At 43.6% G+C, this 144179-nt stretch overlaps 1 protein-coding gene across 2 annotated transcripts; it reads left to right on the forward strand.

The window, feature by feature from the left end:
• The first annotated feature begins 2734 nt into the window (after positions 1-2734).
• Positions 2735-85800, forward strand: zgc:63587 (uncharacterized protein LOC393431 homolog). 2 transcript variants are annotated; one of them, XM_060931768.1, is made up of 12 exons: positions 2735-2942; positions 29688-29726; positions 29823-29922; positions 30004-30090; positions 36012-36135; positions 39804-39938; positions 40125-40242; positions 72383-72484; positions 72578-72723; positions 75045-75128; positions 75385-75442; positions 83918-85800. In XM_060931768.1, exons 1-12 carry the CDS (start codon positions 2799-2801, stop codon positions 83984-83986), a joined length of 1206 nt encoding a protein of 401 aa, XP_060787751.1. In that variant the 5' UTR covers positions 2735-2798; the 3' UTR covers positions 83987-85800. The 2 variants fall into 2 exon arrangements, with proteins under 2 accessions (XP_060787751.1, XP_060787752.1); XM_060931769.1 differs by having other exon boundaries at positions 2784-2907.
• The last annotated feature ends 58379 nt before the right edge of the window (positions 85801-144179 follow it).

The following is a 144179-nucleotide window of genomic DNA, read 5'->3' on the forward strand; positions in this document are numbered from 1 at the left end:
ACTCCGTCCGGTAAGCCATAAGGGTCACAAATCTGTAGATCGTTTATCTTAGACATATATCTAGTTATCTGTTCATTAGAAAAATGAGCCGTGTAGTCCGTCGGTTGAAATTGATCCAATCTGTACACGAGTGCAGCAGTATTCAGCGGTGTTTTTGACCGACAAGATGGGGGTTGTGTACTTTCCGGTCACGTGACTGCAAGATCTCTTGCCTGCAACCCGGGACAGGATAAGCAGTTACAGATAATGGATGGATGGTGTCCACGAGCCTCAGTAAGTCATGTTTGGAGTCAGTGACGTCACAATTTGTACTCCGAGTGCGATATCCGAACCTCGGAGAGAGTGAGATGGCAGCACTCAGGGACAATGTTTTTCTATTAAAATAAAATCTGTACACAGTATACAAGTACAAATATGACCAAGTGAACCCTCAAATATGTCTTGTATGAATATTAACTGTCAGTATAATAGAGTTTATTTTTAGGGGTTTGTTTGGCTTTAACAAGCAAGTTCTGCTGAGCATTCACACATACAAGAATAAGGAGTGTGAGAACATTTGTGACCATTTTCCTATTTAAGACGGGGTGGGGGAAATATTTCAGAAGAAAAATGTTATAATGTTACATATTTTTGAAGCTCATTTCTATGGCATGGTGGTGCAGTGGTTTGCAATTTAAACCTTGTGGCTGACGGGGGCCTCCCCGTGTCTGTGTGGGTTTCCTCCCACAGTCCAAGGGGTCAACTTCTTCTTCAGTGTTCTACCTGATGGCAGGTCCAGCTTTGACGTTCATCAGAGTTTCTAGGGAACATTACAGTAGGGGTTTCCTGTTGCCTTCTGCTGGATTATTGTAGAGGATTTCTCCTCTCAACCATTCACACACACATTCACAATTATGGACAATTTAGAGTAGCCAGTTAACCTAACCTTTGTCTTTGGACTGTGGGGGAAACCGGATCACCCAGAGGAAACCAGGGCAGACATGGGGAGAACATGCAAACTCCATATAGAAAGGCTCCCCTTCAGCCACTGGGCTTGAACCCAGAACCTTCTTGCTGTGAGGTCACAGTGCTAACCATTACACCACCATGCCACCAGTGGATTAGGTCAATTGGCTACTCTAAATTGTCCATAGGTGTGAATTTGAGTGTGAATGGTTGTTTGTGGCTGTTAGCCCTGCGATAAATTGGTTACCTGCCCAGGGTTTACCCTGCCTCTCACCCGAAGTTGGCTCCAGTATTCCCCACAGCTCTGACTGATAAGCGCTATAGATAACAGATGGATGGCTGGATTGAGTTCTATGGTACCCTGTAGGGGAGTCGGTGGTGGTGGCTGTCCATTGCTAGTCATGATGACTGCTTCATTAGGATGCACAGAAACGCAAATGGGCCACGAGACCTGCACCGGTGACACGAACGGCCCAGCTGAGCCGCCACGGAATGTCTCGCCTCATGAGCTCTCGCATACTATTCTTCTCTCCTAACGAAGCACCTTGCACAGTAAGGTAGGACAAATAATGTCATGCCCTCTTCATGTTGTCGCTCTGGACCTCCAGACCTGATGCCAAGTGGTGCACAAAAGTGCCACAGACCTGACGGGTATGGATGTTGCCTCGCAGTGACAACTGACTTGCCAAATGATGCCATCCATTGGCCATTTGAGTGGCTCTTTTGTTTGACATCTGGTAGTGTGCCATTGACCCTGTTGGGTTCATCTGCCACATTGCACCAAAAAGCACCCTGCTCCCAGCGCCTTATTTGTGATGTACTATTTAACCCATAGCTGGAACCCAGGCAGGTGCTCCCACTCTGGGTCAAAGCGGACCTGGGAGCAATGGTGATTAAGGAGTAACTCCACTTTCCCCACTACTGAAGTCCTCTTGGACCTGAGACTCACCACCGGTTGCAGTTTAAAGTCATACCCAGGACTATCTGCGGAGGGGAATGGACCCTCTCCCCATGGGCCCACCTGGGAATTTCCTCTTATGAGAAATGTTTTGTTCAGAATTTGAGGGTGTGCAGGCAGCACGGTGGTGTAGTGGCTAGCACTGTTGCCTCACAGCAACAAGGTCCTGGGTTTGAGCCCAGCGGCCGGCAAGGGCCTTTCTGTGTGGAGTGTGCATGGGTTTCCTCCGGGTGCTCCGGTTTCCCCCACAGTCCAAAGACATGCAGGTTAGGCTGATTGGTAGCTCTAAATTGACTGTAGGTGTGAATGTGAGTGTGAATGGTTGTTTGTCTCTATGTGTCAGCCCTGCGATGACCTGGCGACTTGTCCAGGGTGTTCCCTGCCTCTCACCCATAGTTAGCTGGGATAGGCTCCAGCTTGCCTGCGACCCTGTAGAACAGGATAAGCGGCTACAGATAATGGATGGATGGATGAGGGTGTGCAAATTGTCGCACTTCAATTTTGAGCATGAGTACTGCTCTAGAGAACTCCTATGTTGGGTTTTGCATTGCAGTTTTAACACCAGTTCATATGGCTAGTTTCATAAACATAACTATCCAGCCATTATCTGTAGCCGCTTATCCTGTTCTGCAGGTAAGCTGCACGGAAAAAGGCCATCCAAGTGGAAAGATGATACACTTTGTTTCATTACACAGCATGTCCAGTCATGTTCGTTAAACTCGACAGAATAGCGTGTGGATTTTTTTTTTCACAGAAACTGTGCGCGTTTGCCACCATCTTGGCTCCAAATTGCCCTTTTCACTCATTCTATGCGACGCCTCATAGGAGCCGAAATGGCGCCTGTTGCTCTGTACTCTGGTAACAGAGACTGAACGGCATTGTGGGACGGAGGCGAATGTGCAGCGGTTTCCGGATCACTGGACTGGACGGGGAGAAGTGTGAATATACGGGAGGAGGAGAAGAAAAGAACTTTGTTTTTATTTTTGTCAGACGTTTACACCGAGGTAAGGGCTTCGTCTGGATTGAAACTGAATCTGAGGTAACCTGCCTGAGTGGAGAGTTCAGTCTAGTGAAATATTGTAGCCTGACCTGTTGTGGGCGGAAGTTAAAAGTTACTACGAACAGCTAAAACAGTTTGCAAGCCGTCATAATAACATAGTATTGAAGTTTTATTAAATTCATATCTTCGAGTTTTTAACGTAATCCTTCTACACGATATAGTGTTTAACATTCCTCTGCTGTTCCACCAGTGCTAACAGCTGTCCTTAAAAAAGGGTGTGGGCGCTTGGACCAAAGTCATGAAGAAGATAGTGAAGGCCAAGGGAAGTCGACTATCACAAGTTTATCTGACATACACTACCGTTCAAAAGTTTGGGGTCACCCAGACAATTTTGTGTTTTCCATGAAAAGTCACACTTATTTACCACCATAAGTTGTAAAATGAATAGAAAATATAGTCAAGACAATTTTCTGGCCATTTTGAGCATTTAATCGACCCCACAAATGTGATGCTCCAGAAACTCAACTCATCTCATTATCTCTAGCTGCTTTATCCTGTTCTACAGGGTCGCAGGCAAGCTGGAGTCTATCCCAGCTGACTACGGGCGAAAGGCAGGGTACACCCTGGACAAGTCGCCAGGTCATCACAGGGCTGACACATAGACACAGACAACCATTCACACTCACATTCACACCTACGGTCAATTTAGAGTCACCAGTTAACCTAACCTGCATATCTTTGGACTGTGGGGGAAACCCACACGGACACGGGGAGAACATGCAAACTCCGCACAGAAAGGCCCTCGCCGGCCACGGGGCTCGAACCCAGGACCTTCTTGCTGTGAGGCGACAGCGCTAACCACTACACCACCGTGCCGCCCCCGCTCCAGAAACTCGATTCAAAGGAAGGTCAGTTTTATAGCTTCTCTAAAGAGCTCAACTGTTTTCAGCTGTGCTAACATGATTGTACAAGGGTTTTCTAATCATCCATTAGCCTTCTGAGGCAATGAGCAAACACATTGTACCATTAGAACACTGGAGTGAGAGTTGCTGGAAATGGGCCTCTATACACCTATGGAGATATTGCACCAAAAACCAGACATTTGCAGCTAGAATAGTCATTTACCACATTAGCAATGTATAGAGTGTATTTCTGATTAGTTTAAAGTGATCTTCATTGAAAAGAACAGTGCTTTTCTTTCAAAAATAAGGACATTTCAAAGTGACCCCAAACTTTTGAACGGTAGTGTATCTATTAATCTTTCATACTTTATTTGGCTTGATGGTACTATAAATATTAAGAACCGCACAGAGACAAAGAGTGTATCTGAAAGAAAGGGCAGTTCAGAAAACTCTGCTGTAATTTCAACAGTGGCTTTGGATCAGTTTGAATGCTTTGCTCTCACAGCTTGTTGCTGAATCGTGCAGTAACAAGATTTATGTCTGGGGTTCTCAACCTTTTCTACTTTAAAGCCTATCTATCCATACTTGTACAAAGTCAAGGCCCATTAAGAAAGATGCCCAATTATTTTGGCTCATCTATTCTATTCGAATCTAATAATCCATTGTAAAGTGTATTAATGGGATGCGACGTCACTCCCTGTTCTGGATGGGAGCCCAGGAATTAAATAAAAGCAATAAAACCAAACTGTTTTTTTTTTAAATTGTAGATATTGTATTTAAAACTGTATGGATGTGCCAGAAGCCAAACCATGCATGCAGGGCATTCTCAGTCAAAAGGGATTCTTCTTCTTCTTTTGGCTGCTCCCGATTAGGGGTCCTTCTCGACCACACCTGCCACTTCCATGTATCTCGTTTTCGTGTGCCTGGCAGCTCCATCCTCAACATTCTCCTTCCCACATGCTCTGCATCTCTTCTCAGGATATGCCCGTACCATCTCCGTCTCATCTCTCTTAGCTTAACTCCCAAGTGCCGTCCCTCTGATGCGCTCGTTCCTGATCCTGTCCAACCTCCCATCGCAAACCTTAACATCCTCAACTCCGCCACCTCCAACTTTGCCTCCTGTCCCTTCGTTAAGGGTACGGTCTCCAATCCGTACATCACAGCTGGTCTCACTACTGTCTTGTACATCTTTTGCTGGGACTTTCCGATCACAAATGACTCTCAGTCAAAAGGGATTAATGATCCAAAAGTGGAGTCTGATCCATTAACACAAAAACTTATTGCCACGTTTGTGTTCAGCAAACAAGCAAGTTATTAAAACCAAGAAATACACGCAAAAGAAGTGGATATAGAAACCACTCAACAGCATTAGATCCTTATACGTTAACAAAGAAGGGTTTTTTACGACGAGTTGGAAAATTATCCATCGGTTGAGTTCCCTGACATCTCGAACTACCTGGTGCTGCAGACATCGTTCTATACAGATGAAAACGTGTACGCTTCCATGCTCTTCCAGGTTTTTATATGTGGCTGGGTTAAAGGGGACCTGGAGTCATTTTTAAACTTGCTTTATTTCTTAATTAATGTGTTATTCAATTATGTTTTCAATTTTATTCACCTTATATCGTGACTCGTATTGGCATTTTATATTACACTTATCAGCCTTTTCAGTTTTTAGCCATGTTGAATGTATTTCGCTTGGTCCACGGCAGGCGTCGCTTATCCGCGCGATCTTCATGAGACTTGTGCGAGACTTCAAACGTGAAGTGTCAGCGCCGCCATTTTGAAAACTGTTTACACAGAGGCCAGATCACCAGCCCTGACCTGGCGACTTGTCCAGGGTGTACCCCGCCTTTCGCCCGTAGTCAGCTGGGATAGGCTCCAGCTTGCCTGCGACCCTGTAGAAGGATAAAGCGGCTAGAGATAATGAGATGAGATGAGATTTGCCAGCTTCATCAGTGATGGAGTGTCAGTCCTGCATGCTGTGGCGTGTGTACCTGAAGGCGCGCTGAGTGGACTCCAGTAAGCGCGCCGTGAACAAGGCACACCTGAGCTCAATTAAGGAACTGTGTTTGCCTGTTTAAGAACTGTGCTGATGCATTTGCATCGCGAAGTATTACGATACACATGTACGCATTACCGAGCCTTTCTGCCCATTGTCTTGATTTCCTGTTTCACGATCCTTGTACCTGTTTCTCGTTCTTGTCCTCGCTTAGCCTTTGATGTACTGTTTGTGCCTCGACCGACCCTTCTGTCTGTATTCTCGTTTTTGATCTAGCTTGCCGTTTTGGATTGTTTGCTTGTGTATATATTGTCTCACTGTATATATATTCTGCACTTTATTAAACTGTATACTTCTGCACATACATCCGCCTCCCTCGCGCACGTGACATGGAGATTATTCCATACGACTTGGAACCAACGTGGAGTAGAGAAGAGTTGGAAAGACGACAGGATAAGGACTAGTCCGTCGTGCTGGTATTTACGTCATTACTGTCGCACAATTAAAACGTGCCAGATCAGGCGGCTGGTGGGTTTTCAAAATAATAAATAAATTAAATAAATACATGCATGTATTTTTGTGATAAATACATATTATGCTGAGCGCATTTCCCATATAATCCCCACTAAGGTTTCGGACAGCACTACAAAATGGCGTCCCCACTATATAGTGCCCTATATAGTGAGTAGGGAGCGATTTCGGACACAGGGAAAACTTCTGGCTTGATTACATCAGCATTCGAAGGAGGGCGCGCGCGTCTTTTGACAACGTTGGCAGATGTCGGTCACTTTGAATTCCGCTGTATGTTTTACTTCAGTCCTACAATGTCTCGCACAGGTCTCAGCGAATCTCGTTTATGGCCATCGCTTTGACATACGGACTGATATATTACATAGCATATTTCAAACACTCATAACTTGCTACAGCAGTGACAAAATAGCTGTCAGAAATGCATTCCTACATTTTATATAATGAAAAATAGAATTTTGATCATAAAAAATTTGCCTTTGGTTCTCCTTTAAAGATCTGAGGATCAGGACACTACAAGATAGACAGACAGCAGGAGATGGATCTACGTGCAGGAAGTGTGTTTATTAACAGGCGTAATATTTTACGAAAGCGAAACATAAAGCAGAGTCTTTAAACAGCGTTATAAACATGGCTAGAAACAAACATGACGGTGATGATGCTTTGCAAAGCCTCTGTGAAAACAGCGTCCGTATTTGCGCGTGCCGATTGCGCTCACATTAGTATCAGGTGTTTCCCATAATAACTGGGTCCCAAAAGCATTCACAGAGTGCTCTGTGAGTGGGCGTGGTTGCCGGAGCTCAAGTGCGCAAAGGCGTGACAGTCAAGTGTTCACCTGCTGTGTGACCATAACTTGTAGCTCACCTGTATATTGCCATCAAAATGCCTCATTTTCATCAATAACCCATCGCAAAGCATCGTGAGCTGTAGTGTGACCGGAGCTTAATGAGGCAGATGTGGCGTCGGACACACCACATCAATTGTATCCTACTACAAGTAAAAATTAAAGCCGCAAGCGGCCTCGACGGGCCCTCGCGCCAGCGGCCAAGGGGGGCGGGGGCATGCGTCCCCGCGAAAGACCTTCCACAGCTTCTTCGGCAAGAGACAGTACTCCCACAATGGCGACAAAGCACAGAATTGGACACAGAGTACACGGTGCGCTGAGATGTTGTCATGGACAGAACATTTTATGCCATGGCTTCCCAACCAAATTAATGTATTTACCTCATCATTCACCAAGCTATAGCTACATAGGATTGTCTTCTGTTAGACATCTATTAGTCTGTATGTAACGCTACAACACTTGCTCCCGACTGCCTACCCATTCCCCACAAGTCATGTGTGTTTAAGGCAACCAAAACAACATACTCCTGGTGCCTCATGATTGTAAACACCTCTCCTGCAACTGCTACAGCGCAATGAGCGCCCCCAGTGGTGAAAGTTCACCAAATTTGGTATACATGTCAAGGGACCTATGAAGAGTTGTTGTGTCAAGTTTGATCAAGTTTGACCAATCAGAAGCCGAGATATAAATTGTTGCCTGAAAACAGCGCCCCCAGTGGCAAAAGTTCACAAAATTTGGCACATATGTCAGGTGACCTGTTAAGAGTGTGCGGATCAAGTTTGATCAAGATTGAGTAAATAGAAGATGAGATATTGATTTTTGAAGAATAAATGTTTTGGTTTTTCCCATGTCAGTAGGTGGCGCTATGCTGTACATGAGCGATTATGAGTTGGAAAAATAAGTGTCTACAACAGCAACGTACTATCACAAGGTAGTGGTGTGAAGGAAAAGCATTATGGAATTATTGACCAAAAACCCGTTTTGGAGCAACTGCGTCGGCCAAAAACAGCGCCCCCCATGGACGAAAATTCCCAAAATGTGGTATACATGACATGGGAGGTAGTAAGAGGGTGGCCGTGAAGTTTGACCAAATTTGAGGAAAGATTGGAATTTTTGCCCAAAAATAGCGCCCCCAGTGGCGAAATATCACAGAAATTGGGTCACATGTCAGAAGCCCAATGAATGATTTGCGTGTGAAGTATGAGCAGTTTTGAGCAATCAGAAGATTTGTTATGAATTTTTTAGCATGTAAAATTTTGAAGTGAAAATTGATTGACGTATAACTTATGAACGGTTTACCCTACGTGAAACGTATTTAGCAACATTTGTCAGCCATGTCTGTAGATGATGTGCATCAATTTTGGTGATGTTCCTATGAACGGTCTAGGAGGAGTTGCGCCGTCTTCGTGGCCATGCATTTCGCACAAAAGTGAAATTACCTCACTTCCTGTTGGGCGTGGCTAATGCATTGGCATTACATTTTTGTCCGGCTTAGTGAGATACATATGCGTACCAAAGGGCATGCCACTACTACAAACTACATGGCAACCAGGCACCTTAAAGCGAGAGGCAAAAATCACAACACGTTAGGGGGCGCTATAGAGGCCCCGAGGCCCGCCTGGATCTGGGCTTCTGGTTCTCAGTAGCGGTGGCAGTCCAAGAAAAAGGGGCAAAATTTCGAGCGTTGTCGACCATGGCAAGCGCCCCAATAAGGGTCTTGTAAAGAGTTTGCCTGCCAAGTTTGACAAATCAGAAGCTGCAATATCATTTTTGCCATAACCAGCACCCCCAGTGGCGAAAGTGCACAAAATTTGGCGTATATGTCAGGTGAGCTATGAAGAGTTTGCGTATGAAGTTTGATGACAATTGAGCCAATAGAAGATGAGATATAGATTTTTGAAGAATAAATTTTTTGGTTTTTCCCATGTCAGTAGGTGGCGCTATGCTGTACATGAGCGATTATGAGTTGGAAAAATAAGTGTCTACAACAGCAACGTACTATCACAAGGTAGTGGTGTGAAGGAAAAGCATTATGGAATTATTGACCAAAAACCCGTTTTGGAGCAACTGCGTCGGCCAAAAACAGCGCCCCCCATGGACGAAAATTCCCAAAATGTGGTATACATGACATGGGAGGTAGTAAGAGGGTGGCCGTGAAGTTTGACCAAATTTGAGGAAAGATTGGAATTTTTGCCCAAAAATAGCGCCCCCAGTGGCGAAATATCACAGAAATTGGGTCACATGTCAGAAGCCCAATGAATGATTTGCGTGTGAAGTATGAGCAGTTTTGAGCAATCAGAAGATTTATGAATTTTTTAGCATGTAAAATTTTGAAGTGAAAATTGATTGACGTATAACTTATGAACGGTTTACCCTACGTGAAACGTATTTAGCAACATTTGTCAGCCATGTCTGTAGATGATGTGCATCAATTTTGGTGATGTTCCTATGAACGGTCTAGGAGGAGTTGCGCCGTCTTCGTGGCCATGCATTTCGCACAAAAGTGAAATTACCTCACTTCCTGTTGGGCGTGGCTAATGCATTGGCATTACATTTTTGTCCGGCTTAGTGAGATACATATGCGTACCAAAGGGCATGCCACTACTACAAACTACATGGCAACCAGGCACCTTAAAGCGAGAGGCAAAAATCACAACACGTTAGGGGGCGCTATAGAGGCCCCGAGGCCCGCCTGGATCTGGGCTTCTGGTTCTCAGTAGCGGTGGCAGTCCAAGAAAAAGGGGCAAAATTTCGAGCGTTGTCGACCATGGCAAGCGCCCCAATAAGGGTCTTGTAAAGAGTTTGCCTGCCAAGTTTGACAAATCAGAAGCTGCAATATCATTTTTGCCATAACCAGCACCCCCAGTGGCGAAAGTGCACAAAATTTGGCGTATATGTCAGGTGAGCTATGAAGAGTTTGCGTATGAAGTTTGATGACAATTGAGCCAATAGAAGATGAGATATAGATTTTTGAAGAATAAATTTTTTGGTTTTTCCCATGTCAGTAGGTGGCGCTATGCTGTACATGAGCGATTATGAGATGGAAAAATAAGTGTTCACAACAGCAACGTACTATCACAAGGTAGTGGTGTGAAGGAAAAGCATTATGGAATTATTTACCAAAAACCCGTTTTGGAGAAATTGCGTCGGCAAAAAACAGCGCCCCCCATGGACGAAAATTCCCAAAATGTGGTATACATGACATGGGAGGTAGTAAGAGGGTGGCCGTGAAGTTTGACCAAATTTGAGGAAAGATTGGATTTTTTGCCCAAAAATAGCGCCCCCAGTGGCGAAATATCACAGAAATTGGGTTACGTGTCAGAAGCCCAATGAGTGATTAGCGTGTGAAGTATGAGCAGTGTTGAGCAATTAGAAGATTTGTTATGAATTTTTTAGCATGTAAAATTTTGAAGTGAAAATTGATTGACGTATAACTTCTGAACGGTTTATCCTACGTGAAACGTATTTAGTAACTTTTGTCAGCCATGTCTGTAGATGATGTGTATCAATTTTGGTGACATTCCCATGAACGGTCTAGGAGGAGTTGCGCCATCTTCGTGGCCATGCATTTCGCACAAAAGTGAAATTACCTCACTTCCTGTTGGGCGTGGCTAATGCATTGGCATTACATTGTTGTCCGGCTTAGTGAGATACACATGCATACCAAATGGCATGCCACTACTACAAACTATATGGCAACCAGGCACCTTAATGCGGGAGGCCAAAATCACAACGACTTAGGGGGCGCTATAGAGGCCCTGAGCCCCGGCCAAGTTTGGGCTTGTGGTTCTGAGTAGCGGTGGCAATTCTCGGAACTGGCGCCAAATTTTGTGCGTTTTCGCCCATGGCAAGCGCCCCGAAAATGGCCCAACAGCGGAGAAAAATAAAGAAGAAGAAGAAGAAGAAGACGGAAGAATAATAATAGTGAACTCTTACAAGAACAATAGGGCCTTCGCCCTATAGGGCTCGGGCCCTAATTAGCTTCAACTTGGAAAAAAAAATCGCAGCCCACTAGATAGCGATAGTGAGCCACAACCAAATTGTTGAGAAACACTGATTTCCGTAACATTTCTCAAACAGTCGTGAACCGTGTATTTTATGGCTCTATTTTTTTTTTTTTTGGCTGTTTTTTAAGTTGCACGTATACACTTAGTGAACACTTTATTAAAAACACCGGTACAGCTGTTTAATCATTTGTGCAATGATCTCATCAGCCAATTGTGTGGCAGCACTGCAGTGTATAAAATCATGCAGATATGGACCAACAGTTTCTGGTTATCAATCATCAGAATTTGGGTGGGGAGTAATAATTGGCATGATTGTTGGTGCCAGACGGGTAGGTCTGAGTATTTCTACACTCAGCGGCCACTTTAATAGGAACTTGTCCTTGATTCTAAGATTCCTGTTCTTGGCTGGCAGGAGTGGAACCCAATGTGATCATCTGCTGTTGCATGCTGTGATGCTTTTCTGTTCACCACGGTTGGAAAGAGTTGCTATATCCTTCCTGGCAACTCGAACCAATCTGGCCATTTTCCTCTGACGTCTCTTATCTACAAGGCATTTGCACCCACAGAACTGTTGCTCACTCTGTGGGTTTTTTTCCCCCCTTTTTCCACGCACCATCCTGTGTAAACTCTAGAGACTGTTGTGTGTGAAAACCCCAGGAGATCATTGTTTTCTGAAATAATTACTCAAACCACTCCATCGACAGTTAGGTCCATATATATTTGGACACTGACACAAATTTAGTTTTTTTTTTTTTTACCTGTTTACTGAAACATATTCAAGTTATAGTTATATAATGGACATGGACATAAAGTCCAGACTTAAAGCTTTCATTTGAGGGTATCCACATTAAAATTGGATGAAGGGTTTAGGAGTTTCAGCTCCTTAACATGTGCCACCCTGTTTTTAAAGGGACCAAAAGTAATTGGACAATTGACTCAAAGGCTATTTCATGGGCAGGTGTGGGCAATTCCTTTGTTATGTCATTCTCAATTAAGCAGATAAAAGGCCTGGAGTTGATTTGAGGTGTGGTGCTTGCATTTGGAAGATTTTGCTGTGAAGAAAACATGTGGTCAAAGGAGCTCTCCATGCAGGTGAAACAAGCCATCCTTAAGCTGCAAAAACAGAAAAAACCCATCCGAGAAATTGCTACAATATTAGGAGTGGCAAAATCTACAGTTTGGTACATCCTGAGAAAGAAAGAAAGAAAGAAAGAAAGCACTGGTGAACTCATCAATTCAAAAAGACCTGGACACTCACAGAAGACAACAGTAGTGGATGATCGCGGAATAATTTCCATGGTGAAGAGAAACCCCTTCACAACAGCCAACCAAGTGAACAACACTCTCCAGGAGGTAGGCGTATCAATATCCAAATCTACCATAAAGAGAAGACTGCATGAAAGTAAATACAGAGGGTTCACTGCACGGTGCAAGCCACTCATAAGCCTCAAGAATAAAAAGGCTAGATTGGACTTTGCTAAAAAACATCTAAAAAAGCCAGCACAGTTCTGGAAGAACATTCTTTGGACAGATGAAACCAAGATCAACCTCTACCAGAATGATGGAAAGAAAAAAGTATGGCAAAGGCGTGGTACAGCTCATGATCCAAAGCATACCACATCATCTGTAAAACACGGTGGAGGCAGTGTGATGGCTTGGGCATGCATGGCTGCCAGTGGCACTGGGTCACTAGTGTTTATTGATGATGTGACACAGGACAGAAGCAGCCGGATGAATTCTGAGGTATTCAGAGACCTACTGTATGCTCAAATGCAGCCAAACTGATTGGTCGGCGTTTCATAATACAGATGGACAATGACCCAAAACATAAAGCCAAAGCAACCCAGGAGTTTATTAAAGCAAAGAAGTAGAATATTCTTGAATGGCCAAGTCAGTCACCTGATTTCAACCCAATTGAGCATGCATTTGACTTGTTAAAGACTAAACTTCAGACAGAAAGGCCCACAAACAAACAGCAACTGAAAACCGCTGCAGTAAAGGCCTGGCGGAGCATGAAAAAGGAGGAAACGCAGCATGTGGTGATGTCCATGAGTTCAAGACTTCAGGCAGTCATTGCCAACAAAGGGTTTTCAACCAAGTATTAGAAATGAACATTTTATTTACAATTATTTAATTTGTCCAATTACTTTTGAGCCCCTGAAATGAAGGGATTGTGTTTAAAAAATGCTTTAGTTCCTCACATTTTTATGCAATCATTTTGTTCAACCCACTGAATTAAAGCTGAAAGTCTGAACTTCAACTGCATCTGAATTGTTTTGTTCAAAATTCATTGTGGTAATGTACAGAACCAAAATTAGAAAAATGTTGTCTCTGTCCAAATATTTATGGACCTAACTGTAGCTCAAACCAACACCCACAGTGCCGCAGTGAAAGTCACACTTTGAGATCACAATTTTTCCCATTCTGATGTTTGAAGTGGACATTAACTGAAGCTCTTGATTTGTATCTGCATGATTTTATGCCTCGTGCTGCTGCCAAGGGATCGGCTGATTTTAGATAACTGCATCAAACAGCAGGTGGATGGGTGTTCCTAATAAAGTGGCCAGTGAGTGTATAACTGCTGGTCTCCTGGGATTTTCACGTACGACAGTCTCTGGAGTTCACTCCAAATGATAAGAGAAAGAAAAACCATCCAGTGAGCAGACGTTCTGTGGACAGAAACACCATGTTGATGGGAGATGCCAACAGAGAATGGCAGGACTGGTTGGAGCTGATAGAAAGACTACGGTAACTCTGAGTACTTTGTAAAATTGTGGTTAGCAGGAAGACTATGATCAGAGTGTTGGTCTAAATCCGTTTTATGTGCCTATCCGATTGGAAATTTTTTTTTTTTAATGTCTGACTTTTCACACAGTGTAAAGTTCACGTTTGTGTCACACGTACAGGAAAAATGCTAGTTTAATGGTGCCACGCGGCACTATGGTAAATAAGCAAGCCTATTTCGTTCCCCCTTTTTTTTTTTGGGTACAGTGGTGTTTGAAAGTTTGTGAACCCTGTAGGCCTCCGAGACATTCAGCCAAAGTCTTTCTTGAAGAGTTTGGTGAACTGTTGTCAGTCATTTGCTTAGAGTTTGATTGTCTTATTATATCTGGGGATTTTAACTTGCATGTAGATAATACTGAAAACACTTATGCCAAAGAACTACTTGCACTTATTGACAACTTCAACCTAGTACAACATGTACAGGGGCCGACCCACTCTCGTGGTCATACCCTTGACCTCGTCATCACAAAGGGTCTTACTGTTTCTACTACTGTTGTTGACCTGGCCTTATCTGATAATTTTTGTGTTTTCTCTGATGTTTCTATGTCTCCTCACATTCAGAACAGCTCAACGACTATGGGTAGGAGAGTCATAAAAGACAACACGTGCTCTCTTTGAGCAAGCTCTCTCTCAGAACTCAACCAAAATGTCAGACTCTGTAGATGATTTACTGGAAATTTTTAATTTAAATATGACCCAAATTATGGATGATATTGCTCCATTCAAAATCAAAAGAGTCAATGATAAGCAGAAAGCACCATGGAAGCAATACCCAGCTGTTAAACTGCTAAAGAGAGAATGTAGAAAGACTGAAAGAAAATGGCGCAAATCTAAACTTCTCATCCATTATCAAATCCATAAAGAGATGCTTTGTAAATATAATTATGAAATTCGTAAAGCAAGACAGTCTTTCTTCTCCAATATCATAAACAGGAATATGAACAATGCCCGTGTGCTATTTTCAACAGTAGAGAAGCTAACTAATCCCCCACCACAATTAGTACCTGAACTTCTCTCAGTTAATAAATGCAATGAGTTTGCATCCTTCTTTAAAGGTAAAATTGATAAAATACGGCAGAATATTGCTCATAATATATCTCCGCTGCAAAAAATTGAAAAACTGCAATCACCAATGACACAGATAGATAACTTGAACACAATGTCAGAATTTTGTTTAATTGATTATGAGACTCTTGAAAAAACTGTACAAAATCTCAGTTCCTCAACATCTGAATTGGACATTCTGCCCACCAACTTTTTTAAGTCTGTTCTTCATCTTATAATTACAGATGTGCTTTAAATTATAAATACATCCCCAGAGACTGGCATTGTTCCTGTGTCCCTGAAAAAAGCCGTTGTAAAGCCCCTACTTAAAAAAAATAATCTGGATCCTTCAGTATTAAATAACTACAGGCCAATATCAAATTTACCATTCATCGGGAAAATCCTTGAAAAAATTGTCTTCAATCAATTAACTGCCTTCTTGATATCAAACAGCCGTTTTGATCATTTTCAGTCAGGTTTTCGTGCCAATCATAGCACTGAAACAGCGCTGATTAAAGTTATAAATGACATACGTCTTAATACTGATGCAGGCAAAACATCGGTCCTGGTATTACTGGACCTAAGTGCAGCTTTTGATACTGTTGATCACAACATACTGCTATATCGACTTGAACACTGGGTTGGATTGACTGGTAAAGTTATCAATTGGTTAAATTCATACTTAAAAGATAGAAGCTTCTTTGTTACCATGGGAAATTGTTCCTCAACGTCAATGTCCTTGACCTGTGGTGTCCCCCAGGGGTCGATTCTTGGACCATTACTTTTCAACCTTTATATGCTCCCACTTGGGCAAATTATCAATAACAATTCAATTTTGTATCACTGCTATGCAGATGACACCCAAATTTATTTTGCTTTATCACCTAATGATTATGTCCCCCTTGAATGTTTCTACCAGTGTATCGATCAAATCAACAACTGGATGTCACAAAATTTTCTTCAGCTGAACACAGATAAAACAGAAGTAATTCTATTTGGAAAAAAAGATGAAAGACTCAGGATTACCAGTATTCTTGACACAAAAGGGATTAAAACTAAAGAAATGGTTAAAAATCTTGGTGTTTTTCATTGACAGCGAGCTAAACTTTGACAGTCACATGAAAGCAATCACTAAAACGGCATTCTATCACCTAAAAAACATTTCCAAACTAAGAGGACTTATGTCAAAAAATGATCTGGAAAAACTGATACATGCCTTCATCTCTAGTAGGGTTGATTACTGCAATGGCCTTTTCACAGGCCTGCCAAAAAAGACCATCAAACGACTTCAGCTGGTTCAAAATGCAGTGGCGAGGGTTCTCACACGAACAAAAAGAACAGAGCACATTACTCCAATTCTAAGGTCCCTTCACTGGCTTCCAGTAAGCTACAGAATTGACTTTAAAGCATTGCTGCTGGTGTACAAATCTCTAAATGGTACAGGGCCCAATTACCTCTCTGATATGTTGCAGCGGCCTAACCCAATCAGATCTACCAGATCGCAACAGCAAAATTTACTATTAAAACCTGTTGTTAAAACAAAGTGTGGTGAAGCAGCTTTTAGCTACTATGCAGTACAGCTATGGAACCAACTGCCAGAGGACATCAAAAATGCTCCTGCTGTTGGCAGCTTCAAATCTAGGTTAAAGACCAAGCTGTTTTCAGATGCTTTCTGTTAAATAATTAATATTGTCTTCTTTACATGTTTTATAATCTGTACTTTTACAATTTCTGCATGTTTCAAATTTTACTTTTATTCTATTTTATTCTGCTGTTTTTTTTCTCCCCCTATTTGAACTTCTACTTCATTTTATTTTGTTTCTACTATTGTTTCATTCTTATTATATTTTTTCCCATTTATTTTATGTAATTTTATTCTCTATTGTTGACTGTTTTGCTTTTACTTCTGTAAAGCACATTGACCTGCCACTGTGTATGAAATGTGCTATATAAATAAACTTGCCTTGCCTTTAGAATTTTCTATATTTCTGCATAAATATGACCTAAAACATCAGATTTTCACACAAGTCCTAAAAGTAGATAAAGAGAACCCAGTTAAACAAATGAGACAAAAATATTATACTTGGTCATTTATTTATTGAGGAAAATGATCCAATATTACATATCTATGAGTGGCAAAAGTATGTGAACCTCTTGGATTAGCAGTTAATTTGAAGGTGAAATTAGAGTCAGGTGTTTTCAATCAATGGGATGACGATCAGGTGTGAGTGCAGGGCTCTACATTAACTTTTGAAACCACTTGTCCTGTCGGGCAAGTTGAAAGGAAATTTACTTGTCCGAATGTGAAGTTGACTTGTCCAAAGAAAAATTTGAGAAAACCCCCCACAAATAAACTATTTGTAATAAACTAATTTCACCAGAATTACTTTAACACACAAAATCTATTCACTGCAGAAAAAATTGGACTCCATCAATCATTAATTTTATTTATGAGAAATTGAAAACCAGAAAATTAAAATTATATATATTTTCATTTTTAAATTATGAACTTTGAATATATATCCTCCACTGATTAATTGTTGTTGTCTAATTGTTCAGTGTGGCTCCTGTATGGAATTTAATGGTTGCGATGAAAGTTGCGGTATTTTTTAGGTTTTTGTTGCGATTACATTGCGGGAGGAAGTGAAAGTTGCGAGAAATTGTTGTGATTTTCTCTTTTTGTGATTTAAAATTGAATATGTTAAATATTAAGTTATTACTGAAAAACTATTGATTAAAAAAAAACAAAGACACTGAGAAATGGTCCTATAAACAACTTTACCAATATAAAAGATTACCAGGACTACAAAAATGCAGAAAAATAGGCTTTACTTATCCAAATGCTCCTGTTGGTTCAAAAGTTAAAGTGCATAGAACCTCACAGCACAACATGAAGTTACCTTAAAATGTAAATGCCTCAGCTTTCATGTAAGAAAAAAACACTATTAATACTAGTACTGTGTGCAGTCAGTCTCTCCTGAAGACTAAATTAAACAATCATAAACTAATAAAATAAATGGCTCAGGCTTCATAGAAGAAAAAAAACAATTTGAACAGAATCTCACAGTATGATGCTGAAGCTGCCTAAACAATGGAAAATAAAATACCATTTTGGCAAAAATGTTGGCATCCATTAATTTCTTGTGTTAAGTAAAAAATAATGTAAAGTGCACACAGTCCTTCACTGTAAACATAACACACTTTCAGTAACAGAATTTAAACGTACATAAACACTGACTCGCACATGCTGCTTCTCTTGAACATATACATGGAAGTAAGGCAGAAGGTAGTTTGTCGACGTCACCTCAAGACGACGCCAACAATTGGTCAAATTTGCGGGAAAGTTGCAGTGATTGGATATAATTGTAACACCGCCCTGAATTCATGGGGATTGGTTGAATTTGTGTTGATGTTGCAAATTGCAACATGGCGAAATCCTGGAGGGTCTGGTAAACGACCATTTACTTTTCAGCTCAAATACACGAAGCGGTATTGGCGGGTTTCGCAAGCGGAATATTGCGCATGCGCACATCGCTCTTTCCGAAGAGAAACATCCAGCGATTCATCAAAACAATATGTCGAGTGAGATGCTTCGGAAATCCTGTGAATAAACTGATAAATTTGATATGTAACCCGAATATCAGTGTATTTTGGCACTTGTCCAATCGGACAAGTAACTGAGACGATGAACTTGTCCGACATAAAGGATCACTTGTCCCGGACAAGCGGACAACCGTTAATGTCGAGCCCTGGAGTGGGCAACCTGTTTTATTTCAAGAACAGGGATCTATCAAAGTCTGATCTTCACAACACGTTTGTGGAAGTGTATCATGGCACGAACAAAGGAGATTTCTGAGGACCTCAGAAAAAGCGTTGTTGATGCTCATCAGACTGGAAAAGGTTACAAAACCATCTGTAAAGAGTTTGGACTCCACCAATCCACAGTCAGACAGATTGTGTACAGATTGAGGAAATTCAAGACCATTATTACCCTCCCCAGGAGTGGTCGACCAATAAAGATCACTCCAAGAGCAAAGCATGTAATAGTTGGCGAGGTCACAAAGAACCCCAGGGTAACTTCTAAGCAACTGAAGGCCTCTCTCACATTGGTTAATGTTCATGAGTCCACCATCAGGAGAACACTGAACAACAATGGTGTGCATGGCAGGGTTGCAAGGAGAAAGCCACTGTTCTCCAAAAAGAACATTGATGCTCGTCTGCAGTTTGCTAAAGATCACGTGGACAAGCCAGAAGGCTATTGGAAAAATGTTTTGTTCACGGATGAGAGCAAAATAGAACTTTTTGGTTTAAATGAGAAGCGTTATGTTTGGAGAAAGGAAAACACTGCATTCCAGCATAAGAACCTTATCCCATCTGTGAAACATGGTGGTGGTCGTATCATGGTTTGGGCCTGTTTTGCTGCATCTGGGCCAGGATGGCTTGCCATTGTTGATGGAACAATGAATTCTGAATTATACCAGCGAATTCTAAAGGAAAATATCAGGACATCTGTCCATGACCTGAATCTCAAGAGAAGGTGGGTCATGCAGCAAGACAACGACCTTAAAGTGCTGATGACACAAACATGACTCTATGCAATTTCTTAAATAAACTATACAACATGGCAAACATGTTAGATTTCTGTTATAATTACGTGAAAAGAAGCTCTTGTTACGCGAATATCCAACTTTTAATTGCACAGCGCAAGAAAACTGGGTCCGTGGCTCGCGGCCATGCTGTGACGTCAGCGGAAGAACACGCTGCGGTTCACTGGCTGTTCTACTCTGGTTCTACTCAATGGAAATGGCGCATGAAAACGCCGGTGAACTCTCTAGTGCTAGCTCTTCCTCTTCTGGGAGTCTAGAATTGTGTTGATCTCTTCCAAATAGAATCTATGATAGCCTACCCTCTTTACCCTTTGCCTCTCGTTGCTAGGCGGCAGTTACATGAAAGCCGCAAGCTTTCACAAGCAAATACATGACTGATATCACGCCGACTTTATGATTACATTTATGATTATCATGTAGAATCTATAGCTCTACGTACCTTTATCTTATGTCATTTCACAACACATGTTCTGACAGGAGGACTGTCTTTGGATCCGGCATAGCTACTAGTAGACCCCCTCCGGAATACTGGCAGTGTTGCCAGATTGGGAGGTTCCCCGCCCAGTTGGGCGGTTTCAAGTGCATTTTGGTGGGTTTTGAACATATTTTGGGCTGGAAAACGTCAGCAGTATCTGTTGCCAGATACTGCTGACGTTTTCCAGCCCAAAATATGCACCTCCCAATCTGGCAACACTGTGTAGGCACTGCTGATGGTAGTACCACACGTTTGTGCTGAACTGAACACCCAAGAGATTCTTTTAAGCTGGGAAGGGTGTCAAAACAATCCAAATCGAAGTGTTCCGAGCACAGGACGGATGTTGGTGAGGGCTCCCACTTGTCACGAGTGCGCCTGACTTGCTTCACCCACTTCGCATGCAGCTCGGGATCTCTGGGAAACTTGAATAAACTTACCCCATCCTTGTGGGTTTTGGAGCAAAAGCCGGCAACACAACGCGAAGGCATAATAACTATATATATAAAATAATGTATAATAAAAATACTAATAATGATAAACTGAACACCTGTCGCATCAACAACAAACTGGTAAGTTAGGAGGAAGGTTCTTTTGCTGACGTCATATAGCCCCTCCTCCTCTTTCGTCTCCTGGGTGCTGCAGCCCCGTCAAATTTGCCCAAATAGCTGCGTTTATCATCATAACTTGTAAAATGGGCGCCTTCGTGAATTAATATATGGATCATCGGGAATTACTTTTTATGTTATAAAACATCGCCAAAGATGTCAAAAATGTGTCGTCAGCACTTTAAGCACACAAGTCATTCTACCAAAGAATGGTTAATGAAGAATAAAGTTAATGTTTTGGAATGGCCAAGTCAAAGTCCTGACCTTAATCCAATCGAAATGTTGTGGAAGGACCTGAAGCGAGCAGTTCATGTGAGGAAACCCACCAACATCCCAGAGTTGAAGCTGTTCTGTACGGAGGAATGGGCTAAAATTCCTCCAAGCCGGTGTGCAGGACTGATCAACAGTTACCGGAAACATTTATGCCGCTTTTCCACTACAAACGCGGCTGAGCCGTGCCGTGCCGAGTCGAGCTGAGTCGGGCTGAGCGGGGCTGTTGGAGTTGCATTTCGACTACAACCGCGCTGAACCGTGCTGGCTGGAAGTGGGTGGACACATTGGGTGGAGTTAGCGAAAGTGGGTGGACGTCATGTGATGTCGTTAAGCAGCGCAAACAGTGACATCAGTGACAGTGGCGGAACAAGTCAGAGCCGGGCCGGGGGCGGGGCAAATGACCGGGCCCTTTATTAAAGCTTATCATAACATCATTTTAGGCTACAAAATGTCCGCAACTGCGGTGTTTACCAATTTCAACACTACCGGGTGCAACTATGTTATTTAGTACATCAAGTCCTTCAAACGAACATGTAACTCAGAAACAAAAAACATTAGGATACTGTACATGGCTCATAATAAAACATCAATAGCCTATACTGCACACATTATTTGAAGGGCATACGAATGAGCGCTCAGAGGTTGCAACGGTGACAGGAAGAGTCAGAAATAAAAGGAGGGCGGTGCAAACCTCACTGAATGCACTGTGTTTACCAATTTCAACACTACGGGGTGCAACTATGTTATTTTGTACATTAAGTCCTTCAAACGAACATGTAACTCAGAAACAAAAAAACATTAGGCGACATACTGTACATGGCTCATAATAAAACATCAATAGCCTACTGCGCGCATTATTTGAAGGGCATACGTCGAGCCTTGCACTCCGCGAACTCGTCCACGATGCTCTGTATGTCACTGATTCAGTGATCTTTTAAGCGGTAGTCTCACGACCCGAATAGTAAACAATAAACATGGAGGACATGGAGTCGTTAGTGTTGCTGGTCTTGGTGCTGTGGCTTGTTGTCACCGACAACGCCAACAGATACTGGCAAGAGCGTATAGATGAGGCGAGGCGCATAAGGCTTCAGAAATTCTCGTAATTCGTAATTCTCCTTCTTCCGGGTTTACGGTGTTTACAGATCCCAGCGCGCTCGCGGGGCGTGTGGGCATGTGAGGACACGCCTCCTCACCAATCAGTGCACAGGGGAGTGTCTGCTCACGCCCCCAGCCTCAGTCGGCACGGTTTGGCTCGCTTCAGCCCCACTCCAAAACGGTGCGAGTTTTAGGGGCTAAGCAGGGCTGAAACGAGCTGAGTCGTGCTGGTTTTTGGTAGTCGAAATGCGAGCCGTGTCGAGCTGAAGCGAGCTGAAGTGAGCTGAAAAAGGGTAGTGGAAAAGGGCCATTAGTTGCAGTTATTGCTGCACAAGGGGGTCACACCAGATACTGAAAGCAAAGGTTCGCATACTTTTGCCACTCAGATATGTAATATTGGATCATTTTTCCTCAATAAATAAATGACCAAGTATCATATATTTTTGTCTCATTTGTTTAACTGGGTTCTCTTTATCTACTTTTAGGACTTGTGTGAAAATCTGATGATGTTTTAGGTCATATTTATGCAGAAACACGGGCGCAGATAGAGGGGGGGACGGGGGGGATTCGTCCCACCCAGATTTAAATTCACCTCGTTCGGTCCCCCCCCCCCACACACACACACACACTTATAGGGAGGAAAAAACGTCTATGCTGTCTTTCTTTGCATAAGGCAAACCTCACGGAAAAATCAAAAGACTAATTACCATTCGGTTTATTGAGGTGCACAGCAGTACATTTTTTTTGATTGATTTATTTCGCAATAGAAACATATACATAACGTGAACATATAAATATAAATATTGCGGAGGATAACACAAAAAGTAAAAATACTTATTTCCATTGTGGTCCTCGAAATACATACACATAGTTGCAACTGCGCAGACTGCACAGGTTGCGAGCTCGAGCTTGGTTGCTTTGGTTACCCACAACAAATTTGACAGGCATATCGGGGACAGCGCCTCCTAGTTCAGGACCCCAACACGGCATGATGAAGGGTGCCAAAAGGCAGAAAACGATTGCATCGTTTTTTCAAAAAGCAACGACTGTAAGTAAACTGTGCCTTACTTTATCATATCACCTTGCAATTTTTTGATAGTCTGTTCAAAGTAATGTCGTAGTGAAAGTAAAATCGTACGGAGTAGAGAAGCCTTTCTGGTAGCCTCCTTCTTTCGGTGGCAGCCTGTAGATACAGTGCTCAGAAGGCAGTTTTAATGTTTAATCTGGCGTTCCCTGCCATAATTTCAGCGAGCATATTGTTTCATAAGGAGACTTTGCGAAGAGTTGTTGACTGACTGCCGCTCACGCAACACACAGGCATAGTTAGAAAGTCAGGATGCACTGGTTTACACTTTACACACACGCACGTAGCCCAGCCTCTCGCTATGTTTAACAGTTGGAACTTAGCGGTTTTAAAACTAGTTTTGCAATTTCTGTGCGTGATGATAATGTGTAAACTTTGGATTTCCATAGGCTATGTTAAAATGTTATCATTGTCCTGGCCTGCAGGTAGTTCCTGGTGATGGCAGTGAGGGAGGTGAAATAACATGTATATACACTACCGTTCAAAAGTTTGGGGTCACCCAGACAATTTTGTGTTTTCCATGAAAAGTCACACTTTTATTCACCACCATAAGTTGTAAAATGAATAGAAAATCTAGTCAAGACATTTTTCTGGCCATTTTGAGCATTTAATCGACCCCACAAATGTGATGCTCCAGAAACTCAATCTGCTCAAAGGAAGGTCAGTTTTATAGCTTCTCTAAAGAGCTCAACTGTTTTCAGCTGTGCTAACATGATTGTACAAGGGTTTTCTAATCCTCCATTAGCCTTCTGAGGCAATGAGCAAACACATTGTACCATTAGAACACTGGAGTGAGAGTTGCTGGAAATGGGCCTCTATACACCTATGGAGATATTGCACCAAAAACCAGACATTTGCAGCTAGAATAGTCATTTACCACATTAGCAATGTATAGAGTGGATTTCTGATTAGTTTAAAGTGATCTTCATTGAAAAGAACAGTGCTTTTCTTTCAAAAATAAGGACATTTCAAAGTGACCCCAAACTTTTGAACGGTAGTGTATGTGTATATATATATATATATATATATATATATATATATATATATATATATATATATACACACACACACACACACACACACACACACACACACACACATATATATTACACACAAAATGGAATCATTTGCTGACAGCTCAGTCCCCTCCAGTTCAAAAATCCTATCTGCGCCCCTGTGCAGAAATATAGAAAATTCTAAAGGGTTCACAAACTTTCAAACACCACTGTATGTGGGTTTTTTTTTTTTTTTAAGGTTGATGTTTTCTTTGGAGGGTAAGTGGTACTGTCATGTAATATGGGCTAGACCTATTCCTTTAGGAATAACCAGCAGTCATAATCTCAGTCTAAACAACTTTTACTCTTCCAAATTAAATATGAACTGGTGAGATTTAGACAGAAATGATAACTGTTTACCGAGTCTTTAAAAAGGTACTAAATTCGCTAAGGTTCTACCTACTCATGATCTAATACATGACGCAGGTTTTGTGTGGTTTGAGCAGGCCCAAAGCCAGCAGTTTGTGAGCTCGGCGAAGGCAAACGTATTGTGTGATCTAACACTCTCTGGTAATACATTTGAATCTATCACCTGGCACTTGTATGTTGGTGACCAGTGATGGCCACAAGCAGTAGACTCATCCTGCACTCAACATGTAATCGTCAGGGGTGGGTTTCCCAAAAGTATTGTAGCGCAAAAATCATCGTTAAACGGTAGAGCGCACTTCACAATGAACACACACTCTCCTAGTTAAGAGGCTTTTGGGAAACTCACCCCTGATCAGTCATAAAAGATGAAATAATAGGTATATAGCTTTTTTCCTCCTATTGTTTGTCTCCCTCACTCTGCTTTTTCCGGGCACAATTTTTGTTGGTTTGTGTTTAATGGTGACAAACAGTCCAAAAGATTCCAAGTGTAGCAATATGTTCTTTATGAAAATCAAAATAATGCTGAGTGCAAACTTTTGTCAGGGAACATTTTAAAATTTGGGAAAAAATACAATGAGTAACACATTTCTTGGGCTGAATGCTCTATCAGACATGTAGTACACTCCAAATGGAAACGTGCACGACGGCAGGAAACTTTACTATGTACAAAATAAATTGGGGGGGGGGAAGGATCCGGGTTATGTGATAAATAGATATTGCCTTCTGAAGCTACTAAGGAGAAGGACATATATTTTCAAAAAGAAATAAACGTTGGCAATCGCTGTAATACTATAATGTTTGGTAAAAAAGTGCATGTTTGTTTAAAATGGCTTTTTGGAACAAATCTGTGATTACTTTTGACCAGTCAGTAGTCTGCACAAATTCTGTCTCCTATATGTCCGTGTTCAGTACTCTTGGTTCGCTCACACAATTCAATATGGTTTCTGGGTTACTGTACAGGTCATTTGGGGACAATAAAACTAGGGGAAGGTATGGGCTAATGGTTCGAGAAGCAGCTTTGGGACCAAAAAGTTGCTGGTTCAATTCCTTGGACCAGCAGGAATGGCTGAGGTGCCCTTGAGCAAGGCACCTAATCCCCAACTGCTTCCCAGGCTGCTCTGAGTATGTTGCTTTGAATAACTTTGAATACCCCAGGGAGCAACATTAAATCCATTATAGCAAAATGGAAAGAATATATAATCACTACAAATCTGACAAGAGAAGGCCACCCACCAAAACTCTTTGGTCTCTGGTCAAATGAGACAAAAATTGATCTTTTTGGCCATCATGAGAAATGCCATGTGTGGTGCAAACTCAACACCCTGAGAACACCATCCCTATAATGAAGCCTGGTGGTGGCAGCATCACGCTGTGGGGATATTTGTCATCTGTAGGGACAGGAAAGCTGGTCAGGACTGAAGGAAAGATGGATGGCACTAAATACAGGGCAGTTCTGGAGGAAAACCTGTTTGAGTCGGCCAGAGGTTTGAGACTGGGATGAAGGTTCATGTTCCAGCAGGACAATGACCCTAAACATACTGCTAAAGCTACACTGGTATGGTTTAAAGGGAAACATTTAAATGTCTTGGAATGGTCTAATCAAAGCTCAGACCTCAATCTAATTGAGAATCTGACATACCCCAAGAGACTTGCAGCTGTTATTGTCACAAAAGGTGGCTTTATTTATTTTTTTAATTTCTTTTTTTCTGGGGGGGATGCCTATGCACACTCCCAGATTTGTTTTTTTTTTTCATCTTGAACAACAAATCAAATGGTGCTAACCCCCCAAAAATCCATTTTAATTCCAGCTTGTAATGCGACAAAACAGGACTAACACCAAGAGGGATGAATACTTTTGCAAGACACTATATTTGACTCCTGCATAGAGCTCGGTCACTTTTGATATAATATTTTAAGAATCTGAGTGCAGTTATTTCACCTCTCACGCTGATTTTGGCTGATTTAGGAAACCGGTCCCTGTTCCTAACCCTTGTCTGTGCCTTCAGTCGATCTAATTCCCTTAATGAGCTTACTGTATGTGTGGCTCCCCATCACAGCTCTCCATGGCTTATTCAATGGAAAGCTTCACCAGGAATTTGGTTAAGAGCTTCACAACCCTTTTAGACTTAATGATTGAAATTGCAAATCTTTTAAGTCGGGTCACAGCTGGTGGTCACCTGTTATTTGGGGTAGAAAGTGTAAATTCCCAACAATGTAAGGAAAATGTGATTTACGTTTCTTGTGTAGGACATTTGGCTGCTATGAATAAAAAGGTGATTTATTTATACCGCCTGCAAACAAAGTTTGGGGTGTATATAGGAATCACCCTGTCTGTCCACGTGCTTTGTAAGCGCAACTCGTCCTAAACGGTTTGATGGATTTTGATAAAACTTTTTACACAATTGCAGGGTCAAGGAAAATAATCAAGGAAAATAATCCCGGGCCAATGTTTCAGAGGGGAGATAATTCAAATATGGCAATATACGATGGCAGGCTCATAAGCGGCGAAAGCGGGGGGTGGGGGGATTCTATAGTGAGTTTCCTCACAGTTCTAGTTTATGTTTAGACGTGGATATACACGCTATGTTAGAGTAATAAGATTAGTATAATGCCCACAAGTTTGAATAATACAAGTGTGTGTGTGTGTAAGTCTGTGCTCTCATTCTGTGCCTCATGTGAAGCTGCTTTGTGTGATTACCATGGTAATAAAAGAGCCACTTCATTAATCTAAATCCACATTATTGTTTTCACTAATGGCAGCCAGCTATAACAGGACCTCCTTCGGTGTGTGTGTGTGCGCGCGCGCTCGCGTATGTACTTGGGGCACATACAGTACAGCATTTCCAATATTTTTCACTTTGAGATTGTAGACCACTTTCCAATGTTGAAAACATCTCCGTGGCTTTACTATGCACTCTACTGATCATCTAAACGCTTCAATTTTAACAGGAAGAAAGTAGGAGATGATCATTAAACCTCCCTTATCATATGATCTTAAAGGGCATATTCTGGACCAATTTCGTGTGGTTTTTTTTTTTTTTTATATAATGAAAAGTATGAACCTTTACACACTCATCCAGAAGGGTAATTTTGCACGAGGCCATCTGTCTACAGCAGAAAAAAATAAAATAACAAAACGCGTCTGGAAAAATCCCAAGCGAGTCTGGAGCCAGATTCGTGACGTCACCTGCGGAAGCGCCAGCAGGCTGCGCGAGCTTTGCACGGTTTCAGTGCACAGTCTGTGTAGACCAAGCGCTCCCATTTCTCTCTCACTGTCCGGTCTTTTGGAAAACGATGAGTACTAATCCCATCATGACTGGTGTTGCTACACCCTCCTACGATACATCTGTTAACCATTTTAATAATTACGCGATAACATTGAAGAAATTTGCAGAAAACCACCAGGTCGTTTTCTCATAAACAAACCAGCGCTGATGTAGGATTCAGAGGGAGGCGTCCCGCAGATGATGTCATGAAAATCGATGTTTGCCGGGAAATCCAAATGGCAAGTTTTTTCAGAGGCGGACCAATTCGCCTCAAATGGCTTGATTTCAACTGAATTTTTCTGGTATTGTGCAAGTTAAAAAAATTGTGCAAAATGTGACAGATATTTGATCAAAGTTTAATATAAAATAGGAGAATTGCATTCATCTTACTCCTGAATTTACCCGTGATATGCACTTTAACCTGTTCAGACTGCTCCTTTACCTGAGCTTAGTCCCTTTGATCCAGGTCTGGTTTATGTAAAAAAGGTTGGATTCTTAGTGTGTGAGCTTTTAAGCTTTCAGGCTTAAAGCTAGACTGCCTTTCAGATTTTTCAAGTGTAGGTCATGAAGAGAATTTTCCCGACACCCAATTATTTTTGTTTAGTGGACCAAAAGCTACTGAATTTGAATCATAGACTTCCAGGGTTTTTTTTTTTTTTTAGTTTAGTTTTTTTAGTTGTATTTAGTCGAATACAGACTAAATGAAGGGGGGGGGAATAATTAGAAAAAGTGAGGAATACTTCCTTGACTTGATTTTCAAGGAAAGAAGAGAACATTTTTCAGAGCCCAGGGGGAACACTGTATCCCATAGGGGCGCTATTGAGCTGCAAAAATCCTGTAGCACGACACATTTTATATTTTGATATATACACACGCGCATACATGTCGATTAGCCATAACATTAAAACCACTGACAAGTGATGTGAATAACATTTATCTCATTACAGTGGCACCTGTCAAGGGGGTGGGATATATTAGGCAGCAAGAGAACAGTCAGTTCTTGAAGTTGATGTGTTGGAAGCAGGAAAAATGGGCAAGCGTGAGGATCTGAGCAACTTTGACAGGAGCCAAATTGTGATGGCTAGGTGACTGGGTCTGAGCATCTCCATCATCTTGTGGGGTGTTTCCGGTATGCATTGGTCAGTGTGGTCCAAGGAAGGACAACCGGTGAACCAGCGACAGGGTCATGGGTGTCGAAGGCTCACTGATTGGTATGGGGCACGAAGGTTAGTCCATATGGTCCAATCCCACAGAAGAGCTCCTGTAGCACAGACTGTTAAAAGTTGACGCTGGCTGAAACAGAAAAGTGTCGGCATTAACACTTTCAGCAGTTTGCTTTCTGTTAAAAAGTAAATATGTTTTTGAAGAAAGTAGTTAGAATCAATGTAATCCTCATGAACGGACATGGAATGTCCCACAAATTATAGAATGACTGGCGTGACAGATTTTAGAAGACCACGTGTTACAGAAACCTACTTTGCACATCTGATTTAAGTCAGCCATTCCTTAGACTTGGTTCACTTGGCCTGGGTAGGGCTGTTTATGGAAGAAAGGTCTTCAGGAAGATCAAAGATAAATGGTATTGTTCTCGCCCTCTGTTTATACACTTGCACACTCCCCACATCATCCTGTGACTGTATATCATCAATGTTGTGCATATTGTACGCCTGTGAAGATAAAACTGAAGCGGTCAGTGAATGGAACTGTGTCAGAGGTGAAAAAAAAACAGATGAAAGTAAGTTTCAGGGAAAACCTTTTTTTTGTTTTTCATCCTGTGCAATCATTTCAAGCGTGTACAGTAGGGCTTGAATGTATTTATTTTTCTCCCCCCCTCCCCCTTACAGGTAGCTGCAGGCATGTCGCAGTCTGGAGAAAAAGGCAAGGTAGGATATGAGAAAATAGCACCCACAATAAATTATTTGCTGTCCTATAAGCAAGATTATCGCCATTTCTGTCTTTTTTTTTTTTTTTTTTTGTAGTTCCCTGAGGCTGCCGGTTATGTGGGCTTTGCTAACCTCCCGAACCAGGTACACAGGAAGTCTGTAAAGAAAGGCTTTGAGTTTACACTGATGGTAGTAGGTGAGTGATAGAAACACACACTCTCAGACACATAATTGGGTTGCGTTTATTATGTTTGTCTGAACAACTTTTGTTTTATAGGAGAATCTGGCCTGGGTAAATCCACCCTCATCAACAGCCTGTTCCTCACTGACCTCTATCCAGAACGATACATACCTGGAGCAGCAGGTACTGTTGTGTCCATGGCTTAAATGTTCCTGTATGTATGTATGCATGCATGTATGTTTCTTTTGGTTTTTCTCTCTCGCTTCCCCCCCCCCCCATGTTTTCCTACAAATAATGACATAATGCTGAATAAATGACTTTCTGAAGCTTCTGTAAACAGACGTGCTTAAAGTGGAATGCAGAAGGTTTTTCATTTTGATCTCCCAAATAGAAAAGCCCCTTAAAGTCTCCCAGGGAGTCAGCCGTATATTAAAACTCCAAGACAATAGCTCACTTTTAATCAGCATACTCCTCCACATGACTCTGTTTTAGCCAGGTCACATAGCTCCCATACAGTGCCTTGCAAAAGTATTCGTCCCCCTTGGTGTTTGTCCTGTTTTGTCGCATTACAAGCTGGAATTAAAATGGATTTTTGGGGGGTTAGCACCATTTGATTTACACAACATGCCTACCACTTTAAAGGTGCACATTGTTGTTTTATTGTGACAAACAATAATCAAGATGAAAAAACAGCAATCTGGAGTGTGCATAAGTATTCACTCCCTTTCATATGAAACCCCTAAATAAGAGCTGGTCCAACCAATTCACTTCTTCATAAGTCACATAATTAGTTAATTGACTGCACACAGGTGGATCTTAGTGTCACATGATGTCTGTATAAATCAACCTGTTCTGGAAGGACCCTGACTCTGCTACACTACTAAGCAAGCAACATGAAAACCAAGGAGCCTCCAAACAGGTCAGAGACAAAGTTATGGAGAAGCATAGATCAGGGTTGGGTTATAAAAAAAAATCCCAAACTTTGAATATCCCAGGGAGCACCATTAAATCCATTATAGCAAAATGGAAAGAATATGGCACCATTACAAACCTGACAAGAGAAGACCACCCACCAAAACTCACAAGGAGGCCATTAATCAGAGATGCAACAAAGACACCAAAGAGAACACTGGAGGAGCTGCAAAGATCCACAGTGGAGATGGGAGTATCTGTCCATAGGACCACTTTAAGCCGTACACTTTACAGAGTAGGGCTTTCTGGAAGAGCGGCCAGAAAAAAAGTCATTGCTTAAAAAAAAAATCATGTTTGGAGTTTGCCCAACAGCATGTGGCAGACTCCCCAAACACATGGAAGAAGATTCTCTGGTCAAATGAGACAAAAATTGAACTTTTTGTCCATCATGGGAAATGCCATATGTGGCGCAAACCCACCACCCTGAAAACACCATCCCTACAATGAAGCATGGTGGTGGCAGCATGATGCTGTGGGGATGTTTTTCATCTGCAGGGCCAGGAAAGTTGGTCAGGACTGAAGGAAAGATGGATGGCACTAAATACAGGGCAATTCTGGAGGAAAACCTGTTTGAGTCAACCAGAGGTTTGAGACTGGGATGAAGGTTCATGGTCCAGCAGGACAATGACCCTAAACATACTGCTAAAGCTTCACTGGAGTGATTTAAAGGGAAACATTTTAAATGTCTTGGAATGGCCTAATCAAAGCCCAGACCTTAATCTAATTGAGAATCTGTGGGATAATGAAGATTGCTGTCCACCAACGCAACCCATCTAACTTGAAGGAGTTGGGGCAGTTTTGCCTTGAGGAATGGGCAAAAATACCAGTGGCTAGATGTGCTAAGCTAATAGAGTCATATCCTAAGAGACTTGCAGCTGTAATTGTCGCAGAAGATGGCTCTATAAAGTATTGACTTTGGGGGGGTGAATACCGATGCACACTCCAGACTTCTGTTTTTTCATCTTTTAATTATTGTTTGTGTCACAATGAAGAAAAAAACCCAATGTGCACCTTTAAAGTGGTAGGCATGTTGTGTAAATCAAATGGTGCTAACCCCCCAAAAATCCATTTTAATTCCAGCTTGTAATGCAACAAAACAGGACAAACACCAAGGGGGATGAATACTTTTGCAAGGCACTGTACCCCAACCTGACTGAACATTACAATAAATGACTCTGTCGTTCCAGATGTGCTTAGACACAGGCTGTTTTGACAGCTTTAACTCCACGGTTTTTGAATCAGAATTGGAGGTTAAAGTCCAGGAGCTTCATTTATCAACTGTGCGAACATACTTGTGTGTAAACAGCGTAGATGCACTTTTCTATGCATTGAGTGGGATGTATCATATTTTGCTGATGTGTGTATATTTTCGCACATTCCTGACCATACATATGCAAGAACCACTAGTGCTAGAAAAGGTGTAACGGCCGGTAAATGATGCATAGCATATAGATGACTTGCAACTACGTTATCAAAATGCGCTACGTCACGAGCATCCGCCATGATGGTGGATATACAAAGCAACTGGGATGGCAGCCACTGAAAGCGTGTCTGTAAACAATGCTGAATTTTCTCAGTATTATTTGAACGTTCGAACGAATAGTTGTCGATGCAAAGAAAAGATAGATGTGTGGTTTTGACCCATATTATTTAAAAAAGTCAGACTTTTCTGAAGAGAAAACGCTTCTACCGACCATCGAGTACCCAGATATCGTGTTCTATCTGGTTTGGCTGCCGAAAAATCAAGTCTGCCTTTGGACAAAACGCAGCCCTTTTCTGAGCGGGTACCCAGTCTGGATTGTTTCTATCGTATAATTTTGCTGGCGCTCCGAGAAGTGAAACAGTAATACACGTGTTAAAATTATACCAACGGCCGAGTGAACCACGACAAGAGAATGCTCCTTTTATATCAAAACTCTAGCAACACGAAATAAAATTCTTCCATGATATAATCGAGAAAGCTTTTGAATCTCACCGGAGATAAAATGATTTCCGCAAACACGAGCTGTTTTGGTTTTAGCCTCTGTTAAATGTTGTTCCGCCGTGCACGTCTCCTCTCCATACCAAGCCTCAGAGTTTCCTCGCCGTCTTTCCGCATCGCGGATGGAATTCTAAAAAATCGGAACGTGCCATGGTCACGAATACTGTTGTGACCACAACCGTATACACCACAAAGATATGGCAGAGCTAAAAGAACGCTTAAAGCAGCGGAAAAACAGAGTTGCGCAAGCATGACCATATTTTGTATGGAATGTCACTTGACCCCGCACTTGTATATTTGCCGACATCCGGGTTTCTATTTTGCTTTGCCGTCACTCACAAGTCAAGGAGATCACATGCTTATTTATTTATTTATTTATTTATTTATTTGACCGACTCCTCGTAAAAGTACCAAATAAGCAAATTTTGTTTTGCTCTACTTAATGCAACAGCGTAATTACTTCATTGACTGTGGAGTTCATCTTTGTAGGCCTTTTGGCAATACCTTGAGCAGGGGTACTGTACTTTTTAAAAGGAAGTTGTTTACCATATCTGGTGATTTGTTCATAGGGCATTTCTTTATACAAGTGCATGTGCCTCTGCATGAGCACATTGATTTATAATTAATTTGGGATGGGATTCGAATATAATTTATCCATGTCCATTGCTTCCAGCTGTATGTATGCATGTGTGATTTTTAAATGCCAGTTTTCTTGTGCATACGAGCAGGCCTTAAAGTGCATATTCTGGACCAATTTCGTTTTATATTTAAAAAAAAAAAAAAAGTATGTCCCTTTACACACTGATCCAGAAGGGTAATTTTGCACAAGGCCATCTGTCTACAGCAGAAAAAAAATAAAACAACAAAACGCGTCTGGAAAAATCCCAAGCAAGTCTGGAGCCAGATTCGTGACGTTACCTGCGGAAGCGCCAGCAGGCTGCGCGAGCTTTGCATGGTTTCAGTGCACAGCCTGTGTAGACCAAGTGCTCCCATTTCTCTCTCACTGTCCGGTCTTTTGGGAAAAGATGAATACTAATCCCATCATGACTGGTGTTGCTACACCCTCCTACGATACATCTGTTAACCATTTTAATAATTACGCGATAACGTTGAAGAAATTTGCAGAAAACCACCAGGTCGTTTTCTCATAAACAAACCAGCGCTGACGTAGGATTCAGAGGGAGGCGTCCCGCACGCGACGTCACAAAAATGAATGTTTGCCGGGAAATCCAAATGCCAAGTTTTTTCAGAGGCGGACCAATTCGCCTCAAATGGTTTGATTTCAACTGAATTTTTCTGGTATTGCGCAAGTTAAAAAAATTGCAGAGAATGCAGAATGTTATAGATATTTGACCAAAGTTTAATATAAAATAAGAGAATTACATTGATCTTGCTCCTGAATTTACCCGTGATATGCACTTTAAGCATAAGTTTAGTCCTTGTCTTATGCACACTTTAATAAATCTGACCCCAGGCCCTGAAAATGTGTTGAGAATGCACTCTCAAAATGACGAAAAACCTTCTTGTACCAAAAGATATTTCCGTACTTGGCTGAGGTCTCATACTGATAAAGAGAAGCGGTCAGGAGAAACATTTTTCTTCTGAATTATTAAGTACCTAGTGTGTTCCAGTTTCTTCATGACTGGCTGGGGATCTTTTGATTATCTTCTTAGAGTAATTAATGGAAACATGCAATTCTGCTTTTTGTCATTTTTTAAAGGTCCCATGGCATGAAATTTTCACTTTCTGAGGTTTTTTAACGTTAAAATGAGTTCCTCTGACCTTCTTAAGTCACCCCAGTGGCTAGAAATTTCATAATGTGTAAACCAAACTATGCCCAACATTTGAGAATGGCGCGTCAAAACGGCGCGTTGATAAGCTCTTCCCTTTACTACGTCAGCAAGGGAGATGATCCCCACACCCCCCCCTCTGGATTCCCACCCACTGTATGGATTGCCCCGTCCAGTTGTAGTGAGGAGACCATAGAGGACACAACAACATGGCATCACCTAAGCGAGCGAAACATGGAAATTGCGCTGTACATGGATGTGACAACACAGAAAAGAGTCTGTTTTTACTGCCGACGGGAGAGCCCCTGAAGACGCAGTGGCTTAATTTTATTTACTTCAATAATACGCCGTTGAGTCTACCTAAGACGGTGTATGTTTGTCGGAAGCATTTTCCTGAGGAATGTTTCCACAACTTGGGACAGTACAGGGCAGGTTTTGCACATCAACTGTCACTGAAGCCTGGGTCCATACCAAGCATCCCTGCCGCATCAGCAACAAACATCGAACAAGTAAGTGTATAACTGGTCGTTTTGCCGTGTTTTAAAATCGGTGCGTTAGCCTAGCAATGGCTACATTAGCTGTGCAGCTAACCGCTTCCTGCAGTTAGCCAGGTAATCTGTGCTACAAAACTAAAGAGCATGCAGCATGCTCTGTTAAACTGAGTTTAGTCTGGAAATCGACTGTAACTTATGAGCTTATGTTTGACTATTGCTCCGCAATGCATGTCTTCTGTTGGATAAGCGATATGTTGCTGTAGTTGCTGCTTCTATCCTCTTTGGTTATGGAGTGCGTGTTCAAGCCTAGGGTATTATACGTTCGTAAACTACCACTCCGAACACTCTCACTCTCTGTTCTCTGTGTCACGTTGAGTTTACGAAAGGAGTCCGAGGGAGAACGGGGTTTTGTCTTAGCAGCGTGGCTACAGGCGCTGATAGCAGCGAGTATGTGTGCGTGCAGCTTGGTCAAGCCCCTCCCCCTCCCCCCATGGCCCGCCCCCACCCTCTACCCTTCCCCGCCTCCTGCTTCTCATTAGCAAAACGACGGACTGGGAAAAGCGCTGAAATGGGGCTTTCTCCCAGGAGGCTATATTTACGTGCCGAGGGTTCATTTCGAGAAAGCCTGCGGATATAACATCCGGAAGCCTCCACGAGCCCGTTTAAAGCATCAACAAACCACCATGCCATGGGACCTTTAAAAATTTGTAATTGTTTAAATGGAAATAAAATTATTGCCCATTTCTAAATTGCTCATCTGTCATTGCTTCATTCCCTTCAGTCAGGTGAGGATTTAAACAGTATAAAGATGTCAGAGGGTCACTGATTGGGGCGGGGGGTCCTTGTTTTTTTTCATGATTATTGTAGAGAAGATTGAGCGGACAGTGCAGATCGAGGCCTCGACGGTGGAGATCGAGGAGAGGGGGGTGAAGCTCCGCCTCACTGTGGTGGACACTCCTGGGTATGGAGATGCCATCAACAGTCAAGACTGGTCAGTGAGTGTGTGAACATCTGATTGGTTTGGTATTTGAAATTTTTGCTGTCATGTTTAAGTCTCAACCAAGTGGTGACCTGTAGCTTGGAGTATTGATATGGAATGATGGCAGTGGAATCTTTGGGGGGGGGGATCTTCCCTGTTCCCCACTGACAGGCATGATTCGAACACCATTTGTTTTTCTTTGTTTCGTAGTGTTTTATTGATATCACATCAAGTCAAATGAGAGCAGCAAGTCCACCTCTCGTCAAAAGTCATTGATATCTACTCCATCTCTACTGTACAGTGGTGCTTGAAAGTTTGTGAACCCTTTAGAATTTTCTATATTTCTGCATAAATGTGACCTAAAACATCAGATTTTCACACAAGTCCTGAAAGTAGATAAAGAGAACCCAGTTAAACAAATGAGACAAAAATATTATACTTGATCATTTATTTATTGAGGAAAATGATCCAATACTGTGAGTGGCAAAAGTATGCGAACCTCTAGGATTAGCAGTTAATTTGAAGGTGAAATTAGAGTCAGGTGTTTGCAATCAATGGGATGGTAATCAGGTGTGAGTGGGCATCCTGTTTTATTTAAAGAACAGGAATCTATCAAAGTCTGATCTTCACAACACATGTTTGTGGAAGTGTATCATGGCACGAACAAAGGAGATTTCTGAGGACCTCAAAAAAAGCGTTGTTGATGCTCATCAGGCTGGAAAAGGTTACAAAACCATCTGTAAAGAATTTGGACTCCTCCAATCCACAGTCAGATAGATTGTGTACAGATGGAGGAAATTCAAGACCATTGTTACCCTCCCCAGGAGTGGTCGCCCAACAAAGATCACTCCAAGAGCAAGGCGTGTAATAGTCAGCGAGGTCACAAAGGACCCCAGGGTAACTTCTAAGCAACTGAAGGCCTCTCTCACATTGGCTAATGTTAAGGTTCATGAGTCCACCATCAGGAGAACACTGAACAACAATGGTGTGCATGGCAGGGTTGCAAGGAGCCACTGCTCTCCAAAAAGAACATTGCTGCTCGTCTGCAGTTTGCTAAACATCACGTGGACAATCCAGAAGGCTATTGGAAAAATGTTTTGTGCACGGATGAGACAAAATTAGAACTTTTTGGTTTAAATGAGAAGCGTTCTGTTTGGAGAAAGGAAAACACTGCGTTCCAGCATAAGAACCTTATCCCATCTGCGAAACATGGTGGTGGTAGTATCATGGTTTGGGCATGTTTTGCTGCATCTGGGCCAGGACGGCTTGCCATCATTGATGGAACAATGAATTCTGAATTATACCAGCGAATTCTAAAGGAAAATATCAGGACATCTGTCCATGAACTGAATCTCAAGAGAAGGTGGGTCATGCAGCAAGACAACGACCTGAAGCACACAAGTCGTTCTACCAAAGAATGGTTAAAGAAGAATAAAGTTAATGTTTTGGAATGGCCAAGTCAAAGTCCTGACCTTAATCCAATCTAAATGTTGTGGAAGGACCTGAAGCGAGCAGTTCATTTGAGGAAACCCACCATCATCCCAGAGTTGAAGCTGTTCTGTACAGAGGATCGGGCTAAAATTCCTCCAAGCCGCTGTGCAGGACTGATCAACAGTTACCGGAAACATTTAGTTGCAGTTATTGCTGCACAAGGGGGTCACACCAGATACTGAAAGCAAAGGTTTGCATGCTTTTGCCACTCACAGATATGTAATATTGGATCATTTTCCTCAATAAATAAATGACCAAGTATAATATTTTTGTCTCATTTGTTTAACTGGGTTCTCTTTATCTACTTTTCAGATTTGTGTGAAAATCTGATGTTTTAGGTCATTTATGTAGAAATATAGAGGGTTCACAAACTTTCAAGCACCACTGTATGTGTGATTTATCATTGACAAGAATTTGTCGGAGACATTTAAATTGAAAGTGTTTGCTCAAATCACCATCCATTCATCCATTACCTATACCACTCATCTGTCAGGGTCGTGAGGGAAGCTGGACCCAATCCCAGCTGACACTGGGTGAGGGGCATGGCATACCCTGGGTAGGTCGGCAATCTATGGCAGAGATTCAAAACTGCCTACAGTGGAAGTCAGAGTTGTTATGGAAGTAAATAGGTTTTTAATATTTGAGTCTACAATGCAAATTAAAAAAAAAAAAGCTACTTTCTTACAGTAGAGATCTTAAAATGAGACCGACATGACGGGATGTTTTGTGTTCTCCGTTGAGGCATCACAAATTCTTCCCCCTGAATAAGTAGTTCCTACTCTGAAAGGTGAATGATAGAGATTTAAGGTTACTATACAAATACAGTTTACCAAATAATTAATATAAGCACTGAAATAAATTAAACGTCTTTTGCAAATGATTTGGCTGCCCCAACAACTGCCATTAGACTGTGAATCACCCATATAGTACAGACAGAGTGGATAGTCAATTTTTCTGACGCAATGTTTGAACGAGTTTGAGCATTTTTGCTAAAATTTGATTGCTGTTGAATATTGTGGGGTGGAATCTTGTCCACTCAAAGTATTGGAATGCCAAGGCCAGTTCTTTTGTTGTTGCTGTACAGCGATGACATTTAGGTTTGAGATCAAAAGATGATTGAGATGATGAGAGGAAATTTGTTTTCAGTTCCTGATAAATTGGCCACCCATTTTCAACTGATGAAAAATATTGGCACATTTGACTGGCAGGTGTTTCTTGTTGCCCAGTTGTTCTTTGTTAGATACTTGATACAGAATGCGCCTTGCTGTTCCAATAATTTTGGAGGGGACTGGATAGAACCTGTTTACTCAAACGTTAGCGCGTGCAGAATTCACATGACGTTTAAATGGCATCATTAATCGAGTATGAGGGGGACCATCTGAGCTTCTCTGCATGTTTGATTCACTCCTCTGTGTTCACAAATAGCTTTGTAGCCTCACATCACAACAGCTCGCACTCTTGAAATAAGTATGCTCACTAATACTGTCATGTGCACTCAGATTGGCCACCCTCATACTCTTTTAATGGTACTGTCGACTAATAATTTCAATCCCAAAAAAAAGTCCACGTCTCCCATGGTCATTTTGAAGTCAAATCTCAAGCCAAGTGTATTTATTGATATTCTAGAATACTGTAACTTTTGTACAGACCAGTATTAGTCTCTAGTTTTTCCGATTCTGAATTCTTGTAGATTGGCTAAGTCCAATCTTGTCTCCTAAGAGTCAGAATCAAGTTTATTGCCAAGTACGTTCTCAGATGCAAGGAAATCGCTTTGGTGCTTGAACAGCTAAAATAGAAGAATTTAGCAAAGACAAAAAATAGCTATCTATATCTATCTTATATAAGAAGAATCTGAAATGTACAAATTTGAAAAGTGGACATATTTAAGGGGTATGTGCATGGCTGCAGGTTTTCATTCAAAGTAAACAGGGGCCATACCTAATTCAACCTGTGTAATCAGTTGATCATGGCCTTCAGCTTTCTTTTGAGGCTCCTGCTTGTGTGGAACAAAAACCTGCAGCCGCGCTGGCCTTTTGCATATGAGATTGGTCTAAATGCTTTATCACTGCATCCTAAACTCAGCCAATTGGTTAAATATTAATCTAAGTTTAAGGGCAAGTCCAGGACTACTATACTACTGTCTTAAATTATGTTTTATTTGATTGAACTATTTTTATCTTGTTCTCTAGTTTTAAGACCATCATCCAATACATTGACAATCAGTTTGAGCGCTACCTGCATGATGAAAGTGGCCTGAATCGTAGACACATTGTGGACAACAGAGTTCACTGCTGCTTCTATTTCATATCTCCATTTGGACACGGGTAAAACAAACCACACGCGCACATTTGTTTTACCATCCTTGTGAGGACCTTCCATTGAAATAATTATTAATGCTGTTAATGAATGCTATGCATAATGTCTAAATCTAATATTTGCACACAGCTGTGTCTTGGAGAAATAAGTTTGATACAAAACAGAATTAAACCTGTGGTTTTTTTTTTTTCCAGATTGAAGCCACTGGATGTTGAATTTATGAAAGCCATCCACAGCAAAGTGAACATTGTCCCCGTCATCGCAAAAGCTGACACACTGACACTCCGAGAGAGGGACCGTCTGAAGCGGAGGGTGAGTGTGTATCTCACTGCCACAAATACCAGATGAGAAATTATTCTTTTGAGTGAGTGATTTTTGTTAATTGAAGTCCTACCACTCTGGTCTTAAGATAACTCTGTCAGTTCTAGAGGTGGCACCTGCACTCCTCACTGGATAGCAGTAAAGTTCCTTTAATTTTTTCTGATGCTTCCCTTTGCCCTCTGAACACACAAACAGCCAACAGTGCTATGCAGCTGGTTGCTGGCCCATCATCAGGTTCCCAACATTCCTGAAATGTTATTGAGCAGAGGGATCCTATACAGTGGTTCATGTTTGGAATGACCCATCTTACCTTCAGCTCTTATCAGTAATTCCACAAGAAGTTAAGGAGCTTACTCTTGATTGCCTGTTTGAGTTGTGTCCTCATTTGGCTTCGTTTTTAATTTTTATAGCCATTTTGGAGGGTATATTAGTGCATCTCCAAAAATTAGAATATTGTGAAAAATAAGTATTTTCCATCAGTTATTTAAGAAAGTGAAAATTTAATATATTACACGTAAACTAAAATGTGTAAAGAATTTTTCTCTCTTAATTTTGATAATTATGGCTGAAAGCACAAAAAATTAAAATATATCTCAAAATATTAGAGTATTTCATTTCGAGTTTGGGTAAAACAGTATAAATACCATGCATCTCTCGGTCTAGTTCAGTACACGCAACCACAATCATGGGGAAAGCTGCTGAATTGACAGTTGTCCAGAAGGCGAACATCGACACCCTCCACAAGGAGAATAAGCCACAGAAGGTCATTGCTGAAAAGGCTGGCTGGAAAAGGTGCACAAGCAACAGGGATGACCACAGTCTTGAGAGGATTGTCAAGAAAAGCCGATTTAAGAATTTGGGAGAGCGTCAGAAGGAGTGGACTGAGGCTGGTGTCGGTGCATCAACAGCCACCATGCACAGACATCTTCAGAAAAGGGGCTACAAACGTCACATTCCTAATATCAAGCCACTCCTGAACTAGAGACAATGTCAGAAGCATTGTACTTGGGCTAAGGAGAGAAAGAACTGGACTGTTGTTCAGTGGGCCAAAGTCCTCTTTTCAGATGAAAGTAAATTTTGCAGTTCATTTGAAAATCAAGGTCCTGAAGTCTGGAAGAAGAGTGGAGAGGCACAGAATCCAAGGTGTTTTGAAGTCCAGTGTGAAGTTTCCGCAGTCTGTGATGATTTGGAGTGCCATGTCATCTGCTGGTGTTGGTCCACTGTTTATCAAGTTCAAAGTCAACGCAGCCGTCTACCAGGAGATTTTAGAGCACTTCATGCTTCCGTCTGCTGATGAGCTTTATGGAGATGCTGATTTCCTTTTCCAGCAGGACTTGGCACCTGCCCACAGTGACAAAACTACTACCAAATGGTTAGCTGACCATGATATTACTGTGTTTGACCAGCCAACTTGCCTGACCTGAACCCCACAGAGAATCTATGGAGTATTGTCAAGAGGAAGATGAGAAACACCTGACCCAAAAATACAGGCAAGCTGAAGGCTGCCATCAAAGCAACCTGGGCTTCAGTAACACCTCAGCAGTGCTTCAGGCAGATCGCCTCCATGCCACGCCGCATTGATGCAGTAATTCATGGTAAAGGAGCCCCAACCAAGTACTGAGTTGTATAAATGAACATACTTTTCTGTATTGTCTGGGTTCCTTCTGGCGCTCGTCACACTCGTCGTTGACGAACATAATCCATCACTGACGAAAAAATTACTAGCAGTCGTCACAGTGACAAATGTATTTGTCATTATTATAAGTAATTTTTTCTAGAAATCTTTCCACAAATCCCTCTGTTTGCTGAAATCCAACCCCAGTGAAGAGACTGCGGGAAGCCAGAGTGTAAACAATGAGCACGTGCTTGTGACCAATAAAAATCAACTACAGATAATGACCAAATGAGCGCCAGTGCGTCTCAATTGGCCTGGTGTGGTGGTGTAATTATCTCTGCTTGAACTAAACAATGGTGGAGTCTAAGCTGAGGAAGGTGGTATTTTTTTTTTTGGGGGGGGGGGTGCTTCTTCAAGCACTGAAGATGATTTAAGGGCCGAAACAGCCACGAGGGAGGCACACTCGGAACCCTGACCATCCCCAAGCACATCGGACAGTGTCAGTAATACAGGGGGGTTGGTTTAAAAAAAAAAAATTTTAAACGCTGCCAGCTGTCAGCCGGCAAGCAACTGAAGGGAACTACGTTTTGGGGCTATAGCTCCCGGCTATTTTTGCACTAAAAAAAAAAAAAAGAGATTAATAGAAAACAACTGACTTAGGTGCCATCTGGGATTTTGAAGGTTATAATAATGTAGCTTAGAATTTGTGCCTTTGTGGTCCTAAAGGACAGATATGTGCGTGAGAAATTATATTTTTATTAAACTGATGATTAATTTTACTGGTGATATTAAGTCAGTTGACCCATGCCTCAGTTTCCTGAGACATTATGGGTGTTGATAACTTAATAATGAGACAGAAACTGAAGTGAATGACAAATTTCAAAAGAGCAGTGCAAAAATCGCTAATAAAGATGTCATAATATTTCAATGTGTGTGGGTGATTAATATTACCTTTTAAAGTTAGATATAACCTCGCCAATCTATCGATGCCAATCTCCCTTAAGAAATACAAGCCCCAGGAAAACTGGACTGAGCCCCTGGGTCCGCTTTCACTAAAGTAGTTTAGACTGGTCTATGGGTTAAGATTGGTCTTAAGTTTCTTTATAGACCAGTCTAATGCAAGTAAGACAGTTTCACAAAAGTTAAGACTAATTTTTTAAGTCTAATTTTAGGCTTAAAAAGTAAGACACCCTCCCCCCAGTCTAATATGGGTCTAAGGGCTATAAAATTTAATTAAAAAAAAAAAGTCAAGCCATAAGTGCCATCAATGTCAATAACTATAAGAAAGCTTGAAATGTTAAGGCAGTGAAGTACATTGCAAGTATGTAATACACAAATTTAGGCTATTATAATCTAACTATAAAGTATTCAATAAAGAACAAACAGTGTAATGCCAGCTTATTCATTTTATTACTTATAAATAATATAAATATATATAAATAATATAAATATCAATTCATTTATGCATATAATTACATCACCACTCATCACTTCTCTCTCTCTCATATACACTCACTCTCTCTCTCACACACACACACACACACACACACACACACACACACACACACACACATTACTACATCACTCATTACTACATCACTCATTACTACATCACTCCTCCATCTGCACGAGTCTCTTCAATTTAAGTTGCAGTCTTCCCTTTTGGTAGGCTCTTCATGTAGTGTCACATCCGCGCAGGTACTGGGTGATGACAACTCCGAGGGTGAAGGAGCCTCAGCTTCAACGTTGCTAGCAACGTTGCTAAGGGAGTTGCTGCTGGGTCTGGTGAAGCTGGTTACTCCGCTCTCCTTTCCTCCTTTCACTCCCCAGAATAAGGGCGACTCGTCGCCATAAATGTTGATGACCATTTTGGTGGTTACTTTAGTTTCTTCAAACCCCCTCCTCCAGTGGGGATGTTTTTACGCATGGCAGCAACATCTCTTCTCGCAGATGGATTAACGCTATTCACAGACGACGTTATTTTTTCCCACACTTCATGTTTTTTCTTATTGCTACATTCTTCGCTGAATTTGCCTAATAAAACGTCTTTGTAGGAATTAAGTTCCTCTAATATAGCCAGATTTTCCGAGTGGCTAAACGGCACTGAACGACCACTGTCCGCCATTTTTTTTTGTTTTGAAAAGAGTCTTAAAATACCCACAATCCTTTGCAGCATAGTATGACTTAAGATAGTCGGAGTCTTGACTGCTTTGTGCAACAGTATTTGTTAGGCGTCTATGCTAAGCCCGACTACAGGGAGTGCAGAATTATTAGGCAAGTTGTATTTTTGAGGATTAGTTTTATTATTGATAAACAACTATGTTCTTGATGAACCCAAAAGACTCATAAATATCAAAGCTGAGTATTTTTGGAAGTTGGAGTAGGGCTTTCTTAGTTTTAGCTATCTTAGGAGGATATCTGTGTGTGCAGGTGACTATAACTGTGCATAATTATTAGGCAACTTAACAAAAAACAAACATATACCCATTTCACTCATTTATTTTCACCAGGGAAACCAATATAACAACTCAACATTCACTAATATACATTGCTGGCATTCAAAAACAAAAAAAAATACAAATCAGTGACTAATATAGCCGCCTTTCTTTACAGGGACACTCAAAAGCCTGCCATCCATGGATTCGGTCAGTGTTTTGATCTGTTTGCGATCAACATTGCGTGCAGCAGCAACCACAGCCTCCCAGACACTGTTCAGAGATGTGTACTGTTTCCCCTCCTTGTAGATCTCACATTTGATGAGGGACCACAGGTTTTCTATGGGGTTCAGATCAGGTGAACAAGGAGGCCACGTCATTAATCTTTCTTCCTTTAGACCCTTTCTGGCCAGCCATGCTGTGGAGTACTTGGATGCGTGTGATGGAGCATTGTCCTGCATGAAAATCATGTTTGTCTTGAAGGATGCTGACTTCTTCCTGTACCACTGCTTGAAGAAGGTGTCTTCCAAAAACTGACAATAGGACTGGGAGTTGAGCTTGACGCCATCCTCAACCCGAAAAGGTCCCACAAGCTCATCTTTGATGATACCAGCCCATACCAGTACCCCACCTCCACCTTGCTGGCGTCTGAGTCGGACTGGAGCTCTCTGCCCTTTGCTGATCCAGCCACGAGCCCATCCATCTGGCCCATCAAGACTCACTCTCATTTCATCTGTCCATAAGACCTTAGAAAAATCAGTCTTGTGATACTTCTTGGCCCAGTCTTGACGTTTCATCTTGTGTGTCTTGTTCAGTGGTGGTCGTTTTTCAGCCTTTGTTACCTTGGCCGTGTCCCTGAGTATTGCACACCTTGTGCTTTTTGACACTCCAGTGATGTTGCAGCTCTGAAATATGGCAAAACTGGTGGCGAGTGGCATCTTGGCAGCTTCACGCTTGACTTTCCTCAGTTCACGGGCAGTTAGTTTGCTCCTTTTTTTTTTCAACGTGCTTCTTGCAACCCTGTTGACTATTTTGAATGAAGCGCTTGATTGTTCGATGGTCACACTTCAAAAGCTGGGCAATTTTAAGAGTGCTCCATCCCTTTGCAATATATGTCACTATTTTTGACTTTTCTGAGTCCGTCAAATCCCTCTTCTGACCCATTTTGCCAAAGGAAAGGAAGTTGCCTAATAATTTTGCACACCTGATATAGGGTGTTGTCATTAGACCACACCCCTTTTCATTACAGAGATGCACATCACCTGGTATGCTTAATTGGTAGGAGGCTTTCAAGCCTATGCAGCTTGGAGTAGGCCAACATGCATAGAGAGGGTAATGTGGTCAACATACTCATTTGCCTAATAATTCTGCACTCCCTGTATACCCGCTGTCTAAGTTAAAGTCATAGTCTAACTTGGTGAAACCGGCTGCAGGTCTGTTTAATAGCTAGAATAGAAATGGCCCTGGGCTAACTAACGTATGATGAAAAGCACGGTATCATTCTGTGTTTGGTTCGTAAATCAACAGGAAAATCGGATTCCTTCACTGTTGGTTATGCCCAGATCCTTCTCGACTTTGTTCAATTGTGAATCACGTTTTCTGTCCAAACTGGTCCTATTGCAAGAGAATAGTGGTGATAACAACAGTGATTTTTATAATTTTCCTCGTTAAATAAGATTTGGTTCAGATGATCACTTAATTAAGTAAAATGAGGTGTGTTTGTGTTAATTCCAACACAGACACTGGAAATAAATGGCTACCATACATGGAGATGCTGATTTAAGAAAAATTTGAAGTGGTCTCTTAATTTTTTTCCAGAGCTGTGCACGTACAGTGCCTTGTGAAAGTATTAACCCTCCCCCTTTGGCATTTTGTTACATTATAACCTGGAATGAAAAATGGATTTTTAATTGGATTTAATTTAATGGACATAACAAAATGGTCCAATTTTTTTTAAATGGCATTTAAACAAGCAAGCAAAAAAAACAACTTGTATTTAAAAGCCTTATTAAAATAATTGAAAAGATGAGTGCATATCACCCCTTTGCTATGAAACCCATAAATCAGATCTGGGCCAACCAATTAAATTCAGATGGCACGTAATTGGGGCGGCACGGTGGTGTAGTGGTTAGCACTGTCGCCTCACAGCAAGAAGGTTCTGGGTTTGAGCCCAGCGGCTGACGGGGGCCTTTCTGTGCAGAGTTTGCATGTTCTCCCCATGTATTATATTACACTCCTTTGGGTGCTCCGGTTTCCCCCACAGTCCAAAGACATGCAGTTAGGTTAACGTGGGGCGGCCTTGGACTGAAGTGCCCTTGAGCAAGGTACCTGACCCCCAACTGCTCCCCGGGCGCTCTAGTGTGGCTGCCCACTGCTCTGTGTGTGTGTGTGTTCACTGCTTCAGATGGGTTAAATGCAGAGGATGAATTTCACTGTGCTTGAGTGACAGACAAAGGCTGCTGCTGCTTCTATAATTAGTTGCTGTATAGTCCACCTGTTTGCAATCAAAGTGTCACATGATGTCAGTATAAATACACCTGTTCTGAAAGGCGCCGGAGTCTGTAACAGCACTACGCAAGCAACATGAAGACTACGGAGCTCTCCAAACAGTTCAGAGACAAAGCTGTAGAGAAGCATAGATCAGGGTTGGGTGATTTTCAAAAAAAAAAAATCTCAAACTTTGAACATCCCATGGCACACCATTAAATTCATTTTAACAAAATGGAATGAATATGGCACCACTACAAACCTAACAAGAGAAGGCCACCCACCAAAACTCACAGTTTGGGCAAGGAGGGCATTAATCAGAGATTCAACAAAGACACCAAAGAGAACACTGAAGAAGCTGCAAAGATCCACAGTTGAGATGGGAGTATCTGTCCCTAGGACCACTTTAAGCCGTACACTCCACAGAGCAGGGCTTTATGGAAGAATGGGCAGAAAAAAAAGCCATTGCTTAAAGAAAAATAATGCATTTGGAGTTTTCAAAAAGGATGTGGCAGACTCCCTAAACACATGGAATAATGTTCTCTGGTCTGATTAGATTAAAACTGAACATTTTGGCTATCGTGTGAAACGCTCCGTGTGGCGCAAACTTAATGCTAACCATCACCCCGAGAACACCATTCCCACAGTAAAGTATGGTGGTGGCAGCATCATGCTGTGGTGGTGCTTTTACTGGTTAGGATGGAAGGCAAGCTGGATGGTACTAAATGCAGGGCAGTTCTTGAGGAAAACCTGTTCAAGTCTGCCAGAGATTTGAGAATGGGACAGAGGATCACATTCCAGCAGGACACTGACTCTAAATATATACTGCTAAAGCTACGCTGCAGTGGTTTAAAGGGAAACATTTAAATGTCTTGGAATGGCCTCGTCAAAGCCTCAATTCAGTTGAGAATTTGTGGCATGACTTGAACACTGTTTTACCCCAACACAACCCATCTATCTTGAAGGAGCTAGTGCAGTTTTGCCTTGAAGAATGGGCAAAAATCCCTAGATGTGGCTAGATGTGATGAGATGTACCCCAATAGACTTGCAGTTGTAAAAAACCCCAAAAATTCATTTTATTCATTGGGCTAGCAATCTACCACATAACCTCTTGCTACAGAAACGACAATAAAAACCTTCAGAAAGTCATTAAGCTTTGGGTGAGCAGCTGAGGACTAAGGCAGAAATGTGTCATATGACGAGCAAGGATGAAACCTGAAAGGAAACTTTTGTTCCAATGCAGTCCTTGGCAAAACCCAAGCAACAAGTGAAAGAGGCAGCATGGAACAAAGAACTATGAGACCAGGAGAACAGCACAGGTAGCGAGGGAAGTGACCAAATACAAGCTCAATATTCTAGGCATCGGTCAAATGAGGTTGACTAATTCAGGCATGCTGACACTTGGATCTGAAGAGACTGTAGTTTACTCTGGATGAATGTATGGATGACACTAAGAAGGAGTCAGTATAATGTTGGACAATCAGGCCAGGGAGAGCCTCCTGGGATGGGAACTAGTCAACTCCCACGTTAGATCCAGAGTCTTCTCGAAGTACACCAAGACTAACATCATACAGTATGCACCCACTGAACAAGCAACAGAGGAAGAGAAAGATCTGCTGTAGACAGTGCCAAGAGAACTGGTGTGGGGGACCGACTGCCTGTCTTGAAGACTTTGCAGATGACTTGGCACTGCTTTCACATACTCAGGAGGACATTCAAGAAAATACCAAGTTGACCAGGCGGCCAGGACCGTTGGATTCAGGATTTACCCTAACAGATCCTGTCTAATGAAACTGAGGACTGTGAACATCAAGAAGACAACCATCAATTGACTGGAGCTGGAAGGAGTAAAGGACTTTAGGTACCCAATTACTTCTCAGCCAAAATAGCAACATCGAGAGAGAAATCTCTACCAGAATCGCCCTGGCAGTGCAGGCCTTCAACAAACTTAAAGGATATGGGACATGGATTTTTACCTGGGCATAATTATGTATAAAGGACATAAGAAATGCCATCTAAATCACTGCAGGGCGTCAAAAATGTGAAAATCATCACATTATTCAAGTTTTTTTATACATCAGCGTAAAACAAGGATTCGTTAATGAGCTAGGTGGTCATGTGACCTGTGACGCAACAAAAACTTTCCAAGGAGCCAGCGCTTGGGAATCTAATGTAAACAGGTTACCAAAATGGACACCATCGACAGTGATATTCCCGATGTTTCACAGAGATGTGAAGTTAGACCCTATCAATTTGAACCGATAGCTGGAAATTCACATGAACATAGATCTTGTCTTTACTCTGACGGGTCAGATGATTGAGAGTGAGAGTTCATTCAATCCCCATGAAACTGAAAGCAGTCGGCTCGATAACACTTCCTGGTAAGTTAAAAACAATTCTGCTCAAAGGCTAATGATCTGTTGAAAGAAGTATTATTTTTGTATCATACATTGAAAGTTCATCATAGATCTAGCTAAAGTCCGTTGCAAGCTAGTTTTTTTTTTTGCTGATATTTTTCGAGATTGATTGAGATACAATGCTTCCAGAGTCCGAGATGAAAACATTCAAAATGGCGAAATGAGTCAGAATTATGATAATCAATAATTGATACACCCAAAATTATAATACTAATCCTTACCTCGGCTTTCAGTCGCTTAGCACAGAGATCTTCAACAGGGGGGTCGCGAAATCGCACTGGATCACTCATATCAACAAAAATATTCCTGCCCTGTCCCCTGGCCTCCGTGCAGGGATGCAAACAGCGCGCCTTTCGGCGGATGCCGCCTTTTTCACGGCTGAATCGCGCAGATCCGATTTAAAAAAAAAAAAAAGCGATATTTCATGAAACATGAAGTATAAGGATGAGGAAAAAAAAAACAGTTTAAATCGGGAAGCTGCGCACATTTGTGCAGCCTGGCGTAAATGTGCGCAGCTTCCCGATTTAAACTGTTTTTTTTTTTCTCATCCTTATACTTCCTGTTTCATGTTTCATGAATTAATATCGCTCAGTACCTGAGTATTAATGTTGAAAGAATCCTCAGTGAAATGGTCCGAACACAGTTTGTGGGAAACAGTAGGTGCAAAGTTTTTTCAACAGGTGTTCTGTAAAGTTATCCTACCTCTTGGATTTGTCCTACCAAGCCTACTGCGCATGCGCGAAGCCTACTGCGCATGCGCAGGTGAGCCCACACTTTCCTCAGCTTCGGGTCCTTGGGGAATGCAAAAAAAACTTACTCCAGGGCATTTCCCGTTGGAATTATTGCAACCATAAGCAGCACAATACACCATGATGTCCAATGTATGATGTCCAATGTACTTTAAAGACTGTAAAAACAATTTTCTTGTCATCCACTTCTCCATTCATCTACCCGCTTGTGCTGTGCCCGAAAGTTTTTGTGACGTATGATCACGTGACAGCGGCTCTTCCGGTTGCAAAAAATGCATATCGGAAGTCGAGCAGAAATGCCATATAATCATCACGAGTATAACGATTTTGCTGAATTTAATAGATGATTTTGTATTTGTTGATGCAATTAATTCATATTTTTAATGGAAAGAAACTGATATAGCGTGCTTTTATGTTTCATGTCCCATATCCTTTAACATCTGGAAGTCACTCTCACTGCAGACCAGGACCAAGCTAAAGCTCTACAGGTCAAATGTGCATTCAGTCCTGCTGTATGCTGTGGAGGACCAACAAGAAAATTGAAAACGGTCTCCGAGGCTTTGAAGGGCAATGCTTTTTGGTGCATCCTCAGAGTGCGCTGTAAACAACATGGCACCAGAACCAGACACCCACACACAACCCTCAGATGGACACCACCTGGGAAATGCAAAAGAGGTAGACTGCTGGGTACTGGGAGGAGGACTGTTGAGGAGGAAATGAGGATGATGGACAAGACCTCGAACGAAGTCAGCTGACCCACTCAGGACAAGGAGGGCCAGAAGAAATTTGTTGGTGCTTTATGCTCCACTGGGCCATGAAGAGGAATAACAATTAATTTAAAAAAAAAAATCATCATGTAGCAAAACAGTGGCAAAAAAGCACACTGCCAACACAACAAAAGACTTCATCAGGAGGAAAAAGTGTAAGGTTTTAGACTGGCCAAATCAATCAGCAGACCTGAACCTGATTTAAACATACATTTCACCTCCTGAAGGGAAGACTAAAGGAAAAAATCCCCCAAAACAAACAATTGTGGGGGAGGGGGGGAAGCTGTGGTACAAGCCTCAAAGTATTACAAAAGAAGAATGCAACAATTTGGTGATGTCAAAGGGTCTCGGACTTGATGGATTTATTGCAAGCAAGGGATATTCAGCCAAATATCAAGTGTTATGTACTTTTACTTTATCTGTTCAAAAATATTTGCTCACCTAAAAAATTGGGTTGGTTTGCCACCAAAGGTGCCATATTTTAGGTTGTTTACCACAACTAGATTTAACTGAAATTCTGAGCTATCTTCTCATATTCCTCTTTTTCTCTCAAACTCATGTCTTCAGTGTATAGTAAAAACAAAAGAATTGGCCTTACCATTCCTTGTGTCAATGAGATTATAAGCATTTTGATTTGCCACTGCAGGGGTGGAAAATTCAGTAGCCTGGATGCTCAGGACAAGCAGATTTTGTGTCTGGGCTATTAGGTTTTTTCCCCATATTCATTGTTGTCTGTTTAACAAGTAGGGTCAACACCCCACCCCCACCCCCCACAAAAAAAAACCCCAGACTCTTTACTGACTTAGTCAAACAAAACCCAAAAATAAACGCTGTTTGCTGATCATGGCAAGTGCCCTCCACACGTTTAAATTAAAAATAAAAATTTATAAAAACAGTTTATCCATTTTAAAAGTTATGATCTTGCTAAAAAATAGGCTTACCTGGACGTAACCATTTGCACTGAAACTGGATATCCGCCTGTGACGTTAACGGCACACTAGAATGCCGTTTAACTTCGTTACACAGAGCTATCAAATAAAGGCTTCTAATTCTAAAAAAAACAAACAAAAAAAAAACCCCAACCAAAAACACAATTGCCAGGTACCATTGCATACTCTCTTCTCTCTCTCTCGGCCCATGCGTACGTATACACGTGCGTGTTTTCACTGCTTCAGATGGGTTGAATACAGAGAAAGAACTTCACTGTGCTGTAATGTGCATGTGACAAAGGCTTCTAATTATAAAATTTAATCAGAAATTTTCTGTAGGCATGTGATTTACTGGCAACAAAATACAAATCAACAGACTTTTATGAAGTTTTAATCTCACTCGGCTAGACAACGCATACGCAGTACTGATACGGATACTTGTAAACAATCCCGTTGCCACAGCAATGTGATTCCTGCTGTCTAAAAAGATCGCTTTTCTCAGAAAATAAAAATGAACAAAAGCATGTCACATAAAATCATCAACAATCGGGCTTAAACCCAGATGCTTGACACTTGGGCATCTTTAGTTGTTTACAACAATTTAGAAATGACATGTCCACGAGTTCCACTAGCCTGAGTAAGTCATGCAGCGTGTAGATGATATCATGATTTATACTCAGAGCACGATATTTGAACCTTGGAGAGAGGGAGATGGCAGCACTCGGGGATGTTTTTCTTTTAAAATAAAATCTGTGCACCGTATACAGGTACAAATATGAGCAAGTGAATGCGCCAGCATCTGTCAGTAAAAAGGAGCTTATTTTTGGGTTTTGTTGATCTTTAAGCAAAACAAAAGCTTTCGTTTGACTTGCACAAAGGACAGATAATCTTTTCAGAATCAGGGACACAGGTATGTGGAAGCAAAAACAATTCCAGTGCCAGCTGTCATTCACCTGCTGTAAGTAAATCAAACAGTTAAACACGTCGACTTCCTAAATGTGCTAATCAGACAAAAAAAAAAGATTTTGCTACAAGGCATGTGATGTGAGAACAGAATGCTACATCTTGTATCCAAAACGTTTGGCCAGCAATCTGCTGGCTTTTTGTTAAAGGTGCAAACACAGTGTACTATGTTAAAGATTTTTTTTTTTTTATTATTATTATTAGAACAGTGTAATGATAAAAATACATGCACTTTACAAGCTAATTACCTTGCAATATGTTATTTCATAGGCTTTCTGGGCAACTAAAATATAAAACTTGGCAAGCACACTGGAGGTTTTCCTGGCCCGGTGGACTAAGTAATTAATAAATGTATTATTTACCCATAACTGCACTGTAGAGCATGATGACGAAGACCCCTGTTACAGTCTTTGGTTTGCGATGTGTGTAATGCTACACGTGTTCGCTCGTGGTGGTCTTAGTGGAGGGTTATAAGATAAGACTGGTGTAGTCTGACTTATCTTCCTGTAATCAGTCAGTCCATTTCCTTCCATTGATATCCTCTGGTTGTCTCAACAAACCTTGTGTTGCCCTTTAACCATAGTAAAACAAAGAGCCAAGCATGAGCTCACACCCGCATCGGTGGCTGTTTCCTAAAGCTTTGGTGTCTTGCTAATGTACACTTTAGGTTTGTGTCTGTGGTGTGACCTTGTTCGTTTGTTCGTTCATTCGTTCGTTCGTTCATTCATTCATTGATTTCATTCATGCGTGTGTATAGAAAATATATGAATGTAAAAGTACTGTACCAAAAGTCTTAGTCATCCTTTTTCATACAAACTTTGTTATAGATTTCCATTTTATGACTTCTACATAGTACAAAAACATTTTAGAGTTCCAAGCATTCATTTTCCAGCACAAAATTAAATGTTACAGGAAAAAAAAATGGTATCTGAGCAGCCTATTACATAAAAGACCACTTTACCAAAGTGGTCTTTTATGTAATATGACCACTATTACTATTTTTTTTAATCTGAAAAAAAATCTGAAGGTTTTTTTTTTTTCAGATTAAAAAAAAAAATCATCATGAAGGCTACTGGGTTTTGCTGCAAAATTAAGAAGTGTGACAAAGTGTCCAGAAGAACTGTGGCTGGTTCTGCAAGATGCTCAGTAAAACTTGCAGCTAATTTCCTTATAAAACTACTCATTGTACCTGAGACTACTATGCTTTTTTTTTTTAGTTAATTAATTACTTTATTTATTTATTTTTTAAAAGCAAAGGATCATTCACACGAAATATTGACTTTGTTTCATTTATTATGGCTTACTGATGTTTATAGTATTTATGTTGAAACATTTAATTTGGCTTAATTTTGAAGCCATTTTGGTCGACAGCATTTCTTTACATGTGCAAAAGACTTTTGTACAGGTGTGTATGTATAGGTGTGTGGGGGACACACAGTCAAGCCGGAAAGTCTGCACACCCCTTTCACCTTCTCCACGTTTTATTACGTTACAGACTTATTCTACAATAGATTGAATTCATTTTTTGTCACAAAATTCTACACAAAATAGCCCATAATGACAAAGTGAAAGCAGATTTATAGAAAATATGCAATTTTATTTTACTGACAAAAATAGGTTATTTAAGGGTTTCATATCTGTACGCACCCTTAGCCTAATACTTGGTTGATGCATCTTTGGCAGCAATTACAGCTTCAAGGCATCTTGGGAAAGAAGCTGCGAGTTTGGCACACTTGTTTCTGGACATTTTTGCCCATTCCTCTTGGCATATCCTTGCAAGCTGCATCAGTTTGGATGGGGAGCATCGGTACACAGCCATTTTCAGCTCCTTCCACAGATGTTCAATTGGATTCAGGTCTGGGCTCTGGCTGGGCCACTCAAGGACATTCATAGACTTCCTCCAAAGCCACTCCTTCGTTCTCTTGGCTGTGTGCTTTGGGTCATTGTCATGTTGGAAGGTAAACCTTTGCCCCAGTCTGAGGTCCAGAGCACTCTGGAGCAGGTTTTCTTCAAGGATCTCCGTGTATTTGGCTGCATTCATCTTTCCCTCTATCAGGACTCGTCGCCCCATTCCCGCTGCTGAAAAACATCCCCACATCATGATGCTGCCACTGCCATGCTTCACTGTAGGGATGGCATTAGTCAGGTGATGAGCGGTGCCTGGTTTCCTCCAGATATGACGCTTGGTATTCAGGCCAAAAAGTTCAAATTTGGTTTCATCAAACCAGAGAATCTTGTTTCTCATGGTTTGAGAGTCCTCTAGGTGCCTTTTGGCAAACTCCAAGCAGGCTGTCATGTGCCTTTTACTAAGGAGTGGCTTCTGTCTGGCCACTCTACCATAAAGGCTTGATTTGAGGAGTGCTGCCTGGATGGTTAATCTTCTGAAAGGTTCTCCCATCTCCACAAGGATATGCTGAAGCTCTGTCAGAGTGACCCTCGGGTTCCTACTCACCTCCCTGGCCAAGGCCTGTCTTCCCCGATCGCTCAGTTTGGCTGGGCAGCCAGGCCTAGGAAGATTCTTGGTGGTTCTAAATCTCTTCCATTTATGAATGATGGTGGCCACTGTGCTCTTTGGGACCTGTAAAGCTGCAGCAATTTTTCTGTACTTTTCTCCAGATCTGTGCCTTGACACAGTCCTGTTTCTGAGATCTGCAGATAATTCCTTTGACTCCATGGCTTGGTGTTTGCCCTGATATGCACGGTCAACTGTGGGACCTTTTATATAGGCAGGACTTGGCAATCCCCAGTCATGTCCAATCAATTGAATTTACCACAGGTGGACTCCAATTAAGTTGTAGAAACATCTCAAGCAATATCGGTGGAAACAAAATGCACCTCAGCTCACTTTTGGGTGTCATATCATAGGGTGTGCATACTTATGATATTTTACATTTTGATTTTTAATAAATTAGCACAAATGTCTAAAAACCTGCTTTCACTTTATTATGGGCTATTTTGTGTAGAATTTTGTGACAAAAAATGAACTCAATCTATTGTAGAATAAGTCTGTAACATAATATGGAGAAGGTGAAAGGGGTGTGCAGATTTTCCTGTGTGTGTGTGTGTGTGTGTGTGTGTGTGTAATAAAATAAATAAATACCTCAAAATTTGAATGTGAGGTTTATCTTCGAGTGGTGAGCATATTCATGAGTGAGCAAAACAAATGAGTATCTTCGCACCACTGTGTAATGTCCTCTGAGCCCAGAGCAGTCAATGGCGCCTCTGTACGCAGTTAACCTAAAGGCCAATTTATGCTGACAACCCAGTCCTCGCAGATAGCGTCGCAGATAGCGTCTGCATAGCCCTTCCACCTTCGCAGACGCTCTGCGCGCACACCTCCCAAAAATTGTGACCACCGCAGAAGCCTCGCAGACAAGAGGGCTCTGATTGGTCCACTCTACATCCGCTGTACATGCACTTCCGCTTCCCTACTTTCCCGGTTTGGTTTGTTTTCACGACCGCCATTTTTAAAAACACGAGCGAAGATGGAGCAGCATGAAGAGCGGTTGATCGAGGAAGTGAGGAAGTTCGTACATCTATACGACTCCAGTTCTAGTCATTATAAGTAACCGGAGGATAAACACTCCACTAACCACACCCACCAACAACTACTCGCGACTTCGCGCCCCCTTGCGTTGTGGCGGTGAATAACATTGCGCACGCCTATTACTCCCCGCTCAACAATAAATTACAACTGTCTGCGAAAAGCTGTCTGCGAAAGCCTTGTCGCAAGAGCATGCAGAGGCCCTAAGGCTTCCTTTTTGCACAGTAAAGTTTTAACTGGCATTTATGGCTGTAACTCTGTATTGTAGCTTGACAAAGGTTTGCCAAAGTAATCCCAAGCCCATGTGATTTATATCAGCTATAGATGAATGACTCTTCTTGATGCAGTGCTGTCTGAGGGATCGGCTATCATGGGTGCTCAGCTTAGGCTTGTGCCCTTGCCCTTTATGCACTGAAATTCCTCCAGGTTTCTTGAATCGTTTAGTGGTGATATGAACTATAGAGGGTGATTGGATCCAAATTCCTTTGTATTTTTCATACAGGAACTTTTTTTTTTAACATTTTTAATAATTTTGTCATGCATTTGTTGACAAACTGGATATCTTTACTTCTCAAAAACTCGGCTTTTCCTGGATACTGATTTTGTACCAAATAATGATTACAGTCACCTGTTGACATCACATGTTTCAAATCACATTATTTAATTTAATTGTTTTACCTCATTACTAGGGCTAAATTACCTCCGTTCCAACTTTTATTTTTTGGGGAATGTGTTGCAGGCCTGAAATGCAGGAATGGATGTATATTCACAAATTAAATGAAGTTGACCAGAAAAAAAAAAACATGAAATATCTTGGGCTCGTACTGTCTGCAATGAAAGACAAGACAAAGTAAATTTAGAAAATCACTGCTTTTTTGCATTTTCTATACTATCCTAGCTTGTTCTGATATGGGGTTGGATATACCCATGTCAAGAGAAGAAACCCTATTTGTTTTCCTCGAATGCATTTTGGTCATGCTGTAGGAGCTGAAAGCCACACACAGTTGCATAGAAGACTTCATACAGTTCTGTTATATTGTATGTCTATTGTTTTTTTACAAAAAAAAAAAGGTAGAGGGTTGGTTGACCTTCCCTCCAGTAGGGAGAACATCCAGCTATTAGATTTAGTGGTATTGTTAGAAATGTCTGGTAATGCATACCCGGGTACCTTCGTATTATAGTTTGACCTTTTTACAGAGGATGTGGAAATTGGACATCAACCTCCACGTACTTGAGCAGGTCAGTGAAAGGCCGAATGAGGGGAGTCTTTTTCTTTGTTTTTGAAAATGTCAGTGTGATTGCAAGACTTGCCAAAATCTTGACACCGCCCCCCCAACCATGAAGAGTAACAAGCAACCCATTACATACAGTGAATTTGACATTTATCTTTAACATTTCACCTGCTTTCTCACATTGCAAAGCAAGCCCTCTTATTTGTACTCACCGCTTCCTTTTTTTTTTTTTTAAACCCTCTTGATTCAGGAACGTGGAAGCAGCCTGTCTGTAACAATATGGCTTTCTTGATGTATGTCTGAGCAATTGGTGGAGTGGACACGGGCAGCGTTGTGTTGGATTCTTATCAGAGTTTGGCCAAATGTTTGGCAGTTTCCTTGACTGAGGTCATAGCTCATAAAGCAGTCTGGGGTTGTTTCACTAGCACTTGGCTCTCATTAATGTCCCGTGTGTGTGGGTTCTTTCTTTTTTAATTTGTATATTCTGAAGCTCCATACAGAGCACTATGTGCTATATGCATTATAGGTGGAATTTGTGTGATACAGAGCTGTATTTAAAAATGAAAGAAAAACTTTCATCGTTGTTCTGTAGGAGAATTAGTTTGCTTCATCAGTGTGTAATCCTGTAATATTGATTGTCACTTTGTGGATTTCTGAAGAATGGAGACCTGCTGAGTGAGGAGCCATTGCTGAACCTCTCTTACCACTATGTCTTCATTTGATTTCTGGGTTCGTACATAAGAGCATGAAAACAATGCTGCATTTCCTTACATATCCTGACCAAACTGTGAGCAGCATTTTTCAGTGTGTGAAATTTTGTTTCTATTGTTGTTGTCCATTGCTGAGCCTTTAAAGCTTTCCTCCCTTTGTCCTTTGACTTGAGCACACCAATATATGTCAGTCCTAAAAAATCCCAAATGGTGTGCGTGTTTTTGTGGGTTACAGTGTTTTGTGAACTCTTAAGTACTATGCTTTTGTTTTTAAGGAAGGCTTGAATTATGACTTGGTCGATTAGCTCATTGTGGCATGAGCATGAGGAAAATGATTTGTGCGATTGCCACTTACATGGAACACTTTTTATAACTGTGTCCCACCTATCACAACATGAACCTAGTGAGATCATGAGGTCACATCCTGTATATAGACAGTGCCACACCTCACACTCCCCTTCTTTCATTATCATCCAGGCCTCAAAATGAGGGCTTATTCCTGTGTGCGCACAAGTACCGGTATATCGTTGTTTATTTCTCTTCTCATACAAAGTGATTGCATTTTGGAACATGGCCACTTTCTGACTCTACTCGCTCACGGTAAAACAATATACAGCCGTTGCGTGCACACACACAGTGACTTGAGCGTACCCTTCAGAATTGTAATTTAATCTGCCTGGTAATAGGATCTCCAGAGAGAGTTTGTTACTTTATGGAATCTCCCATTTTACAGAGCCCAATTTTTTGTTCGTGGTGGTGATATCCTTGTTGGAAATCTGTTGCATTAATCAGGCTTTGAGATGTTTTTGTCTTACGAAAACCAAAGTTAAATTGATTTTGCCAATGTGAGGGTCTCCTGCATCCTGCTGTCTTGGAGGCACTGGGTTAACACGACTCTTAAAGCACCCTAGTCATTATTAGATCTGTGCTGTAGAGTTTCCCCTGATGCTTCCAGAAAGACATGCAAGTGTTCACGTATAAATGAAAGGCTCAGGAGAGCTGCAACGCTCAAAGGGGGGCAAGTCCAGGATGTGCATTTTTCACGGTTGTCCATTGAACAGTTGAGTTTGGCCCTCGTTGCTACAGGATACTTGCTGAGACCTTTTTCTTGTGGCTTCAGTGATCCTGCTGCAGAGACTCTTCAGATATATTGTCACTGTAATTCTTTTTGTGTTCTGTAATGTTAAAGGAGGAGTCTTCGATTCTGGGGAAAGGTTGTTGATATTCAAACTCAACAGCCAAGCAAATGCATGCCTCCCTTCAGTGCGCCTTCAGAAGCTGTGTCCCCCCCCAAAATTCATGGACATACATTGCCAAGGCAACGACACTAACAACTGGCCTAGCTGAACAAAAGAGAAATATGGCAGCATCCGGTGTACGTCTCTCTCTCATAGCTGAAAACATATAATATAAAGCGTCATCAAAAGAATGACATCCAAGCGCACAAACACATCATCCAAACCACAAGGAAGTTAGAAATTAGCGAGAGTTAGTTGTTTAGACTGTTTTGTTTGTTTTTACAAAACTCCAGTGACTGACTAGAGAGGCGCATAGGTTTGTAGCTAACCTAACAAAGAAAGTAAAGTTACCTTGCATAGTATTTTAAATTACACATCAATGTAAATCAGGTTTGTAGTACTCGAGTCCGAATCGTACCCTAATTTTAAGGACTCGCAACTTGACTTGGACTTGAGCAGTAACTGCATTCGGACTCGGAAATTGGAGACGAGGACTCAAATTTTTTCTTTATTTTTTGTAACGTGCCATAATAATTTGGCGTAAGATATTTACAGTGGTGCTTGAAAGTTTGTGAACCCTTCAGAATTTTCTTTATTTCTGCATAAATATGACCTAAAACATTAGATTTCCACACAAGTCCTAAAAGTAGATAAAGAGAACCCAGTTAAACAAATGAGACTAAAATATTATACTTGGTCATTTATTTATTGAGGAAAATGATCCAATATTACATATCTGTGAGTGGCAAAAGTATGTGAACCTCTAGGATTAGCAGTTAATTTGAAGGTGAAATTAGTGTCAGGTGTTTTCGATCAATGGGATGACAATCAGGTGTGAGTGGGCACCCTGTTTTATTTAAAGAACAGGTATCTATCAAAATCTGATCTTCACAACACCGTTTGTGGAAGTGTATCATGGCACGAACAAAGGAGATTTCTGAGGACCTCAGAAAAAGCGTTGTTGGGGGCGTCGTGGCTCAGGTGGATAAGGTGCCATACTATAAATCCGGGGACCCGGGTTTGATTCCGACCCGAGGTCATTTCCCGATCCCTCCCTGTCTCTCTCTCCCGCTCATTTCCTGTCTCTACATTGTCCTATCCAATAAAAAGGTGAAAAAAGCCCAAAAGAAATCTTAAGAAAAAGCATTGTTGATGCTCATCAGGCTGGAAAAGGTTACAAAACCATCTGTAAAGAGTTTGGACTCCACCAATCCACAGTCAGACAGATTGTGTACAAATGGAGGAAATTCAAGCCCATTATTACCCTCCCCAGGAGTGGTCGACCAACAAAAATCACTCCAAGAGCAAGGCGTGTAATAGTCAGCAAGGTCACAAAAGACCCCAGGGTAACTTCTAAGCAGCTGAAGGCCTCTCTCACATTGGCTAATGTTCATTAGTCCACCATCAGGAGAACACTGAACAACAATGGTGTGCATGGCAGGGTTGCAAGGAGAAAGCCACTGCTGTCCAAAAAGAACATTGCTGCTCGTCTGCAGTTTGCTAAACATCACGTGGACAAGCCTATTGGAAAAATATTTTGTGGACGGATGAGACCAAAATAGAACTTTTTGGTTTAAATGAGAAGCGTTCTGTTTGGAGAAGGAATGCAGGGTTTTCCTAGCATAAGAACCTTATCCCATCTGCGAAACATGGTGGTGGTAGTATCATGGTTTGGGGCCCGTTTTGCTGCATCTGGGCCAGGATGGCTTGCCATCATTGATGGAACAATGAATTCTGAATTATACCACCGAATTCTAAAGGAAAGTGTCAGGACATCTGTCCATGAACTGAATCTCAAGAGAAGGTGGGTCATGCAGCAAGACAACGACCTGAAGCGCACAAGTCATTCTACCAAAGAATGTTTAAAGAAGAATAAAGTTTTGGAATGGCCAAGTCAAAGTCCTGACCTTAATCCAATTGAAATGTTGTGGAAGGACCTGAAGTGAGCAGTTCATGTGAGGAAACCCACCAACATCCCAGAGTTGAAGCTGTTCTGTACGGAGGAATGGGCTAAAATTCCTCCAAGCCGCTGTGCAGGACTGATCAACAGTTACCGGAAACGTTTAGTTGCAGTTATTGCTGCACAAGGGGGTCACACCAGATACTGAAAGCAAAGGTTTGCATGCTTTTGCCACTCACAGATATGTAATATTGGATCATTTTCCTCAATAAATAAATGACCAAGTATAATATTTTTATCTCATTTGTTTAACTGGGTTCTCTTTATCTACTTTTAGGACTTGTGTGAAAATCTGATGATGTTTTAGGTCATTTATGCAGAAATATCGAAAATTCTAAAGGGTTCCCAAACTTTCAAGCATCACTGTATATCTACACTAATTTTTGTACTAATTTCGTGTAAGAGTGTCATACCTGCGAGCCTTGACGTGTGCATCAGACTCTCGGGCACACTCCAGACAGTTTGCGCACAAAGCAGACTCTTGTGCTGTAAACAACTCACACCTGCACAGGATTAAGGCGCAATCAGCATGCCAATATAAAAACTGTGAAAATGCACTTTCTTTGCGAAGTATTGAATTGTGTTGCTGACACATTACCAAGCCTTATCTCTTTGTTTGGTTTCCTGATTTCCTGTTTCTCGTCTTTGATTCTGCCAAGTCTATGATCTCCTGTTTGTGCCTCACTCGACCTATTGCCCGTTTTTACGATTTTGCCTGCTGTTCTGGATTGTTTACCTGTCTTCACTTGTATTAATTAAGACAAAGACCTTCTGCACTTACATCCGTCTCCCATCCATCTCTGACAGAATACTTGGCACTCCCTGACAAAGAGAATGCACATTCACCTATTCATACGTCATGTTCAGGAACAAACTAACGTTAATGGGGATAAAACAGCCACCGTCAAATGGTGTGGTTGGAGTGTTGGACTCTGATCAATAGTGGACTCAACTCAAAATTTTTATTTATTTATTTTTTTTAATGACTTGGACTTGACTCGAGGTTTAGTGACTCGACTAGAACACTGATGCAAATAACCACATTGTGCTACCAAACTTGTGTTTTTAGGTCTGTGTGGCTATAAAACCCTTTGCAAACATTGTACAAACAAATGCCATGATCACATCAAGTGGCATTGTCATTTCAACCATATACAGCTGGTTCAGTACACAGTGAAACAAAACAACGCTCATCCAGGGCAATGATGCTACAAAAAAAAAATAAATACAGAACTACATGAGACTACACAAACCTATAAAGGACTAATATAAAGTGCATGTGTGCAAACATCGCAAGACAGTACAAGAATTACTAAGACATGGCAATCGTAAAAGTAAAAAAAAAAGTTAAAGACCAGTACACTATTCTAGTTTGAATAAAGCAGTTGGCACTAGCACCGAGTTCTTGCACCATTCTGTTTGCAACTGCTGCAAGCCTTACCACAGAGCAATGTATTTCTGTTGGCATAAAATAAGGCGAGCTGAGTAGTCTCCTACAGTCAGATGTAGTCTGGTTTATTGTCCAGGGAGCAGCCATTAGAAAGCAGGGGGGACGGGAGAGCCGGCCATCTACAATTTATTTTTTATTTTTTTCCCCACTTTCTCTTACACCCGCTTCACTCGGGATCACCAGCTTACTCGTGATGGGGCAGTTTGCATGTCCCAGTGATCTCGAGAGCTATGTTGGGTGGAGTCTCAAACTCCTGGTAGGGCCACCCATGCCAAACAGGTCGAAAGGTAGGGGCCAGACGAAGAGTGATCCCCTAGTCCTCCCGGTTGGGCGTGGGGCAAACTACTCCACCCCGTAAAAAGAAACAAAGTTATGGAAACCACGACAATGACAAGTGAATTGGGGCCTTATTTCCCACCAGGGAAGAAGAGGATAAGTAAGTGTAACACCCACTGCTTACGCTGCTCCATCTCCCAGCCAGTGGCCCTTGTTTCTGTCTGTCTTCTTCTTCAAAGTTTATTGGTGTTTGGCAAAGAATAAATTGGCATTACCGCCACCAACTGGTATGGTGCATGGATCCTCATCCCTCTCACTGTCCCTGCCCCCCAGTCTCCCCCTCCACTGCCCCTCTTTTGTGCACAAGTATGAATGCCCACCCCCTGTTGGTGACTGGCTGGAATAGTGTTGTGTGGCTCGGTCCAAGTCACTTTGTTCGTTTTCCCATTTAAAGAATTGGGGATGTGTGTATGAACACCGGATTATTTATTTATTTTTCTCCAAACACGCATTGAAAATTTGACAGATGTATTGGATTGCAGTCAATGACTGCACCTTTAACTTGAATTTCCAGGCATTGTTCTCTGGGTTGGGAAGCTGACCTCATTAAATACTATTTTATATATAAAATGTGTGGGTATATGTATCTGTGTATTTATGTAATATATATATATATATATATATATATATATATATATATATATATATATATATATATGTATATATGTGTGTGTGTGTATATATATATATATATATATATATATATATATATACACACACACACACACACACACACACACACACACATATATATATATATATATGTGTGTGTGTGTGTGTGTGTGTGTGTATATATATATGTATATATATATATATATGTGTGTGTGTGTGTGTCATCTGCCTGCTCAGCACAAAAAATGTGTTTTTAAGCCCAAGAGATTTTGTGATTCATGCCTGTGTGTGAGTCAGTAACTGCTCATCGACCATAGCACGTGTGGCTCATACTGAGTCTTGCCAAAGTGTGAAAAGGCTGTTTTGCATGGCATGATTCCTGTTTGTACAGTAATAATGGGTTGTGGTGAAGGCCCTGTGTTTGTGTGTATGAAAGACAAATATAGCCTGTCAATCTCAATTCAAAGATCCTGGTTTGTTTGTTTTTTTTGGGGGGGGGGATGTTTTGCAGTAGGAATAGTCTCTCCTAGTTTTGACACAATTTAAAATGCCACACTAGATAATGTGTAGCTACTCAACGAAGGATTACGCTCCACTGTGCATAGTATTCATTCATGTCATACTGTAATTACTGTTTTCCTCAAGAATTTCTTTTGATAGTAATTCTGGGTGACGAACCTTCATAGACCTTCTCACAAAATAAGTTCAATTTATTTAGCGCCCTTCACAAACCTAAGGACGCTTTACACAGGAGTTACTTACACGTGCGTGCATGCATGCGCGCGCACAAAAAAAAAAAAACTAAGAAGAGTAGTGTGAGGTAAGAGGAAAGTTTTCAGGTTAGCTTTTGAAGGAAGAGAGAGTGGAACAGTCACGAAGTGATCATGGTAGTGAATTCCAGAGTTTAAGAGCAGCAAGGCTGAATGATCTGCCACTCATAGATGCCAGTTTCAAACGTGGGACAGCCAAAAGTCCAGAGACAGAAGATCTGAGGGAGCGGGAGGGACAGTACAAATGAATTAACTCACAGAGATAGGAAGGAGCGAAACCATGAAGAGCTTTATAAGTTGGTAGCAGGATTTTGTATTTAATCCGGCAGATACAGTAGCGCTTGAAAGTTTGTGAACCCTTTAGAATTTTCTATATTTCTGCATAAATATGACCTAAAACATCAGATTTTCACACAAGTCCTAAAAGTAGATAAAGAGAACCCAGTTAAACAAATGAGACAAAAATATCATACTTGGTCATTTATTTATTGAGGAAAATGATCCAATATTACATATCTGTGAGTGGCAAAAGTATGCCAACCTCTAGGATTAGCAGTTAATTTGAAGGTGAAATTAGAGTCAGGTGTTTTCAATCAATGGGATGACAATTAGGTGTGAGTGGGCACCCTGTTTTATTTAAAGAACAGGGATCTATCAAAGTCTGATCTTCACAGCATGTTTGTGGAAGTGTATCATGGCACAAACAAAGGAGACTTCTGAGGACCTCAGAAAAAGTGTTGTTGATGCTCATCAGGCTGGAAAAGGTTACAAAACTATCTGAGTTGGGACTCCACCAATCCATAGTCAGACAGATTGTGTACAAATGGAGGAAATTCAAGACCATTGTTACCCTCCCCAGGAGTGGTTGACCAACAAAGATCCAAGAGCAAGGTGTGTAATAGTCGGTGAGGTCACAAAGGACCCCAGGGTAACTTCTAAGCAACTGAAGGCCTCTCTCACGTTGGCTAATGTTAATGCTCATGAGTCCACCATCAGGAGAACACTGAACAACGATGGTGTGCATGGCAGGGTTGCAAGGAGAAAGCCACTGCTCTCCAAAAAGAACATTGCTGCTCGTCTACAGTTTGCTAAAGATCACGTGGACAAGCCAGAATGCTATTGTAAAAATGTTTTGTGGATGGATGAGAGCAAAATAGAACTTTTTGGTTTAAATGAGAAGCGTTCTGTTTGAAGAAAGGAAAACACTGCATTCCAGCATAAGAACCTTATCCCATCTGTGAAACATAGTGGTGGTAGTATCATGGTTTGGGCCTGTTTTGCTGCGTCTGGGCCAGGATGGCTTGCCATCATTGATGGAACAACGAATTCTGAATTATACCAGTGAATTCTAAAGGAAAATGTCAGGACATCTGTCCATGAACTGAATCTCAAGAGAAGGTGGGTCATGCAGCAAGACAACGACCCTAAGAACACAAGTCGTTCTACCAAAGAATGGTTAAAGAAGAATTAATTTAATGTTTTGGAATGGCTAAGTCAAAGTCCTGACCTTAATCCAATTAAAATGTTGTGGAAGGACCTTGTTGTATCTGACTAGGTGGGTGGAGCACAGAAGCACGGCAGGCCAGAACTGAGGTCTCAAAGCTCTTTTTATCTTTAGAGCTATCTATAGTTTTTCAGCCATCTGCACCACCAGTGCACACTCACACTCGCACACGTTTCTAGTCGGGAGAGAGACCTCTTCCTCTGCTCTCCCTCTCCTCTTTATAGGGCATGGTCACTGGGGAAGGCACACAAACGCAGGTTAATTCCCATCAGGTGCAGTGATTCCACCACTTACCTTCCCTGACTCCGCCTTCCATTTACAGACCGCCGCTTGACCACGCCCCCCCCCCCCCCCCCCCCCAACTGCAGCTGACTTCCCCCCCATGGTGAGGTGTTTTTCGATTGTGCTGTACCTGCCCTCACGCACCGACAGCTTCCGGCTGATGTGCGGCACTGGACGTTCCTCCCCCTCCACCTCCTGGGATAGAACAGCCCCCAGTCCTCTGTCCGACGTGTCCGTCTGCAAGATAAAGGGGAGAGAAAAGTCTGGGAGTGCAACAGTGGCCCCCACACAGTGCAGCCTTTACCTCCGAGAAAGCCCGCTGGCATTGCTCCGTCCACTGGACCGGATCTGGTGCTCCCTTTTTAGTGAGATCAGTTAGCGGGCTGGTGACATCCAAATAATTGGGTATAAACCTACGATAGCCAGCCAGCCCCAGGAATTGTCTCTCCCCCTTTTTGGTCTTGGGCCTCGGGCAGGCCGCAATTGCTGCGGTCTTATTAATTTGGGGATGCATCTGCCCATTGCCCAAGTGGAAACCCAGATACTGTACTTCCACCTGCCCAATCGCACACTTCTTCGGGTTGGCTGTGAGACCCGCTCGCCTCAACGACCTAAGGATGGCCCTTAGGTGTTCTAAGTGCCGCAGCCAGTCATTACTGTAAAAAATATCATCCAAGTAGGTGGCGTGGGGGCGGGGGACCCTATCCATAAGCTGCTGGAACGTAGCGGGTGCCCCAAACAGCCCAAAAGGAAGTGTGACGAACTGGTGTAAGCCAAACAGTGTGGAAAAGGCCGTTTTCTCTTGGATAGCGGAGTCAAGGGGATCTGCCAATGTCCCTTTGTCAAATCCAGTGTCGAATAAAAACGAGCCATGCCTAGTCGATCAAGCAACTCGTCAATACGAGGCATTGGGTACGCATCAAATTTAGACACCGCATTGACTTTTCTATAGTCCACACAAAACCGGACCGACCCGTCGGCCTTGAGAACCAAGCCCACCGGTCTGCTTCAGTCACTGTGGGACTCCTCGACGATGCCCATTTTGAGCATGGCCTCGAGTTCTTCCCAAACCACCTTTTTTTTTTTTTGTGTTCGGGCAGTCTGTAAAGGTGGCTGCGCAGTACTACCCCGGGGGGCGTCTCAATGTGGTGTTCTATGAGGTGGGTGCGGCTGGGCAGGGGCAAAAACACGTCAGAAAATTCTGTCTGCAACTGGGCGACCTCCGTGAGCTGGGTCGGGGAGAGGTGGTCTCCACAGGGGATAGATGCGTTGGGTCATGTCAATTTTCTTTTTTTGAACCTCCGGCCCCAGCTCCGCCTTCTCCGGAACTACCGACACCAACGCCACGGGGACCTCCTCGTTCCAAAGTTTTGATAGGTTGAGGTGGTAAATCTGTAACCACTGTAACTGGCAGCCAGTGCAGTTGCTGAAGAACAAGAGTGATGTGAGCGTGAGGACTCTAGCTGCTGAGTTTTGGATGTACTGCAGGCGGTTGAGCAATGCGGCAGGGAGACCATAAAAGAGAGACCTGCAGTAGTCAAGACGAGAAAAGATAAACGCATCGACCAACATTTTGGCATCAGTTTCAGAGAGAAGAGGGCTGAGACGTGCAATTTTGCGGAAGTGAAAAATGCATTCTTGGTAATGAGTTTAAAATGGGGTTCAAACACAAGGGTGGAGTCAAAGAGAACTCCAGGGTTTTTTAGAACTTGGGAAGGACTTGGACATGCCATCAACGTCAATAGTGAAATTGGAGAAGTTCAAAACCTGTGTTTTGGTACCTACTAATAGAACCTTCGTTTTGCTAGTATTAAGTTTAAGGCAGTGCACATTGCTTGAGGTCAGTGATGCAAGTCCTTAGCAGTTGAACAGATTCTGTGGAAGGGGTGATGGTGATGTAGAGACATGACTTTCTTAAAATGCTTATCTGAGGATTTTTTTGGATACCTCTAGTCTCTTTCTCCATGACATACACAGTCTTGCTCCACAAACACGAGTAATGCAGTGTTCTCCACGGGCGCTTTTAAAGTGGCGCACCGCCACATTATAATTCTGGCCCGCCACCCTTGCCTTGGGGGGGAAAAACAGTAACTTCATCAGTATACACCAAATAAATTGTAAAGTGTTCACTTTATTATAATTTTGTAACTATTTAACACGCAGAAGACCATTAAACGAATGCATTATGGAGCTACCTGAAGTGGCCACGCAATTGCAGTAGAACAACATCCGGCCGGCTGCATACAGATTGAGACCCAGAACTCTGCAGATTGAGGTCTACTCCTGCGTTACACTACACCGCACCACAGTACACTATACTGACACATAGTAACATTGGAAGCTACAAGCTGCAGCTAGCCAGCAGCTAAATAACTTTGAGGGTGTTTGTAGCATTATTGTGCAACGGTTACGCTTATCTATCGTCTCTTCTGACCATACACAGGTACAGTAATCATATAACAGCGCGTACACACACACACACACACACACACACACACACACACACACACACACACTAGTTAAGTTCAGGTCTTTTATTTTATGTATCTGTGATTGTGTGGGCGAGAGCTGCATTTTCCCGTTGCTTGACTGTGGTTGTTTGCTGCAGGACTTCCGGGTTCCTGGGTCAAAGGACCTGAGCTATGGAGGCCTGGGTGGCTTTGTAGTGCCAGTCTCGGGCACGCGCACCAGCCCGTGCATGGATTGGAGAGGTTTCACCCAATTAACCTTGTGTATTGTAAAAAATGTATGCATTTATTGTAATTGGGTGTTTTGTTTCTGCGTGTAAGTTCATCTATTTTTCACACACAGAAATATGATTCATTCAGGGATGCGCAACAGGTGCGTCAGTCTCAGCTGAGATGTCAAATGAGTTTCACATTGACAAAGATGTGTACAGTAAGTGTGTTAATTTTTTGTAAAATGATTTAGCATTTCTTATGCTGGGCATACACTGTGCGATTTTTGGCCCGATTTTGACACGATTTTCACTCGTGCGACTATTTTCGAGATCGGGCCGAGTTTTGGCTCAATCATGCGTCTCGGATCGTGTAGTATACATGGGGTAACGACAAGCGATTAACACCTCACGACCTCCTCCCGATCGATCGGATGAAAATCAAACCTGTTTGAAATCCTGAGCATCACATCCGAGCATCGGATCGTATAGTGTGAGAACAGGAATCGTAAGCTGCGTGCTGTTTACCCCTGCGATTCACTCGTACAGTGTGAGCAGCAGCTGAATACCGCGATTGAAAAAATCGCAGAGTGTATGCCCAGCTTTATCTATTTATTGGCCAGTTTCACTGTCAAAAAAAGCCCAAAGTCTGTCAGCTTCAGGGGGACTTTGTCCCCTGACCCCCACCGGGGCTCTGCCCCTGGACCCTGTTGGGTGCCTAAGTGGCCCCCAAACCCCCACCACCACCTTTTATTTTTGAAAAGTGGAGAACCCTGGTAATGCATCCTTCAGCAAACAAAGCACCAATAGAATCGGTGAGCCTCACTTCCCTTTTCAATCTGTGGAGAGATTGGAAACACTTCTGCCCCCATTGTCCAGAATTTGGGTTGGCCTTTACCAGCCAACCCAAACAGACTGGGAGACTTGGGGCTGCATCTTAAGGTGGTGTTAAAGCCATGTTTTATTGGATGTAATCTGGAGTTCTAACGTATCTTCTGTAAGATACACACTCCTCCTCTGGGACAAAGCCTCTGCTTTTGTTTCAGGAGGGGGAAAAAAAAAAGTTCAAACCGGTCTGCCCAAATTGTAGTTTTTGGTAGTTTTATCTCTTTAGCAGAAACGTTCATCTGTGCTACAAGGTGTCACGTTGAACTGTAGACTTTTTGTCTTCACACACATTTTCTTTCTTCCTTCCCTGGAGGAAGCCCACTTTAAGCATCAAGTCCTTTTGATTCCTTTTAATCTTTCCTTCTTTTTTTCCCCTTTGTAGTTTCCTTTCCTTCTGCTTCGATCACATTGTGCTTTTGCCTCTCCCATTCTTTCTCTCTCTCTCGGTTTCTGTATACATCATTTGATTCACTGAGCCATGTCCATGGTCACGCTTCCCATCCAGATGACGTGTCATGTTTATTTGGACTGGGACCAGACAACAATGACACCCACACAAGCGCACTCGCACACAAACAGTCCCAGGTGGGTTTATCTCCATGCTGTGAAAACAAATCTCCTCATAACAGGAGGAGATTTGTTGATAGGACAAGGGGAGTGGGGGGCTTCTGCCCTTTTGAAACATTGTCCCTGCTGAGAGAACATGAAAGTGCTCAGAATGTCAGGAAAAGTCTGCCAGTGGCATTTTTGGCTGCCGCTACAAAATAGCATTGTGAACATGGCTCTTCTGTTCTAGCTTTGATCTTCGGGAAAATAAATCATTGCGTCTGTTCCCCGCAGGTGTCTCTGAAGTACAGGAGACTTTTGAAAGGTTCTGAATCACAAGTGGCGCTTTAGGCTGGCGTGGCGTATTGTGGGAGACGTGGCGTTCCAGCAAGGAGAGCTCACTTTTCTGAAAGAGAGACTGACCGCACACACAAGCTCTTCTTATAACTGTTGTGTGCTTCTGTGCATTTATGATGGTTCTGAAAATCATTTAAAGTTCGTTGAGACACAAGGCCATGTGAGTAGCACATCCTGTTTGTCATGAGGATGTGGCCATAAACTGAGCTTCATTGAGGATTCCATACTATTTAACAATCATTCACCAAAGGCGAAGGGAATATCTGTGTGAATAATAACCAAGATGAAGTCAAGGTTATTATTTACTGAGCCTGAGGTGGATAATTATTTGAATAGATTTGATTAATTTTTCAAAAAAATCATATTAAAAAAAATTTATTTCAAACTCCAAAAGCGGCATGTAAATGTAATAAAGGTGCACACGGGCTTGTCACTTCTCTATCCCGACTCCCATAAAATACTGTTTTGAAATGGATAAAATAAATCACAATTCCATCTTTCCTTTGAATAGTTTTAGACCAAGCTTTGTAGCATCTTTAGTGCTTTTAGGAGCAACATTTTCTTTCATAATTTGTAATTTTTCCTCACTTACGGTGACGAAGCACTCGGCAGCCATTTTGCCGAGTTGCTCAAGGTGATTATCGAGGTGATTATCGAGGTGATTACCGAACTCACTCACTCATTCACTATTCCCTACTCACTATATAGGGAATAACTATATAGAGGACTATATAGTGAGCTCATTGGTTAAATGAAAAAACGCTTTCAGACATGAGTCGCACAGTTAAAACATGCCAGATCAGCCGGCTGGTGGGTTTTCAAAATAATACACATGCATGTATTTTTGTGATAAATCCATATTATACTGGGCGCATTTCCCCCATGAATCAATACAAAGTACCTGCATCTTTCAGTTTTTATTTTTTTTTTAAATCAAGGCTGAATACTTTCTTCTTTGTTGCTGCCTTTTATTAAGTCAAATTTGAGACTTAATTTGATTTCTTTCAGCACGACCGCAATGCATGATGGGGATACATTGCTTTGGTTAGTGACCATCGTTGTATACTAATTTTCGTGATGCATTGTAGGATACTTTGAGTGCGCTATATAGGATGTAAATAATCCTCACTAAGGTTTCGGACAGCACTACAAAATGGCGTCCCCACTATATAGTGAGTAGGGAGCGATTTCGGACACTGAATTTCTCAACCAATCAGTGTGTGCGATTTTCTGTAATCCCGTGTGTTTATACTAATAACCGTTATCAGCTAAATCTCATCTCAGGACTGATTATTGTTGGAGCTAGTCATGGTGCATTATACTGAGGGCCTGGATGCTTGTTAACTATCAAAGATCGTTCTATAGCATTGAGAACATCGCTGCTGAGACCTGTTGCTGAAAAGGGGGTGAAATGATGCAATAGCAAAAACATTCGGCGTTCGTTCTTAATATCCTGAAGCATCCTGCTGTTAAAATAACAGCTGTGTAGTTTTTATTAGCTTTCATCAGTATGGCTTCAGCAGAACCGAGTCAGTTTATTCTGGAAAATAGACAAAGCAATAACTCTATGGTGCTGTGATTTTCACACGTGTAATTATGAAACTGCCTCAGTTGTAGTTATTTTTGCTGTAATATTCTCCGCTGTATGCTTCTCTCTATCTAGATCCTTGATGAGATTAGTGAGCACGGTATTCGCATCTACCAGCTCCCTGATGCAGATTCTGATGAGGACGAGGAGTTCAAAGAGCAGACCCGCGTCCTAAAGGTCAGATGGCTTGCGCCTATAACTTTATTAAAATTACGTTTGTGCTGCAGCGTATCTAAACATTATTTTACGTGATTGATTTGTCTTCTGTAGGCCAGCATTCCTTTTGCCGTCATCGGCTCCAACCAGCTGATCGAAGTGAAGGGGAAGAAGATTCGAGGGCGTCTGTACCCTTGGGGTGTGGTGGAGGTGGAGAACCCTGAACACAACGATTTCCTCAAACTGCGCACCATGCTCGTGTGAGTACAGAGGGATTTTAAGTCATCTCTTTCCAAGTGTCACTTTTAGTAGAGATGCTCATATCCCCTAATAATATATTAGCCCAAACCTTGTACGACTCATCGAACAGTTATACAACAGAGCAACAAGTGCAGTGTACTACAACTGGGTAATTGGAAACTGGTTTTGCACGACAGTTGGCGTCCGCCAAGGCTGTTTGCTCTCACCCACACTCAACATCTTTCTGGAAAGGATAATGACAGATGCACTGGAAGATCACAAAGGAACAGTCCGCATCGGGGGCAGAACAGTTAGCAATCTCCGTTGTGCTGATGACATAGATGGCTTGGCGGGAGATGAGCAAGAGCTAACAAGCTTCGTTCACCGCCTAGACAAGACATCAAGTTCATATGGCTTAGAGATCAGTGCCGAGAAAACCAAAATTATGACCAACAGCACAGAGGGTATCACTAGAGACATGCAAGTTAAGGGATAGACACTTGAAATAGTCTACCAATTTAAGTACCTAGGTGCCATCGTTACAGATGAGGGGTCCAAACCCGAAGTTCTCTCTTGTATTGCCCAAGCTACAAAGCTCAAACCAATCTGGCGGGACAAGAACATCACTAGCTCAAAAGTAAGACTTATGCGCTCACTTGTCACCTCAATTTTCTTATATGCCTGTGAAACATGGACACTTGGAGCAGAGCTACAAAGATGAATAAGTGCAATGGAAATGAACTGCTACAGGAAACTGCTATTCCTGTGTCACAAACGAGGAAGTGAGGAGAAAGGTTACAGAAGCCATTGGCCCACACAGAGACTTGATCACAACAGTCAAAAGAAGAAAACAAACATGGTTTGGCCATGTCACCAGAAGCGCTGGCCTAGCAAAAACAGTGCCACAAGGAAAAGGAAATGGCAGCAGAAAGAGGGGACGACAAAAGAAGCGATGGCAGGACAACGTAAAAGAATGGACAGCTTGTCACGACTTTGTCGCGGCACAGAGGCTGTCTGAAAACAGGTCAAGGTGGAGGAAACTGGTTGCAAACTCAGGGTGCCCCAACGACCCCAGGTTAAGGGATAGGTGAGGTGAGGACTCCTATTGTACAGTAGTGTATATTGTGGCGCCCTCTGCTGGACATCAAGCTACATAAATTCATTAGACATGCAAAAACACTCATTAACTCTTTATCCCTTAAAGTGCATATCACGGGTAAATTCAGGAGCAAGATGAATAATTCTCCTATTTTATATTAAACTTTGGTCAAATATCTGTAACATTCTGCATTCTCTGCAATTTTTTTTACCTTGCGCAATACCAGAAAAATTGGTCCACCTCTGAATAAACTTGGCATTTGGATTTCCCGGCAAACATTGATTTTCGTGACATCATCTGCGGGATGCCTCCTTCTAAATCCTATGCCAGCGCTGGTTTGTTTATGAGAAAACGACCTGGTGGTTTTCTGCAAATTTCTTCAGTGTTATCGCGTAATTATTAAAATGGTTAACAGATGTATCATAGTTGGGTGTAGCAACACCAATCTTGATGGGATTAGTACTCATCGTTTTCGAAAAGACCGGACAGTGAGAGAGAAATGGGAGCGCTTGGTCTACACAGGCTGTGCACTGAAACCGTGCAAAGCTCGCGCAGCCTGCTGGCGCTTCCGCAGGTGACGTCACGAATCTGGCTCCAGACTCCCTTGGGATTTTTCCAGACGCATTTTGTTGTTTTATTTTTTTCTGCTGTAGACAGATGGCCTTGTGCAAAATTACCCTTCTGGATGAGTGTGTAAAGGGACATGCTTTCATATAAAAAAAACACGAAATTGGTCCAGAACATGCACTTTAAAGCAGGTGCTACAGCCACCCTTGTATACATATATACTGTTCACCCTTAGAACATATTTACAAGAAAAAAAGTCTAAAGACAAGGTTTTGTTGAAACAATCATGACATTTTTGAAAAGAGGGCATGATACAGAATACAAAAATCACTCAAAGTTAGGTTTCAACATTCACCAACTCACAGGTAGTGTCTGAAAGGTGAGTAATACCTGTGTGAAAACCAATCTTCACATTTTACATGAAGGATTCATGTCAAATGGTGTACAATAAATGATTACTGCACCTTTCGATCAGAAAGCTTGTTTCACTCTATGTATGTAGAGGCAAATTCAGAGTCGTCAAATGTCGTCGTTATGGTGCATACACGCCAGCGTCATATGTCGTCATTATGGGATATACACGGGGTCGTCATATGTCGTCATTAAGGGGTAAAGAGTTAAAGGCTGAGTATTTGGTAAAAACAAAACGGTTAAGGTGCGTCTCTGCATGTCTAGGACTCACATGCAGGACCTGCAGGAAGTGACTCAGGACCTACACTACGAGAACTTCCGCTCCGAGAGACTGAAGAGAGCTGGCAGGTATGATCTCAGCACACAAACCTGAATACAAGGTACAGGTGTAAGAGATGTATAGCCTCACACAGTATCATCTGACGAACACTAAACACAATTTCATCCCTTTGCTTCACTCTTAGAACCAGAGCAGCTTCTTTCCCACCCTGCACAAATTGAACTAAAATAAACAGAAGTAAATGTACTGAGAAAAAGAAGCCACTCTGTTATAGTTGCTTTCATTGGTGACTGGAGCATGAAGAAGCTTGTTTGCCTTTTGCAGGTCAGTGGAGGATGAAGTGCTGGACAAAGATCAGATCTTAATGGAAAAGGAGGCTGAGGTAAGACTTGTTTTATTGCTTTTCATTCGATTGACTGATTTTTAAATGACTGGCACCAATACCGTGTCACACGACAAGCAATGTCTCATATATATTATATTTAAAAAAATAAAATAAATGCAGAATAGTTTGGTTCATACTTCATGTTTCAGATATATCAGCAAAAACAGATTTTAGGTAAAGCTGAAAGGACTTTTTACCGTGAGTTGGCCTAGTGGTTAGTGTGTCCACCTCTTGATCGGGAGATTGCGAGTTCTACTCACGGTCGGGTCATACCAAAAACCATCATAAAAATGGTACCTACTGCTGTCTGGTAAGGCACGCTGCAATACAGATGCGAGTGGGGAGTCAAACTCTCGCGGTTACCAGAGGACTAGCCCCCCACTGTAACCCTAACTATGTAATAGGCGAGAGGCCGAGGGCTACGGAAACGGAGATCGGCACCGCCCTATGCACCACATGGCGTGGGAAGGACTTAAAGGACTTTCGGCTTCTAAAATAGTGTAGGGGTATTTCTGGATCAGTGCCAAGAATTATGAAAGAAGGCAGTTTTTAAGCTTCAAAAGGGCCTACCGGTATTTGGTTTACCTAACCTAATGCACCATTTCCCATAGAATTAGATTATTTTTTGCTGTAGTCGTTTGCTTGGAGGGTTGGCTGTGTGCGCACGCAAAGATGCACACTCCCGTGTTCTTAAATTAATTATTAAATTGCTGGGTTTCACGTGACGTCACATCCGCCTCGTTAGTTATTCAAAATTTTAGCCGGTGGTCTACCAAAGCTCAGTTGACAAAGCGTTTGTACGGAGAAGGTGCATTGCTCGCATGAAAAACGTCTTACGCTTGCGTTGTTTGAATCGATCAAACCGTGAAACTGATCAAAAGTTTCTTCAGGGTTCCCCGTGAACTAATGAAAAAAGAGTGAACGAACACAGGATTTCACAAAAAGATGTCGAGAAAGGTGGCTTTTGAACCTCTCACTGAAATCGAAGGAAGCCGAGTCGAAGCATGCTCAAGTTTCACTTGGTGAAAGGTTTGTATCTCCCTCTCACCCATGTCATTAGTGTTTTCCAAGTACTTTTCTTGCTGTGTGTCATTATTTTACGGTACTTTTTTTTTTTTTTTTTAAAGTCACGAAGCACTAAAGTCCCCAGCTGTTTCAAGTCAAGTCAACTTTATTGTCAAATATGCTATACATGCTCGACATACAGCACACATGAAATATCAGTCCTCTCTGACCCATGGTGCAAACAGGCAATGCAATAAATAAAAATAGAATAATTGAAAAAACAAACAAACAACAAAATAAACAGTATAAACACTCTAGATAGGAACTAGACATAGACTAAACACTCAGACAATATAAACAGTGTAAACACTAGATAAGAACTACACACAGACTAAACACTCAGACAGACAATATAAACAGTATAAACACTCTAGATGTGAACTAGATGTAGACTAAACACTCATATACATACACACACACACACACACACACACACACACACACACACACACACACACAAATTGGTTCAAATAACCAAACAGTCAAGGGCACTTGAGGTATAGCAGGTAAACATGAAAGATGAAATAAGCAGTATAAACAAACTAGCAGCTGTTAAGATGAGGTAGTGCGGAATAGTGCAAATGAGCGAGGTAAAGTGAGATGTGCGGTCCCTGAGTTCAGTGTGTTAATGAATGATGGTGTGTGTGTGTGTTGGGGGGGGGGAAACTGTGAGGATGACATGTCAGATGCTGAAGGGGGGGCAAGGGGGTGTGCTAGCAGAATCTGTGGCAGAGGGGGGAGGAGGGGCAGAACAGGGAGGGAGTTGAGCCTCCTGACTGCCTGGTGAAAGAAACTGTTCTTGAGCCTGCTGGTTTTGGCCCAGAGACTCCGCAGTCTCCTCCCCAACGGCAGCAGACTGAAGAGGCTGTGAGATGGGTGGGTGGGGTCACCTGCAATCCTGATGGCTTTGCGGGTGAGGCGGGAGTTATAAATATCCCTGTAATATAAATATATTCTCTGTTTACTCCTTACAAAGTCCATATGCGTGAAGGTCGCCACAAAATTCTTCCCCAGCTATACAGTTACAATGCACCATGATCACTTCTCCGTCTTGTTTAACTAAGATCCAGGTCTTTAAAGGGGTTTCTGATGATCTTTGTGAATTAATTACCTGAGAGATAAGAGCCAACATAAGTGAGAATCAAGCGAAGTGTTTGTTTACACTTCAGCAGCGCTTCGTTGTAAAGATGTGAATGAAAAGCTTAAAAAAACACACACACATTTACACGGGCAAAAACAATACAGGATTCATTCGGCAGCGACTTGATCCCGAGGCCCTTTACCCAGCCGCATACAAAAAAGTTGTAAGCCTCCATACTCTTCCATGCTTTCATCTGTTTTGCGGTGTAGAAGGACGTCTGCAACACCAGATAGTTCGAGATGTCGGGGAACTCGACTGAAGGGTAGTTTTCGAGCTCATACGACAAATCCTTCTTTCCCAGACTGCAGGGGTCGATTCCGTTGCACATAGCAATCTTCTGAATATATCTAAAGCCAGCAGTGGCTTCTAGATTACGAGCATACTCTGATAAGTTGTCGCTAGTTGTTTGCACTACGGCAGCCGTTTAGACCACCAGCTATTTCACTTGCGGTAAAACCGCTAAGAAAGGTCACGTGACTGAAACCCAGTAATAATACTGTATAAGGTGTGCTGCTGCAAATAGTGCTCATCACAGGGCTGTTGTTTTTTGCTGGATGTTTAATAGTGTCCATCTTAAAAATGTCTAACACAGCACCTCAAAAGTACCATCGTCATAAGAACACAACAACTAATAAACCACCAAATACAGGCGATACATTTGTCGCAAATGATCTGCCTGAATCCACAACGCTGGGATTGTGGGCCATGCCAAAAATAATCAAGCTCAGGATTGTAAGAGTAACTTTTTTGTTTTTAATTGGGCCACACAGCATGTCAGTTGTCCTTTATTCCTTATTGGATGACATTTAATAAGTGTTTATGATATTAAAAATTAAGCTACATGTTGCAAGTTAATTGAAACAGTTTGGCAGAGTTTGTGCCGATGTGGGTCACTCTTAGCCCTGATGCAGTGGGCCGAGATAACATACAAGGGCATTTATCTTTTAGGATTTTTTTTTTTTGTAACAATTGATTAAATCCTTTTTTTTTTAAATTTCGTCACTGTGTAATTTTTTTTTTTTTAAACCAAATTGTCAGCTAGACAAAGAAACAGTGTTAATGCTAGGACTTCTTCCATGCTGAATTGAACAGTGGTGCCATTGTACACCTTACTGATGATGGTCACATGCAAGATTGTGAAAAATTAACTACTATCATCTCCTGTTTGAGTTAGTTTTGGAATGTTTCTGAGAAAAACAGCCTTGTAGTTACTTTACTGACACATGCCTGCTCTCACTCTTCCATATGTTGAGGTTTTGGTGGTGAAGCTAGGGAGGATTTATTTTGTCAATTACAGGCTGCGTTCCATTAGGTATGATCAATGTGTTGTTTTTTGGCTTGGTAAGATACAAGGACAATCAGAACATGTAAACGTTCCATGACCTCAGCTTCCTGTCTGAAAGAAAACTGCTTGATTTGTCTTTCTAAAGACTTTCCGACGTGTTCCTTATCGTATAGTGTGCATTAATGGAGGCCTCTAATCAGTGTTGTAGTTGAGTCACTAAACCTTGAGTCCCCAGTGTTCAAGTCCAAGCCATTTTAAAAAAAAATTCGAGTCTAAGAACAAGACTCCAAGCACACCATTTGACGGTGGCTGTTTCAGCGCCATTAACATTAGTTTGTTCCTGAACATGACGTATGAATAGGTGAATGTGCATTCTCTTGGTCAGGGAGTGCGAAGTATTCTGTCAGAGATGGTTGGGAGATGGATGTAAGTGCAGAAGGTGTGTTTATTAATACAAGTGAAGACAGGTAAACAATCCAGAACGGCAGGTGAAACGGGCGATAGGCCGAGCGAGGCACAAACAGGCTGTCGTAGACTCGGCAGAATCAAAGACAAGAAACAGGAAATCAGGGATCAGGAAACCAAACAAGGAAATAAGGCTTGGTAATGTGTCCGCAACGCAACTCAATACTTTGCAAAGTAAGTGCATTTTCACAGTTTTTATATAGGCGTGCTGATTGCACCTTAATCCTGTGCAGGTGCGAATCCGCTTGGTGTGCGCACTGTCCAAGAGTCTATCTGATGCACGTGCCAAGGCACGCAGGTGTAACACACTTGCATGAAATGAGTAAAAAAAAATTAATGTAGATATAAATAACTTGTGCCAAATTATTATGGCATGTTACAAAAAAATAAAGAAAAAAAATCCGAGTCCTCGTCTCCAATTTACAAGTCCGAATGCAGTTAATGCACGAGTCCGAGTCATCAGTGCTCAAGTCCAAGTCAAATCACGAGTCCTTAAAATTAGAGCACGAGTTGGGCTCGAGTACTACAAGCCTGCCTCAAATAACGCGTTTTGTGCAGAAACTGTATTTAGGATCACAATGACCCTGTGCTGGTGGTGTTGTCATCATATGTCAGCCCTCGGTGACAGTACAGGGGGCTGCAAAAGTACGTATACAGTAAGGATTATACGTGAACAACAGCAGCAGGATGACTACTTTCAGCAGGATGGGGCGCCACCTAGGGCTGCTCGATATTGGAAAAAATCAATATCACGATTTCTTCAGTAAATATCGATATCGCGATTTTTAAAATGATATTTATACACCTTTTTTTAAAGCCCTGATCATCAACACCTGAGGCACCGGGCCACATTTTTATAGTACAGGCCTCATAGGCTACCTGTCAACCCTTCCCGTTGTACCCTGAAACGCCTTTTACTTAAACTATTTACTGTGCAAGCGCATACTTTGCATAGGTCCTATAGCCTGCACAAGGCTCACGTTCTCCTCACTCAACATTTCCGATCACAGAGGATGGAGCCAGCGCTGGTATTACCAGTGATTACTGCGTAACGTCCACACTGGCTCGTAGCCAGCCAAGGATAAAATCTCTCTCTCACACACACACACACACACACACACACACACTACAACGTAAGCTTGTGTGTTGTTAAGACACCAACATTAAACACGCACAATATAGAGACAAGTCCTTAAGAATTAACATACATGAAAATAGGCTTCTCTTCCTTCGTCTTCCAAATGTGGACTCCGCTATCTTTTTGGCATGTCAGCATTGAAATACCATTTGCAGAGATATTTCACTCGCCATTAAGAAAAGTAAAAGCAACACATGATTAGGGCTACATGATTAGCAGGGGGACACCGTTTTAAGCGCACGGAATTTTAAAAACAATGTAATTACATCTGAGTCCGTCTACATCGCGCAATAAACCCGTCCTTAGCAGAACCTACTTCAAAGCATGATGCTAGCTGCAGATGCACAAGTCAAAATCAAATGAACCCAAGTAAACATGCCGCGGCGGGCAACATTAATAACCAAATTGCCTTACCTTAAAACGCTGCCTTGACCACAGGACGACTCGCAATTATTCCACTTAAATCCACACGGTTTAACACATCTAACACAGCTAGCAAGCTGGATATGTGCTAATATTGTTGTGCTTGTTTTCTTCCGTAGATGCCATTTTTACATTACCCAGTCCCACATCCAAAAATATGACGTAAATATATGTTAATTGTATTATTATAACTATTAGCAAGCAAATCAAACAACATATTAAGAAATCAATATATCAAATCACCCGACACGTATGAAAACAGAAGAACTGATTTTTTACTGTTGCGGAGATATCGCGGGAGTAGAATGGATGACGTATGCAAGGCTACGGTGTGCCTTAGGGGACAGAAGGGTTCGTTTTACCTTACTGTCACGTCAATGTTATTGTTGTTTTATTGCCATTGTAGAAATATTGTGCACGTCCCTTTCGACAAATGACAAAAAATCGTTTCATATCGATATTATGAATTTTGATATCGTTTGACACCAATATCGATATCGTGATAAAAATACGATATATTGCACAGCTCTAGCGCCACCACACTTCGCACTCGATGTGCGTGCGCAACTTGACAATTTCCCAACAGGTGGATTGGGCATTGGGGAGCCGTTGACTGGCCACCACGTACGCCGGATCTCACCCCCATGGACTTCTTTTTCTGGGGATATGTAAAAAAGAGGGTTTTCACACGCAAGCCATGTTCTGTTGATGCCATGATTCAGTTCATACGGGAGGCTTGCCAAGAAATTGATGCTGATAAAGACCTTTGTGCCAGAGTGTGCATGCGCACTAGTGGAGTGTGTGAATGCCAGGGGCAAACAGTTTGAACATTAGAGGAATTAATATGTTTATTATTGATATGTTTGTGGAATCAATAAAATAACGTTTTGTTTTTCATTACTGTATGCCTACTTTTTGCAGCCCCCTGTAGATTTTAATGGGAAAATGTGTCAGTAAAAAGGTTCGAAGAGCATTATAAGCTACTTTTATTAGGGGATATGACACAGTCCAGATGTACTTGTGTTCTTGAATAGTGGGTGTTGGATAGTACGTACAGTGGTGCTTGAAAGTTTGGGAACCCTTTAGAATTTCCTATATTTCTGAATAAATATGACCTAAAACATTAGATTTTCACACAAGTCCTAAAAGTAGATAAAGGGAACCCAGTTAAACAAATGAGACAAAAATATTATACTTGGTCATTTATTTATTGAGGAAAATGATCCAATATTACATATCTGTGAGTGGCAAAAGTATGTGAACCTCTAGGATCAGCAGTTAATTTGAAGGTGAAATTAGTCAGGTGTTTTCAATCAATGGGATGACAATCAGGTGTGAGTGGGCACCCTGTTTTATTTAAAGAACAGGGATCTATCAAAGTCTGATCTTCACAACACATGTTTGTGGAAGTGTATCATGGCATGAACAAAGATTTCTGAGGACCTCAGAAAAAGCATTGTTGATGCTCATCAGACTGGAAAAGGTTACAAAACCATCTCGAAAGAGTTTGGACTCCACCAATCCACAGTCAGACAGATTGTGTACAAATGGAGGAAATTCAAGACCGTTGTTACCTTCCCCAGGAGCGGTCGACCAACAAAGATCACTCCAAGAGCAAGGCGTGTAATAGTCAGCGAGGTCACAAAGGACCCCAGGATAACTTCTAAGTCAAGTCAAGTTTGTTTGTATAGCGCTTTTAACAATAGACATTGTCCCTAAGCAGCTTTACAGAATCTGAATGACCCACGACATGAGCTAATTTTATCCTTAATCTATAACCAATGAGCAAGCCTATACCTTCCCCAGGAGCGGTCGACCAACAAAGATCACTCCAAGAGCAAGGCGTATAATAGTCGGCGAGGTCACAAAGGACCCTAGGGTAACTTTTAAGCAACTGAAGGCCTCTCTCACATTGGCTAATGTTCACCATCAGGAGAACACTGAACAACAATGGTGTGCATGGCAGGGTTGCAAGGAGAAAGCCACTACTCTCCAAAAAGAACATTAGCAAACTGCAGACGAGTAGCAAAGAGCACGTGGACAAGCCAGAAGGCTATTGGAAAAATGTTTTGTGGACGGATGAGACCAAAATATAACTTTTTGGTTTAAATGAGAAGTGTTATGTTTGGAGAAAGGAAAGCACTGCATTCCAGCATAAGAACCTTATCCCATCTGTGAAACATGGTGGTGGTAGTATCATGGTTTGGGCCTGTTTTGCTGCATCTGGGCCAGGACGGCTTGCCATCATTGATGGAACAGTGAATTCTGAATTATACCAGTGAATTCTAAAGGAAAATGTCTGTCTGTGAACTAAATCTCAAGAGAAGGTGGGTCATGCAGCAAGACAACGACCCGAAACGCACAAGTCGTTCTACCAAAGAATGTTTAAAGAAGAATAAAGTTAATGTTTTGGAATGGCCGAGTCAAAGTCCTGACCTTAATCGAATCGAAATGTTGTGGAAGGACCTGAAGCGAGCAGTTCATGTGAGGAAACCCACCAACATCCCAGAGTTGAAGCTGTTCTGTACGGAGGAATGGGCTAAAATTCCTCCAAGCCGCTGTGCAGGACTGATCAACAGTTACTGGAAACATTTAGTTGCAGTTATTGCTGCACAAGGGGGTCACACCAGATACTGAAAGCAAAGGTTCACATACTTTTGCCACTCACAGATATGTAATATTGGATCATTTTCCTCAATAAATAAATTACTAAGTATAATAATTTGTCTCATTTGTTTAACTGGGTTCTCTTTATCTACTTTTAGGACTTGTGTGAAAATCTGATGATGTTTTAGGTCATATTTATGCAGAAATATAGAAAATTCTAAAGGGTTCACAAACTTTCAAGCACCACTGTATTTAGACTTCCTGACTCATCAGTGTTTGACAGCATGTTGGTATGTTGCATGCCTTTCATCACCAGGCTAATTCACTTCTTCCGCCCTCTGTCCACAGCTGAGACGCATGCAGCAGATGATTGCTCAGATGCAGGCTCAAATGAAGATGAAGCCTGGAGATGATTGAAAAAGATCATTGTATTATAATGTTTGTTTGCTGCAATAGAAAGCCAGAGTTCCACTACATGACTGGCTTCATTATTTCAATCCCTGTATCTACTATCATTCTGGGCACTTCACAACTCTACTACGGTTCCTTTTTCTTTTACTTTATAGATACATATATATATATTTGTCTGTCACACAAAGGATTGTCATCGCATCACTGCATGTTCCCAACTTTATCCACGTTGAGTGATCTTAATGTCAACCAAATTTATAATTTAATCTTATTCAGTATCTTAATATGAATTATACCACCATGTTAATTTTTTTTTATTTGCCTGCATCCATGTTACATTGCAAATAATTTGCCATGACTGTATCAGTTATTTTTATAGCTGTGTTGTGTGTGTGTGTGTGTGTGTATGTAAAATGCTTCAGGTTTAGTAGTTTTGTTTTTCCACCATGCCCAGTCATGTCTACTGCTGGCAGGAAGCAACTCACGTTGTCCCAGTCACCTGTCTCATTTCTCATGCCCTGCTGGTGCCTGTTCTACACAGTGTACAGGAACTAAGAAAATGGTGGTAATATTTGACCTCATTCTCCATTATCTGTTTTTCAAGCACACTAACTGATGAGGGAATTATTTACTAGTTATTCAAACTCGCAAGTACATGCAAATTTCTAGCTTTGTTCACAAGAGCCATATGGTCTCAGCAGTTTTTCTTATAAGCGGATGTCTCAGTGTATGAATTAAAGTGCCTTATCGTCTGTGCCTTGGTGAAATGTTAGTAGTTGTAGTCTGTGGTTGGCTCGTTACAGCACGAGAGAATACCATCAACTATTAATGTTTCAGTAAGGGGCCACTAAGGGGCAGCAGCTACCAGTAAAAACCAGGACAATAGCTCAAAGCGCCCCCCCCCCCCCCCCCCCCCCAAAAAAAAAGTCCTGTTGTGGATTCTGCAAAAGATTATCAATTATTTTTGCCCAATATGGAAATTTATCATTTGTCAGTTATTAATTCAATTTAGGAACAAATATTTAGATTTTAAAATCCCCCCCCCCCCCCCAAAAAAAAAAAAAAACCAAGCCTTCACTGTGTACATTGAGTGTATGTTCTTTTTAAGTCTACACTGAGTATTAATCTTTTAAATGCCAAATATAAACAAGTATATGCTAAAAAATAAATCCATAAACAAACATGCATGCATACATAACACAAGTGTGTATTGAAACACCACTGTATGCAACCAAATACAGTTAAAGCATGTAAATGAGGTCATAATTTAATGATTGATTAATAACTGATGTGAACAGTTACAGCTCACCAGGATCACAGCTATGATAAATTCTAATTATTAATTGTGTAATTTCTAATTCTTTGACCTTATTTTACTAGATGCATGTGGAAATGACTGCAAGTATCACGGATTTGATGTTTTACATGAAATAACACTTCAGGTGACTGGAAATGCTCAAATTATATATAAAACGAGCATTACATTTTTGAAGACTCTCTTCAGACCTTAACATTTTTTTTTTTTAAATCTTTCCACTGTCTAGCTTAAGGTCGTTTTTCTTTCTAAATCAAGGGTCCTTCCTTTTATGTAATGGTACTTGTTAGTGATTACATAAACAATCTGCTGATATTTTGTAAATGTTGTGACCCAGCCTTAATTACTCATTTGGCCAAGTCGTCATCTGTTTACAGACTAATGTTCGTTAGTTGTTTGTTTTTTTGCATGTCCATGGTACAGTTGATTGGTTGATGGTACCTTGTAAAATGCTGATTTTTTTTTTTGTACTCATTTGCAGAAATAAACATTTCGGAAGTTCTCAGAGATGTGTAAAAGCTGCTCTTTTCACTTGGCCTACACGTACTGAAGAACTGAGGCTTTTATGCAAGGTGTTTTCCTGTTTACACACATTTTGTGATTTAAAAAAAAGTCAACAAATATTTTAATTACTTGTACAATGGTCGAAATACAGCTTATTTTGTGTGTAACATTGTAAAAGTAAAACCTGGGTATGGTGGGGATGTCTAAAACCAACAACTACTCTACGCCATTTAGATGGCTATCAGCCTACTATTTACTGTAATATGGTGGTACAGCGGTGCTTGAAAGTTTGGGAACCCTTTAGAATTGTCTATATTTCTGTGTAAATAGGACCCAAAACATCATCAGATTTTCACACAAGTCTTAAAAGTAGATAAAGAAAACCCAGTTAAACAAATGAGACAAAAATATTATACTTGGTCATTTATTTATTGAGGAAAATGATCCAATATTACATATCTGTGAGTGGCAAAAGTATGTGAACCTCTAGGATTAGCAGTTAATTTGAAGGTGAAATTAGAGTCAGGTGTTTTCAATCAATGGGATGACAATCAGGTGTGAGTGGGCACCCTGTTTTATTTAAAGAACAGGGATCTATCAAAGTCTGATCTTCACAACACATGTTTGTGGAAGTGTATCATGGCATGAACAAAGATTTCTGAGGACCTCAGAAAAAGCGTTGTTGATGCTCATCAGACTGGAAAAGGTTACAAAACCATCTCGAAAGAGTTTGGACTCCACCAATCCACAGTCAGACAGATTGTGTACAAATGGAGGAAATTCAAGACCGTTGTTACCTTCCCCAGGAGCGGTCGACCAACAAAGATCACTCCAAGAGCAAGGCGTGTAATAGTCAGCGAGGTCACAAAGGACCCCAGGATAACTTCTAAGTCAAGTCAAGTTTGTTTGTATAGCGCTTTTAACAATAGACATTGTCCCAAAGCAGCTTTACAGAATCTGAATGACCCACGACATGAGCTAATTTTATCCTTAATCTATAACCAATGAGCAAGCCTACGGTGACAGTGGCAAGGAAAAACTCCCTCAGACGACATGAGGAAGAAACCTCGGGAGGAACCAGACTCAAAAGGGAACCCATTCTCATTTGGGAAACAACAGACAACATGACTATAACATTAACAGTCCTAACATAGTCAGCTTCGTTGATGCTATAAACCCCCCACCAACGGAAACCCGAGAGCAAAACCGTTCATGACAACTGCAGTCCTAAAGTCAGCAAATCAACTGCAGTCCCCAGCCACAAAAGCACCACTGCAAGAGTCCAGAGCATCCTCCAGGCACGACCCCCAACTGTCCACATGGGGCCACCCTCCACAGGAGCGATGTGATAAGACTCCAACCAGACACAGGGCACCAGGATGGACCAGGCAGGTCCGAGGAGCAGAAGAGGTCAGCATCTCGATCCCAGGACCGACATGTAACTCAGAGGGACAGATTTTGGGGGAGGGAGAAGAGAGAAAACACAGGTTATTAGGTATGCCACCTGAATAAGTAGGAACAGTATACATATTGCACTGAGTACAAGCAGGGACTCCGGCAACTAACTATGACAGCATAACTAAAGGGGGAGAGCCAGAAGGTAACACAGGCATGAGGGCGCCCCAGGACATAAAGCAGCCAGCCACTACACTGCCAACAAACTCAAGTGAGCAAGCGGGTGGGGGACTGACAGCATCCATACATCCCAGTTTACCAAAACACTATGTCTAAGGACCCTCCAGATCTACACCTTTACCTCATAAAACACCATTAACAAAAGGCTTGACTAAACAGATATGTTTTCAGCCTAGACTTAAACGCTGAGACTGTGTCTGATTCCTGAACACTACTTGGAAGGTTGTTCCATAACTGTGGGGCTTTGTAAGAAAAGGCTCTGTCCCCCGATGTAGCCTTCACTATACGAGGTACCAGCAGATAGCCTGCACCTTTTGATCTAAGTAGGCGTGGCGGGTCATAGAGGACCAGAAGTTCACTCACGTACTGTGGTGTGAGACCATTCAGTGATTTAAAGGTCAATAGTAGTATTTTATAAACAATACAAAATTTGATTGGGAGCCAATGCAGTGTGGATAAGACAGGGGTGATGTGGTCATATTTTCTAGTTCTAGTAAGGACTCTTGCTGCTGCATTTTGAACTAACTGGAGCTTGTTTATGCACTTATTGGAACATCCAGACAGTAAGGCATTACAATAATCCAACCTGGAGGTAACGAAAGCATGAACTAGTTTTTCTGCGTCATGTAGTAACATTAAATTTCGTATCTTAGCAATATTTCTGAGATGAAAGAAAGCTATCCAGGTAATGTTATCGATGTGAGTTTCGAATGAAAGACTGGTGTCAATAACCACTCCGAGGTCTTTTACTGCTGCATGTGAAGAAACAAAGGCCATCCAGAGTTACTCTGTAATCAGAAAACTTACTTCTAGCTGCATGTGGTCCGAGTACAAGTACTTCAGACTTGTCAGAGTTAAGCAGAAGGAAATTAATAAGCATCCAGTGTCTAATGTCGTTTACACATTCCTCAATTCTATTACGCTGGTGTCTCTCATCAGGTTTTGCAGAAACATACAACTGTGTGTCATCAGCATAACAGTGGAAACTAATACAATGGTTACGAATAATATCACCCAGAGGTAACATATATAAAGAAAAAAGCAGTAGACCCAAGACAGAATCTTGTGGAACACCAAACTTTACCTAAGTACGTCCAGAAATATCACCATTTACATCAACATACTGATAACGATCAGTTAAACTAGACCTGAGCCAGGAGAGGGCCGTTCCCTTAACTCCCACAGCATTTTCTAGTCTGTCCAGAAGAATGGAATGATCAATGGTATCAAATGCTGCATTAAGGTCAAGCAACACAAGCAGTGAGACACAGCCCTAATCAGACGCCAATGGTAGGTCATTTACTACTTTAACCAGAGCTGTCTCTGTGCTATGATGAGGTCTAAATCCTGACTGATATGTTTCATGGATGTTATTCCTATGTAAATATAAGCATAACTGCTGTGCCACAGCTTTTTCAAGGATCTTGGAGATAAAGGGGAGGTTTGATATTGGCCGATGACTGGACAGCTGACAGGGATCAAGGTCAGGTTTTTTAATCAGGGGTTTGATAACTGCTAGTTTAAAGGATTTGGGTACATAGCCAATCCTAAGAGAAGAATTTATTAGTTTTAGAAGCGGTTCAATTACTTCTGGTATTATCTGTTTGAATAGACGTGTAGGTAAGGGATCTAGTACACAAGTTGAGGCTTTTGACGCCGAGATTAATGAAAGTAATTCAGTTTCTTTTAGGGGAGTAAAACATTCTAATTGATGATCTGATAAAGTTATATTGTTAACTACAGGGTCACCTACATTGTCTGACCTTAAATTAGTAGTTTAAATTTTTTGTCGGATATTCTCAATTTTGTCATTAAAAAAATTCATGAAATTGTTGCTACTACATACTACAGGTGTGCATGTGTCTATAGTGGACTTATTCCTGGTTAATTTTGCTACAGTATTAACCTAAGATTCTAGGTTCAGATTTAACCCATCTGATGCAGTAAACACACACACCCAGAGCAGTGGACAGCCATACTACAGCGCCTGGGGAGCAGTTGGAGGTTTGGTACCTTGTTCAAGGGCGCTTCAGCCCAAGGCCACCCCATGTTAACCTAACCACATGTCTTTGGACTGTGGGGGAAACCGGAGCACCCAGAGGAAACCCATGCAAACACGGGGAGAACATGCAAACTCCACACAGAAAGGCCCCCATCAGCCAGTGGGCTAGAACCCAGAACCTTTTTGCTGTGAGGTGACAGTGCTAGCCACTACACCACCGTGCTGCCGGAGGTCTGATGGAGGTTTGATAGAGGTTAGTAATCAAAAAGAGTGTAATTAATTAAGCTTTAAGTTCATATTAATACCAAATTTGATAACATGGATGTGTTACTCAATCAAGGCATAAATTTAATGATTTTAAGACATTTTTAAAATAAATTTTCAACTATTGTCCTCTGGTCATAGTGCGTGTCTTCTCGATTTATAGAAAATTAATTTTCTTAATATTTCTTTGTTTCTTCTTCTTCCAGCTTGTCCTACTTATGTGTGTGGGGTTGCTGCCATGCCCTTGACATGTCATATTAATTGGAGCATAGTTTTACGCCGGATGCCCTTCCTGCTGCAACCCTCCCATTTCCGGGCTTGGGACCAACCATTCACACACACACACACACACACACACACACACACACACACACACACACACACATATTCACACCTATTGGCAATTTAGAGTAGCCAGTTAATCTAACTGTATGTATTTGGACTGTGGGGGAAACTGGAGCACCCAGAGGAAACCCACACAGACACGGGGAGAACATGCAAACTCCACACAGAAAGGCCCTAGTCGGCCACTGGGCTCAACAAAAGAACAGCAAGAACCTTCTTGCTGTGAGACCACTGTGCCACCTCTTTGTTTGTGAAAATAAAAAAACAAAAGAGAAAGTTAATATTAACATGACCATGAAATTCTGTCACCTGGGAGCATAACAACAGAGTAAAATAACACTGGTTTTTTTTGTTTGTTTTTTGTTTTTAAATTCTGAAATTGTATCAATCTAGGCAGCATGGTGGTGTAGTGGTTAGTGCTGTCGCCTCACAGCAAGAAGGTTCTCCCTGTGGGTTTCCTCCGGGTGCTCCAGTTTCCCCCACAGTCCAAAGACATGCAGATTAGGTTAATTGGTGGCTCTAAATTGACTGAGTGTGAATGGTTGCTTGTCTCTATGGCCTGTCCACACGGCAACGGATTCAGGTGAATCTGATAAAATTGTTTATTGTTTCAGCCTGGCGTCCACACGGCACTGGCGTTTTGGGTGCCCCAAAACGAAATCTTTTGAGAATGGGTTCCAGAGTGGAAAAATCTGGCAATGGCCCCGTTGCGAAGTCGTCTGGATGAGTAGAACGGATTTGTTTACGATGACGTCACAACCACATGACTGTCAGTGCTTCACGCCGGGTAGAAGTGTAACGAACTCGATGCGAGTTGTCAACAGATCCTATAACTTGGTTCATGAAACGCGCTTACAAAATATTTTCACTGTGAATATTTATTGTGTAATGGTGCAAAGTGAGAGAGAGAGAGAGAGAGAGAGAATGAGAGAATAGCCCTTAGGGCAGAGTCTTTAGTCCAAACACTGCGGAAGTACTGAGTGTAACCAAACCGCGCACCGCCCGTGCGCTTTCCAAAAACAAAAACAATCCCGCCAGCAAAAATAGGGAAAAAAAGGAGCGATCTCACCTCTTCAGATGTTGGTTTAAGTCCAACAATACATTCCTCAAAAAGGGCGTAGAAGAACAAAGTAATCCATCAACGTGTAGCATTCAATTTATTCCGGACCATTAAAGAATTCTGGAGGATATCAGAATGTTGGCGTACCATCTTCCATCTACCCCCATTCATTCCTCTTTCCGCGCCTTTTGTTTTACACTACTGATTAATAATCAAAACTTTGTGGCTGATGCTACAGAAGAAGGGGTTTATGCGCATGCGTCTACTTCTTCTATTGTTCTGGTGTCTCCGATGGGACCGTCTTACAGCGCACGTAGAGGTGTGGCATGTGTATTGCATCGTTTTCAGCAAGCGTTGCGTTGCCATATGAACCTGATATTTTACTGATCCGTTGCCCATGTGGACGCGATATTTAAAAAAAAAATCTCATTGCCGTTGTCGTGTGGATGTAGCCTATGTGTCAGCCCTGTAATGATTTGGCAACTTGTCCAGGGTGTACCCTACCTCTCACCCATAGTCAGCTGGGATAGGCTCCAGCTTGCCCATGACCCTGCACAGGATAAGTGTTTATAGATAATGGATGGATGTATCAATCTATAGTCTGTATTTGAAGAACTTGGGACCTGCAACTTGTCCAAGAGAGACAAAAAGCACTGACTCACTTGAATATTTAATCTCTACCTGTTGTATTTACATATCAGCTATGAAATGACAGTTCCATTGTGTGCTAAGTTAACTAGATAGCCATTTTAATCAATATTGTTTCTCTAAAAATCCATCACAAGCAGACATTTTGGGATCATGGTGGGCCATGACCCCAGACCAGGTATTTTACAGCAATCTGTATTATTGTGGCTACTGCCTCATAGAGGCGAAGCGAGGCAGTAGCCACTATGTCATCATGTTGTAAGAATGAGTGTAACAGTAGCGCACTGCACATGCGCATACGAATAAGCATTACAATCACCAGAACGGCAAATCATGATCTTACGAGACGAAGTTAATCTCACGTTATCGAAGGTACACAAGAATGAGTGGCAAAGCCACTATGTCATCATGTTGTAAGAATGTAAGAATGAATGTAACAATAGCAAACTTTGTAACCAATCAGCACTTATCTTGATCAAGTTCGATTACCCGTTCTACTTCTTGATAAACTTTGGAACCAATCAGAACCAGAAATGAAATAAAAGAAACCTCGTTATAACTTTATAGTATCGGAAGATAATCGGCAGATAAAAAGATAAACAGAATTCACCTCGTGGTTCGCCAATGCTACTGATTCAATATCAAGTAAGTGGTGTTTAGTTTAAGAAAATTTACCTTTGGTTATCGCAGCTTTTGTTTGGTCCTTCTGAAAGATCAAATGAATGATTTTGGAAGTTGTTTTTTTCTTTGAGCTTTTTGGCAGATATATTGAGAAGCCGATATCAAACTTTCTGTTATTCGCTTAAATTTTTTTTTATTTAATTTTTCATTTTAGAGTCTTTACACTACACTTGTGAAACAAAATGTGCTCATTAGTACTTGTGACGGAGTGCCCATCACTACAGTTGAGTATGTGTTCTGACGGCCATACCAACAAGCCTGGCTCTTTGGTGTTGTGGTCAGGGTGCAGGTTTGGCATCCTGTAGACCTGGGTTCAAGGTAGGATAAGGTTGCTGTTCTCTTACTTTGCTACAGATGGTGGCTGAGAGGCCATTGGCTGTGTGAGCTGTAAGAGGGACCCCCAGGATAGGTGGCCCCTGTGTGAGGGACCCCAGAGATGGATGAAGCATGAGTGTGTGGGGCACCCTGGTATGAGAGAAGTGTGGATGTGTGAGGGACACCTGTGTGCATGAAGTGCACCCATGCGCCTCCCGAAAAGAAGGGGAGGGCAGTGTGACGGTGTGCCCGTCACTACAGTTGAGTATGTGCTCTGACTGCCATACCAATGAGCCTGGCTCTTTGGTGTTGTGGGCAGGGTGCAGGTACCCTGTAGACCTGGGTTCAGGGAAGGATAAGGCCACGGTTCTCTTGCTTTGCTACAGTACTATATAATGCTTCTAATGAACAAGTGCTTTCTTACTATTTTGAAAATAGGTCTAGTTCACAGCACTGTATTTTGAACAAAACACAGTAAACAAAATTGGTAACCAAAATACTACAAAACTCTGATGTTGCTCAGGTGGTGTAGTGGTTAGCACTGTCACCTCACAGCAAGAAGGTCCTGGGTTCGAGCCCAGTGGCTGACAGGGGCCTTTTTGTGTGGAGTTTCCAAGTTCTCCCTGTGTCTGTGTGGGTTTCCTCCAGGTGCTCTGGTTTCCCCCACAGTCCAAAGACATGCAGGTTACGGTAGTTTAACTGGTGGCTCTAAATTGAGTATATGGTAGGTGTGAATGGTTGTTTGTCTCTATGTGTCAGCCCTGCTGTACCCTGCTTCTTGCCCTGGGATAGGCTCCAGCTTGCCTGTGATCCTGCAGAGGATAAGTGGCTACAGATAATGGATGGATGCTGCTCACAGCTTGGTGATGCTTGCAAGAGATGAGGCTAGTATAATTTATAACATGTATATATACTATATTTACATGGTATCAGAAAACAATTTTATTTATAAGCACTAGCCACATGTACCCATAGGGTACCTACAGTGGTGCTTGAAAGTTTGTGAATCCTTTAGAATTTTCTATATTTCTGCATAAATATGACCTAAAACATCATCAGATTTTCACACAAGTCCTAAAAGTAGATAAAGAGAACTCAGTTAAACAAATAAGACAAAATATTATAATTGGTCATTTATTTATTTACTGAGGGAAATGATCCAATATTACATATCCGTGAGTGGCAAAAGTATGTGAACCTTTGCTTTCAGTATCTCGTGTGACCCCCTTGTGCAGCAATAATGCAAGTAAACATTTCCAGTAACTGTTGATCAGTCCTGCATACCGGCTTGGAGGAATTTTAGCCCATTCCTCCGTACAGAACAGCTTCAATTCTGGGATGTTGGTGGGTTTCCTCACATGAACTGCTCGCTTCAGGTCCTTCCACAACATTCCGATTGGATTAAGGTCAGGACTTTGATTTGACCATTCCAAAACATTAACTTTATTCTTTTTTAACCATTTTTTGGTAGAACGACTTGTGTGCTTAGGGTTGTTGTCTTGCTGCATGACCCACCTTCTCTTGAGATTCAGTTCATGGACAGATGTCCTGACATTTTCCTTTAGAATTCGCTGGTATAATTCAGAATTCATTGTTCCAACAATGATGGCAAGCCGTCCTGGCCCAGATGCAGCAAAACAGACCCAAACCATGATACTACCACCACCATGTTTCACATATGGGATAAGGTTCTTAAGCTGGAATGCAGTGTTTTACTTTCTCCAAAAATAACGCTTCTCATTTAAACCAAAAGGTTCTATTTTGGTCTCATCCATCCACAAAATATTTTTCCAATAGCCTTCTGGCTTGTCCATGTGATCTTTAGCAAACTGGAGATGAGCAGCAATGTTCTTTTTGGAGAGCAGTGGCTTTCTCCTTGCAACCCTGCCATGCACACCATTGTTGTTCAGTGTTCTCCTGATGGTGGACTGATGAACATTAACATTAGCCAATGTGAGAGAGGCCTTCAGTTGCTTAGAATTTAGGTCTAGTTAATTTCTGACAATCCAGAGCCAAGGCCAGGGAGTAGACGAACAGGCTAAACTGACTGTCTGCTAGCTGCACAGAGTTGTCACTCAGGGTCCACTACATCGAGACTGTGTCTGTTCCCCGAACTAAACAAAAAAGTAGAAATACTCAGAGAGTTTGTTCCAGTAACCTAATCAAAATAAAATTAGGTCATACTAACTGTACAGCCACTGCCAGCACCTTTGATCTAATGGTGGGGCTATTAAATATTAGATCCCTTACATCTAAAGCGCTAATGGTTAATGAACTTATTACTTATCAGGAGTTTAATGTACTTTGTTTTACTGAAACATGGATTAAGCCAAATGAATATATAGCATTAAATGAAGTTAGTCTTCCTGGATACAGTTATATACACCAGCCTCGTCTAACTGGCAGAGGAGGAGGCATCGCGGTTATTTATAATGATTATCTAGGTGTAACACACAAACATGGTTATAAATTTAATACATTTGAAGTTCTTCATACTCATATAATGTATGTAGCTTCGAAAAATAAGTCTACCCAGTTAATTTCGTAACTTATTATTTACAGGCCCCCGGGGCCATATTCTGAGTTTCTTTCTGAATTTGCAGATTTTATCTCAGACCCGGTTATTTCCTTAGACAAAGCTTTAGTTGTCGGAGATTTTGATATTCACTTCAATAACCCAGAAGACCCTTTGAAAACAGCGTTTGTGTCCATTTTAGATTTAGTAGGGGTTAATCAGAATGTCATAGGACTGACCCATAATGGTGGTCACACCCTCGATCTAATACTAACATTCAGGTTAAACATAGAAAATATAGTCTCACTTCCACAGTCTGAAGTTATCTCAGATCATTATCTCATCTCATTCAAAATATGTCTGAGTAATAATATATGCACCTCACCACACTACTGTATTAAACATACATTCACGCCAACTACTGCACAGAACTTTATAAATTATCTCCCAGAGTTATCAACTTTGATTGGGTCACTATCAGCCCCTGCATATCTTGATCAGGCAACTGAATGCTTAGAGTCAACGTTCTGCTATACTTTAGATAATGTAGCTCCTCTTAAAAGGAAAATGATCAGAGAGAAAAAATTAGCACCCTGGTATAATGATGACACTCGCACTTTAAAACAGATCACTCGAAAATTGGAACGTAAATGGCATCAAACAAAATTGGTAGTGTTCAAATTAGCGTGGAAGGAGAGCTTCCTGAAGTATAGAAAAGCTCTTAGTGCTCCTAGATCAACATATCTCTCCTCCCTAATAGAAGATAACAAAAATAATCCTAGTTTCCTATTTAATACTGTAGCAGAATTAACCAGGAATAAGTCCACTATAAACACATGTACACCTGCAGTATGTAGTCGCAATGACTTCATGAATTTTTTTAATGACAAAATTGAAAGACAATGTAAGTGACCCTGTAGTTAACAATATAACTGTATCAGATCAGCAATTAGAATGTTTTACTCCCCTTAGAAAAACTGAATTACTTTCATTAATCTCTGCATCAAAAGCCTCAACTTGTGTATTAGATCCCTTACCTACACATCTATTCAAACAGATAATACCAGAAGTAATGAACCACTTCTAAAAATAACAAATTCTTCTCTTAGAATGGGCTATGCACCCAAATCCTTTAAACTAGCAGTTATCAAACCCCTGATTAAAAAACCTGACCTTAATCCCTGTCAGCTGTCCAATTATCGGCCAATATAGTTTGGGCGCTGTGTGAGATGGCTGCCTCTCCAGTAGTTCTGTAGTTTTTAGCTCTTTAAACTTCTTTTTTCCACCTTTTTTAACTTTTTTGTTCTTCTTACAAAGACATAGTGTGCTTTACTATATAACATGGATATATTTAACTTTAACACGCAACCAGGAGCCAGTTCATCTCATCTCATCTCATTATCTCTAGCCGCTTTATCCTTCTACAGGGTCGCAGGCAAGCTGGAGCCTATCCCAGCTGACTACGGGCGAAAGGCAGGGTACACCCTGGACAAGTCGCCAGGTCATCACAGGGCTGACACATAGACACAGACAACCATTCACACTCACATTCACACCTATGGTCAATTTAGAGTCACCAGTTAACCTAACCTGCATGTCTTTGGACTGTGGGGGAAACCGGAGCACCCGGAGGAAACCCACGCGGACACGGGGAGAACATGCAAACTCCACACAGAAAGGCCCTCGCCAGCCCCGGGGCTTGAACCTGGACCTTCTTGCTGTGAGGCGACAGCGCTAACCACTACACCACTGTGCCGCCCCAGGAGCCAGTTTTCTCACTTATTCAAGAGAGGAGCTGCTGGCCCTGAAAACAATGGGCCGAGCCGGGATATGACACCCCATCCCGGCCGAGCTGAGGAGGAAACCCAGGGGCTGCAAGGCTGGAGCTAAGCTAAAGACTAGGCTAGTGGACAATCGGCGGCGCTACAAACCATCCATTCCCTCCGTTATCATGGGGAATGTAAACTCGCTGCTGAATAAAGTTGACGAGCTTTCCGCTCTGAACAACCAGTGGATTTACCGGGAGAGCAGCTTATTTATCTTTACGGAGACATGGCTAACACACCTTGTACCGGATGCTAATGTGGACCTGCAGGGATTCACTGCTGTGAGAGCCGACAGAGACACTAACACATGCAGGAAAAGCAAAGGTGGGGGACTCATCATTTATGTTAACAACTGCTGGTGTAACCCGGGACATATCTCCGTAAAGACAGTTTTATGTTGCCCGGACTTGGAGCTGCTAGCCGTTAGCCTGTGGCCATATTATTTGCCGAGGGAGTTCAGTCACGTGATCGCCATCTGTGTTTACATCCCTCCGAAGGCAGACGCAGCCACTGCATGTGAGAGGATTCACTCTGTCACAGCAAGGCTGCAGACACAGCACCCTGAGGCATTTATCATCATTTCTGGGGACTTTAATCATGCTACTTTGGACTCTACTTTGGCTGCTTTTTACCAGGTTGTGGATTGTCCAACAAAGAACAACAGGACAATTGACTTGCTGTATGCTAATGTGAGGGATGCATACAGAGCCACACCCCTCCCCCCACTAGGGAAGTCTGACCACAACCTGGTTCTTCTACAGCCGAAGTACACCCCCCTGGTTCAAAGGCAGCCTGCAACAACTAGCTTCATCAGGAGGTGGTCCCCTGAAATGGAAGATGCCCTCAGAGACTGCTATGACATCATGGACTGGGATGTGCTGCTTAGCCCACACTGTGAGGACATAGAGGGGCTAACACATTGTCTGACAGATTACCTCAACTTCTGTGCAGACGTGATCTCCCCCACTAAGACTGTATGGTGTTACCCTAATAACAAGCCATGGGTAACACAGGAAGTCAAAGCTGTCCTCAACAGGAAGAAGGCCACCTTCAGGAGCAGGAATAGGGAGGCGATGAAAGCAGCACAGCAGGAGGTGAAACACTGCATGAGGGAAGCTAAGGACAGCTACAGGAGAAAGGTGGAGCAAAAGCTGAAGGAGAACAGCATGAGGGAGGTCTGGGAAGGTGTGAAAACCATCACAGGCCACAATACAAAGACCAGAGTCGTTGAGGGGACAGTGGAGAGGGTGAACAAGTTGAATGACTTCTTCAATCGGTTCAACCAGCCCACGTCCCCCCACCCTCTCCCTCACTGCAGCCATCTCTCCTTCTTCCCTCAACACACCTCCCCCCAGTCATCACAGCAGCCCCCTCCTCCCCCTCCTCCCCCACCTCAACACAGACTCCTCTATGCGTTACTGCAGACCAGGTCAGAGGTCAACTGAGGAAGCTTCACCCCAGGAAAGCAGCAGGCCCAGACAAGGTGTGTCCACGACTACTGAAGACCTGCGCTGCTGAAGTGGGTGAACCACTCCAATGCATCTTCAACCTCAGCCTGCAGCTGGGGAGAGTGCCTACCCTCTGGAAGACATCATGTATCATTCCAGTTCCCAAAAAGAATTGGCCCAGCAAGCTGAACGACTTCCGACTGGTGCCACTCACTTCACATCTGATGAAGACATTGGAGCGGCTCTTCCTCAGCCTCCTCAGACCCCAGGTACAACATGCCCAGGACTGTCTGCAGTTTGCGTACCGGGCAGGTATCGGTGTGGAAGACGCCATCCTCTACCTGCTACACCGAGCCCACTCGCATCTGGATAAGGGAAATGGCACAGTAAGGATCCTCTTCTTGGACTTCTCGAGTGCCTTCAACACCATCCAGCCCCTATTGCTTCAGGACAAACTGAACAGGATGCAAGTGGACCCCTGCCTGGTCACCTGGATCACCAGCTACCTCACTGACAGGCCGCAGTAGGTCAGGATGAAGGACATCACGTCTGACACTGTAATTAACAGCACCGGAGCACCCCAGGGCATGGTGCTGACCCCTCTTCTCTTCACCCTGTACACTGCGGACTTCTGCTACAACTCATAGCTGTGTCACATTCAGAAGTTTGCTGATGACACAGCCATCATTGGGTGTATCAGTGACTACAAAGAGAAGGAGTATAGGAGCCTGGTGAGGGACTTTGCTGTGTGGTGCAACAGGAACCATCTGCAGCTCAACACCTCGAAGACCAAGGAGCTGGTCATTGACTTTAGGAGGTCCGGACCAAGGTCACGATCAGTTCTGATCGAGGGAGTCGAGGTGGAGGCTGTGGATTCCTACAAGTACCTTGGGCTGTGGCTGGACAGCAAGCTGGACTGGACTTGCAACACCAATCACTTATACAGGAAGGGACAGAGCAAGCTATACTTCCTTAGGAGGCTGCGGTCCTTTAACATCTGCAGGAAACTCCTGTGGATGTTCTATCAGTCTGTGGTCACCGGTGTCCTGTTTTACACCGTGGTGTGCTGGGGGGGGCAGCACATCCAAGAAGGACACATCCAGGCTGGACAAATTGATCAGGCAGGCCGGCTCTGTGGTCGGCATGAAGCTGGACTCTCTGGTGACGGTGGCAGAGAAGAGGTCTATGGACAAACTATTGAGCATCAGTGACAGAATGCTCCTTCCCAAGTGGAGGACGAACAGACTCAAAAACTCCTTTGTCCCTCATGCCATCAGACTTTACAACTCCTCTCTGGGGGGAGGAGGGGTAACAGGAGGACAGAGGACGGGAAGGAGCAGTAGCCTAGCCTAACAATAATCAATACCGGACAATGTGCAATATAATGTGCAATATAAAGTGCAATATCTTTCCTGCTTCCCCCCCACACACACACACTTACCCTACCCCCACTTCTCCCCCTTCCTCTCTTCCCCATATCTTATTCTTTTATATTTGTATATGTAAATACTTAATTTATTTTAATTTATCTAGAAGTTTTTCTCTCTTTCTTTTCTCTGTTTATCTGTAATGATGCTGCTGGAATCTTAATTTCCCTGAGGGAACCTTCCCAAAGGGATCAATAAAGTTTTATCTAATCTAATCTAATCTAATCTAATCTAATCTAATCTAATATCAAACCTCCCCTTTATCTCCAAGATCCTTGAAAAAGCTGTGGCACAGAAGTTATGCTTATATTTACATAAGAATAACATCCATGAAATGTATCAGTCAGGATTTAGACCTCATCATAGCACTGAGACAGCACTGGTTAAAGTAGTAAATGACCTACTGTTGGCATCTGATCAGGGCTGTGTCTCGCTGCTTGTGTTGCTTGACCTTAATGCATCATTTGATACCATTGATCATTCCATTCTTCTGGATAGACTAGAAAATGTTGTGGGAGTTAAGGGAACGGTCCTCTCCTGGCTCAGATCTTATTTAACTGATTGCTATCAGTATGTTTATGCAAATGGTGATTTTTCTCGACATACTGAGATAAAGTTTGGTGTTCCACAAGGTTCTGTCTTGGGTCTAGTGCTTTTTTCTTTATATATGTTACCTATGGGTGATATTATTTGTAAACATTGTATTAGTTACCACTGTTATGCTGATGACACACAGTTGTATGTTTCTGCAAAACCTGATGAGAGACACCAGCATAATAGAATTGAGGAATGTGTAAAGGACATTAGACACTGGATGCTTATTAATTTCCTTCTGCTTAACTCTGACAAGTCTGAAGTACTTGTACTCAGACCACATGCAGCTAGAAGTAAATTTTCTGATTACACAGTAACTCTGGATGGCCTTTCTGTTTCTTCACATGCAGCAGTAAAAGACCTCGGAGTGATTATTGACACCAGTCTTTCATTCGAAACTCACATTGATAACATTACCCGGATAGCTTTCTTTCATCTCAGAAATACTGCTAAGATAAGAAATTTAATGTCACGACACAACCAGAAAAGCTAGTTCATGCTTTCGTTACCTCCAGGTTGGATTATTGTAATGCCTTACTGTCTGGATGTTCCAATAAGTGCATAAACAAGCTCCAGTTAGTTCAAAATGCAGCAGCAAGAGTCCTTACTAGAACTAGAAAATATGACCACATCACCCCTGTCTTATCCACACTGCATTGGCTCCCAATCAAATTTCGTATTGATTATAAAATACTACTATTGACCTTTAAAGCACTGAATGTTCTCGTACCACAGTACCTGAGCGAACTTCTGGTCCTTTATGACCCGCCATGCCTACTTAAATCAAAAGATGCAGGCTATCTGCTGGTAGCTCGTATAGTGAAGGCTACATCAGGGGCCAGAACCTTTTCTTCCAAAGCCCCACAGTTATGGAACAGCCTTCCAAGTCGTGTTCGGGAATCAGACACAGTCTCAGCGTTTAAGTCTAGGCTGAAAACATATCTGTTTAGTCAAGCCTTTTGTTAATGGTGTTTATGTGGTAAAGGTGTAGATCTGGAGGGTCCTTAGACATAGTGTTTTGGTAAACTGGGATGTATGGATGCTGTCAGTCCCCCACCCGCTTGCTCACTTGTTTGTAGATGGTATAGTGGCTGGCTGCTTTATGTCCCGGGGCTCCCTCATGCCTGTGTTACCTTCTGGCTCTCCCCTTTTAGTTATGCTGTCATAGTTAGTTTTGCCAGAGTCCCTGCTTGTACTCAGTGCAAAATGTATACTGTTCCTACTTATTCACGTGACATTGGGCATACCTAACAACCTGTGTTTTCTCCCCCCCCCCAAAAGAAAAAAAAAATCTGTCCCTCTGAGTTACATTCAAAATTCTAAAGGGTTCACAGACTTTCAAGCACCACTATACCTAACAACCTGTTTTCTCCCCCCCCCCCCCCCCCCCCCGTCTGTCCTTCTGAGTTACATGTTGATCCTGAGATTGAGATGCTGACCTCTTCTGCTCCTCAGACCTGCCTGATCTATCCTGGTGCCCTGTGTCTGGTTGGAGTCTCATCACATCGCTCCTGTAGAGGACGGCCCCATATGGACAGTTGAAAGTCACACTTGGAAGACCCTCTGGACTCTTACAGTAATGCTTTTATGGCTGAGGACTACAGTTGACTTGCTAACTTTAGGACTGCAGTTGTCATGAACAGTTTTGCACTCAAGTTTCCATCAATGAAGAGTTATAACATCAATGAAACTGACTTCATGTTAAAACTGTTAATGTTATAGTCATGTTGTCTGTTGTTGCCCAAATGAGGATGGGTTCCCTTTTGAGTCTGGTTCCTCTCAAGGTTTCTTCCTCATGTCATCTGAGGGAGTTTTTCCTTGCCACCGTCGCCACAGGCTTGCTCATTGGGGATAGATTAAGGATAAAATTAACTCATGCCGTGGGTCATTCAGATTCTGTAAAGCTGCTTTGGGACAATGTCTATTGTTAAAAGTGCTATACAAACAAACAAACTTGACTTAGAAGTTACCCTGGGGTCCTTTGTGACCTCGCCGACTATTACACGCTTTGCTCTTGGAGTGATCTTTGTTGGTCAACCACTCCTGGGGAAGGTAACAACGGTCTTGAATTTCCTCCATTTGTACACAATCTGTCTGACTGTGGATTGGTGGAATCCAAACTCTTTCGAGATGGTTTTGTAACCTTTTCCAGCCTGATGAGCATCAACAACGCTTTTTCTGAGGTCCTCAAATATCTCCTTTGTTCGTGCCATGATACACTTCCACAAACGTGTTGTGAAGATCAGACTTTGATTGATCCCTGTTCTTTAAATAAAACAGGGTGCCCACTCACACCTGATTGTCATCCCATTGATTGAAAACACCTGACTAATTTCACCATCAAATTAACTGCTAATCCTAGAGGTTCACATACTTTTGCCACTCAAAGATATGTAATATTGGATCAGTTTCCCCAACAAATAAATGACCGGCAGCACGGTGGTGTAGTGGTTAGCGCTGTTGCCTCACAGAAAGAAGGTCCGGGTTCGAGCCCCGTGGCTGGTGAGGGCCTTTCTGTGCGGAGTTTGCATGGTGTCCGCGTGGGTTTCCTCCGGGTGCTCCGGTTTCCCCCAAAGACATACAGGTTAGGTTAACTGGTGACTCTAAATTGACCGTAGGTGTGAATGTGAGTGTGAATGGTTGTCTGTGTCTATGTGTCAGCCCTGTGATGACCTGGCGACTTGTCCAGGGTGTACCCCGCCTTTCACCCGTAGTCAGCTGGGATAGGCTCCAGCTTGCCTGCGACCCTGTAGAACAGGATAAAGCGGTTACAGATAATGAGATGAGATTAAAAAATGACCAAGTATAATATTTTTGTCTTATTTGTTTAACTGGTTTTTTTTTTTAACTTTGGTATGGCAATCTGCAAGCATGTGAGAGCTCCCAAACGCTTTTAAAATGTTAAGATGATGAAATGATCATTCCCTAAAGCCTTTATGGATTTAGCAGTGATTGGCTAGAAAGCCGGTGGGGCGTGACGCCATTGGACACGCCCCCGTGTGGGATTCCCAGAAGGGAAGAGGAGCCCGGCCTCAGTGCTGAGCATCTGATCGTGGACAGCAGGGAGGAAAGATGACAGCTAACACGCGATACAGGAGCCGACTCATTAAAAGTGGTAATGACTCGCATGTGCATGTTTTTCTATATTCTCTTTTTGTTTCATTGATTTAACTGTCATTTCTGTCTCCCTGCACCTGATGTGATGGTGATGCTGCACTGCTCTCCTCTCTCAGAGGATAGTGAGGTAACACGACGCCTGTCTTTTCCACATTACACACACACACACACACACACAAGACTAGTTTATAATTATTTCGAGTGGCTTTATAGACTACTATGATGATGTTTCGGTTTGAAAGAGTCTGCCCTCACCCGCACTTACACAGCTGATTCATTCTTGACATGCGGCTCGAATGGTGTTTGGTTCGGGTTTCTCTCTCCTTCTGATGAAACACAGCTCGTCCAGTTCGTTGCGCATCATGTTGCCGCAGCTTGTCATGTCGCCTGATTATCATCGGAAAGAAATGCGTAGCTATAAACCCACCCAGGCTAGTGTTTGACATGGTTTTGGAGTATTTTCATAAACGTCATCGTTTTATAACAGTGGTAAACGGTGTATAGGCGTGAGTGTTTGAGTATTTATTAAGGCGCAGCTCTTCACTCCATGGTGTTTGATGTTGAAGTGGAGCAGGCTGGGTTCCTGGAATGTTTTCCCTTCACACGGTCCCGGATGAGGATGGAAATCTGAGAATCCTAGCGTCATATGCGCTAGCGCTCGGTGCACCGTCACCATGGCAACGGAAGAGAGAAGGAGGCTATGTGACTTCCTTCTGCTGCTAAAGCATCACCTCGTGATGACACGACATAGTGTCCAACCGTAAAATGTCAGCTATTCAAATTAAGATGCTGCTTTTCAGTTCGTCTCTGTGGCACCTCTCAGCAAGAAGGTTCTGGGTTTGAGCCTAGCCGCAGGTGGGAGCTTTTCTGTGTGGAGTTTGCATGTTCTCCCCATGTCTGCGTGGGTTTCCTTCGGGTGCTCCGGTTTCCCCTACAGTCCAAAGACATGTAATTAGGTTAACGTGGGGTGGCCTTGGGCTGAAGTGCTGTTGAGCAAGGTACCGAACCCCTGACTTCTCCCTGGGTGCTGTAGTATGGCTGCCCACTGCTCTGGGTGTGTGTGTTCACTTCTCCAGATGGGTTAAATCCAGAGGGTGAATCTCACTGTGCTTGAAGTGTGCATGTGACAAATAAATAAAGGTTTCTTCTTCTTCTTTACATGCATGCACAGGTAGATAGGCTACAGACATCCTCAACCGGGACCGTGCGAAGGGAAAGCGCTCCAGTAACCCAGTCTGCTCCACTTCAGGGCGGCACAGTGGTGTAGTGGTTAGCACGGTCGCCTTACAGCAAGAAGGTTCCGGGTTCGAACGAGGCCGGCGAGGGCCTTTCTGTGTGGAGTTTGCATGTTCTCCCCGTGTCTGTGTGGGTTTCCTCCGGGTGCTCCGGTTTCCCCCACAGTCCAAAGACATGCAGTTAGGTTAACGTGGGGTGGCCTTGGGCTGAAGTGCCCTTGAGCAAGGTACCGAACCCCTGACTTCTCCCTGGGCGCTCTAGTGTGGCTGCCCACTGCTCTGGGTGTGCGTGCGTGCGTGTGTTCACTGCTTCAGATGGATTAAATGCAGAGGATGAATTTCACTGTGCTTGAAGTGTGCATGTGACAAATAAAGGTTTCTTCTTTATAGGCTATAGTTGTCGATAAAATCACCATCGTAGTCAGCAGGCATGAGAAAACTGGATTGGAGTGAAGTGGCACAGTGGTTTTACTTAAGCCAAGGTTACTTGACAAGTGTTGTGTCCATGTGTTCACATATATTATGAATTAGGCAGCCTTGGTTGTTTCAAGCATGGTTATATAACTCTTCAAGCATGTTTACCATGCCAAAGAGAGAGGGAGAAGAGAGGCGCAGGGTGGGGCAGGAAGGGGGCTTCAAGTCAGATTCAAACTGGCTTGAATATGGTCTTGCTCTGATCCATCAATGTGCACATACAGACACTCATCTCATGGGCACAGAGCCATGAGAGTCACACTTCCAACCCACACAAAGTCAGCAACGCAACACAGTCCACCCACTCACACTCTCATGCATCTCTCCATTACTCCTCTCTTCTACTGTCTGTCTCTTCCTTGCTCATTCTATCTACAGTGCATTCTGAAAGAATTCAGACCACTTCTTTATTTTATGTTACAGCTTTCTTCAAAATAGACTATTTTCTCTCTGTTATACTCCATTAATATTTCATGAAGGTTTTGGGGTTGTTGTTGGTTTTTTTGCAGGGTTTTGTTAATTTATTACAAGTTTTTAAAATGAAGTACCATTTAACCTCCTAAGGCCCAAGCTGGTTTTTTTACATGCATTTTTTATTTCTCTTTGCTATTTGGGCTTATTAGAACCTGATTAGAATAAAAACTAAGCATCATCTTTTGATAAGATGTACTTTTAGAGAAAAAGTATGTCCACATATGTGGATTCTTGTTCCGAATTTCCATAAAGTGCTGTCCACGCATGTGACCGCTAAGCCCTAGGAGGTTAAACAAGGATTCACATTCTTTGCTATGACACTTGAGCTCAGGTGGATCCAGCTTCAATTTCTCACCTTGAGATGTTTCTACAACTTAATTAAAGTTAATCTATGGTAAATTAATTGGATAAGATTTGGAAAGGCACATGACTGTCTGTAGAAAGCCTCCCAGCTAAACGTAAATGTCAGAGCATGGGTTCGAAAGAATTGTGCACAGACCTCAGAGACTGTATTTTGTCTTTGCACAATGGCTATCACACTTGAATGGAAAAAGGTCAGAAGATAGATAGATTGGTGGTGTAGTGGTTAGCACGGTCGCCTCGCAGCAAGAAGATTCTAGGTTTGAGCCCAGTGGTCGACAGGGGCCTGTCTGTGTGGAGTTTGCATGTTCTACTCTTGTCTGCATGGGTTTCCTCTGGGTGCTCTGGTTTCTCCCACAGTCCAAAGACATGCAGGTTAGATTAATTGGTGGCTCTAAATTGACCATAGGTGTGAGTGGGAATGGTTGTGTGTCCTCTGTGTCAGCCCTGCGATGACCTGGCAACTTGTCCAGGGTGTACCCCGCCTCTTGCCCATAGTCAGCTGGGATAGGCTCCTGCGATCCTGCACAGGATAAGCGGTTACAGATAGATAGATAGATAGATAGATAGATAGATAGATAGACGCATACTATTGGTGCTTGATAACTTTGGTGGAGAAGGCTTTCTGTTATTTAGGACCTCTAAAAAGGTCTGTGTGTGTGTGTGTGTGTGTGTGTGTGTGTGTGTGTGTGTAATTAATTTGCTGAATTTTTTTTGTCAGTGAAATTGAAGACTGATGGTTTCACTTGAAAAGGTCACATTATCATTGCCATAGTGCTCATCAGCACTGGGGATGTGCTTGTGTGCTCTGCAGAAGGTTGGTTAAAAAGGCAGTGGTGATGAAGCATCAGCTAAAACATCTTGCAACAGCTAAAATATCAAGAGATTGTACATGAAATAATACATTGAGATAAATTGTACATTGAGATAAACCTCTGCAATCATTAAAAAAATGCAAAAGAGCTGCTGAGAACTCGTGTTTATTGACATGAGTGCTTTGTGAGAACTTGATTTTTAGTGGGCAGCATGGTAGTGCAATAGGTAGAGTTGTTGTCTCAAGGCTCCAGGTCTCCAATTTGATTCTCATTGAAAACAATGATTTGTAAATAATCTTTGACCTGTATTACACTCAAAACAATACAACAGCACATTATTTGATGTTTAACCTCATGAACTGCATTTTATTTTAATAAACACATTTCAGTTTTGATCCTTGCAACACATTTCAAAAAAGGTCAAGGTCAAGGTTTTTTTATTTGCCATTTGTGCATAAACCAACAGTTCAGACACATTGGGATTTTTGTGCAGGGCTCTCTGAGTCAACAGTTTAGGAAATAAAACACACACACACACACACACACACACACACACACACACACATATATATATATATATATATATATATATATATATATATATATATATATATATATATATAATAAAACCCCGATTCCAAAAAAGTTGGGACAAAGTACAAATTGTAAATAAAAATGGAATGCAATAATTTACAAATCTCAAAAACTGATATTGTATTCACAATAGAACATAGACAACATATCAAATGTCGAAAGTGAGACATTTTGAAATTTCATGCCAAATATTGGCTCATTTGAAATTTCATGACAGCAACACATCTCAAAAAAGTTGGGACAGGGGCAATAAGAGGCTGGAAAAGTTAAAGGTACAAAAAAGGAACAGCTGGAGGACCAAATTGCAACTCATTAGGTCAATTGGCAATAGGTCATTAACATGACTGGGTATAAAAAGAGCATCTTGGAGTGGTAGCGGCTCTCAGAAGTAAAGATGGGAAGAGGATCACCAATCCCCCTAATTCTGCGCCGACAAATAGTGGAGCAATATCAGAAAGGAGTTAGACAGTGTAAAATTGCAAAGAGTTTGAACATATCATCATCTACAGCGCATATCATCATCAAAAGATTCAGAGAATCTGGAAGAATCTCTGTGCGTAAGGGTCAAGGCCGGAAAACCATACTGGGTGCCCGTGATCTTCAGGCCCTTAGACGGCACTGCATCACATACAGGCATGCTTCTGTATTGGAAATCACAAAATGGGCTCAGGAATATTTCCAGAGAACATTATCTGTGAACACAATTCACCGTGCCATCCGCCGTTGCCAGCTAAAACTCTATAGTTCAAAGAAGAAGCCGTGTCTAAACATGATCCAGAAGCGCAGACGTCTTCTCTGGGCCAAGGCTCATTTAAAATGGACTGTGGCAAAGTGGAAAACTGTTCTGTGGTCAGACGAATCAAAATTTGAAGTTCTTTATGGAAATCAGGGATGCCGTCTCATTCGGACTAAAGAGGAGAAGGACGACCCAAGTTGTTATCAGCAGGGCTTTGAACCGGTTCAAGGAACGAAAACGAAAACCGGGAACTTTTTCTATTTCACATGGAACAGAAACGAAACCAGAAACTTTATTATTTTTTATGTTCCGGAACAGAAACGCTTATTAAAAATAATGGTAACCGGTTAATACCGGTTTTTATTTCGTTCCTCAAAGTTTCTGTAGCCTACAAATAGTCATTCTTCTCCTGCGCAAGTTTCTATGACCCGCTGGGGTTCACTTCCTGTGTGACGTTCGCTGATTGAATGGAGAGCGCGGGAAGGTGGACTACTAGTGAGTAAATGCATTACTGAGTGTCTCTGAGCAAAGAAGAGCCTGAACGATGCAACCTCCCTATTGGCTGTTTGTAAAAATGTATCAGTTGTTGCCCTTCCCACGGGAATCATTGCGGGCTCGAGAGACGAGACCTGACGAGTTAGTTCGTTGGTAGCAGAACAAAATGCCTGGACACAAATCGGGTTTTCAGAAAAGGAAAGAAAATAAACGGAGGGTCGAAAATACAAAAAAGGAGGCAGAAAATGCAAAACGAGTTTTAAGGTAGGACAAATGGTTACTTTTCTGAGGCAGCCCGCCGTGGCTGCCTGCAGGCTTATTTATTATAGCCCATTTAGTTAAAATAGTTGATATAAAATGTTTATAGTTATAGTTATGTGATGGTTGTCCTGATTTAGACTGGGTTTTTTTTGGGGGGGGGTTGCGCGATGTTGCACCCGGGCCCAGATTAGGGCAGAACCGGCCCTGGCTACATTTCAGCTGTAGTTTGTTATGAATGTATGTACTTGCATAGATGTGTACTTCCAATATGGCGCCTAACAAAATCTCGCGGCGCGGTGACGTCATGCGGTAGCCCTCTATAGGGCCTGACTAGCCTTTGGTAACACACTAAACGAATTATCTTTCATTTTTGGCACTTTTTCTGTTTGTGTAGATGGGAAGACATACTGAGAATCCAAATCGCCAACATTTGAAATAATAATTGTTTTGAATTATTTCTTGTCTTATTTAATGAAGGTTGTAATAGAATTAGCCTACATTTGGCTTAAGCTGGATGAGACAGAGACATAATTTTATAGCCATTTGTTAAACAGCTGAGAGGGAACGTAATTAACCGTTCCGGGAACGAAATTTTTTTGTTCTAACCGGTTCGGGAACGTCTATTTAATGGTGGAACCCAAAACCGGAAACGTTAAAATTCCGTTTCTGTTCGGAACGAACCAATAGGAAAAAAATTCCGGTTCAAAGCCCTGGTTATCAGCGCTCAGTTCAGAAGCCTGCATCTCTGATGGTATGGGGTTGCATTAGTCCGTGTGGCATGGGCAGCTTACACATCTGGAAAGACACCATCAATGCTGAAAGGTATATCCAGGTTCTAGAGTAACATATGCTCCCATCCAGATGACGTCTCTTTCAGGGAAGACCTTGCATTTTCCAACATGACAATGCCAAACCACATACTGCATCAATTACAGCATCATGGCTGCGTAGAAGAAGGGTCCGGGTACTGAACTGGCCAGCCTGCAGTCCAGATCTTTCACCCATAGAAAACATTTGGCGCATCATAAAACGGAAGATATGACAAAAAAGACCCAAGACAGTTGAGCAACTAGAATCCTACATTAGACAAGAATGGGTTAACATTCCTATCCCTAAACTTGAGCAACTTGTCTCCTCAGTCCCCAGACGTTTACAGACTGTTGTAAAGAGAAAAGGGGATGTCTCACAGTGGTAAACATGGTCTTGTCCCCACTTTTTTGAGATGTGGTGTTGTCATGAAATTTAAAATCACCTAATTTTTCTCTTTAAATGATACATTTTCTCAGTTTAAACATTTGATATGTCATCTGTGTTCTATTCTGAATAAAATATGGAATTTTGAAACTTCCACATCATTGCATTCCGTTTTTATTTACAATTTGTACTTTGTCCCAACTTTTTTGGAATTGGGGTTGTATAACACTATATAATACAACGTTAGGAAATGGAACACTATAATAAAAAAAATATATAATATAAAGCACTATACAAAAAGGTGGTAATATGTACAAAATTAAAAAAAAATACAAGTATTAAACAAAAGGAGAGAGCAAATGTTAAATAAAAGTAATAAAATAAAAGGCTAGTCCTGAGTGCTGTTCCTGGATTATGAAAAGAGGGAAAAGTTATATGGAAATATTGCACATTTTGGGAGGGGGATGAGAGTTATGTGGGAATATTGCACAGTAAGAATATTGCACATTTATCAGAGGGTATATAACACATAATTCTATTTCACAGATAATAATGATTGAATTAATGAACCCTTTATTGTCACTAGTCACAAGTACCAGTGAAATAGGCCATCAACCTGTCCTTACAGTGGTACTTGAAAGTTTGTGAACCCTTTAGAATTTTCTATATTTCTGAATAAATATGACCTAAAACATCATCAGATTTTCACACAAGTCCTAAAAGTAGATAAAGAAAACCCAGTTAAACAAATGAGACAAAAATATTATACTCGGTCATTTATTTATTGAGGAAAATGATCCAATATTACATGTCTCTGAGTGGCAAAAGTATGTGAAACTCTCGGATTAGCAGTTAATTTGAAGGTGAAATTAGAGTCAGGTGTTTTCAATCAATTGGGATGGCAATCAGGTGTGAGTGGGCACCCTGTTTTATTTAAAGAACAGGGATCTATCAAAGTCTGATCTTCACAACACATGTTTGTGGAAATGTATCATGGCACGAACAAAGGAGGTTTCTGAGGACCTCAGAAAAAGCGTTGTTGATGCTCATCAGGCTGGAAAAGGTTACAAAACCATCTGTAAAGAGTTTGGACTCACCAATCCACAGTCAGATTGATTGTGTACAAATGGAGGAAATTCAAGACCATTGTTACCCTCTCCAGGAGTGGTCGACCAACAACGATCACTCCAAGAGTAAGGCGTGTAATAGTCAGCGAGGTCACAAAGGACCCCAGGGTAACTTCTAAGCAACTGAAAGCCTCTCTCACATTGGCTAATGTTAATGTTCATGAGTCCACCATCAGGAGAACACTGAACAACAGTGGTCTGCATGGCAGAGTTGCAAGGAGAAAGCCACTGCTCTCCAAAAAGAATATTGCTGCTTTTCTGCAGTTTGCTAAAGATCATGTGGACAAGCCAGAAGGCTATTGGAAAAATGTTCTGTGGATGGATGAGACCAAAATAGAATTTTGGTTTAAATGAGAAGCATTATGTTTGGAGAAAGGAAACCACTGCATTACAGCATAAGAACCTTATCCCATCTGTGAAACATGGTAGTGGTAGTATCATGGTTTGGGCCTGTTTTGCTGCATCTGAGCCAGGACAGCTTGCCATCATTGATGGAACAATGAATTCTGAATTATACCAGTGAATTCTAAAGGAAAATGTCAGGACATCTGTCCATGAACTGAATCTCAAGAGAAGGTGGGTCATGCAGCAAGACAACAACCCTAAGCACACAAGTCGTTCTACTAAAGAATGGTTAAAGAAGAATAAAGTTAATGTTTTGGAATGGCCAAGTCAAAGTCCTGACCTTAATCCAATCCAAATGTTGTGGAAGGACCTGAAGTGAGCAGTTCATGTGAGGAAACCCACCAACATCCCAGAGTTGAAGCTGTTTTGTTCAGAGAAATGGGCTAAAATTCCTCCAGGCTGGTGTGCAGGACTGATCAGCAGTTTCCGGAAACGTTTAGTTGCAGTTATTGCTGCACAAGGGGGTCACACCAGATACTGAAAGCAAAGGTTCACATACTTTTGCCACTCACAGATATGTAATATTGGGTCATTTTCCTCAATAAATAAATGACTAAGTATAATAATTTGTCTCATTTGTTTAACTGGGTTCTCTTTATCTACTTTTAGGACTTGTGTGAAAATCTGATGATGTTTTAGGTCATATTTATGCAGAAATATAGAAAATTCTAAAGGGTTCACAAACTTTCAAGCACCACTGTACATACACACAATATATCACATATTGCATATCACAAGTGAAGTGAGGTAGTAATGGGTTATTGTTACACTTATTCAATAGTTTTGTTTTGCCATCAGTCTGACTGTGGCAGGGAAGAAGCTGTTGAAGAACCATGCTCTACCCAGCTCAACCGAGCTGGGTGGAGTGAGTCTCTGATGATTCCCTCTGCTCTTTTCCGCCAACGCTGCACATACATAGAGTCCATGGAAGGAAGTTTTGTCCCTATGATCCTCTCCGCAGTCTTTATGACTCTTTGCAGAGCCTTCCTCTCTGCCTGTGTGGTGTTACCATACCAGACAGTGATGCCTGCAGTGAGGATGCTCTCTATCAGTCCTCTGTAGGCCAGGGTGAGAGGGCAATGGTTCAGACCAGCTTTCCTGAGCAGCCTGATGAAATAAAGCCTTTGCTGGGCTTTTTTCACTGTGGCTGTGGTGTTAAATATCCAGCTCAGGTCAGATGTAACCTGCAGTCCCAGGAATCTGTAGCTGTCGGCCCTCTCCACAAAAAAGTTGGGATGGTAAAACATTTACCACTTGATAATGTTTCCATTCCTTCTCACAACACTTAAAAGATGTTTAGGGCAGAGATGTCCACAAGCATCAGTGACCGGAGGATTTCTGCGCCTACACAGACGGTCGACGCCAGCTACTCAATCCCAGAAAAAATAAAAATAAAAACTTGCCTTTCAATGTCCAAGAAATGTATGTTGTCTCTGCTGCCCACAATTTTCTGCACATCCAATTATTTCACCACAAAATTGTCTTCGATTCGGGTTTTGCATGACCAGAAAGGATGCCATATTTGTTGATCGATTCTTGTGCTCTGATTGGCTGAGCTGGACCATGTAACCACGCTGTAGCATATGTAGTTATGTTACAGAGCCAGGCAGCATACTAAGAAGAAGCTTTTATTTGTCAAACGTACAGTCAAGCACAGACTAAAGCACACAGTGAAATTCTTCCTCTGCATTTAACCCATCTGAAACAGTGAACACACACATGCGCGCACACACACAAGTGAGCAGTGAGCACACACACGTACCCAGAGCAGTGAGCAGCTATGCTCCAGTGCCCGGAGAGCACTTGGGGGTTTAGGTGCCTTGCTCAAGGGCACTTCAACCCAACCTCAGGCCATGGTTGCCCCATGTTAACCTAACTCCATGTCTTTGGACTGTGGGGGAAACCAGAGCACCCAGAGGAAACCCACGCAGACACGGGGAGAACATGCAAACTCCACACAGAAAGGCCCCCGTCGGCCACTGGGCTCAAACCCAGAACCTTCTTGCTGTGAGGTGACAGTGCGAACTGCTACACCACCATGCTGCTTGCTTGCTTGGTTTTTTTTTTAAATTTATTTTAATTTTAATTTTTTTAATATTAACAACGGGCGGCACGGTAGTGTGGTTAGCGCGGTCACCTCACAGAAAGAAGGTCCGGGTTCGAGCCCTGTGGCCGATGAGGGCCTTTCTGTGCGGACTTTGCATGTTCTCCCCGTGTCCGCTTGGGTTTCCTCCGGGTGCTCCGGTTTCCCCCACAGTCCAAAGACATGCAGGTTAGGTTAACTGGTGACTCTAAATTGACCGTAGGTGTGAATGTGAGTGTGAATGGTTGTCTGTGTCTATGTGTCAGCCCTGTGATGACCTGGCGACTTGTCCAGGGTGTACCCCGCCTTTCGCCCATAGTCAGCTGGGATAGGCTCCAGCTTGCCTGTGACCCTGTAGAACAGGATAAAGCGGCTAGAGATAATGAGATGAGATGTATTAATGCTGCCATTCCAGAAGTGTAAGTTACCTTTGCCAAGGGCACTGACACAACCCCTTACCACGACAGACCCTGGCTTTTGGACTTTGCTGCTAACAGTCTGGATGGTCCTTTTCATCTTTGATCCAGAGCACATGGTATCCATTTCTTCCAAAAAAGACCTGGAATATTTAGTCTCATGACTAGCATGCTTCTGAGCCTTTCACATTTTATTTAAAATGTATTGCTATTATGGTGGCACAGTGGTGTAGTGGTTAACACCTCACAGCAAGAAGATTCTAGGTTCAAGCCCAGTGGCTAACTGTGGCCTTTCTGTGTGGAGTTTGCATGTTCTCCCTGTGGGTTTCCTCCAGATGCTCTGATTTCCCCCACAGTCCAAAGACATGCAGGTTAGGCTAATTGGTGGCTCTAAAGTGAGTGTGAATGGTTGTTTGTCTCTATGTTTTAGCCCTGGTATGATATGGCGACTTGTCCAGGGTGTACCCCGCCTCTCGCCCATAGTCAGCTGGGATATGCTCCAGCTTGCCCGCAACCCTGCACAGGATAAGCAGTTACGGATAATGGATAAATGGATGGATTGCTATTATGATATCCAGTTCTGCACTCAAACCAGAGTTTCTGCAAGAGCTGCGCTTGATTTTAATTTGCACACAGAGAGTACTCTGTGCTTAAATGTTTAATTAGTTATGCTGTCACTTTTACAATGGTTATGTTCAGTTCTGTGGCTTTTCAGGTGGTGTATGTGCATACCACACATGCCATATTGCCCCATCCCAGGTCTCACAACAAAAATGCTCACCTGAGATGGCTTTCATTTAAACCCATACTCTCCTGTCCTCCATACCTCTGCTTTCCTTTCCTTTCCTCTCCTCTACCTACCCCTCCATTCCTCTCTTCCTCTCACTTCTCTTCTCCTATCTTCTGCTCTCTTCTCTTCTCCCATCCACTTTCCTGTCTATACCTTTCCCCTTTTCTTCTCTCTTCTCCCATCCACTCCTCTCCTCTCCACCCTGTCCTCTCCATACTGCTCCCCTTTTCTCCACCCCATCCACTCCTCTCCTCTCTATACCTCTCCCCTTTTCTCCTCTTCTCTCCCATCCATCCTCTTCTCTCCACTCCATACTGCTCCTCTCCTCAACAATGAGCATGTGCTTGCAGGCATCACAGGTTATGTGATCTCAGGCTATGTTTAGACTCCTAATGTGGGAGGATGGCAGATGGGTGGAAGTTTTTTGGGATTTTGTGTCACTATTTGTCTCTGTGTGTGTGTGTGTGTGTGTGTGTGTGTGTGTGTGTGTGTGTGTGTGTGTGTGAGACAATTTAGTCAGTTTAGGAAGTAGGCACATGTGACATTTATCTTGCTTGTTAGTCTTAAACTGTCATTTTGAAATGTAGTTTCTGCAGTGGTTTTACATACAGTTCTGATTTATCACTGATGTTATACTGTAGATCACTTCATCATCCATCCATATACAAATCATAGAGGGCAGATGGTGGTATTATAATTTGCAATGTGGTGCATGTTTTCCAGAGAAATATGGTGCAACTTTATCACCTCTACAGTTTTTTACTTACTCATTGTATTCTTCTTGATCTTCTGGATTTGTCAATGACATTGTCAATGTCACTATGAGGTCATGCAGTAAGAAATAGAAGTGCTTGTCCATTGTATTAGACTGATTCATGTATTGTAGATCATCACTTGAACTGGAGGCCTGTCAGTAGAGCTGACAGGACCCATGATTATTCTGCATTTAAAGGACTTTTTTTGGGGGGGAAAAAATGGAAAAAACTTTGGTGAATTTGAGACATGGAGGTGAATTGATGCCAGTGATTCCAGTTTCTGAAGATGGCTGCCTTGTAACATTACAGTATTCAGCATTATTAATTTTTAGAGATTATAGCAGGACATACTATGCCTTGAGTCACCTTGGCAAGTCTGTGTAACATGACTGAAAAACTGGATACACGTGTGTGTGTGTGTGTGTGTGTTTATGTGGATTCAAGATTTGGCCTGGGGCACAGCAAAGAGCACCCCAGACACACCTTATTTTATTAGCAGCCAATTGGAATTGTTTTTAAGGGTTTTTTGTTGTTGTTGTTGGTTTTCACGTGATTGGACAGTTTTCTACGGACCTTCATATTATTATTATTATTATTGGGCAGCACGGTGGTGTAGTGGTTAGCGCTGTTGCCTCACAGTAAGAAGGTCCGGGTTTGAGCCCCATGGCCGGTGAGGGCCTTTCTGTGCGGAGTTTGTATGTTCTCCCTGTGTCCGCATGGGTTTCCTCCGGGTGCTCCGGTTTCCCCCACAGTCCAAAGACATGCAGGTTAGGTTAACTGGTGACTCTAAATTGACCCTCAGTGTGAATGTGAGTGTGAATGGTTGTCTGTGTCTATGTGTCAGCCCTGTGATGACCTGGCGACTTGTCCAGGGTGTACCCTACTTTTCGCCCGTAGTCAGCTGGGATAGGCTCCAGCTTGCCTGTGACCGTGTAGAACAGGATAAAGTGGCTAGAGACAGGCCCGGTGCCATGGGGGGGCAAAAGGGGGCGTCGCCCCCTCGTGGCTACAGCCCCGCCCCCTCAACGGAGACTCAGATCACTTAATTGTTTTCTTATGAAAATATAATGTATTATAGATGTATTAATAATTTGCATTTTCAAATACGAAATATTAAGTGGTTGCGCATTGCACAAAAATACATTTCACATAAATCACTACTAAAACTGGCACGGTAGAACAAATTTGATTGGTTGTTATGATTCTTACGTTGCAATCGTAGAATTCAACTGTATTAAGGTAGGATTATTTCAAAAAGCCTGAATTTAATATTAACCCTGTTTTAGACATATGTATCAATCCTAACTACTCGGGACTACTAGTTATTGTGGGTGTATGTGTGAAATGCTGACACAGCCGCGCACACACAGACCTGTGATAAGGACAAGGGGAGGGGTCGTGCGGGCGGGGGTTTTACATGTACACTTACAAGTGTACTCTGCAATATCCTGTAATATGCAGTCAAGTTTACGGGAGTAGTCTTTCCCCCACCGAATTAAACGAATTAAATCACAATATTGTGAATCCATTTTCTTTCTTTGTAGGCTAAGTTTATCTCCGTTTATGTTGGTGTATGTGTTCATATATGATCCGCTTTGTGCGCAAATAGCGTAAGAATATGTGTCGTTGACGTCACCCCCCATGCAGCGGGGGTGAAAATTCATCACTTCAGAGTGTTTTGTCCCCTACACGCCTAAACTGGGATCGTGGATTAAGTGGTTAGCGTTGACTCGGTGCGAGTCAGGAAGGCTATTACTGGTGCAGCCGCGGGGTCTCGTCTCGTCTCGTCTTCTTCCGCTTTATCCGGGACCGGGTCGCGGAGGCAGCAGTCTAAGCAGGGAAGCCCAAACTTCCCTTTCCCCAGACACCTCGGCCAGCTCCTCGGGAAGAACACCGAGGCGTTCCCAGGCCAGCCGAGAGACATAGTCCCTCCAGCGTGTCCTGGGTCTTCCCCGGGGCCTCCTCCCGGGGGGACATGCCTGGAACACCTCCCCAGGGAGGCGTCCAGGAGGCATCCGAAAAAGATGCCCGAGCCACCTCAGCTGATTCCTCTCGATGTGGAGCAGCAGCGGCTCTACTCCGAGCTCCTCCCGAGTGACTGTGCTTCTCACCCTATCTCTAAGGGAGCGCCCAGCCACCCTGCGAAGGAAACTCATTTCGGCCGCTTGTATCCGCGATCTTGTCCTTTCGGTCATTACCCAAAGCTCATGACCATAGGTGAGAGTCGGAACGTAGATCGACCGGTAAATTGAGAGCTTCGCCTTTTGGCTCAGCTCCTTCTTCACCACAACGGACCGGTAAAGCGACCGCATCACTGCGGAGGCTGCACCGATCCGCCTGTCGATCTCACGCTCCATCCTTCCCTCACTCGTGAACAAGATCCCGAGATACTTAAACTCCTCCACTTGAGGCAGAACTTCTCCACCAACCTGGAGAGGGCAAGCCACCCTTTTCCGGTCGAGAACCATGGCCTCGGACTTGGAGGTGCTGATTCTCATCCCAGCCGCTTCACACTCGACTGCAAACCGCCCCAGTGCATGCTGAAGGTCCTGGTTTGAAGAAGCCAACAGGACAACATCATCCGCAAAAAGCAGAGATGAAATCCTGTGGTTCCCAAACAGGATTCCTTCTGGCCCCTGGCTGCGCCTAGAAATTCTGTCCATAAAAATTATGAACAGAACCGGTGACAAAGGGCAGCCCTGCCGGAGTCCAACATGCACTGGGAACAGGTCTGACTTACTGCCGGCAATGCGAACCAGACTCCTGCTCCGTTCGTACAGGGACCGGACAGCCCTTAGCAAAGAGCCCCGAACCCCATACTCCCGAAGCACCCCCCACAGAATACTACGGGGGACACGGTCGAATGCCTTCTCCAGATCCACAAAGCACATGTGGACTGGTTGGGCAAACTCCCATGAACCCTCGAGCACCCTATGAAGGGTATAGAGCTGGTCCAGTGTTCCGCGACCAGGACGAAAACCGCATTGTTCCTCCTGGATCCGAGGTTCGACTATTGGTCGAATTCTCCTCTCCAGTACCCTGGAGTAAACCTTCCCTGGGAGGCTGAGAAGTGTGATTCCCCTATAATTGGGGCACACTCTCCGGTCCCCTTTCTTAAAAAGAGGGACCACCACCCCAGTCTGCCACTCCAGAGGCACTGTCCCTGACCGCCACGCGATGTTGCAGAGGCGTGTCAACCAAGACAGCCCCACAACATCCAGAGACTTGAGATACTCAGGGCGGATCTCATCCACCCCCGGTGCCTTGCCACCGAGGAGCTTGCAAACCACCTCAGTGACTTCGGCTTGGGTAATGGACGAGTCCACCTCTGAGTCATCAGCCTCAGTCTCCTCAGTGGAAGACATGACGGTGGGATTGAGGAGATCCTCAAAGTATTCCTTCCACCGCCCGACAATGTCCCCAGTCGAGGTCAACAGCTCCCCACCCGCACTGTAAACAGTGTTGGCAGAGTACTGCTTCCCCCTCCTGAGGCGCCGGACGGTTTGCCAGAATTTCTTCGAGGCCGACCGATAGTCCTTCTCCATGGCCTCCCCGAACTCCTCCCAGTTCCGAGTTTTTGCTTCCGCAACTGCCCGAGCTGCAGCACGCCTGGCCTGCCGATACCCGTCAGCTGCCTCGGGAGTCCTGGAGGTTAACATGGCCCGATAGGACTCCTTCTTCAGCTTGATGGCATCCCTTACTTCTGGTGTCCACCACCGGGTTCGGGGATTGCCGCCACGACAGGCACCGGAGACCTTGCGGCCACAGCTCCGAACAGCTGCATCCACAATGGAGGTAGAGAACATGGTCCACTCAGACTCAATGTCCCCCGCCTCCCTCGGAAGCTGGGAAAAGCTCTCCCGGAGGTGGGAGTTAAAGACCTCCCCGACAGAGTGCTCGGCCAGACGTTCCCAGCAGACCCTCACCATACGTTTGGGCCTGCCAGGTCTGTCCAGCTTCCTCCTCCGCCAGCGGATCCAACTCACCACCAGGTGGTGATCAGTTGACAGCTCAGCCCCTCTCTTCACCCGAGTGTCCAAGACATAGGGCCGGAGATCAGATGAAACGACTACAAAGTCTATCATTGACCTCCGACCTAAGGTGTCCTGGTGCCACGTGCACTTATGGACACCCCTATGCTCGAACATGGTGTTCGTTATGGACAAACCGTGACTAGCACAGAAGTCCAATAACAAAACACCACTCGGGTTCAGATCGGGGAGGCCGTTCCTCCCAACCACGCCCCTCCAGGTGTCACTGTCATCTCCCACGTGAGCATTGAAGTCCCCCAGTAACACAATGGAGTCCCCAGTCTGAGCACTCCTCAGTACCTCTCCCAGGGACTCCAAGAAGGCCGGATACTCTATACTGCTATTTGGGCCATAGGCACAAACAACAGCAAGAGCCCTCTCCCCAATCCGAAGGCGCAGCGAGGCGACCCTCTCGTTCACTGGGGTAAACTCCAACACATGGCGGCTGAGCTGGGGAGCTATAAGCAAGCCCACACCAGCCCGCCGCCGCTCACCACCGGCAACTCCAGAGAAGTGGAGAGTCCAGCCCCTCTCGAGGAGCTGGGTTCCAGAGCCCAAGCTGTGCGTGGAGGTGAGCCCGACTATCTCTAGCCGGTACCTCTCAACCTCCCGCACAAGCTCAGGCTCTTTCCCCCCCAGCGAAGTGACATTCCATGTCCCAACAGCCAGCCGCTGTGTCCGGGGATCAGGTCGTCGAGGCCCCTGCCTTCGACTGCCACCCAATCCACATTGCACCAGTCCCCTACTGCTACCTCTGTGGGTGGTGAACCCACAGGAGGTCGGGCCCACGTCACCTCTTCGGGCTGAGCCCGGCCGGGCCCCATGGGCAAAGGCCCGGCCACCAAGCGCTCGCATACGAGCCCCAACCCCGGGCCTGGCTCCAGGGTGGGGCCCCGGCTGCGTCATCCCGGGCGACGTCACGGTCCTCGGATTTCTCTCCATAGGGGTTTTGGTGAACTGCTCTTAGTCTGGCCTGTCACCTAGGACCTGTCTGCCTTGGGAAACCCTGACAGGGGCATAATGCCCCCGACAACATAGCTCCTAGGATCATTCAAGCACACAAACCCCTCCACCACAATAAGGTGGCAGTTCAAGGAGGGGGCCGCGGGGTCTGTTGATTTTTTTTTTTTTTTTTTTTTTTTAAATTATGATTTTGGCCGCGCTCCGGTTTCCCCCACAGTCCAAAGACATGCAGGTTAGGTTAACTGGTGACTCTAAATTGACCGTAGGTGTGAATGTGAGTGTGAATGGTTGTCTGTGTCTATGTGTCAGCCCTGTGATGACCTGGCGACTTGTCCAGGGTGTACCCCGCCTTTCGCCCATAGTCAGCTGGGATAGGCTCCAGCTTGCCTGTGACCCTGTAGAACAGGATAAAGCGGCTAGAGATGAGATGAGATGAGATTTTGGCCGCTGAGGCAAGTACCTTACTTGCATTGACGTTTTGTTTTCATGCCGCGGAGCTATTTGTATGTATTTTAAATTTAAAGGACTTGCCTGTAGGTTTGTGTGTGTTGTTTTATGTTTGGCATCTTTCCGGTTGTAACGCGTGTCTGTGAGAAAATTGGAGGGGAGGGTTAACAGGTGGGCACGGGTGTTGATAAAGCGCAACTGCCCTGGTCATGTATCACATGATTTTCCCGTACTAAAGCAACCTTCGGGGCCGTGGTTTTGTGGTTGGCGCAGTTAATTGTTTGAAACACGTTGTCAGACCGCCATCACTACTACACACTATATGAAAAATATTTGCCCCCTTGCGATTTCTAATTGCCCCCTTAGTAAACTGTTCCTGGCGCTGGGCCTGGCTAGAGATGAGATGAGATTATTATTATTATTATTATTATTATTATTATTATTATTATTATTCTCCCTATATCCAGGAAAGGCTATAAAGGCACCACTGATGACATTTTAACAGTCCATCATTGGTGTGTTTAGGAGCCCATCCCTCTCCAAGTTTGATCAATGGACAATTTAGAGTAGCCACACTGCAAAAAATGATTGTAGAACTTTGAGCGGGTGGGTGGAGCACAGAAGGACGGCAGGCCAGAACTGAGTTTCCCAAAACTCTTTATTTTAGCACTTTTCAGTGACTTAACATTCTCCCAGCCACACAGACACGCACACACACATAAGTCATCTGGTTGGAGAGAGAGCTCCCTTCCTCTGCTCTCTCTCTCCTTTTATAGGGCGTGGTCACTGGGAAGACACAAAACACAGGTTAACTGACAACAGGTGCAGTGATTCTGTCACTTGCCTTCCCTGACTCCGCCCTCCATTCACAGACCGATGCTTGACCACGCCCCCACTGCCACATACCCCCACGGCCCAACTCAGGCCGGGCAGCCGTCCAGCCTGCAGCCAACTCCCCCCCCCCCCCCCCCCCCCGACGGGAGAGGAAGTCCACCACGACCATCTGCACCCCCTGCCTGTGGACAACCTTGAAGTTAAATGGCTGGAGTGCCAGATACCAACCGGTGATCCACGTGTTGGCATCTTTCATGCAGTGGAGCCACTGAAGGGGCGTGTGGTCCAAACAGAGGGTGAAAGGGCATCCCAGCAGGTAGTACCGGAGGGCGAGGACCGCCCACTTGATGGCTAGGCACTCCTTCTCTATTGTGCGGTAGCGTCCCTCACGCACCGACAGCTTTCTGCTGATGTACAGCACTGGGCGATCCTCCCCCTCCACCTCCTGGGACAAAACAGCCCCCAGCCCTCTGACCGACGCGTCCATCTGCAACACAAAGGGGAGAGAAAAGTCAGGGGAGTGTAACAGTGGCCCCCCACACAGTGCAGCCTTCACCTCAGAGAAAGCCCGCTGGCATTGCTCCGTCCACTGGACCGGATCTGGTGCCCCCTTTTTAGTGAGATCAGTCAGCGGGCTGGTGATGTCCGAATAATTAGGTATAAACCTACGATAGTAGCCAGCCAGCCCCAGGAACTGTCTCACCCCCTTTTTGGTCTTGGGCCTCAGGCAGGCCGCAATTGCTGCTGTCTTATTAATTTGGGGATGCACCTGCCCATTGCCCAAGTGGAAGCCCAGATACTGTACTTCCACCCACCCAATCGCACACTTCTTCGGGTTGGCGGTGAGACCCGCTCGCCTCAGCGACCTAAGGACGGCCCTCAGGTGTTGCAGATGCCGTGGCCAGTCATTACTATCGATTATAATGTCGTCCAAGTATGCGGCTGCATAGGTGGCGTGGGGGCGGAGGACCTTGTCCATAAGCTGCTGGAACATAGCAGGTGCCCCAAACAGCCCAACTGGTGTAAGCCAAACGGTGTGGAAAAGGCCGTTTTTTCTCGGGATAATGGAGTCAAGGGGATCTGCAAATAACCCTTTGTCAAATCCTGTATCGAATAAAAGTGAGCCATGCCTAGTCGATCCAGCAACTCGTCAATACGAGGCATTGGGTACGCATCGAATTTAGACACTGCGTTGACTTTTCTATAGTCCACACAGAACCGGACTGACCCGTCGGCCTTGGGAACCAAGACCACCAGGCTGCTCCAGTCACTGTGGGACTCCTTGACGATGCCCATGTCGAGCATGGCCTCAAGTTCTTCCCGAACCACCTTTTTCTTGTGTTCGGGCAGCCTGTAGGGCGGCTGCGCACTACCACCCCTGGGGGCGTCTCAATGTGGTGTTCTATGAGGCGGGTGCGGCAGGGCAGGGGTGAGAACACGTCCAAAAATTTGGCTTGCAACTGGGCAACCTCCGTGAGTTGGGTCGAGGAGAGGTGGTCTCCACAGGGGACCAGAGTGGTAGTCAATGTTCCCTTTTGAACCTCCAGCCCCAGCTCCGCCTTCTCTGGAACCAATGACACCAATGCCACGGGGACCTCCTCGTTCCAAAGTTTTAGCAGATTGAGGTGGTAAATCTGTAATGCCCCACCCCTGTCCGTTCGCCTCACCTCATAGTCGACGTCCCCAACTCGCCGTGTGACCTCAAAGGGTCCTTGCCACTTGGCAATCAATTTGGAGCTTGACGTGGGCAACAGCACGAGTACTTTATCTCCCGGTGCGAACTCCCTAAGGCACGTACCCCTGTCGTACAGGCGGATTTGCCATTCTTGGGCCTGCCGCAAATTCTTCTGGGTTAGGTGTGTGTGTGTGTGTGGAATTTTGTGCGCAGGTCGATAACGTATTGAATTTCATTTTTGCTTGTTGAAGGTCCCTCCTACCAATTTTCCCGTAGTACATCTAGGATGCCACGCAGCTTACGCCTGTATAATAATTCGAATGGGGAGAACCCTGTGGAGGGCTTGTGGGACCTCTCGCACTGCAAATAACAGGGGTTCGAGCCATTTATCCCAATTGCATGCGTTCTCGTGTACAAACTTTTTAATTATGTTCTTGAGGGTGCGATTGAACCATTCGACTAAACCATCCATTTGTGGGTGATAAACACTGGCGCGGATTGGCTTAATTCCCAGTAACCCATACAGTTTGCGCAGTGTGCGTGACATAAACGTAGTGCCTTGATCAGTCAGAATCTCTTTGGGGATTCCAACTCAGGAGATGACGTAGAAGAGTGCTTCCGCAATACTACGTGCTGAGATATTGCGAAGCGGCACTGCTTCCGGGTATCACGTTGCATAGTCCACCAGAACTAAAATAAAGTGATACCCTTGTGTTGACTGATCTAATGGCCCGACGAGATCCATCCCAATTCTTTCGAACAGGGTCTCGATTAATGGCAGAGGGCGCAAAGCCGCTTTTGGAATGGCCACTGGATTTACTAACTGGCATTCGCGGCACGCTGTACACCACCTACGTACATCGCCGCAAATCCCTGGCCAATAGAACCAGGCCATTATTCGGGCTAGTGTCTTATCCTGCCCCAAGTGTCCAGCCATGGGATTAAAGTGAGCCACCTGGAATACTAATTCCCGGCGGCTCTTTGGTATCAAAAGTTGCGTGATCGGCTCCTTAGTCTGAGTGTCTTGCGTCACTCAGTATAATCCATCCTTAATAATGGAAAAGTAGGGGAAGGACAGGGTGGTGTTTGGCTGGAGCGTTTGACCATCGATTACTCTCACTTGGTCAAACGCATGCCGCAGAGTCTCGTCTCGCGACTGCTCTAACGGGAAATCCGCGAGGGATTCCCCGAGAGAGGGAGGAGGAGCCTGCGGCGATGACGTAGATGGCTCTGTGACAGCTGCTCCCGCCAGTGCCACACCGGGACCTCCCCCTGCTGAACTATGGCAGGCCCCACTCTTCACTAAATGAGTCAAATTCCCGAAATCCCGGCCAATCAGTCCCCAAAATTATTGAGTGGGTAAGGAGAGGATTAATCGCTGCCTTTACACTAAATTTCTCCCCTCGAAATAGAATGTGGACCAACACTAAAGGGTAGTTGTGAACATCCCTGTGCACACACGACACCTTCACCAATTGTGCTCTCCCCAATGCCTCATCTTGCACCAGGCTTTGGTGGATTGAGGTCTGATTACAGCCGGAGTCCACCAAAGCCTGATACGTATCCCCTTGGATACTCACTGGTATGCGATACACTCCGGCCCGATCGAGGGCGGTCCCTGGCACGTTGGGGATCCAGACCACTGCGCCCACCTCCGTTACCGAGCACTGATGTTGGAGGTGCCCCGGCTCCCCGCAGCGCCAGCAAAGCAGCCCGAGCTCTCTCTCTGCACCGGTGTTCTGGGGCTCACTCACCTGAGGGGGGGGAGACAGACACGGAAGTGGGAAATGGGAGGGCACCGCGGGTGTGGCGGGCCGGCTGGGGTGGAGCCGGCCCCTGTCTCCGCGGTGGAGGAACGGGGTGAGGACGAGAAATAGAAGGGGAGGGGGAGAGAGAGGGGAGAAGAGGAGATATGCCGTCCTGCCATCGGAACAGCCACCAAATGGTCCTCCACCAGCTCGATGGCCTGATCCAGCAACGCGGGCGATGGCACTGGACCCACTCCGTGGTCCCTTCGGGGAGTCGGCCGATGAACTGCTCCAGTACCACCAGATCGACGATTCCCTTGGCATCGCGGTTGTCAGCCCTCAGCCACCGCCAGTAGGTGTCCCGTGGTTGCTGGCCAAACGCAAACGACCAGCCAACCTCCTCTAGGCGCAGAGCGCGGAAGCACTGGCGTTGTTGTTCTGGGGTGCGCCCCACACGCTGGAGGACGGCCCGGCGCAGGTCTGCGTAGATCAGCCGGCTGTCGGTGGGGAGCTGTAGCGCGGCCAGCTGCGCCTCACCCGTTAGCAGGGGGAGGAGGCGCGCCGCGTGCTGTTCCACCGGCCAGCCCCAGGCCTCTGCTGCTTGCTCAAAGAGCACGAGGAAGGCCTCGGGGTCGTCGTGCGGGCCCATCTTCATTAGGGTGAGGTGGGGAGGGCCCGCAGCAGTGGATGTGGTGGACCCCGCCGACGCGAGGAGGTGCCGGAACGCCTGACGATCTTCCTGTTGCGCCAGCACCAGGGCCTTGAACCTTTGCTCTTGCTCCTTTCGGAGGGCAACCAGCACCTGGTGCTGGCTCTGTTGGGCCATGGCGAGGGTGTGGATCAGGTCCGCAAAGGGGGAGGACTCCATGGGGCTGTTCTCCTCTGTGCTCCCATCCCGGGTTTCAGCACCACTATAGAACTTTGAGCGGGTGGGTGGAGCACAGAAGGACGGCAGGCCAGAACTGAGTTTCCCAAAACTCTTTATTTTAGCACTTTTCAGTGACTTAACATTCTCCCAGCCACACAGACATGCACACAAACAAGTTGTCTGGTTGGGGAGAGAGCTCCCTTCCTCTGCTCTCTCTCTCCTTTTATAGGGCGCGGTCACTGGGAAGACACACAAACACAGGTTAACTGACATCAGGTGCAGTGATTCTGCCACTTACCTTCCCTGACTCCGCCCTCCATTCACAGACTGATGCTTGACCACACCCCCGCTGCCACAGTGATATCTTAGCAAGTGAAAATATCTTGAAAATAGTTGAAACGATCTAGCATTTCCTATTAAAAGAATACAAGACACCAATTCAGAGATTATTAAACCTGGTTCTAGATTGCAACCAACTTATTCTAAGATGTCTTATCAAGTAAAAATATCTGTCCATGCAGCAAGATAATTTCACTAGTATTAAGTAATTTGCTCTTTTAATTCAGTTTTCAATTTTTTTGCAGTGCAGTTAGCCTGACTGCATGTCTTTGGACTGTGGGGGGAAACCGGAGCACCCAGAGGAAACTTCGCACAGAAAGGCCCCTCATTGGCCATGAGGTTCAAACCTGGAACTTTCTTGCTGTGAGGCAACAATATATATATTTATATATATTAGGGTGCATCAGTTGCCCTCACTTTCATAAAATCTGATGCATTTTTATTTGGGTGTTCCTTTTCACCAATAAAGACATCCTGTAAAATTTTTTGACCATATTCAAAAGTCTAATGGTGGCACCATGAGGTTCATTTTTTGTCAAAACCGCTTATTTTATGTTTTCGCGTAAGGTTTGAATCACAATGTTGGACTCCATTTATTGATTTCTTGTGACCCAGAGATCATGTTAAGAACCTTTGCAAGTGATTGAGAAGCATTAATGTGATTCATAATACATTTGTATTGTTTAAAAGTAGTTGAACAATGATTCAATGAACAGCTAAAACTCAAACTGTGCTTGATAATATATTTAGAATATGTACTAAAAATGTGTATCTAAGATATTTGGTATACTCTATAAGGTGCCATAATGTTTCATGAAAAGTGATCGAAATTTTGTCATAAAAGTCATAAAATAGCAGCTTTTTCCATAACTTTGAGCTCCTGGTGCCACCATTAAACTTTTGAATTTTGTCAAAATATTTCACCCAGTGTGTTTTCTTACCAAAAGGAACATAAAAACAAAAATGCATCATGATTGGAGGAACTTTTCATTTTTAAGGGGCAACTGATGCACACTAAAATAAATATAAATATATATTATTAGTGCTTTGACACACGTTTATTTCTCTGTTTTCAGCAAGACACAACAGGGACGGATGGACGGACACACGGACACACACACACACAGTCATGTTCTGGTCCCAACCAACACTCCTCTGCTCACCTACTCCTTTTATACCCTGCCGTCACTGCAAGAGACACACACATGAATTGACGACAGGTGTAGCAATTTGGCCACTCACTTTCCCTGACTCCGCCCTCGTTTCACAAACCGCCACTCGGCCACGCCCCCTCTGCCACACCGATATTTCACTGAAAATAGTACAAAGACATCATATCAAATGTTGAAACTGAGAATTTTTTTTTTTTTTGTAAAATATATGCTCATTTTGAATTTGATGTCAGCAGCATGTTTCAAAAAGAGTTGGGACAGTTGACTGTGATTGTACTGTTGAGCAACTGAAATTGTATTCGGGCAAGAATGGGACAAAATTTGTCTTTCAAAACCAGAGCACTTGGTCTCCTCAGTTCCCAAACATTGACAGAGTGTTGTTAAAAATAGAGGTGATGCAGCACAGTGGTAAACATGTCCCTGTCCCAACTTTTTTGAAACGTGTTGCTGACATCAAATTCAGAACGAGCATGTTTAAAAAAAAAAAAAAACAATAAAATTTCTCAGTTTCAACATTTGATACAGTGGTGCTTGAAAGTTTGTGAACCCTTTAGAATTTTCTATATTTCTGCATAAATATGACCTAAAACATCATCAGGTTTTCACACAAGTCCTAAAAGTAGATAAAGAGAACCCAGTTAAACAAATGAGACAAAAATATTCCATCCATCCATCCATCCCATCCATTATCTGTAGCCGCTTTATCCTTCTACAGGGTCGCAGGCAAGCTGGAGCCTATCCCAGCTGACTACGGGCGAAAGGCAGGGTACACCCTGGACAAGTCGCCAGGTCATCACAGGGCTGACACATAGACACAGACAACCATTCACACTCACATTCACACCTACAGTCAATTTAGAGTCACCAGTTAACCTAACCTGCATGTCTTTGGACTGTGGGGGAAACCGGAGCACCCGGAGGAAACCCATGCGGACACGGGGAGAACATGCAAACTCCGCACAGAAAGGCCCTCGCCGGCCCCTGGGCTCGAACCCAGGACCTTCTTGCTGTGAGGCGACAGCGCTAACCACTACACCACCGTGCCGCGACAAAAATATTATACTTGGTCATTTATTTATTGAGGAAAATGATCCAATATTACATATCTGTGAGTGGCAAAAGTATGTGAACCTCTAGGATTAGCAGTTAATTTGAAGGTGAAATTAGAGTCAGGTGTTTTCAATCAATGGGATGACAATCAGGTGTGAGTGGGCACCCTGTTTTATTTAAAGAACAGGGATCTATCAAAGTCTGATCTTCACAACACGTTTGTGGAAGTGTATCATGGCACGAACAAAGGAGATTTCTGAGGACCTCAGAAAAAGCGTTGTTGATGCTCATCAGGCTGGAAAAGGTAACAAAACCATCTCTAAAGAGTTTGGACTCCACCAATCCACAGTCAGACAGATTGTGTACAAATGGAGGAAATTCAAGACCATTGTTACCCTCCCCAGGAGTGGTCGACCAACAAAGATCACTTCAAGAGCAAGGTGTGTAATAGTTGGCAAGGTCACAAAGGACCCCAGGGTAACTTCTAAGCAACTGAAGGCCTCTCTCACATTGGCTAATATAATTGTTCATGAGTTTGCTAAAGGGCAGCATGGTGGTGTAGTGGTTAGCACTGTCGCCTCACAGCAAGAAGGTCCTGGGTTCAAGCCCAGAGGCTGGTGAGGGCCTTTCTATGTGGAGTTTGCATGCTGTCCATGTGGGTTTGCTCTGGTTTCCCCCAAAGACATGCAGGTTAGGCTAATTGGTGGCTCTAAATTGACTGTAGATGTGAGTGTGAATGGTTGTCTATGTGTTAGCTCTGTGATGACCTGGTGACTTGTCCAGGGTGTACCCTGCCTCTCACCCATAGTCAGCTGGGATAGGCTTCAGCTTGCCTGCCACCCTGTAGGACAGGATAAGCGGCTACAGATAATGGATCGATGGAGTTTGCTAAAGATCACGTGGACAAGCCAGAAGGCTATTGGAAAAATGTTTGGAGAAAGGAAAACACTGCATTCCAGCCTAAGAACCTTATCCCATCTGTGAAACGTGGTGGTAGTATCATGGTTTGGGCCTGTTTTGCTGCATCTGGGCCAGGACAGCTTGCCGTCATTGATGGAACAATGAATTCTGAATTATACCAGTGAATTCTAAAGGAAAATGTCAGGACATCTGTCCATGAACTGAATCTCAAGAGAAGGTGGGTCATGCAGCAAGACAACAACCCGAAGCACACAAGTCGTTCTACCAAAGAATGGTAAAAGATGAATAAAGTAAATGTTTTGGAATGGCCAAGTCAAAGTCCTGACCTTAATCCAATTGGAATGTTGTGGAAGGACCTGAAGCGAGCAGTTCATGTGAGGAAACCCACCAACATCCCAGAGTTGAAGCTGTTCTGTACGGAGGAATGGGCTAAAATTCCTCCAAGCCGGCGTGCAGGACTGATCAACAGTTACCGGAAACATTTAGTTGCAGTTATTGCTGCACAAGGGGGTCACACCAGATACTGAAAGCAAAGGTTCACATACTTTTACCACTCACAGATATGTAATCTTGGATCTATCCATCCATCCATCCATCATCTGTAGCCACTTATCCTGTTCTACAGGGTTGCAGGTAAACTGGAGCCTATCCCAGCTGACTATGGGTGAGAGGCGGGGTACACCCTGGACAAGTTGCCAGGTCATTGCAGGGCTGACACAGAGACAAACAACCATTCACACTCACATTCACACCTACAGTCAATTTAGAGCCACCAATTAGCCTAACCTGCATGTCTTTGGACTGTGGGGGAAACCGGAGCACCCGGAGGAAACCCACGCAGACACAGGGAAAACATGCAAACTCCAAACAGAAAGGCCCTCGCCCGTCGCTGGGCTCGAACCCCGGATAATATTGGATCATTTTCCTCAATAAATAAATGACCAAGTATGATATTTTTGTCTCATTTGTTTAACTGGGTTCTCTTTATGTACATTTAGGACTTGTGTGAAAATCTGATGATGTTTTAGGCCATATTTATACAGAAATATAGAAAATTCTGAAGGCTTCACAAACTTTCAAGCACCACTGTATGTTGTTTTTTTGTACTATTTACAATTAAATATAGGGTTCCCATGATTTGCAAATTATTGCATTCTATTTTTATTTACAGTTTACCCAGTGTCCCAATTTTTTGGAATTGGGGTTGTAAATAAAAACTCAAAACGAGCTTATAATTCCTCAAATATAAAAATCAAACTAAAACTAATTATGCACTCTGAAAAGTTGACTGAAATGAAAAATCAAACTGAAAGACTCAATAATAAAAACTACTGAAAATTTCAAAACTACAGTAACTCTGCCTCCAATACTGCACCCCCTACAATTTTTTTTTAGCACCAGCCACCACTTTTATATATATATATATATATATATATATATATATATATATATACACTGTGTGTGTGTATTACACAGTATACACACACATACACATATATATTATACACAGCGCCCTCCACAATTATTGGCACCCCTCGTTAAAATATGTTCTTAGGCTTCTAATAAAGTCTTTTTTTTAAATAATATAGGACAACAATCCAAAAATAAAGAAAAATCCAACCTTTAATTCAAGCGCATTTATTCAGTGGGAAAAATTCCACATTAAAAATAATTATTTTACATGAAATCATGTGTGCCACAATTATTGCCACCCCTGATGTTAATACTTTGTACAACCCCCTTTTGCCAACAAGACAGCACTTAATATTCTCCTATAACATTTCACAAGATGGGAGAATACAGAGAGAGGGATATTTGACCATTCCTCTTTGCACAATCTCTCTAAGGCCCTGTCCACACGGCAACGGATTCAGGTGACTCCGATACAATTGCTTATCGTTTAGGCCTGGCGTCCACATGGCACCGGCGTTTTGGGTGCCCAAAACGCAATCTTTTTGAGAACGGGTTCCAGAGTGGAAAGATCTGGCAATGTTGCCGTTGTGAAGTCGTCTGGATGAGTAGAACGGATTTGTTTATGATGACGTCACAACCACATGACTGTGAGTGCTTCACGCCGGGTAGAAGTGTAACGAACTCGATGCGAGTTGTCAACAAATCCTATAACTTGGTTCATGAAATGCGCTTACAAAATATTTTCACTGTGAATATTTATTGTGTAATGGTGCAAAGTGAGAGAGCGAGAGAGAGAATAGCCCTTAGGGCAGAGTCAATCCCGCCAGGAAAAATAGGGAAAAAAAGGAGCGATCTCACCTCTTCAGATGTTGGTTTACAGTAAGTCCTACAATACATTCCTCAAAAAGAGCGTGGAAGAGCAAATTAATCCATCAACGTGTAGCATTCAATTTATTCCGGACCATTAAAGACGCTGCCTTCCGCGTAGAATCATACGTCATCCTCGCCGCCATATTGGATAGGTCAAAGCGGAGAATAAAGATTCATGTGCTGCGTTTAACTGTACCAACAGGTTTACCGTCCAAACGAGATCACATGGGATTACCTTTCACAGGTGAGAAACAACAAATTAATCCATCAACGTGTAGCATTCAATTTATTCCGGACCATTAAAGACGCCGCCTTCCGCATAGAATCAGATGTCATCCTCGCCGCCATATTGGATAGGTCAAAGCGGAGAATAAAGATTAGCTGCGTTTAACTGTACCGTCCAAACGAGATCACATGGGATTACCTTTCACAGGTGAGAAACAACAAATTAATCCATCAACGTGTAGCATTCAATTTATTCCGGACCATTAAAGACGCCGCTTTCCGCGTAGAATCATATGTCATCCTCGCCGCCATATTGGATAGGTCAAATCGGAGAATAAAGATTAGCTGCGTTTAACTGTACCGTCCAAACGGGATCACATGGGATTACCTTTCACAGGTGATCCTGGAAAAATACTTTTCATTGTATTTGGTCATTATAATGTAATTTTACGAACAGATTTTCCTGACTTTGTGGCTAATATGAAGTCTCGCGCATAATAGTTTATGCGCATGCGTCCTTACTTCTTCTATTCTTCTGGTGTCTCCGAAGGGACCGTCTTACAGCGCCCCTAGAGGTGTGGCATGTGTATTGCATCGTTTTCAGCAAGCGTTGCATTGCCATATGGACCTGATATAAATCATCCAGAGCCCTGGGCCCTCTCCTATGCAGTCTCCTCTTCAGCTCACCCCACAGGTTTTCAATTGGGTTGAGATCTGGGGACTGAGATGGCCATGGGAGGAGCTTGATTTTGTGTCTGGTGAACCATTTTTGTGTAGATTTGGCCACATGTTTAGGGTCAGTCAGTGCGTTTACATGCACATAGAGAAAATTGAATTTCTGCCATAGCTCGACTGAAATCGAAGTTCTAAATGCTATAGAAACACCTTAGCTTGGCTGAAATCAAACCGAACTGGATTTCTCATAATCGAGCTACGCAACCTAGATTATGCGATTGTAGCTGAGCTACTTAGTGCATGTAAACCCTATCGAGCTACGTAGTCGAGCTACTTACTTCAGCATTGCCCCTTCCGGAAGTGACGAGTGACGAGACCACAAGTGGGAAACACAACAGCCTCGGTCGGCATGACAACAGTAGTAGTAGCGAGCAGCAGAAGAGGTCAGGAGGAACAAGGAGAACTTTGTTTATACTCTTGAATAGCTCTTCTTCATGACGACAACCGGAAGTGTACCAACATGATGGGGCGTGTAGCGCCACCTGTGGCTCGGGTGCACAATGTACCTCACACAATAGCTTGATTTCCTTGTGTGCATGTAGGATTGGATTTCTCTGGCACCCCTGCTGGGACCCTTAGCTCGATTACCGACAGTAGCTCGATTTGGATGTGCATGTAAACGCACTGATTGTCTTGCTGAAAGACCCAGTGACGACCCATCTTCAGCTTTTGGGCAGAGGCCACCAGATTTTGATTTAAAATGTCCTGGTATTTCAAAGAGCTCATGATGCCATGCACCCTAACAAGGTTCCCGGGGCCTTTGGAAGAGAAACAGGCCTACAGCATCACTGATCCTCCCCTATACTTCACAGTGGGCATGAGGTGCTTTTCTGCATACTCATCTTTTGTGATGTATTAGAGTGTTTGTTGCCAAAAAGCTCTATCTTGGTCTCATCTGACCAAAGCACACGGTCCCAGTTGAAGTCCCAGTACTGCTTAGCGAACTCCAGACGTTTACGTTTATGCTTGTAAGTGAGAAAAGGCTTTTTCCATACATGCCTCCCAAACAGCTTGTTGGCATGTAGATAGCGCCTGATGGTTGTTATGGAGACTTTGTGACCCCAAGATGCTACTCTTTGATGCAATTCTCTAACAGTGAGCTTTGGAGAACTTTTTACTTCTCTTACCATCCTCCTCACTGTGCGTGGTGGCAAGATAAACTTGCATCCTCATCCAGGCTTGTTTGCCACTGTTCCAGTTGTTTTAAACTTTTTGATGATTCCTCTGACTGTAGATATGGGCAGGTGTAGGTGAGTGGCTATTTTCTTGTAGCCATTGCCTGGCTTATGAAGGTCGACACACATCTGCCTTACTTGAATGGTGTGTTCTCTTGTCTTTCCCATGTTGAAGAGTGGATAAGAGAAATAGGCCTTTGTGTCACATCATATTTATACCCCAGGGAAACAGGATGTGATGAATTACTAATTAAAGGTTCCTAGATACTCTGATCAACTTGATAAACTACAGTAGAAATGACAGAAATGCTTCAATTACATTTATTTTCTAGGAATTGTTATGGGTGCCAATAATTGTGGAAAAGGTGATTTTATGAAAAATAATTATTTCTTCATCAGGGATTTTTTTTTAATTTATTTGAGTTAAGGGTTACATTTTTCTACAATTTTCAGTATGATATTATGCTTCTGCAATAAAAATTTAATTTATTTTAAGGCTTTTAACACATCTTAACCAGGGGTGCCAGTAATTGTGGAGGGTGCTGTGTGTGTGTGTGTGTATATATATATATATATATATATATATATATATATATATACCTCATCTCATTATCTCTAGCCGCTTTATCCTTCTACAGGGTCGCAGGCAAGCTGGAGCCTATCCCAGCTGACTATGGGCGAAAGGCGGGGTACACCCTGGACAAGTCGCCAGGTCATCACAGGGCTGACACAGACACAGACAACCATTCACATTCACATTCACACCTATGGTCAATTTAGAGTCACCAGTTAACCTAACCTGCATGTCTTTGGACTGTGGGGGAAACCGGAGCACCCGGAGGAAACCCACGCGGACACGGGGAGAACATGCAAACTCCACACAGAAAGGCCCTCGCCGGCCCCGGGGCTCGAACCCAGGACCTTCTTGCTGTGAGGCGACAGCGCTAACCACTACACCACCGTGCCGCCCATATATATATATATATATATATATATATATATATATATATTACACCAAACCAAGAGGTGCCATAGTAAGAGACTGCACCTACTGTAAAGTATTGCTAAATAAGTCATGATATACGCACTATATATGTGTGTGTGTGTGTGTGTGTGTGTGTGTGTAACAGTTCCCTGATGTGGGTGGAGTACAGAAGCATGGCAGGCGGGAGATGATATTTAAACACACGTTTATTTAGGCTTTTCAGTTTAACTTGCTCACTTTTCGGTCACACACACACACACACACACACACACACACACACACACATAGTCGTGTTCTGGTCCGGGGAGCTCTCTTCTCTCTGCTCTCTCCCTCCTTTTCTCTGTTTCACCATCACTGCAACAAACACACACACCCACACACACAACATTAATTGACAGCAGGTGTACTGACTTTGACACTCACCTTTCCCTACCCCGCCCTCCATTCACAAATTGACACTTGGCCACACCCCTGTTGCCACATACACATACGGCCTGCAGCCGACTCCCCCCCCCCCCCCCCCCCCCGATAGGACAGGAAGTCCGCCACCATCATCTGCGCCCCCAGCCTGTGGACCACCTCAAATGTAAATGGCTGGAAGGTGAGATACCAATGGGTGATCCACGCATTGGCATCCTTCATGTGGTGGAACCACTGGAGGGGTGCGTCGTCCGAACAGAGGGTGAAAGGGCTCCCCAGCAGGTAGTATCAAAGGGTGAGGACCGCTCACTTGATGGCTAGGTACTCCTTTTTGATGGTGCTGTACTTACTTTCATGCATCGAGAGCTTGCAGCTGATGTACAGCACAGGACGCTCCTCACCCTCCACCTTCTGGGACAAAATGGCCTCCAGCCCTCTGTCCAATGCATCAATCTGTAAAATAAAGGGGAAAGAGAAGTCAGGGGAGTGTAGAAGTGGTCCCCCACACAGTGCGGCTTTTACCTTAGTGAAAGCCTGTTGGCACTGCTCAGTGCACTGGACCAGATCTGGTGCACCCTTTTTAGTGAGATCAGTCAGCGGGCTGGTGACATCTGAATAATTAGGTATGAATCTACGATAGTAGCCAGCCAGCCCCAGGAACTGTCTCATCCCCTTTTTGGTCTCGGGACTCAGGCAGGCTGCAATCACTGCAGTCTTGTCAATTCGGGGATGCACCTGCCCATGACCCAAGTGGAAACCCAGATACCATAATTCCACCCACCCAATCACACACTTTTTCAGGTTAGCTGTGAGACCCACATGTCTCAGCTACTCTAGGACGGCCCTAAGGTGTTCAAGGTGCTGCGGCCAGTCATTGCTATAAATATTGATGTTATTGAGGTAAGCTGCCGCATAGGCATTGTGAGGGCAGAGGATTTTGTCCATGAGCCACTGGAACGTAGTGGGAGCCCCAAATTACCCAAAAGGAAGCATGATAAATTGGTGTAATCCAAATGGTGTGGAAAAGGCTCTTTTCTCTCGGGATAGAGGAGTCAAAGGGATCTGCCAATATCCCTTCATTAAATCCAGTGTTGAATAAAAGCGAGCAGCACCTAACCGATTGAGCAACTCATCAATGCGAGGCATTGGTATGCATCAAATTTAGACACCACTGTGTGTTTTCTATAGTCCACACAGAACCGGACCGACCCATCAGTCTTGGGAACCAGGACTACCTTGCTGCTCCAGTCACTGTGCAACTCCTTGATTATGCCCATTTCAAACATGGCCTTGAGTTCATCCTGAACCGCCTTTTTTTGTGTGTTTGGGTAAGTGGTAAGGGCGGTGATGCACCACCACTCCTGAGGGCATTTCAATGTGGTGTTCTATGAGGTGGGTGCGGCCGGGAAGGGGTGAGAACACGTCGGAAAATTCCTTTTGCAACTTGGTAACTTCTGTGAGTTGGGCCAGTGAGAGGTGGTCTCCACAAGGGACCAGAGCGGTTTGGGTTGTTGCATTTACCTCCGGCCCCAGCTCCGCCTTCTCTGGAACTACAAATGCCAACGCCACAAGGACCCCCTCGTTCCAATGTTTTGAGGTGGTAGATTTGCAGTGCCCTGCCCTATCCATTCACCTCACCTCATAGTCAACGTCCCCGACTCACTGTGTGACCTCAAAGGGCCCTTGCCACTTGGCGACTAATTTGGAACTCAACATGGGCAATAACGCAAGTACCTTATCTCCCAGGGCGAACTCTCTAAGGCGCGCGCCCATCATACAGCCAGGCTTGACGTTTTTATGCTTGCTGTAAATTCTCCTGGGTTAAGTGCATGAAGGTGTGGAGTTTTGTTTGCAGGTCGAGAACGTATTGAATTTTGTTTTTACTAGGTGAAGGCCCCTCCTCCAAATTTTCACATAGCACATCCAAGATGCCATGCAGCTTATGCCCATATAATAACTCAAATGGTGAAAATCCTGTGGAGGCTTGCGGGACCTCTCATACTGCAAATAACAGGGGCTCGAGCCATTTATCCCAATTATGTGCTTCTTCACTTACAAATTTCTGAATTAAATTTTTGAGTGTCTGATTGATTGAATCATTCCACTAAGCCATCTGTTGGTGGGTGGTAGACAATCGTGCAGATAGATTTAATTCCCAGTAACCCATACAGTTCACGCATTGTGCGTGACATAAACGTAGTGCCTTGGTCCATCAGGATTTCTTTCAGAATCCTGACCTGGGAGATAACATGGAAGAGTGCCTCCACAATACTATGTGCTGAGATGTTGCGGAGAGGCACCGCTTCTGGATATCACATTGCATAGTTCACCAGAACTAAAATAAAGCGATATCCTCGTGCTGTCCAATCTAATAGCCTGACGAGATCCATGCCAATTCTCTCAAATGGGGTCTCGATTAGAGGGAGAAGGCGCAAAGGCGCTTTTGGAGTGGCCGCGGGATTTACTAATTGGCATTCGTGGCATGCTGCACACCACCGACAAACGTCCCCGTGAATCCCTCACCATAAGAACTGGGCTATTATTCGGGCTAGTGCTTTATCCTGCCCTAAGTGTCCGACCATGGGATTAAAGTGAGCTGCATGGAATACAAGTTCCCTACGGCTCTTTGGGATTAACAACTGGGTTATCTGTTCACTGGTTTGAGTGTCCTGCGTCACTCGATAGAGCCTATCCTTAATAATTGCAAAGTATGGTAGGAGAGTGTCACATTTGGCTGGAGAGTTTGGCCATCAATTACTCTCACTTGGTCAAACTCATGACGCAGAGTCTCATCTCACGACTGCTCTAACAGGAAATCCTCGAGGGACTCCCCGAGAGAGGGAAGAGGGGCAAGCTGCTCCTCACTCCTTGTATCGCTCTGACGCGGCGCTGACGTGGCGCTGACGTGGATAGCTCTGTGACAGCTTCCCCAGTCAATGCCACACCGGGATCTCCCCGTGATGTACTAATGCAGCACCCACCCCTTACTATGTGTTCCATCAAGCCTTTGAACCCCGGCCAAACAGTCCCCAAAATTAGCGAGTGGGTGAGACGAGGATAAACCGCCGCCTTTATTCTATGCTTTTCTCCCCAAAATAGAATGCAGATGGACACTAGCGTGTAGTTGTGAACATCCCCATGCACACACAGAACCTTCACCACTGTTGCTCTCCCCAGTGCCTCACCTTGCACCAGGCTTTGGTGGCTTGAGGTCTGATTACAGCCGGAATCTACCAATGCTGATACATATCCCCTTGAACACTTACCGGTATACGATACGCTTCGGCCCGATCGGGGGCAGTCTCTGGTGCATCGGGGATCCAGACCACAGCTCCCACCTCCATCATGGAGCCTTGACTCTGGAGATGTCCCGGCTCCCTGCAGCGCCAGCACACCGGCCCAGGCTTCCCCTCTGCACTGGCGTTATGGGCGTCACTCACCTGAGGGGGAGAAGACACAGAAATGGAAGGGGAAGACAGAAGGACACCATGGGTGCAACGGGCTGGCTGTGGGGGAGCTGGCCCCTGCCTCCACAGTGGGGGAATGGGGCGGGGAAGGGAAGAAGGGGGGGTGAGGAGAAGGAGAGAGCAAAAGAGAAGAGGCGACATGTCCGCCTGTCGTTGGAACCGCCACCAAATGGTCCTCCACCAACCTGATGGCTTGATCCGGTGACGCCGGGCGATGACACCAGACCTACTCCGCCGTTCCTTCCGGAAGTTGCGCGGTGAACTGTTCCAGTGTCACCAGGTCGATGATTGATTCCCTCGGCATCATGGTCATCCACCCTCAGCCACCACCAGCAGGCGTTCCGGAGCTGTTGGCCGAATGTAAACGGCTGGCTGACCTCCTCCAATGTCAGCATCCGGAAGCACTAACAGTGTTGTTCCAGGGATCAGCCAACACACTGCAAGATGGCTCACTTCAAGTCGGTGAATACAAGCCAGCTGTTGGCAGGGAGCTGCTGTACGGCGAGCTGCACCTTGCCAGTCAGTAGCGGAAGTAGGCGTGCTGCATGCTGCTCGACTGGCCACCCCCACGCTTTGGCCACTTGCTCAAAGAGCGCTAGGAAGGCTTCCAGATCATCATGTGGGCCCATTTTCATGAGGGTGATGTGAGGAGGGTCTGCTGCGGTGGCGGTTGAGGACCCTGCCGACACAAGCAGGTGCTGGAACATGTGGTGATCTTCCTGCTGGGCCAGCATCAAGGCTTCAAAGCATTGTTTTTGCTCCTTCCAGAGAGCAATCAGCACTTGATGCTGGTTCTGCTGAGTGAGCAGTAGCGAGGGCATGGATGAGATCTTTGAACGGCGAGGACTCCATGGGGTGGTTCCCTTCCATACTCCTGGGTTTCGGCACCATTGTAACAGTTCCCTGATATAGGTGGAGTACGGAAGCATGGCAGGCGGGAGATGATATTCAAACACACATTTATTTAGGCTTTTCAGCTTAACTTGCTCACTTTTTGGTCTCACACACACACACACACACACACACACACAGTCATGTTCTGGTCCGGGGAGCTCTCTTCTCTCTGCTCTCTCCCTCCTTTTCTCTGTTCCACCATCACTGCAACACACACACACACAACATTAATTGACAGCAGGTTTATTGACTTTGCCACTCACCTTCCCCGACCCCGCCCTTTATTCACAAACTGACACTTGGCCACGCCCCCACTGCCACTGTGTGTGTGTGTGCGCACGCGCCAAACTCACTAAAAGTGTGTTTGTGGATGTGCATGTTTTTTATGTGTGAGTGCATGTGAGTGAGAGACCCCAGATGGGATATGAGAGTAGCAGCTGGCCAGTATGAGTGAGACTGAGTGTATGTTTGGGAGGGACTGACCGAAGGCTATTGTATCATTCTGGGACATCTGTTCCCTTCTTTTCAAGATCTCCACCTCCTCCTCCCCTACTCACCCATCGTCTCCTTTATGCTTATGTCCTCCAGTGCTAAAATAGCAACAAAAGCATTGCACATCCCTGCAAAACATGCAGAGAGAATGGCCACACTTCAGAGATGATGCTGTGAAGCTCTAGCGATGGTGTGGGATGGAGAGGTACTAGTTACCAATTCCTTTATGTAGGTTTGTTTCACATGTGACTAACACACTCCTACAATCCCCATCATTATTGTCTCTCTCTCACACACACACACACACACACACACACACACACACACACACACACACACACACATCAATAGAGATGTGCAAAATGCTCCCATAAGGTAAGAAATAATGATCATCATCAAGACACTGGCCCCTTCCAAAAGATAAATATATGTCTCCACACATTTCAAATCCAGATAATATGTCTGGTGTATGTATTTTATGTACCTCCAAAGACTGGCTCCACATACGAATAAACTTTATATACGGACAGATTTAAAAAATGAAAGGGAAAAACCAACAGGAAATGTATTAGTAAGGTGTTGGGACACCAGAGATGCCAAAACTGCTTTGATAACCTTTGGCATATATTCCACAGTTTTATATAATGCAGAATGAATACTACTTTTCCAGAAGACATTCCCTCAGTTGGTGTTTTGATAATGGTCGCAGAAAGCGCCGTGTAATGCATTTTGTCCTAGATTTTCTCCCCTAGGTTTTAAGTTTAGATCTGATGACTATCAAGGTCATAACATATGATTTACATCATTTTCATTCTCAGCAAATAGAATGCCACTTAGAGCCCCCAGAGAATCAGACATAGCCCAGCCCTTCTGTATACTGGTTGATTGTTGGTCACGAGCTGATTTCTAATGTAAGGACTAAATATAGTCCTGCACTATTGTTTACATTGCATGCATTTTAGATGTTTTTCATCCTAATCTCTATCCATCTCTGTGGCAGTTCGTAGGAGGGGGAGGAGCACAGAAAGACAGCAGGCCAGAATAAAGTTCCATAATGCTCTTTTATTTGTTCTTTTCAGACACAAATCTCTCCAGTCACACCACACACACCAGTTGACTGGTTCCAGAGAGAGCTGCCTTCCTCTGCTCTCTCTCTCTTTATATAGGGCGCGGTCACTGGGAAGACACACAAACACAGGTTAATTGACATCAGGTGTAGTGATTTTGCCACTTACCTTTCCTGACTCTGCCCTCCTGTCACAGACTGATGCTTGGCCATGCCCCCGCTGCCACATACCCCCACCGCCCGACTCAGGCCGGGCGGCTGTCCGGCCTGCAGCCGACTCCCCCCCCCCCCCCCCCCCTTGACGGGAGAGAAAGTCCGCCACAACCATCTGCGCCCCCGGCCTGTGGACCACCTTGAAATTAAAGGGTTGGAGTGCCAGATACCAACGGGTGATCCGCTCGTTGGCATCCTTCATGCGGTGGAGCCACTGGAGGGGCGCGTGGTCCGAACAGAGGGTGAAAGGGCGTCCCAGCAGGTAGTAGCGGAGGGCGAGGACCGCCCACTTGATCGCGAGGCACTCCTTCTCTATCGTGCTGTAGCGCCCCTCGCGTACCGACAGCTTTCTGCTGATGTACAGCATGGGATGATCCTCCCCCTCCACCTCCTGGGACAACACGGCCCCCAGCCCTCTGTCCGACGCATCCGTCTGTAACATAAAAGGGAGAGAAAAGTCAGGGGAGTGTAATAGTGGCCCCCCGCACAGTGCAGCCTTTACCGCAGAGAAACCCCGCTGGCATTGCTCCGTCCACTGGACCGAATCTGGTGCCCCCTTTTTAGTAAGATCAGTCAGCGGGCTGGTGACGTCCGAATAGTTAGGTATAAACCTACGATAGTAGCCAGCCAGCCCCAGGAACTGTCTCACCCCCTTTTTGGTCTTGGGCCTCGGGCAGGCCGCAATTGCTGCTGTCTTGTTAATTTGGGGACGCACCTGCCTGTTGCCCAAGTGGAAGCCCAGATACCGTACTTCCACCCGCCCAATTGCACACTTCTTCTTTGGGTTGGCTGTGAGACCCGCTCGCCTCAGCGACTTAAGGACGGCCCTCAGGTGTTGTAAGTGCCGCTGCCAGTCATTACTATAAATAATGATATTGTCGAGGTATGCGGCCGCATAGGTGGCGTGGGGGCGGAGGACCCTGTCCATCAGCCGCTGAAACGTAGCGGGCGCCCCAAACAGCCCAAAAGGAAGTGTGACAAACTGGTGTAAGCCGAACGGTGTGGAAAAGGCCGTTTTTTCTCGGGATAATGGAGTCAAGGGGATCTGCCAATAACCCTTTGTCAAATCCAGTGTCGAGTAAAAGCGAGCCATGCCTAGCCGATCGAGCAACTCATCAATACGAGGCATTGGGTACCGCGTGTACATACATGTACATTTAGACACCGCGTTGACTTTTCAGTAGTCCACACAGAACCGGACCGACCCGTCGGCCTTGGGAACCAAGACCACTGGGCTGCTCCAGTCACTGTGGGACTCCTCGACGATGCCCATCTCGAGCATGGCCTCGAGTTCTTCCTGAACCACTTTTTTCTTGTGTTCGGGCAGCCTGTAAGGGCGGCTATGCACTACCACCCCCGGGGGTGTCTCAATGTGGTGCTCTATGAGGTCGGTGCGGCCGGGCAGGGGCGAGAACATGTCCGAAAACTCGGTCTGCAACTGGGCGACCTCTGCGAGTTGGGTCGGGGAGAGGTGGTCTCCACAGGGGACCGGAGAGGTATGCAATGCCAATGTGCCCTTTTGAACCTCCGGCCCCAGCTCCGCCTTCTCCGGAACCACAGACACCAACGCTACGGGGACCTCCTCATTCCAGAATTTGAGTAGATTGAGGTGGTAAATCTGTAGCGCCCCACCCCTGTCCGTTCACCTCACCTCATAGTCGACGTCCCCGACTCGCCGTGTGACCTCAAAGGGTCCTTGCCACCTGGCGATCAATTTGGAGCTCGATGTGGGCAACAGTATGAGTACATTATCTCCCGGTGCGAACTCCCTAAGGCACGTACCCCTGTCGTACAGGCGGGTTTGCCGTTCTTGGGCCTGCCACAAATTCTCCTGGGTTAGGTGTGTGAGCGTGTGGAGTTTTGCGCGCAGGTCAATAACGTATTGAATTTCATTTTTACTGGGTGAAGGTCCCTCCTCCCAATTTTCTCGCAGCACGTCTAAAATGCCGCACGGCTTACGCCTGTATAACAATTCAAATGGGGAGAACCCCGTGGAGGCTTGGGGGACCTCTCGCACTGCAAATAACAAGGGTTCGAGCCATTTATCCCAGTTACGTGCGTCCTCACTTACTAATTTTTTAATTATATTCTTGAGGGTGCGATTGAACCGTTCAACTAAACCGTCCGTCTGTGGGTGATAAACGCTGGTGCGGATCGGCTTAATACCTAATAGCCTATACAGTTCGCTCAGTGTTCGTGACATAAACGAGGTGCCTTGGTCAGTCAGAATCTCTTTCGGGATTCCAACTCAGGAGATGATGCGGAAGAGTGCCTCCGCAATACTGC

Source organism: Neoarius graeffei, chromosome 10 (assembly GCF_027579695.1).
Source record: "Neoarius graeffei isolate fNeoGra1 chromosome 10, fNeoGra1.pri, whole genome shotgun sequence".
NCBI classification, from domain to species: domain Eukaryota; kingdom Metazoa; phylum Chordata; class Actinopteri; order Siluriformes; family Ariidae; genus Neoarius; species Neoarius graeffei.

Bases quoted from the DNA above. Each gene is read 5' to 3' on its own strand.
- zgc:63587 (XM_060931768.1), top strand. From the start codon at position 2,799: ATGTGCAGCGGTTTCCGGATCACTGGACTGGACGGGGAGAAGTGTGAA. The intron at 29,727-29,822 runs GTAGGATATGAG...TTTTTTTTGTAG, and splicing joins AGTCTGGAGAAAAAGGCAAG to TTCCCTGAGGCTGCCGGTTA. The intron at 75,443-83,917 runs GTAAGACTTGTT...CTCTGTCCACAG, and splicing joins TAATGGAAAAGGAGGCTGAG to CTGAGACGCATGCAGCAGAT.